The sequence below is a fragment of the Lacerta agilis genome, chromosome 14 (genome assembly GCF_009819535.1).
Source record: "Lacerta agilis isolate rLacAgi1 chromosome 14, rLacAgi1.pri, whole genome shotgun sequence".
NCBI classification, from domain to species: domain Eukaryota; kingdom Metazoa; phylum Chordata; class Lepidosauria; order Squamata; family Lacertidae; genus Lacerta; species Lacerta agilis.
In genome coordinates, this window is record NC_046325.1 from 29,800,865 (window position 1) to 29,917,485 (window position 116,621).

General features: G+C 45.8%; 1 protein-coding gene across 1 annotated transcript; it reads right to left on the reverse strand.

Moving 5' to 3' along the window:
• Window positions 1-2,566: 2,566 nt before the first annotated feature.
• MLLT6 (MLLT6, PHD finger containing) lies at window positions 2,567-87,034 on the reverse strand. Its single transcript, XM_033168110.1, is given in 24 exon segments — window positions 2,567-2,688; window positions 3,214-3,570; window positions 4,056-4,164; window positions 5,573-5,925; window positions 6,358-6,446; window positions 7,303-7,442; window positions 7,444-7,489; window positions 8,251-8,390; window positions 9,029-9,095; window positions 10,196-10,267; window positions 10,270-10,312; window positions 11,322-11,506; window positions 18,734-19,033; window positions 19,036-19,246; window positions 19,249-19,334; window positions 19,854-20,031; window positions 38,898-38,996; window positions 54,140-54,247; window positions 57,823-57,916; window positions 58,787-58,890; window positions 59,138-59,247; window positions 61,011-61,065; window positions 70,023-70,102; window positions 86,765-87,034. Coding segments are annotated over 24 exon segments (3,180 nt in total). The 5' UTR covers window positions 86,874-87,034; the 3' UTR covers window positions 2,567-2,643.
• Between the last annotated feature and the right edge of the window lie 29,587 nt (window positions 87,035-116,621).

Below are 116,621 nucleotides of genomic sequence, written 5' to 3' on the forward strand. Positions count from 1 at the left end.
TCCCACCTCTAAGTGTTAGGAGTGGAACCAGGGGTTGGGAACCATGTTTTTTTCTTGTACTGTTGTGTAGTTGTGCCACCACTAGAGAGGTACAGGTCTCTCTCTTTCCTGACCGTTATGCACGAAGCCTTGTGCTCCCTTCCTGCCCAGCCAATGCCTTGGCCCTTCCCTCCTCTGCTTACAGGGCCCCCTTTTTTCTCCAAACCATTCCCGATTGTGAACTTGCCCCTTCACATCTGCCTGTTTTCACCTTTGTGCTTCTTCAACTTGCCTTCTTTTAGGGGAAGTTCCACGTGGTCACCTCAGGAACCCACCCCAAGGTACTTCCCTCCTGCCTCCCCCTGCATATTGAATCAAATTTAGTTGGGAGTCCCTGGGTATGTGGGTAACAATTGTGCAAATCCAGCATTTATTGGCAGGAAACTTTAAAAAGTCAAGCCTGCAATTCCAGGAAGAGGAAAGTTAGTATGGCTGGGAAGAATATACCACCGCAAACCAGTTAGAAGGGCAAAAGTCCACTGGCGTGGCTGGATGAGGAACTCTGCAGGTGCTGGCTGAGCATCTGTTTCCGCAACCCAGCTGCCTGGTGGCACCACGGATTCCCAACGGGAGTCTGAGGACAACACCAACCAGTTGTTTACAGGGATGGGGGTGGCAAGGGGCTGAATGTGGTCCTTCCCCAACTTCCAACTCTGAATCAAACAGTTGATCTGTGCAATTACTTTCTTTAAAAACAGACAATTTTTAAAAAAAACAAAAACAAAACACCAGCGATCCAAGGCCACAGTTGGGCAGCTGGACAAGAGCCAAGAAGATCCACACCAGAATGATAGTGAAGGACAAAACTGAACTGGAATGTGGCAGAAGTGCTGGCCTGGATGCCTTTCAAAGATGAGTCTGCTGTCCAAGCAGTAAGTGCATAATGTTGATGGGCATTTCTGTCTGTGAACGCTCTGCTGAAAAGGTGGGGAAATGTCAAGCGTCATTCTGTTTTCTAGCTGCCCCTTAATTAGTGCCAAAGCTGCCATGATGAGAAGCTGCCTGGTTTCCATGTGGAAAAGCTGCTGCTCTTGTCAGTTTCCAGTAGTTTTCTGTTGAAGGAATTTTTTTAAAAAAACAAAAACACACACACCAAACCCCTAATTCACACACACACACACACACACACCACACACACACACACACACAAATGTGGAGCCAGGTACATCTGTTTACGTGAAACGAAACAAACCCAAAGGATGAAATCTTGCAAAGATGCTGTGATTTCTCTCCCCGCCCCCCCTTCCTCTTTATTTCAAGCATCCAACTCATCTGTGGGGCAGGTATTTTTTTAAAATGGGGGGGAAAGAAAAAGAAGAAACAAAAGCAAAACACACACAGGGGGGGGGAAAGATGAACTTGAACAGCAGTGGCTGTTCCTGTGGTCATCATCACATGCCCAGCACCGTTTGAAAATAGTGCAAATTGGAAGAGGTGGCTGGGATGTGCCCACAATGACATGGAGGCAAGTCTGGGTGGGATTCCTCAGGATATCTGACTTTCCCCTCATCATCACATCCTTTAAAAAATGCTTAAAGGAGAATGGAGCTGATGCCCTTGCAGAGGCAACTAGTTACAAACTGGAGATGGGAGAGGGCTCACTCTGGTGGGAAGACCAATGCTCTTGTCAGCTAGGACCTGATTTAGCTTAGAGCTTTTGAGTGGGCTGGAAGATGTTCTTCACCAGAACGGAGCTGCTTTGGAGGTGGAAGGAACAGCTCCTGCCCTTAGATGAAGTCTCCACCCTGCCTCTTTGCTGTTGGCTTTTGGGTGGCTGGTCTGACGGAGTAGAAAAAGGTCCTTTTCTGGAGGGGCTGGAAAGCACCTTGATGGTGAGCGCTGATTGTTTGCAATGGCCTTGTTAACTGCAGGGGACCTAACAAAGCCCCCTGAAGGTATGGAAGAGAAGGGTCATACTCAAGCATGAAAGCGAGGGGTTGTTTCCTTCAGGTCAATGTTTAAGACCCCTGGCTGTGGGAGATTTGGGAGAACCGAGTGACTTTTTCTCCCAGCAGAAATGCTAAGAAAGGCTCATCCGTGTGCACTTCTGAAGACCTCCAGGCTCTCACTGCAGGATTCCTGTGTGGGGTTTCCAAGTAACGCCTTCCAAATCTTGTGCATCAGAGACCTCAAAAGCTCCACCCTGTTGCCGCAGCTGGACCTTTCCGCTGCCTTGCGCCTTGCTGGATTCCTTATCCCTGGTTTGGAAAATGCCCTGCTCTGCAAAGATAGCATTCCTTCCAGGACCAGGTGGCAACAGTCCGATTAGTTGATCCTACCCTCGAGGGGGGTGTCTTCAGGTATCTGATCAGCAGACTGCTTCACTGTTTCGCCTTGGGAGTGCAACTTCTTGTGAAATAAGTGCGGCATCGCAGACACAGCTGACAAGGGAGCTGGGTGTTGTTCACTCAACCTGCCTCCTTTGGAAGGGTTCAGTACGACGGGCTCAGAACCGAGGAACGTAGACTCCTGGCGCACCTTTGCTTGGCACTGCTCTGCCCATGGCAGGAAGACTCCCTCTGAAGTCTTGCTCTACGTCTCGGGATCTGTGGCTCAGGCACAGATTGCTTTCCTATAGCAGAGAGCAGCCCGGTATCACCCAAGTTAACCTTTGTCCTGAACTGGAGCACCTCCCTTTTCGTTCATGCCCTAAACATGAAGATAAAGGAAGAAGCACAGGACAGTCTAAACCAGTTGCATGTCAAAGAGCAATAAAAGAAAAAGAAAAATGTAGGAAATTGCAGCATGCACCACAATAATAGCCCCGCAAGCCTGAAGGCCATTCACCTGCCCACTTCAATTTCCTATGAAATCTTCACATTTCTTTACTCCTTTCTTCTGAGGTCTCTGTGTCTTAGTTCATTGTCTACTCTAACCCTCCTTCCTTCAGCCACCTTCCCTGCTCAGCTCCCTGCTGCTGGCATCCTTGTCTCAGACAGCCTCTCCCACTAGCATTTCCAGCCTTCATCTCCCCTTCACCTAGACCCCTTATCACCTCATTTCCTTCTCAAAGAATCCAACCTGTCCCTAGATTATGTAGATTTCCTCAAAGCAGCCATGTGCTTTGTGATCGTTCCACAGCTAACCCTTTCCCCCCAAGCTGGAAGAAAACCTGTGAACATTCTGTGACATCACAGCAGCTAAGCTGTTGGCAGGCGATGCCCTGATACCCACCATTCCTTTCTGGCTGCTGTTGTCACCTTGCAGGTTGAGGAAAGGGTTGGTTTGTGCAGTGAGGACAGGTGGGATAGTTACCCCTGCTGCAGCTGACATCAGGCTGTTCCCACTGGTGCTGAGTGATGGGGAAGCCATCAAGGAACTTCCCGGATTAAGCTGCTGAGGGGAAATGGAGGCCAGGAGGTTGCTGTTGGCAACTGAAGCTGCAGGGGCATTGGAGTGGAGGAGGGATGTGGAGGTAGCCGGCCCGAGGCCAGTCATGGACAGCTGGGAGGAGCTGGCCATCTGGAGCCGCTGCAGCTCCCTCTTCTGCTGAATTTGTTGAATCATCTGGAATACCAAAGCCTGCTGCTCCTGGGGACAAAATTACAAATGTCAGCTGCAGAAGGATCTTGGCAGCTCTCCCTCCATGCCAACAGGAGAGTAGAACTAAGGGAAGGAGTGCTCCCATAACTTAGGTTTGCCACCCCAGTCATGGGCTGGAGCAGGAAGGAAAGCTCTGCCTGAATCAGGATCCTACGCTATGGGATTTCATCTGTTTCTTGAGGTGCCCCCCCACAGGGACTCCACCCCGCAGTTCAAGAGCCACTGCTCTGCCTACTGTCTCTACACCGCTCATAATGTTATGAACCTCTCTCATAATTCCTCCGCACCCCAATCTCCTCCCCCCCCCCGATGATCCAGGCTTTTTTCATCCTTTCCTGGAACTTCCACCCCAGCCTTTCCCCTACCTCTCAAGTGTAAGAAGCCAAGGCACCTCATCAGCTGCTTAGCCCCCTTTCCTGCTACAACTGTGGGCGGGGCCAGCAGGAGGAGCCAACCAGAGCAGAGGTACTTACCGGGTTGAGTGGCTGCGAAGTCAGGAGCTGCTGCAGTTGCTGGAGCTGGAGCTCATGCTGGCTGAGCAGCTGCTGCTGCTGCTCAGTCAGGTGGCTTGTGCTAGCCATGCTGGAGAAAGGGAAGAGGGACAGAGCGCCGAGGGGGGTGGGTTAGAGAGATATCTCCAGAAACGGTAGGGCCACGCCTCAAAACATTGGCGCTCAAGACAGAAAAGCCAACTGACACCTCTGGTTCTAATTTCACCCCAAGTAACACCTGCAGTTTCCTGCTTAAACCTCCCCAAAACAAACAAGAGCTGAGGCAAGAGGAGTGCTGTTTGGGTCAAAGAGGGCTTGAGAAGAACTTAATGGTTCACTGTGTCCCCTGGGTCAGATCTGCCCGCCTCCCACTCTGCCACCTTCCAATGGCACTGAAAATTGGCTGCGTTAGGAGGCATGCCAGGCAGGCTCCCTCACCTGGCCTCATGTATGGGAGGGCAACGTGCACGTGGCTCTTATACAACCTCACTGCACTGCCCTCAGGTGCTTCCCATAGAGGCACCTGGTTGGTCACTGTAAGAACAGGATGCAGGACTAGCTAGGCCTTCGTCTGATCCAGGAGAGCGCTCATTTCCCCGCCGCCTTATGGCAAGAGACCAGGCCTTGTTGATGCAGACAAACTGGCAGTCCAGAGAAGGCATGCGTCTTGCTCACCTGCTGTCATGCTTCCCTTATTCTGTCTCCTTCCCCCCCTTTGGTCACCTTAAAGGTTAGAAACTCTCTTCCCTTTTACTTGCACCCAGGTATAATTCCTGCAGTCACAGAACTGCAAGGTGCACGTAGCCCTAGTTTGGATCTTTCCAAACTGCAGGTTGGACTACACTTCAAGGCAGGGGTGGGGAATGTTTTTCACACATTTCCCTGTTGGGCAACATTCCAAGGGCCACATGGCAATAGTGGGCAGGGCCAGGGCCAAGAGTGGGCGGGACAACAGGCTTATGCTTTATGTTTGTGCAGTAGGCAAGTTCATCCTCCATCCAGACCAGAGTTCAAGGAGACATCCCAGCCAGGCAAAAGTACTCTAGGTGTGAAGCAGGATTGAGGGGCATGGCTTGAGGGGAGTTCTGAGGGCCAGATAGAGGGCCTGGAGGGCCGCATTTGGCCCTGCGCCTGATCCCCACTCCTGCTTTAAGGTGAGTGCACATCTCTGCATCTCCTGCTTCCATCACTGATGCCTTTCCATCGTTTTGTGCCTTTCCTGGATGATATAGCTCAGAGGTATCCACAAACCTCGCAAAACACACCACATGTGATTAAATGTGAGGCCAACCAGAACAGCAGGGGTGGGGGAAAGCCAAAGGCCTGGGAACCTGGCAGAGTAGGTGGGGACAGCCATCTCCCCTTAAGCTTTCACCAGTAAAATGCTTTTCTTTATTGAAACTGGAACGTGTGGCAGAACTCTGGCCAAGTAGAGTTTGGCACTGCAAACCACCTCCTCTGTCCCTCCTCCCTCTTCTCCCCTCCTTCCTGAGCCTTACCTGCTTTGGCTGCTAGAGAGCTGCAGGTTTGGGGGCCCACTGCTTTGCGCCAAGAGGGGATTCTGGGCCTGGGTGGCCACTGCTCCATTCAGACCTCCCAGGATGCCGTTGATGGGTACCTGCTGCCCTCCCGCCAGGCTCCCGAGCAGACCGTCCACCAGGCTGTGATTGGCAGGGGTGCCTCCCCCGTGGACAGTCCCCATTGCCCTGGCCAAGCCATTCACTGGCGGCGGCTGTTGCACCCCAGTCGTCATTGGGAGGGAGGCAGGGCTCTGCTGCAGCAAGGGCAGCGGGGGCGTGCTGTGGAAGGAGAGGGAGGAGCTGCTTCTGCTGGGGCAGCCGGAGTGAGGATCCTGCGAGGAGGGAGGAGAAAGGAGGAGAATCATTCTGGTGCGCAAGGGATCCTACCCAGGGGCTGCCTGTGACTGAATCCAGCACATCCCACCAAAGGGAAAGGCATCCGCCAGGTCCAAACTGCTGGCAACAGGGATGGCATTTTGATGCCCAAGCTAGAGTGTGTGTGTGTGTGTGTAACCCTTGTGGGAGGTCTCCTGTGCCAGCCCCTGAAATGAATGGAAGCCACAAGGTGCTGCCACACTCATACACAGCTCCCACTGATTTCATGGCAGCTGGTGCTGCAGGAGATATTCCCCATTGGATGGTCTGCCTGCCACTCGGCCACACTCCATGGCACTCCAACTCTGCCATGGAGGAGCCGCTTCTGGCTGGGGGGGTGAAAGTTCCAATAAGCAACAGTGGGGAGAATGGAAAGAGATGCTCCGTACCTCGGAGGAAGTGGAGAGAGAGTTTTCGATGCCAAAGCTGTTCTTGCAAGGAGGGCTCTTGCTGATACTCAACGGGTCGCTGTTGCACGCTAGAGGGAAAAAGAGAAAATCGGAAAGTCTCTCCAGAGGACATCTGCACAGAGCACCTTGTATCTCCGACTTAGCCCAACTTAGCCCACCCTATCCAAGGTGATGGCTAAGAGCTTCTGGATCACACTAAATGTCTTGGGTCTGTGCCTCTTTCTTTTGAGATATATAGGTTGTTGCCACCTGACTGTCTCAAGATACAATGGAGTGCGCCTCCAGGGATGAAGTCAAGGCACTGCATTAGCTGCACCAAAGTGACCTCTCCAAGTACAAGTGTGTTGGAGGTCCTGGGCTGCCCAGACAATTCTTGTTGGCCTCACTGATGTGGTCCAAAGGACAGCAGAACATACGTTTGGCACCAGCTTGGCTGCAGGAGTTGCCAGAAGGAGGCATACAAGGCACCATCCAACCATCTTAGGGACTTCACCGTGGATTTGTGTAGGGTTTACTCCTTAGCCTTTTCTTCTCTCAAAGATAACTTGCAAGGCAGAGGTGGTTTAGGATCAGAGTTTTCCTTCTCCTAGATAGGCTACCTTCCCAGGTTGACAAGCCTCATCTGCCTCTCACTTCCCTCTACAGCATGTGCAGAAACCACCATATATAATTGCATATGCTGATTTCTGACTCTCCTTGTCTGCAGAGTGGCTGAGGAACCAAAAAAGGCCAAGGTGAAACCATAAAGTTTGTTTTGTTTTGTGGAGGAGGAGCTGGAAACCCTCTTAGTTAAGATTAAGGAAAAGGAAGTTGAGGGACATAAAAGCACGGTATCCCATAAATGGGATGCCATGACTGGAAAAAGTCCTTGTCAGGAATTAAGAAGCAGCCAGGCAGGGCTTAGGGGAGAGTTCATCTCCATACCATTGGAGGCCAGGATGTACTGGGCCTGGCCTGCAGGGCCGTGGCTGGTGGTGACGACCGGGAAGGGGACAGAGAGCTGGACGTTGAGAAGCTGCAGGCGCTCCTTCTTAGCCGCTAAAGTCATGATCTGCTCCTGGAGCGCGGTTCTCTTTCTGCAGCGAATGAAGGGCCTTGAGCATTTCTACAACTGCAGAAAACGTGGGTGGGAAGGGGGCCGGGGGGAGGAGACAACGAAGAAGGGCCGGGAGTGGAGAGGGGTGGGGAGGGAACAACAGTGACACAGTTAGAGCATACACGAAAGGGAGGAAGCAGTAAAGTGAGGAGCACAATCAATGAAGCCATCAGGCTGCCCATAATTCTCTGCCCTCTGATTTGCACATAAAGGAGCCCTCATTCATTCGCCTATTATATTTTCACCCTGCCCTTCTTTGAAGAAGTGCTGGGTAGCACACATAGGACCGCCCCTTTCCCCTTTGCAACAACCCTGTGAAGTAGGCTGAGAAATAAGTAAATGGTCCAAGGTCATAAAACATTCTTGGCTTGGGGGACACATTGGAACACAGGTCTCCATGGTTTGAACCCACCACTCTAGCCATCATAGCACACCTGCAACCTGGGGCCCTACACTCCGTGATGTTCAGGAATGAGGTCAAAAGGTCTGAGAGATGTGAGGTCCGATCTTCCAACATTCGCACGAACCAACAGTTTGGGACAAGTGGTTCATTCGTTCTATTTTTAAAGAGAGGAGCCTCTTCTCTGCGCATCTGCTTTGCTTGTCGACATATGGCATCAGAATGCCACCTCCCCACCCCCAAGCAAGCCTTAGCAGGGGAAGTTTTCTGCAGAATGGAGATAACCTGATGGGAGAAGTATACATGAGTGAGGCTTGCCCCTATCCTTAGCCCCTGAGCAAAGGCAACCAGTTCCACAAGGTCTCCTGCGACTCACTGTTAACACCGGCTTCTCCATTGCCCTGTTTCTCCAGGAGCTGCTCAATGTTTGGTGTAGCCTGGGGAACGTTTTCCAGCTGCCCGCTGCTCGTTGATACTGTCTGGTCAAAGAGAGTGGGGAGGCTGCTGATGGGGGACCTGCAGAGGGAACAGGGTGGCGGGAAAAGTGTCGTCAGAAGGGGAAGGACAGTCAACACACCTCTTAAAACAAGCTATTAAGTCCATTTGTCTGATGTTCAGAACTCCACGTCAGCTGGAAGGAAGGCTGCGAGATGTAAAAAAAAAAAGTTCAATCCTGCATGTATTATGAAGATTCCATGTTTTTGCTTATTTGGCATCACCAGCCACAGGGTAACTAACATGTTTCCTTTCTCAAATCCTCATTGCATGTGGAGAGAGTAGCTTTTCTGCGAAGATACCCTTGATACCTTGTCAACACCCCCTGCCCTGCCATTTCTCTGCACTTGAAATTTCACCAGGCACTGCATATTCAAGGGTATCTTCGCAGAAAAGCTACTCTCTCCACATGCAATGAGGATTTGAGAAAGGAAACATGTTAGTTACCCTGTCATGCCCCCCAATGGTTTTGTCTTACCTTTAGTCTGTTGTGTGGTGCAACCATATCTCTGGATATTATTATTATTATTATTATATTATTATTACTACTACTACTACTTTTAATCTCATGTTACCCTTGCTAGTTAAGCAGTGCATTGTTTCATTCTCTCTTACCCCCCCCCCCGGCCCCGTGCAGCATTTCAGGCAAATGAACTTACATGGAAGAAAGACTTTCTTGTGGTGATGATCCTCGGCAGACAAAATTACAGTCTTCCAAATCTGCTTCTGGAAGTGGAAATATACAGAGTGGCTTAAAAAATATATATTTACAGACAACCTCCCAACACCACCCCAAATGCTTGATATGGCAGAAGACCTGACCAGACATGATGCAACAGCACTACTGTTTGTTCAAACCCAGATTCTGTACTAAAACCTGCTGCTTAAAAGCCTAAAAACTCTTGCCCTTTGCCCTTTTCTCCAAGGACACTCCACATCCAGTATCAAAGAGAGCATCTGGGAAGGCATATTCTAGGGAAGTAAGCTTCAAGTAGGGATTGAAGCTTAGCTCTCCCTATGCCTCTGTTTTGCTGTTTTAAAAATGGCCCCCAGTTTTAAAAGGGAAGACTACGGTTTATAGAAGCAGGTCTATCGTCGTCTCCAGATCAGCCTGCAAAATCCCTGGGTGATTTGCTACATTAACACAATTTTGCCCAAGTGAATTCAACCCTGATATTATTTATTATAATCACAGATCTTATAAGTCTTAAGTTCTCCTCAATTTGGAGTTTCTCAAAACACAGCTCCCATTTATTTCTGCATACCCACAACTGCCCTACATTCAATAGTTACACAGTTAACATTCTACACTAAGCGGTATTACACCTTCTGTGGATTCAAAACAAAGCCTCTTAAACCTTCCTGTTAAAACTGAAAATGCTCAGTGCAGCCATAACAACACAACCACTTCCTGTCTCAAGGAATGGTGTTACTCCCACATGCCACCAGATGGCAGGCTAGTGCAGTCACTGTGTCTCCATAACATGGTCTCTCTCTTTCACTGCGCATGCGCACATAATTTCCCAAGGGTTCCAGGTCATATTTCTGAAGCTTGCCTGCTGTACTTATACACCAAACAGCTTGATCTTTGTAAATGGCATGTTTTCATTTTCATTTTCATTTTTTAAGGAGTAAATGTGAAGCTTTCCCCCCTAGCTTACCCATCACAGTTCCCCTCGTGTGTGGAAACCTCATCATCTCTAAAGGGTTTGGAACTAAGCAGCAGAGGGAAGAATGGAAGGCGATGACCTTGTAGACAAGAGTGGCCTTGACTTTCAGAAGGACATTATATAATCAGATCATTTCAAACTTTCCGGTTTGTGTACCTGTCCGGTTGCTTTCAGCTTGGTTCAGCAGAGGATTGACCGACAGCCCAGAAGTAAGGGGGCTTCCAAAATATGCGAGGAAGGGAGACTGAACGTAGATCCCGCCAGTGAGAACACCTGCAGAAGTGCGGACAACAAAGGAAGAAGGGGAAAGAAAAGCAGCCATTTCATTTCAAGAGTCGTCTTTTCCAAACTTCTGATCAGAGTTTAGGCTGGTACTGAATGGATGAACAGAAGAGACAGGCAGCAGACAGAAGACATCTGGGCCTCTGTCTTAAAAAGAAGCTCCAAAGCATTTCATTCTCATGTGGCTGAAGGGACACTTCATTAAAATGAAACCATGTTTTTCTGCAGGAAACGGAGGTGAAATTGATGCTGGTGGTGTGGGGTACCTGGAGGCATGTAAATTAGCCAGAGACTAGAATAATGGCTTTGGATGCTGAATCATCATCAGGATGGAATTGTGAGGGGGCTTTCTGGATTGCTGCTTCAGTTCACCACTTAGCATTCTCGTTTCTGTTTTGCTTTTACTCGGGAGATGGCAGTGGTTTCAGAGTCCAGTTAATGAATGAACAAGTTGCAAATAAAAATGAGCGCCTACATTTACCGTGAGGGCTGCAGACCAAAAAGAACAGCACCCTTGACATTTCTCATGCAGCCTAGCATGGTAAAGTGCACCCAGCCACTGAATATTGCTATTTGCTAGCGGGTTTTCTGTATTGCATATTACAAGTTGGCCCACTATAGAGCAGCAAAATCGGCAAGCGGCAGGAGCAGCGTGCCTGAACAACGAGGACTTGGGAGTTACCCAAACCCTGAGAAGCAGCCACAATTGTTTGCTTCACATTTTACAAATCACGCTCCACAGAACTTAGTCAAGCCCTAGGCCGTTTCTGTTTGTTTGATGTCTTTTAACTTCTTTACCCTTTTACACACATCCATCTTCCCCAGCCTGGTGCTCTCCAGTGTTTTTTTTTGACCACAACTCCCATCAGCCTCAGCCAGCACAGTTGTCCTTTAGAACGTGCCCCATGCCAGAGTGGATGGCTCAAAGCACTGGGAACTGAACCCCCCCCCCTCAGTGCACAGAAATGACTTAGAGAGCACTGATGCTTGAAGTGCTTACCTGGGTTGTGGAGACGGAGGAAGAAGAGGCGGTTGGGATGGTGCTAGCGAAGGGAGAGCGGGTGAGCTGGGGAAGCGACGAAGTGCCTTGATGAGCCAGGAGGCTGGAGGAGAGAGGAGTGCTACACACTGTCCGGAGCACCCCGCCTCCGTGCGAAATCGGATCTTTGTTACTTGTATAGATCCCTGCAGGAAGAAATGAAAGCAAGACTTGAAAAGAGATGGCCAGGCACCAAGGAAAAGGGTGTCTATAGCTGCTTGTTTCGAATTCCCACATTGCCTCTGCTCCTCTCTCTCAGGATGGTTTGACCACCTTTCCTTTCCTTCTGCATCCTCCCAAAACAATCCCTTTAGGGCACGCCAGTATTGTTCCCATTTTAGAAAACAGGACCAACTGTGGCTGGTTTTTTTTTTCAGTGCACAGCATAGCACACAACACAACAAATGCACCTCTGTTACGTGCCTGATGTGTGGGATCCAGATAAGGCATTCTCTCAGGCAATAAACCGCAATGTTTTGATTCTGGAAATGACATTGTTTCCCCCAGCTATTCAGACCAGTGTGGTCTGGAATGCTTTCTGGAATGGACAGAAACCCTCTGGGCAGTATTCATGAGATTACCGATGACTTAATTATACAATTCCTGCCTTCAATGCCCAGTTCGTTTGATGACTCTAAGGCCAAAGACAGATGTAAGTTTGTAGAGCAATGAGACTGATCTGGAAATGCCCTCATTGCATCTAACCCAAATGGAATGATTTCTCTCCAGAATCAATCGCAGAACAAAACAGTTCCCAGAAGATGCTGTATACAGCATGGCTAGCCTCTTCTGACATCCCCAACAGCCTTTCCTCCATCCCAGAGCAGTTTTGCGTAAACACCAGGAAGAGTTTTCTAACTAAAAATAATATTATAAGAGCTGTTTGACAGTGGAACAGACTCATAGAATTGTAGAGTTGGAAGGGATCCCAAGGGTCATCTAGCCCAACCCCCTTGCAATGCAGGAATCTCAGCTAAACCATCCAGGTGGCCATCCAACCTCTGCTTCAAAACCTTCAAGGAAGGAGAGTCCACAACCTCCTGAGGAGAGCCACTCCACTGTCAAACAGCTCTTGCTGTCAAAATGTTCTTCCTGATGTTTAGTCAGAATCTCCTTTCTTGTAAATGGAAATTCTAGGATTCTACAATTCCACCACCATTACCCTTTAAAAACAAAAACAAAACAGTGGATAACATTTCTGTAGTGCTGGGTTTTTGTTTTTGGTTTTGGTTTTAGAAAAAGAACTACCGGTACATTCTGCATGAACCATGGCCAGAGAGCCATAAATGACAACCTAGCCTAGAGCTGATTCACTGCTATGCATGTCTGCCAATTCAGTTGTGCTGAGAGAAAGCCAGGCTCACACTGCGGCTGAAGAATTCACTGCAAGCTCTGTTTTCCTCCCCACCCGACCCCATACATAAATCTTCACTGTAATACTAGCTCAGTCTGCAAAAAGGGGACTTCCTTGCAGGTTGGGTGGGAAGCTGAAAACTGAGTAGCCTCAAGTAAAAATGAGGGGTAATTCTTAGTCAATTTCACACCCTCCCAACCCAGCAGCCAGTCTATAAATTTTGCTTATTTTTATTTTTTAAAGTGAGTTCCTGGGGTGGAGTCAGGGATTGGCTCCTCAGGTCTTGTGCCTTGAGATGCAGGCCACAATCAGAAACATACTTGCCAGGTGTAAGCCCCACAGAACACAGTGGGATTTATTTCTGAGTAAATACACATAGGATTACATTGCATGATAGTTTCAGCCCTGGTGCCCCAGATAGCTCAGTTGGTAGAGTATGACATTCTTAATCTCCGGGTTGTGGGTTCGAGCCCCATGTTGGGCAAAAAAATCCTGCATTGCAGAGGGTTGGACTAGATGATCCTCACGGTCCCTTCTAACTCAACACTTCTATTATTCTTTTTGCAAACCAGGAGGTTGGCATGCACATCATTCAACCCAACAATATACACCCAAAGCACACTTTGAACTATTGGGCTGCATCCTGGCCTACTTTACAGGGCTGCTGTAAGGACTACAAGATAGTGTATGTGATGTGTTGGAAAACCTGAATATTAAAAAACTCTATTAAAAAACTATTTTGGGGGGGTACTATTATTGTAATACAGCAGTTTGGACAAAAGGTGAGCTCTGATAATTAATGGGACCCAGGTAAAAACTGTTATACTTGGAAACATTATCAAAAATGTTATTCAGGTGCTGACAGCTTTTAGTGCTTTTCTAATTAAGTTTTGCCAGCTTAATTTTAACTAAAGTTTCAACCGTTGCATGTGCTTGAGAACACAGATCAAGGGAAAGGCGGAATCTATGTGCCCGTTTACAATCCCTAAACTAGAGTTAGTATCATGTCTGCAATCCTCGAGGCTTGAGAGATAGTCACTTGCTTGAAGAGAGTTCTAAATTTGACCTGCCCCTCTACTAGTTCTTTGGTAATAAATTACACATGCACAATAGCATTCATCCAACTGATTCAATTTCATTCAAAGAATGAGGTGGGTCCCAGGGTCTCCTGTGATGGCCACTTTTATGCATCATGTACCCGAATTGTCCATGCTAGAAACTAAAGTGTCTAAAAACATGTTTGACATTGGTGCATGCTTCAGGGATCTCCCAAGTGTTAGCACATTCCACCTAGGAATATCCTTGCAGCATGTCCCTCGCAACTTTGAGCCACAAGAGGCTGAAGCAACCTGTAGCAATAGCCTTGGGTGGGAGGGCAAAAATCTAGTAAACCTTTAGGAACCTTCTCTTTTCACTTACTGCCTACCAAACCATCTTGCCTTCAATATTTGCAGATGTAATATTGTTCTAGCTATTAGATCCAGCCCACCACAGCCCAGCCACCTTGCTGAACTGAGAAGAGAACACACCTACTTCTCGATTCCATATTGGCAAATGAGAAACTACGGTACATTTACATTCCACCCACCTGGGTGGCTCTTGCCTAGGTAAGCAACCAGCACAAGAAGCAGAAAATGGGGACCAGGAAGGGATGAGAGAGAGAATGGGAGAGAATAAATTTAGCAAATGGGTAGATATCTGTAGCAAATGGGTAGGTATTTAAGATGATGCCGCCGGCACTCTAAGGGACACTCTTTAGACCAGAGCTTTCCAAACAGTGTGTCACAATACGTTAGTGTGTCAGCTAGATTATGTAGGTGTGTCATGTGAGCGCTCCTCCTGGGGCTGGTAAGGGGTTAGTTTAACCTCCGGTTTGCTAATAAAACTGAATTACTATGTCACAAGATGATGCGTGTCTAAAAAGTGAGCCAACAACATGAAAAGTTCGGAAAGCTCTGGTTTAGACACTTGCACCTGCTAAGTGCACACTTGCAACATTGCTGTCGGCCACCGAAAATGTAATGTGTGAACGCGACAACAACAACAACAAAAAGCACGTTTGCAACACACCTATCGCAACAAGTTCATTCATCAGGGAGCTGGTGCTGGCTGCGGCTCCCACACTCTGCTTAAGATGTGTGGGGGGGGGAATTCGCCCTTAGTAGGCCTGGATTACGGGTTGACAGGCAGACCCACCTCACACGAAAAGGCTGTTTCCTTTGAACTCAAGGGAGCGAGGGAAAGGGGGGGGTGGAAATCCGTATGGCCTGAGGTTACGATTATGGGGAGGTGTGTGGCTTGCAGCAGCTCCTCCCTGAGAAATAATTGCATCCTGGTTTCTCTTTCTCTTCCTCTCTACCGGCCCCTCCCCTGCCCCAAAGCAATGAGAGCAAAAGGCCTTTACCAGGGAATGACACATCGAGCTCAGCTACGCCTCCTATGCCTCCCCTTCCACCCTCTCATCTGTCCATGTGACCTGAATAGCAAGCCTGCACAGAGATAAGAGCATGCCAAGTCAGCTGTGCCCAGGCCGGGCCTCCCACTTCCTTCCCCTTTAACCCTTTTTTGCTGATGCTGCCCCCTTCTTTGCCATCAGTGTCACTGCCAGGAAGGTGTTGCTGGTGGGGATTTTTTTTTTTTTTTTACAGTGCCTTGCTTCCCGGCAGTCTCAAATACGCACGCAATGGGTGTGTTGACGAAGCACTTTTGGGAACGTCCTTCGGCGTGTAATGGGATCGCTACTTGGCAGGGAAATGAAGTGCAGGTGCTTAGATTCCACTCTGCTGCAATGCCGGGATGCTTGGAAGACGGGCTGCTCTGCCACAAGGATGTGGTTTGGGATGTAGGCAACCACAGTCATGTGCGTTAGCCCTAGTTGTGGCAGCGTTCATCACAGGAGGGGGGGGGGGGGCTGCAGAATCGGGATTGGGACATGGAGAAAAGTTAAGTCCGTGGCCTAGAGCAGCCTTTCTCAATCGTCCTAGCTAGCAGGACCAGCAGTCAGGGATGATGGGAGTTGTAGTCCAATGACATCTGGGGCACTAAAGCTGAGAAAGGTCACCCTAGAGTGACCACGGGCAAGTGAGGCCAAGGCTCCTGCACCTTCAATACTTGCTTAGAAGAGAGAATTTCAGCAGCTGCAGAATGCATGCCGAACAACATCTGCTGAAATTCCTTCTCTTGCATAAGTATCGGTGCCCAACCAGTTAAGAGTGGGCAAGGAGGCCAGCAGTAGGTGGCGCCAGAGTCAATGGCAGGCAGAGCCAATGAATTAAGAGCTTTGCTCCAATCTTCCTCCTTGCTGCAAGACTATGGAGACAAGAGGAAGCTGCTGCAAGCGGGAAACATGCCCCCAGTGGATGTAAGTAAGAGCACAGACAGATGGGAGTTGGCTGAGGCAGGTGGGGCTGTGCCCCATTTCTCCTGGTGGTTCAGTCTCCACTGATAACTATTAAAGGTGTAAGAGCCCTGTTTTATTTTTCACCAATCTACACGGTTGCTACAAAAATCACCCTCCCCAGCTGCTATTTGGCATGGGAAAGATGCTGCCACTGGTGCCAATGACAGCCTCCCTTCCATGTCAAGCAGCAGGGTTTTTTTTGGAGGGGGGAGGGATTTTTGTAGGTTTCACAGCACAAGGGAAAGTGTTAAAAAAAACCACCCTCACAAGTATGGGGAACCTTTGCCTCCCCCAGATGTTGCTGAACTACTACAGTGGTACCTGGGTTACATACGCTTCAGGTTACAGACTCCACTAACCCAGAAATAACGCTTCAGTTAAGAACTTTGCTTCAGGATAAGAACAGAAATTGTCTGGTGCGCGCCAGAGGAGGCCCCATTAGCTAAAGTGGTGCTTCAGGTTAAGAACAGTTTCAGGTTAAGAACGGACCTCCAGAACAAATTAAGTAATAACCAGAGTACACTGTATTCTATCATTCCTGGCCATTGGCCACACTTGCTGATTTGTAGTTGTACTTCAGCAATATCCAGAGGCCAAGTCTTCGCAACACCTGGAAGGAAGAGGCAAGGCTGACATGATGAATAGGCCTAGATACAAAGAGTCTGCAATACAAATGAGCAACAACCAGCACAGCTACTGCCTGAAAGCACAACTGGAGTAACACTGAAGGACTTTGGGAAGAACAAACATATTTTCTGGGGCAAAGAAAAACAAACCCCTCATATAAAAGACATACCCAACTCTAGGCCATGTTTCTATACACATTTCCACCATTGCACAAGTGCTGCAAAACAGATTCCGTTTCTGTTAACCAAGAAGAGGGTTCAAGGAACAGCACAGAGCTCAGAAGGACCACCCTCCTAGCTCCTGGAAGTCCTGCTTGTGTTCAGCACCCTTCTGGCTTTTGAGACTAGCAGTGCAAACATCTTTTTTGCTGCAAGCACCTGGCTCAGGAAGTTGAGATGCGCTGTGGTTTGCTGGCTTGTTGCACTCGCGAAGAAATCACACACTGACACACATCACGGGTGCCTTGCCACAAACAGCACAGGAACGGCTCTGAGATTTCACCAGGTAAAAACATAAGAAGAGTCTTATTGGATCAAACAGAAGGGCCAGCTAGCCCAGCATCTTGTTCTCATAAAAGCCAACCAGACCTGAGTACGATAACACTATTCCTCAGTTCTGATTCCCAGCAACAGGTCTACAGAGCCAGTGTGGTGTAGTGGTTAAGAGCGGTAGACTCGTAATCTGGGGAACCGGGTGTCTCCACTCCTCCACATGCAGCTGCTGGGTGACCTTGGGCTAGTCACACTTCTTTGAAGTCTCTCAGCCCCACTCACCTCACAGAGTGTTTGTTGTGGGGGAGGAAGGGAAAGGAGATTGTTAGCCGCTTTGAGACTCCTTCAGGTAGTGATAAAGCGGGATATCAAATCCAAACTCCTCTCTTCTTCTTCTTCTTCAGAGGCATACAGCCTTCAACAGTAGATGCAGAACACATCCATCACAGCAGGCAGCCACTGATGGCCCTGTCCTTCATGAATGTGTCTTTAAAGCGTTTCCCAAACCTGGGTCTCCAGCTGTTTTCGGTCTATAATTCCCATCATCCCTGACCACTGGTCCTGCTAGCTAGGGATGATGGGAGTTGTAGTCCCAAAACAGCTGGAGACCCAAGTTTGGGAAATACTGTTTTAAAGCCTGAGATATGCAAGGTAAGGAGAGCCCTTCTGGATTAGCCAAAGGTCAATCTAGGCTAGTATCCTGTTCTCTCAGTATTACTATCCACGTTGCAAACCTTATCCTCACAGCTACTAAGGACTTGGATGGCAACTGGAAACTTAAGAGTTGATAGCACCTTTGCTACCTCAAAACACACCACATTTTCCCAGCGCTGCGGTGAATACAGATGGCGATGGGGGAATGAGAAGTTCTGCAATTTTTATCACAGTTTCTCTGGCACGGGTTATATTTGGACTGCGACGACGGCCTACTGGCTACATGCATGTCATCTCCAACACACACACACACACACACACACACACACAGATTTGCTATAAAAGCAGACAGCTCATCTGGCACATGATGGCAAGGTGAGACTTGCTTGTGCGTTTGCTTGCATTTTACAGAGTTGCAAGGTCAGGTTCGCCCTGTGGGTAAAGAACCCACTGCGACCACTCGCTATTTCTCTAGATAGATAGATGTAAATACAGTGGTGCCCCGCTAGACGAAAATAATTCGTTCTACGAGTTTTTTCGTAGAGCGAATTTTTCGTCTAGCGAAGCGCAATGGAGTGCAGAGGTTTTCACGCTAAAAAACAAACATTTTTTTTCGTCTTGCGAAGTAGCCCCATTGACTTTTTCGGGGCGGCTTCCGCTAGACGAATGCCATTCGTCTAGCGAGTTTTTCGTCTAGCGAGGCATTCGTCTAGCGGGGCACCACTGTACCTGCCTTCACTCTTGGTTTCTTTTGTTTTGTTTTTTCAAGCTGAGAGCCTAGAACTCTGCAGCAGAAGCCAAAACCAATAGGATATGCAGCACCCTGCCTAGAGGCTGTGGTACCTACCTGATCCCAGAAGTGGAGATTCCATACTGAGGCTCGGAAGCGCAGCTGCATGGCTGAAAGACCGAGAGGACCCTCCGATGCTGGAGCTGACCAGGGACCCTCCGGAGAAGGGCGAAGAAGACGTAGCCGTGGACCCAACCAGCTGGGCGCCCGGGACTTCCTTGTTCTTGCTCCCTTTGGGCCTCCCTGGCCCATGTTTGCTCTTCTTGCTGGCCTTGTGCTTTTTTTCCTTCAGGACTTCTCCTTCCTCAACATTGAGGGACGGCATCCGTTTGTGGCTGCCACCACTGCCGCCTCCACTCCAGAGGTGCCCCCAATAGAGTTGGAGACCTTGTAGTCCACGGGGGAAGCGTCGTTCCCCCTCTGCTGGCTGACGGCTGAAGTGGAGAAGCGCATGATGGAGCCGAAACCCGAGAAGATCACCTTTTGCTCAAAGATGTCGCTTTTCTGCCCTTCGTACAACGGGGAGCAATGAGCGGAAGACGAGGAGGAAGACACAGGCTTGCGGTATTTTCTTCCTCTGGCTGCTGCTGCTGCTGCTGCTCCAGCTTTGGGAAGGTTACAAAGTCCTGGGAGAAGGGCAAGGAGCTGCATGAGGTACCTGGAAGGGGTCAAGGGAAAGCAGGCAGAGATGAGGCATCAGAGCTATAGCTGTCACAGATCTAAATCTATGTGTTCATTTGTTTGCTTGAAAAATGCCTAAAGGTGCAGAAGGCACTGCTGGAGAAAGTCTCACTGCTCACAGCTGAAAGAAACTAGATGCTCTTCTCACTTGCTGGATGGTTGACGAAGACTGCAATCGAAAAGGCAAAACCCACCAGGTGGACAACATGGTTCCTTCTGGATGGTGTTGGACTATAATTCCTATCGTCCCTGACCACTGACGGTGTGGGCTGGGGGCTGATGGCCCTTGCAGCAAAAAACACTCTCTCTCTCTCTCATGCATCAACTGAAAATAAGACTTAGCATGTCTAATTGCATGCACTCACATTCATATGGCTAGTAACCATCGGGTTGCATCCAACTAAGTTCTATTCATAGCAGACTCATTGATATTAATGGACTGAAGTCCACTGTCATGGCTGACCCTACTGGCACCCAGTTCCTTCCCATGCTTCACCTGCAGGTGGAAATGTCCCACTGGAAGAGGATGTGCCAAAACCCGTCGAGCTTTTCCCACTTCCTGACTTCTTGGCCTTGTGGCTTGTGCCATGGCTTGAAGACTTCTTGCCTTTCACTTCCGACCGAATGACCTCTGTGGTTTCTTTACTACTCTCGTGGTGGTTGGTGGAAGTCTGCTGAAATGGACAAATGGCATAAGGAGAGAAAGGTTTGAGACATTGAGCTGACATTGTCTTGAATACATCACACCTAATACATGTGAATTTGGGACATTTTTGGAACGTGCTACTACTGTCAGGAATCTTTGGAGATCAAACCCAAAAATTCTTGTTAAGAACATCAGGCCAGTCAGTGGTCTTGTTCAGTGGCCCATCTATTCCAGAGTCCCGCTTCCACAGAGGCCAAAAATATGCCTATGGGAAACCTCTGAGCATAACCTGAGTGCAATAGCGCGCTCCCCTCCAGAGGTTTCCAGAAACTGACACATGGCTGCCTCCAACATAACCATCAGGGTTAGTAGCCAATGATAGACTTATCCTCACTGAATTTTTTTTTAAGCCATCCAAGTGGGTTGCTATTACTGACATAGCTGAATTATGCTAGTGGTGAAAATTGTGGATACATTTAGGAAAAGTTGCTATTTCTTAGGTCTAATAACTCATAAGGGATGCGGGTGGCTCTGTGGGTTAAACCACAGAGCCTAGGGCTTGCTGATCAGATGATCAGAAGGTCGGCGGTTCGAATCCCTGCAACGGGGTGAGCTCCCGTTGCTTGGTCCCAGCTCCTGCCCACCTAGCAGTTCAAAAACGCATCAAAGTGCAAGTAGATAAATAGGTATCACTCCGGCGGGAAGGTAAACGGCATTTCCGTGCGTTGCTCTGGTTCGCCAGAAGCGGCTTAGTCATGCTGGCCACATGATCCGGAAGCTGTACGCCAGCTCCCTCGGCCAGTAAAGCGAGATGTGCACCGCAACCCCAGAGTCGGACATGACTGGACCTAATTACCTTTTAATAACTCGTAACACCAGTATAATACAATAAAATATGGTATCATTAGGAAGATAATTTAATGATAAGCATTTAACCATCAGAGTTGGTACAAGGAGTACGCAGCTGACTTCCAGAAATATGAGGTACCCAATTATTTATTTTTATTTCTGAAACACAAGTTTTCTGATATAACAGACTTACACAAAACAGCAAGTTATTATTTTTTTAAAGTATGTCACACCCAGCCTCTCTAGCAGCCCAGCGAGCAGTGCCTCACCAACAGAAGCAAAGGGTGTGGGCACAGATGATACCCAGCAAAAGGTCACCACACACATAAAAAAACCCTCTTCCTGACTACACAATGTGCTTCAGTATATCCACACTTGGGTAACATGCAATTTTCTGTTAGATTTCCTGCCCCCCTTTACTGAATTATCTACAGATTAGGAAAATACGAATTAAATGTGGGCAGGGAGTAAAGGCTGCCACTCCAATGAGAATGACATTGTGCAGGCAAAGCAAAAAGCACACACATACATGGGCTGTATTTAATCCACTTGGAGCTTCCATGTGTGCACAGCCTTCATTTGAGAGCAACGAGCCATTGTAAGGGCCTAATGGGGAAAGTAAAAGTTGAAGAACTTTCAAAGTAAGGACTAGAAACTTGTTTGTTTGTTTTTAAGCTTCAGCAATTACTGTATTAGCCAGACTGTGAGGTGGCCCCCTGTGGGCAATCAAGAATTCTTTCAGATGACTTCCCTGGAAAAAAGTAGTGTGCAGTGCAAAACTTTTGATACACGGTTTAAAAAACACACACTAAAATCTCCATTTCCCGGCGGTGTGTAATCAAGCTATCACCGTACAACAGCTGGGAGGTTAAAATGCATTCCAGATGTGCCAGAGGTACGTGGAAAAGAGAGGGGTGAAAATCTAATGCGGAAGGCCTGTGCCTTCTCCAGGCCAGCAACTCCTGGGATGTTAAAATGTTAAACCCTTCTGATTTACGAACTTGGGGGGGGGGAATCTTTGACAACCACATCTGCCAAATGGGAGGGGAAGCAGAAAATAGATGGGGCAATGCAAGAGCAGCAGTCAGCTATGCTAAACCCTCTAGGGAACCGCAAAAATGACCCATATCCCAAGCAGGTTCAGCCGGCACACTGACCTCACTAACCACACCTCTGAAAGAGAAGCCCAAAGAATTTCCTTCCTCTCATCAACTTCTCTCCCTGCAAAAGTATTTTGGAACCCATGCACAACACATACATAAGTCATATGTGGGTGGGAAATAACCCAGAATCCACATCAAAAGCCTTCTTTTTAATCCGTCAGGCCAAAAGGTGATGGAGTGAATAATAATGTATTAATGCTGGGCAAAAACCTGACTCAGAAAATGAATCCTGAGTGGAAAATTCATTAAAATTTTAAACAGCAAGCAGTTAAGCAGAGGAACCCAGATGTTTTAGGGGATTGCTGATGAGAAGTTCAGATTTTTCAATTTAATTCAAAAAAGGCACCCAATGTATGAGACCAACTTGTGCTATCCTATACAAATAGTGCCTGTCTCCTTAGGTGGGAGTCGAGACTCATCTCTAGAGACAGAGACTTGGCCATTCATCCTTCATGGGAAGTTCTCCAACTTCCCCTGTTAGAACAAGACCTCCATGTCCTGATTGGCTCCCAGCCTTACATTCTGACTGGATGCCAGTGGGAGTTCTATATAAACCCTTCCTAATGCAGGTCACCCCCTAGTCTGTCTGCAAGCCAGGACTTCCTCACTCACACCTGATCAAACTTTTTCTCTGCCCTCTCTAGTTCTTTCTTTTGCTCCCTTGGCCTGTTGGGTGATGGCCAGCCAGCTAGGCATCTGACAGCAACTGGAATAACTTATTCACACCATAAGCTTAAAGCATATCCAATGCACATTAAAAGCACAGGGCTCTCCCCTATCAAAGAATCCTAGGAATTGTAGTTTAAGGGTGCTGGGAACTGTAGCTCTATGAGGGGAAACTACAGGTACAGGTCCCAGAGATGCCTGTGAATGTGCTTTAAATGTAGAGTGTGGATCTGTTCTTCAGTGGGGGCACAAAAACCCTGATCACCCTCAGTTCCTTGACTTTGCTTCAACCATTTAGAAGTATTACCCCCCCCCCAGATCGAGCTAGTTCACCCTCTTCTCTCCTTGCGAATCGCTTCCAATCTCCCAAGACACATTCTCAGCAATATTCAGAGAGCAATCAAACCAACACAGCTTAAGACACAAAGACAAGCAGAGCACTGAGAGCCACAAGATACCACCTGGAGAGAGAGTATACCTGATTCACAGCCACCTTCAGCCAGCACTCCTGTCCCTTGTACTTGGAGGCAGGATCTGTCCCATAAAGCAGAGGAACATCTCCTAGATTCTGGCTTGTGAGATGAGCTGCTACAAGGAATGACGGAGACTGGAGGAAGAAGCAAGGAAGCTGGATGCTGGTGGAGTGGGGAGGAGAGCATTAAAGGGGAAAAATCCCCAACAACGGCGGCAGCTGAATTGTGCGCCTCGGATTAGACTAGCACTACTCTGACAGCAGGAGGAGGGGAAAGAACAATAAACAATCAAACCCAGTTGAGGGTTCTTCTCCTGCAAACAAGACAAAAGGGATACAGTGAAACTGCTAGCAAAATGCAAGAAGCTAATGGGAGAGAGCAATAGCCTGTCAGAGGGGACTTCTGTCTGTCTTGTCAGAGCAAACAGACCCAAGCCCAAAATAAAGGAATAAAATGGGGGAGGGGGAGGTTCTGTGTCCAGAATGGTGCACAGATTTGAGTGATTCACTGCCTATGCTGCACAACTTCGGAATCTGTGTTGGCCAGATGTCTGAATCTTTCCATAGGTCCTCCTCACATAGAGAACTAGGATGTCAGAAGTGTTATATTGGATGCAGGTGAGAGCTCACATCATAAGATGCTTCTCCATTAAATACTGTGACTGCTGCTGCTACCAGTAATCTAACACACACAAAAAGCAGCACGTCAGGGAGCGGTAGGCAATGTTGTGCCAGATCGGCTTTCACCAACCTGGTGCCCTGAGGATGTTTTGTGCTGCAACCCATCAGCTCCAAAGCTGATCTGCAGGTTAGTGAAAGCTGATCTAGGCTGTGCTAGACAGACCAAATTGCCTGGCCCAGTTGTAAGGGCAGGTTCAGATGAGGAAGTAGAAACAGCTCCTTCCTGCATGCTTCCAAACTAACAGGGAAGCAAAGGGGGGAAAGTATTAAGAGGCTTCTGACAGTCTCCTCCTGCCCAGGGACCACAAAAGCTCCTGGCCATTAATTTGATACAGCAGGAGTCTTGCAGACAGAGATGGGTCCCAGTTTTGGGGTGGCCCAGGCAGAAAATCCAAAGGGCGCCCCACCCCAAAATGTATAAATACAAACTTAATAATGGGACAACTGGCCGCCGAAATGTGCAGCTGCAGGCACCGCTGCAACAGCTGCCTTGCTCGGCCAACAGGCCCATCAGGATACGGCAGATGAGGAAAAGGGAAGCAGGTTGGTTCCACCATCATCAGCTCTGCTGAGAAACCTGCTCCATCAGGTTCCTCCATTAGGTTGCAGAAGATGAGATGAGAGGAGAGAAGCAGGGCCATTCCATCTGCTCTGTGGAGAAACCAGCAACTTTTGGCTTCCTCTCCTCAAGCTGTTTCCTTCCCAGCAGGTCATTATACAAACTATGTAATTAAGAATTAGTGCCTGGGTTTGCTATATTCCTCCTCCATCCCAAACCCTTTTTCCTTTTGTAGCTTATTTTTTAAACCGTAAACCCAAGCACAGAGGCTATCTTATTTCTGATATTTCCAATATGCTCTGGGTGCCTTTTTTTTAGCTAAAGGGCAGGGTAAATATTATTTTACTTTAAATAAATAAAATGATAGCAGAGCAAGATCTGCATATGCAACAAGGAACACAGAGCAGACATGCATCCTGTTGCAGAGGGGGTGTGTGTGGCCTATATTCTGACCAATATGATACTATTCATAAAAATAAGGTTGTCACTTAAAAAGGTAAAGTTAAAGGACACCTGACAGTTAAGTCCAGTCGCAGACAACTCTGGGGTTGCGGCTCTCATCTCGCTTTAAAGGTGAGGGAGCTGGCGTTTGTCCACAGGCAGTTTTTTGGGTCATGTGGCTAGCATGACTAAGCCACTTCTGGCGCAACGGAACACCGAAACCAGAGCAGCGCACGGAAACGCCATTTACCTTCCCACCGGAGCAGTACCTATTTATCTACTTGCACTTTTTGGCGTGCTTTCGAACTGCTAGGCTGGCAGGAGCTGGGACCGAGCAATGGGAGCTCACCCCATCACGGGGATTCAAACTGCTGACCTTCTGATCGCGACCTTCTGATCGGCAAATCCAAGAGGCTCAGTGGTTTAGACCACAGCGCCACCCACGTCCCAACAAGGTTGTCACTTACAGAGTGTGAAATGAGGTGCATTATTCAGCAGCATTTGCAAATATACAGAAAACCCCATACAAGCACCTGGTAGAAAACATGCCATCGCTGATGAGTGCATACAAACAACTAAAATATACAAAGCAATATATATAGATTGTACAGAAATGCATTAGACCAATTCCTTCCTGGAGGATGCTAGGTCTATCCATAGCCAGGAACTACAATAGTGAAACTGAAATCCATGGCATGAGGAATGATATCAGATTATCAGGTGTTGGGAACACACAACAGGATGTGTCCCAACTGTGCTCTGTTTGTGTGCTTCCCGAAGGCACCCAGTTGGTCGCTGCGGTAAACAACATGCTGGACTAAAAATACTCCTGGTCTAATCCAGCAAACCAATTTTCTATTAGCAAATGGAAGGTCAAAAAAGGGTGAAAACTGAGCTAGGGAAACAGTTCTAGATGTTCTTTTCCAGTATAAGGAAGATGCCCGGAGATGTATGAAACAACAATGAAGATAACAGCACCACTGTGCATGTGTAGAGTATTTTCCCTCTCACGACTCACCCACAAATATCTGAGAATGGGGAACGGAGCTTTCAAGTTAGGGGAATATGACTCCAGGCATGCTCTCAAGTCGGGGAAATTAAAGCCCTCCTTAAAATTTCTTTCTCAGACTTGCTTTATATCCAAAAGGATTTAGGTCAGCTGCAATCTCTGGTGACACTAGGAAACCCAGTGGGAATCCGCGTATGGCATTAGAGCATCCAATTAAAATACTTCTTCCTCCGTCACAGCCTCCTGACCTGGATTATGGAGCTGGGGAGGGATCATAAACCAAGAGGGGCAAACGGCAGAGAGGGGGGGGGAGAAAGTTTTCAATTTGGAGAGCCAGATGTTGAGGGTCTCCATCTGCGGCAATGTATTGAATGCCTGTCAACAAGTAATCAGAATGTTTGCAGCTGCCGGGGTGGGGTGGGGTGGGGTGGGCGTCCAGAGTGGGGTAGAGGAGTGAAAGGATGCAGATTTAGGCAGCAAAACAAGGTGTCAAGGTGGACTGCACCACTTCAGGAATGTGTGGGGAGGGGGGGGGAATCCCATTTTCAAAAGCTCCTGTGTGCTTAAAAACTCCCTGCAAATAGAAAATCAACACGGTAGGCAAAAAACTTTGCTCCTCAAATCATGTGCCGATTTTCCATTTGCAGGGAGAATCACAGAATCAGGTTTACCTTATTTATTTATTTTTAATATGGGCTTTGTGTCATTCATAAACGCTATTTCTCATCTGTAATCTCATTCTGCCGCATGCGTAGACCGAGACCTCAATTCAACTACAATGCAGGGAGAAAGAAAGCAGAGTACGGATTTCCCCAAGTGTAAAAGAGGCTATCTTGCCTTGTTGTTATCAGCAGTAAGAGAAAAGGAGGCGGTGCCTGTGGATGCAAAGCCTATTGGCCCTGCTGAAGGAAGGAAAATTCAGTAATTCCTTTTAGCATTTATGGATTCCAAGCAGTTTACTGATTAATGGATTAATGCAGGGATGGCCGTTTTCTCTCTCTTCTCTGAATAGTGGTCCAGGGGCAAAAGCTGTATTTGCTGCAGAACTTGACCCTCCTCACCGTGGAGCCTTGCCATTACAAAGATACAGGATTTCTCTCAAAAGTTATTCAAAACTGCAAAAGTAGTTCAGTGCCATGTAGCAACCGTGAAGCTGGAAAAGGGCTTCACGGCTATGAAACACTTAATGTAATAAACCTTAATCTTGCCCCCTTCCTTTCTTAACAGCCCCAAACACTTTTGCTTTTCCTCGTATGTAGGAGATACTGCAACCCCAGCAATTGTTTTTGTCATCCTGGGGTTGTTTTTTTTTTATAAATCTTTTCCAGCACTAGGATACCCTTTCTAAGATGCGACAAGAAAACGAGTGAGGAACAGAAGCAAATCTGCAAAAAATAATAACATAATACAGTAATAATAAAAATAGTAACGAGATGGGAAATCTTCCTCTCCCACCAGACTGGTTTGTTTAAAAAAGTAAAAGCTTGAACTAATTTTTTGCTTAATAGGCTTTGAAATCACCTACTTATTTGCATATTGGCACAGAATACAAATTTGGCTGCCTTAGCAACGGTACCACCAACTCTCTCTTTCCCAGCCAATCAAAAGGAGACAACCAGCATTGTTGGCACTGGGCTGTGGAAGCCAAGGGCTGCATGCCTGCCCTTTCTCCAGCATTGAGTTTAGCAGGGAGAAGGCTTATTCCTGTACATCTTGGAAGGATCCATAGGTGCAGGTGCCAAAGCTGAATCCATTTCTCTCCTTCACTTTTGAGAGGCTGGTGGATGAGATCAGGTTTGCTGTTTCTTCAGACAAGAAGGCAGGTTTTACTTCCAACTACATGCCTTGAGATCACAAACCTTGCTGTGTTTATTGGCAAGCTTTCGAGGTATTGCTTTTGCCACAGACACGTCAATCTGCACTCATTGGAGCACAATATCATTCCTTATTCACAAGATCATTAAAACCATTCATGCCAAGACTGGTCAGATCAGCTCTCACTCACACAGGTTTTTTTTTGTTTCGGTTTTTTTGCCAGACAGGACAACAAAACAATAGGATGTTGCATACTTAGCTGGCAGTCACTAAAGCTGGGTGTGTGGGTGTTGTGTGGTGAGGTTCTGCTTTCACAAAATGCTACTTACCTCCTTAGATCAGATAAGCAGCATTGGCTCCAAGCCAATTTGGTACATGAGGTGGTAAATCTAAAAGGCACCTACCCTCTTACCATTTAACACAGGGCTTAATCCACCAGGAAGTTCTTCTGCATAAGCAGAAGGAGTGTCTGCACCCACCATTCAGGCTGGATGCTGAGGGCCAGCTCCGAGGGCCTTCTGGCGGTTCCCTCACTGCGAGAAGTGAGGTTACAGGAGGCCCGTCTTAGAGGGATCAGCCGCCCTGGCGCAGCGATCCCTCGGCCCCCAGCCTGCCGCTTCTCCGCCCGCCTCCCTCCTGCGCTGGCCGCCCCTCGGGAGGGGGGTGGGCGAGCGGGGGGTGAGGGGCATGGCGTTGGAGCGGGCGCTCGCGCGCCGGTGGGCAGAGGATGAGGGGCGGGCGGACGTGCGCTCGCGCACCGGTGGGGGGCGGGCTACAAGCTGGCGGGCGGGCGGGCTGCAAGCCGCCCGCCCTCGCCTCCCAGAGCCCCAGCTGGAGTGCTGGAAGGTCGCCCCGCGCCGCTTCAGCGCTCCAGCTGGGCTCCGGGAGGCGAGGGCGGGCGGCTTACAGCCCGCCCGCCTGCCCGTGGGGGCGGGGGCGGTTGGGGAGGGGGAGCCCGGTATGCCAGTGGGCTCGCGGGGGCGCCCCTGGGGTGCCCGGCGCCCTGGTGCGCCGCGCCACCGGCCTCTATGGATGAGACAGCTCTGGTTACAGGGAACCAGGCAAAGGGACTTCTCGGTAGTGGCGCCCGCCCTGTGGAACACCCTCCCATCAGATGTCAAGGAAATAATCAACTCTCTGACTTTTAGAAGACATCTGAAGGCAGCCCTGTTTAGGGAAGTTTTTAATTTGATGTTTTATCATGTTTTAATATTGTGTTGGGAGCCGCCCAGAGTGGCTGGGGAAACCCAGCCAGATGGGCGGGGTAGAAATAACAAATTGTTGTTATTATTGTTAAGCTGCAGTAAAATGAACTATTGCACTATTGCACAGATCTTTCTGCATTGCAGGGGGTTGACTAGATGACCCTTGGGGTCCCTTCCAGCTCTATGATTCTATGACAATTTCGATGGGACTTGAGCAGAACTGCCTGATGGACCATGCCCTGTGTTTATTTACATGGATGTGTTTGTGGAGAGGGGTAAGGTGTTGGCCTTTTCTCACCTAATTTTCCAAAAATGGATCAGGCTGCCTCATCTCTGATGAGACTCATTTCCTTCTTCCTTATTGTCTACATGCAATAAAAGTCTGATGGGGCTTCCCTCTCCCTCTCTCTCTCTTTTTATTTAAAGGAAACAGTGGGTTAATTGTCTACAACCCAAGCTAAGCAGCCAGGTTTTAAGTTTCACTGAGACCTTGAGAATAATCTTCTTAGCATGTCAGCTCCAGACAGCTCCGTGAACCAGGCGACTCCATGGGTGATGAAAGAGAGAGTCTAATTGCACTAGTATAAGCCAAGAGAACACATGGGAGGGGAGAGAGGGAGGGAGGGGGAGAAAAGGGGAGAAAGCCGCGAAGAAGAAGAAGAAGAGCGACAATCTTTCCTGAACACCCTCATCAAAACACTCCATTCCAGAAATGGTGACCCCATAATTCCTTGCAGGGACTGGGGGGAAAAAGCAAGACAATGAACTCAATAAGGATTTGTTGTCCAGGTATTGATGGCTAGGAGGTAACTCCTTAGAGATCAGAGACATCAGGGCAGTGATTCTTCGTCAGAGACAAAAAAAATCCCATGTATCATGGCTGTGCCTGGCCTGATGAAACACCTTAAAGGAAGCAGGAGGGAAGCCCTAGAGGGAAAGGTACCACTGTGTGAGAGAGGAGTAGGGGAACATGGTTGTTTATGTTTAATGAAGACACCTCCCCCTAAGTAATGTTGGTTGTTGCCACAGCCTCTCTCTCAGTGACCATGACGGTTTGCCTTTATAGACTGCTTACTAGTAAAAGACCTCAAAGCAGTTCACAATATACTGTAGAGTGAAAAAAAGGCATTTGAAAATATATAAACACAATAAGTACAATAAAAACGATCTCAAATTATTTATATAATAACAGAACAAACGCACAAACAACATCCACATAGAGAAACAGTTATCACTATAAACAAAACAAGAGAGCATTACAAAGCAGCATAATGCAACACACGTTTATTCACCCAAGCACTCAGTCAACCTCACTCACAACCATTGCAATCACTCACTACCTCAAATGTTCTGTCTACCCACCACTCGGACACAAAACCACTCACACTCAATGTTACAACCCAAAAAGGATCGCTGCCAAGCATACACAGGCAAGAGACTCTAGCCATCTCTGGAGCATTAATACAGTCATGCCTAACACCCAATGGACAATCTAATTCTCCTCTCTCACCTGAGAGGAGCCCAGTTCTAAACCAGAGCATGCTCTCCCCTGTGGAGTCTAAAACTATTTTCATTCACTCGTGATGGGAGAGTTTGCATCTCAGGGATAGTATGGGAGGGATCTGTTGTTCAGGCACAACAACTTACGAGGCATCAGTGCGAACAATGGGCAGTTTATTGAAGCTTGTTGCACACAGCACAGCAGGGATGTGTTACAAACGGAAGTCCATAAAGCATCTGTCCACATGGTTCGTTTCCCCCGCAACCAAATCAGTCAATAGGTTAGCAAACAAGGCAACTAAGTTCGCAGTGAATTGCTGGCAGTAGCCCACAACTCTCCCAGTATGCTGACATTTCATTCCAGCGGTAGGCCAGGTATCCTGCACAGGATAAACTCTGAAACAAAATAGTGAACTTGCATTTTAATGGTATTATCAATGCGCCCAGCACAGAGGATTCACAGGACTCCCCACCCCCAAATACTTGCTGAACACTGACATCGTCGCCAATGTGGACATCTTTGGGTCCGTTCCAACTCTATGATTCTATGATTCCATTCTCAAATCAGAACAAGACCTTGTCTGTACATATCTGAAAACTTGCAGCTTTCCCATGGAATCTGAAGGGCATCATTGTGATCTGGAACAGTCTTGGCATTCTGGGAAGTTGTATCAACTCACTGGATAGTTTAAACCTTGGACAGGTGGATTCCCAGGTTTTGTGCCCGTAATAGAACTTATTCCACCCACCCCACACTACTTCTTGGGCCAGGGCACAAAATAGAAGGAAACTGGGCCAACCCAGGCTTATCACTACAGCATGTGCAACAGAAATACAATTTATAAGGTGGACTTATATGCCTATTTCTTACGTAGCAGCCCATGTACAAAAGGGCTCTTTTTCCTTATGGATACAGTGAGCCAGTAGGATTTTGTCTTGGACACATCCCTGAATGGTACGTATGAAAATTTAATCCAGTTAACACCTCTGCTGTTTGTCCTTGAACTATGATCTTATTTACAAGAGATAATGGGAACAGTCCATGTATGTAGGCATAGTTGCATCATATATGCCCAACCGGTACATAACCATAGGAAGCTGATGGAGTGCCAGTGGGAACGCCTGCTTTGGGCTAAGTAGTGAAGTCCACTACCCAGCTGGGCCTTTCTTCACTGGGATGGAGGATATTCTCTTGTTGTCGCTGCTACTGCCACATTGGTCCAGGAAATAGGCGAAGCTCCTCAATCTCTGCCACGTCTTAATAGCCTGAGTGCCATTTAGCAATGGGCAATGGGACTCCCGTGCCTCAGGAGAGGTGGTCTTTCACTCCCAAGTTCTGGGTAATAATCTTCTAGATCCTATAAAAGGATAGGATGTGACTTCAGCAGACATGAATATTTCCAGGAAGACAGCCACAGAGCCAAGAGTCTCTGGGGTATTACACAGAACCTCAATGCTTGGGAGGCAGCAGGAAGAGCTATCAGCTCAGTAGTATGTATCAAATATTTGACCTACAAGAGTCTTTTAGGCCTAATAATTTCATATCTGCTGTGTCTTTTGTAACCTGCTTGTACACTGTCTAGAGACTACAGTGTTAAACCAATATATAAATTGTTGCTGCCTGGGGAACACTGGGTCTCTCTGTTGTGTTTGGTAAATTTCTGCATGAGTGCCTATCTGATGTATGAAACTTGCCACAAACGTGGTGACAGCCGTGGGCTTAGATCAAAGGGGACTGGACAAAATTCACGGTGGACAGGTCTGCCAGTGGCTATTAGTCATGATGGCTAAACTTCAGCCACTCCACTGAATACCATGCTGAGGGACAAGCGGGGGGGGGGATGCGGGGGGAGGGGACATTTGTGTCTGCTCCCACTATGATGTCCATTGTTCCACCAAGGCACTCTCAGCATCTTAAAGTATTATTTAATTCTTCAGGTAACTGAGTCGTTTTGCTGTTTTTTCAGCCCTCAGTTACAGCACTGGAGCTCTGGCTGCTTTGTTTTCTTTCATGTCTATCAGTGGGCGACTTCCACTTGCCCTGTGCCTAGAAAGCATGTGTCTGAGAAGTTTCCCGCTTGTCCTGTGCTTTTTCTAGACACAGGTCCAGGTGGTTTTGCCTTTGCCCTGCATCTTGCTTCTTCCCATTTTGAAATGTGACAACCGTTGCCACTGTTATGATCTGAAGGCAGAGATCTCAGTAGCACTCTGCCCCTATTGCCCTGCCAGAGGTACCACTGCTGGCTGAATGAAGGATGCAAATTTGCCCAAAGGGCTGGCACTCTCTCCTAGCCCTGCTGCTGCCACCTGGATGGCTAAATCGGGCATTTGCTGGGGACTCAAGAAGACCAGCACGGGGCCCACTACCCTAAAACAGCTTTCGTGCCCACTTTGGACAGAGTTCTCAGGAAGACTGGATGCAACTTAAGTGGGTTCTCAGTTTGCAAGTCTCCCCTCTTCCATGATGGGGCGGAGGGCACGGAAGCTGCCGTACCCAAGAACCCCCACTCCCCAAACACCTTCTCACTCCCAAAGCCATTCTTCCTCCTCCCCAAACTGTAAACACCCACAGCTATTGCAGCACCACTCTCCAGAGATGTTCGTGAACCTGATGGTAAACAGAGACTCCTTATTCAGATGTTCAAAGTATCCTTCATAGGATGACAACTCCCCTCATCATCACCTCATCAGGTCATGTGTGGATGCAGCTAATTGGAAGCAAATGTTTGATTCCTGTAGTGCTAGCGGGGCGGGGGGGGGGGCGGGCGGGGGGGAATGTGCCACCTGCAGTCTGACAATTTCTTGGTGGAAGCTGCAGCTGAACCACGGGTGGCTTTGGCCACATGTTACCTGCACATGGATGTATCCCAAGGGATACTCAGTGCACATCATGTGGAAATAGCAACAGCTGTAAATAAAGAGCTGTGGCTGAGCAAGTAGGTGAGCTGCTTACCTCTGTATGTGCACATTCATATTGAGCCTTTATTTCCAGGCCTATTAAACACTGGAGTCTTTGCTCCTTAAATTTCCAAGCATGCAAAGAGATCCAAGATGCGGTTTGCGTTTGATGCCAGAAAGGCATGAATGTCTCCATAAAGCACTGATAGTGCAATAGCAATTATGGGGTTTTAAAAAACTGCAGGTGGAGGGGGGCAGCTCCCACCAATGATGAAAGGGTGCCTGTTCCCTAAACACAATCTGTTATCTTCCCCTCCCTCTAAGCGATCCAGCTAATATCTCGAACAGGACATTGTAACCTACGAGTAAACATCCTTGATTCGAACAATTGTTTCCATCTGTATTTTTCATGTTTCTGGACTTTAATTTGCTAACAACGTTATGTCTAACCTGGATATGGCGGGGGGGGCAGGGAAGAAATGTAAAAGAACAGCAACAACAACGATCCAGTGCGGTGTAGTGGTTAAGAGCGGTAGACTCGTAATCTGGGGAACCGGGTTCGATTCCTCGCTTCTCCACATGCAGCTGCTGGGTGACCTTGGGCTAGTCACACTTCTCTGAAGTCTCTCAGCCCCACTCACCTCACAGAGTGTTTGTTGTGGGGGAGGAAGGGGAAGGAGAATGTTAGCCGCTTTGAGACTCCTTCGGGTAGTGAAAAGCGGGATATCAAATCCAAACTCTTCTTCTTCTTCTTCTTCATTATTATATTGCACTCATTACTGCTTATTAGTAGCAAAAATAAATCATTTAGTCCTCATCCTGAATTGAAAGGGAGTCTAAGCGTGTTGTAAGCATATTCCTGCTTACTCACAGTCGCCCCTGAACAGCTTTATCTCCACCCTCCCCCGCCTCTATTGCTTCCCCCCCCATTGTGAATATGTAGATTGTAAGCTTCTTGGGGCAGGTATCTTGTAATCTTTCCCCATGTTATTGTGTGCCATGTACATGGATGGCACAGAAGAAACACCACAACTCCTAAACTACCGTACTTTCCGTGTATAAGACTATGTTGTTGTTTTTTACTCTAAAATAAGGTTCAAAGTTGGGGCTCGTCTTATACTTGGATAGTATCTCCCCCCATTTTCTTAAATCGGAGTCCCACAATATAGGGGGCATCTTATAGACGAAAAATATGGTAAATTAAAACAGCCTAGTTGTGTGTTTGAGCAAGTACTCGCACAATCGCCACACACTTATTTTACACTATCTTCAGATCTTTGGATTTGAGAGGTATTGTCTTACATGCACTATGCTGCTTTACCCCTAGATGTGCTCATTTTGAACCCTTGATAGGCCCCCAAGAGAAATTTCACTAATGCTGTGTAATCCTGACTTGTCTCAAACAGCCCCCCCAGCCCCGCCCTGCCACCTTACCCCTGGGCCTCCCACATATCTCTGTGGCCTCACCCTTGTCCTGACCTGGAGAGATATCCTGCTGTTTTGTAGTTCCAGCTCTGGGCCTCCTAACAGGTTGTCATACACCACTACATAATTTTCTTAATGGCCAGTTTTAACTCCTTCCAGGATTCTTGGAGCCACACAGGTGGCAGAGTGGGAAAAGTGCCATGTGAAGATTCTCAGCCCACTCTATGCTCCACAATGTCTAAGGGACAGACACTTTGGAGGCTTACAAGCAGCAGAGAGAGACATGGGGGGATTATTCACTCTCTTTCTCCAACTTGAGAATATTCCCAGGAAGGCAGGTTAAGATTGAAAGTGTGCATTCGCTAATGGAAGTCATTGACACTGAATGCTATGAGACGCTAACATAAATGAGTTCTTGTTCCGCTGTTAAAATTCAGTTTGTGTTTAGAAGGTTAGTATTTTTGAACAAGGAATATGCTTTGAATTTAGGAAAGGGTTGAGAGTGCAGAAATATTTGCTCTGACCACTGATACATCCCGCAGCCAGGATGGCCAATCATCAGAGATGTTAGGATGAGGTTGTCCACAAAGGTAAAGGTGGATGGTTAAGTCCAGTCAAAGGGGACTATGGGGTTGCGGCGCTCATCTCGCTTTCAGGCCAAGGGAGCCAGCATTTGTCCACAGAAAGCTTTCTGGGTCATGTGGCCAGCATGACCTAAACCGCTTCTGGCGCAACGGGACACCATGACGGAAACCAGAGCGCATGGAAATGCAGTTTACCTTCCTGCTCCAGCAGTACCTATTTATCTACTTGCACTGGCGTGCTTTTTGAACTGCTAGGTTGGCAGGAGCTGGGACAGAGCAACAGGAGCTCAGTCCGTCACAGGGATTTGACCGCTGACCTTCCAAGCGGCAAGCCCAAGAGTCTCTGTGTTTTAGACCACAGCGCCACCCACGTCCCTGGTCGTCCACAACATCTAGAGGGCAACACATTGGCTACCCATGGTATTACCATGTGGTTTCTAATCTCTTGCCCCCAGTGTTCCACACATTACAAAACTCTGCAGTTGCCCCAATTGGTTCTAACCACAAAACGACCTTGGAAACTCTATTCACATGCCTCCACTAACTATATTTTTTTTCACAGATTATCCATGACTGATATTTACCTCCGACTCAAGACGTTACCAAGCACTCAGTCTATCTGATCCACCATTAACAATATAGTGATGGGGGCTTACACACATTGGGCTCCTCATCCAATCCATGTGGCTGCCTCACAATCTTTATTAAGCATCTCCCACGTGTTTAAATTCATTCACATGAAATAGACATAGTTTCAAGGTGGAGAGGCGAAAGGGGGTGACCAGGCCCCTTCTGGACAAACCTTTGGAGAATAACAGTTGAACTAAACTAATCCCACAAGAATATAAATCCACATTCCGGCTAGGCGAGATCCAATTAAAACAATCTAGTTTAATTAAGCAGGATAGGATTGCAGGGCAGACGACAGTTTCCCCAGGAACTACTCATTAGCAGAGGGGTTTCTGATGGTTAAACAAATGATGTTTTCAAGAAGCGAAAGCAAGCTCTACTAAGAGTCCCATTTATAAGCTCCACACCCTGCACCTATATGGATGAGGCCTGGAGCAAACTAATGAGAACCATACTTCAAGGTCCTACTGCACATTTAGGCATTATTTTGTTCCTATGGTCTTCAAGGAAGGAAGCTGATTTCCTAGCCCGTTGGTGCCCCCAATCATTTAGCTCCTAAGCTACATTATAAGGAGCGTAAGTCCAAGAGCTGCCAAGGTCCAGAGTGGGTAACCAGCTGGCACTCTGGGAAGCACAGAGGCAGAGTCTTAAGACTTCCTGCCGCTATTTACCAGCTGCACTGGCTCCCGGTGGAATTCAGGGCCAGGTTTAAGGTGCTGGTTTTGACCTTTAAAACCCTATGCTGCCTAGGAGCCTCGTACCTACGGGACTGCCTCTCCTGGTATGCCCCGCGGAGGACCTTAAGGTCCACAAATAACAACACTTTGGAGGTCCCAAGCCGCAAGGTGGTTAGAATGGTCTCAACTAGGGCCAGGGCCTTTTCAGTACTGGCCCCGACTTGGTGGAACTCTCTGTCACAAGAGACCAGGGCTCTGTGGGATTTGACATCTTTCTGCAAGGCCTGCAAGACAGAGCTGTTCCGCCTAGCCTTTGCGTTGGACTCAGTCTGACCCTTATGTTTCCCTCCCCTTATGGTTTTGATTTATGAGCTACTACTAAACGAGGCTGCATTTTAAATTGTATTTTAACACGTAATTTAATTGTTTTTTTCTTTCTTTTACGTTTCATGGTAATTTTATTGGTGTTAGCCACCCTGAGCCCGGTTCTGGCTGGGGAGGGCGGGGTATAAATTTATTATTATTATTATTATTATTATTATTATTATTATTATTATTATTATTATTATAAATTTGCATACCACTTTATACATGTAGATCACAGGGCGGTTCACAACATAAAATCACAATATAGAAAACACAAAATACACAATAAAAACAAAACCAAAGACAACCCAATAATCCCCTCCAATAATGCATGAGTAGACATACATAAGATTATTAGTATTATTATTATTATTATTATTATTATTATTATTATTATTATTATTAAATTTCACAAAATCCAGCAACATCATCTCAATACATGACTTAAAATATGCATGCTTTCAAACAGCCTACCATGCCCACCCTGCAGTGCAATCTGGTACAAAGTAAGTCAAAATGTTTATCTTAAGGATGGAACTAGATCAAGTGGTTTGAAAGAGGGATAACTGCTTCTGCAGCAAATACACACATCCCGTTTTTAGCTCTGGTAGGCAAACAGGTCTTGCAGGAGTTTGTATTGTTTCAAAACCCTGCAAAACCTGCTTGGCCAGAGGTAAGAGTGGGACAAAGAAGTATGTGTGCAATGACTACAGAAACAGATTCCTCTCTCTTGGACCACTTTCAGCTCTTTAAAAAAAACACTGCCCATCTCCAGCCTCAAAGCCCAATTATTATGCATTACGCATGTGAACAAAAACCTGTGTGTGAACACATATGGGGTTTTCTTTTTTTTATTGAACCAAGCAATTGGCAGCATTGAAGCAATCATAGCACAAACAGAACTGCCTGAAATTCAAGCCAAGAGATTGATTTTTCCATAGAAAATCTGCTGCCAGAGGCTTGGAAAACAGAGATGGAAATGGAATTCCTCCGGCAGGCTTTTCACTTCCCTACTTAGCCTAATGGGCTAACCCTGATGCAGATTAAGTACCGGTAATGTGAGATTTGGCCCTAGAAAATGTAGCCCAGTCATTTCACCTGGTTTACAATCAGGCTTTGAGAGACAGAGAGAGAGCGAAGCAAAGCTCTGCGATTAGATTATTAATGCTACGGAAGGCCTGAAGTGAAACATGTTCTTCAAGAACGAGCTGTGACATGCTTCTGAAATCACTCAAGGGTTTAGCTTAGCGATTATGTCATCAGCAGCAGACAGCTGCAATATGGGCTTCTCAGGGCTCAGAGCTTGCTTGTGGTGGGGAAGAGCATTGGGGGAATGTGTGCAATTAGGACCTGAAACAAATTGGGAGTGGGTGCAACAAGGAAGGACTTGTACATCTTTCTTTCTTCTCTTGCTTGATCTATTTTTTCCCACTCTCAAGGGAGGGCTGTGTATAAAACACAGGTCCCTGCATTCAGGTTAATAATAATAATAATAATAATAATAATAATAATAATTATTATTATTATTATTAAATTTTATATACCACCCTTCACCCAAAGATCATAGGACAATTTAATCTTGTTTGTACACCCAGAAAAACTGAATTCTGCAACCTGAAAAGTGAGATTAAAATTTACTGCAGTTGTGTGTCCCCCCCCCCCACAATACTATAATGTTTTGTATTTCTCATGGCTACATGGGAAATGCAGAGCACTGGTGTGTCTATTGAAACCCTGCTTAGTCTCCCCTCTAGCTTCTGAGATTCTAACATTTATATCATCACACTTATCTTCACAATCATGAGGTCTCAAAACACGAAAACAACTCCTACGCTTTTTCAAGAGGCTGAATATTAGACACCGATACCAAATATCATAGCACTTGCCAAAACAAACAACAAACGAACAAATATTGGTGCTCCATTGCAAACACCTCACAAGGGGTTTTCATTACCTTTTCAGTGACAATGGGAGCGGAGGACAGTGTGAGACTTGTGGGTGATTCCAAATGCTTCTTGTGCTTCTGTTTAGGCCTTTCCTTGTCCTTCCGACTCTGAAAAGGAAGATCAAAAGACAATGTTTTCCCCCCTTCCAGCAGCAGGTGAGAAAGGAAGCTGTAAGGGGAAGGCATCCAGCGAGGATGACAGTCTAGAGTGTATATCTCAGAAGCCATTTCCTTCCCCCACCATCCACAGCAACTGTGGCTCATCACCAAAAACATCTGCCTGGAGTAACCGCTCCTCCAGCTGCAGACAACATCTGGCATGCAGAACCATGACCAAAATCCGTATCAGGTTCAGATTAAGATTATACATATACACACATGCATATACATTATACAAGGCCCTCCAGCTATTCCCTGGGAATTCCTTCTTCTCCTGGATCAGCTTCATCAGAGGACACCTGAATTTTGCCTCTCCTTAAAAAAGAAAAGAAAAAACAAATCACTAAATCCCAAGCAAAGGTTATCTGAGATTTTTCACTGCCCAGAAAAGCTGGCCACTACATCCTGAAAACAGCTAATTAAATGGTTTTGAAAAGATTTGCTTAATTTTTGTTATGGCTTATACGTTTCTTGGGAGGAACAAGGAGGTCCTCAAACACCATCCAGTGAATCACTGGGAACCCAGCTTACTAACTGTTACTCACGCTTCTTTTTCCTGCTTCAGGGACTAGAAACTTGATTTCATTTCTTGAAATGAATAAAATAGCATTACAAAATCTGCACCCAATATCAAAACCCCTCTTTCTGCAGTGTCATTTTCATCAGTACAGAACATTCCCGGTCCCTTGGAAGAACCGCTTGTCCATATGATTCTGTACGAGGGCAGCTTCTCCCCCTAACCTTTCAAAGGCTTAGTTTGTATTCATGGGGCGCACTGCATAAATTTGCAAGCACCTGCCACCTTGGGGTTCAGGAAGAGATTGTGGGTTTTTCGCCCTTAATGTGTTAGTTCCAGCTACATCTCTCTTGCGGCTTAACCGGGGATAGCCATGCATAAGGACAAGTATCGCCATGTCAAGGTCCAGGTTCCTAGAACAGACATGATTCATTCACAACTTTTATGTAGATTGGGGGAAAGAAAATGTAGCCGAGTGATAGAGTACATCCTTTGCATGTAGGTTCACGCCCTGGCCTCTCCAGTTAAAAAAAAAGATGGGGGGGGGAGATGATGGGAAAGTCCTGTACCTAAAGCCCTGGACAGATGCTGCCACTCAGATATTACTGAGCTAGATGAGTAAATTGCTTCAGTGGCTGAACTGGGAGAGAAAAAGGAGTTGGAAAAGAATGGAAGGAAGTGGAATGGTTAGGCATCTAATCCCACATCAGAAGACTGGGTATTAGGCCGCTTGCTGTGTACATCCTGCTTTTCTTCTTACCCTGCTAAGAAGTCTTACAAGGCATCTGTTACCCAACCCACATTGTCTCTGCAGGTGTTAGCACCTGTGTCATAAACCTGTGACGCTTCTGCTGTTCTTTGCCTTGATAAACTAGCTGTGCCTGAACTCCAGCACTGTATTAAACCAATTATAACCCACCTTGACTATTTTATTTTTTAAAAAAAATCAGGTATAAAAGTCGATAATCGCTAAATAAATAAGCAATCAAGCTTTGCACAGGAATTAGGTGTGTCTCCTAATTGCAATCTATGCTAGAAGGACATAAAGCGATAGGTTGCCTTCAGAGTGTCACTGTTTTGCGGGAATGATTCAAACCCATAATGGGAAATGTAGGCCTGCGCAGTTAAAGAGGAATGGGACAGCTATAAGAGGCACTGGGGGATGCATAAAATGAGGTTGGGGCCATGGTTTGCCCACCTGTGCTACAAACAAAATCCACATGTGTTGTGAAGAACACCTTTTATTTGTAAAGCAATTTTTTTTAGCTCTTGATCAGGACTTTTTGTATGCAGCAATTCTGGAAGATCACAGAAGAGAAATGCAGGTTGCATAGCGGGTATAGAAATTCAGTTTCCTGAGAATCTCAAGTTTCATTTTTAAAATGCAGCTGTCTAGGTCTTTATGGATTTTAAGATATATATGGAAATATGTGGGAAATATTTACAGCCAGAGATAGCTGAAAAAGATTTGCAAGGCTGGAGACTGGTACATCAATGCCCTCACCCCTCCTGTTTCTAAGCAAAAGCAAAAATGAACCATGAAAATATCCTCCATTTGCATGATTTATATATGTTGCAAAAGTCAACTTTTCTTGGCACAGAATTTGGATTTCCTGACAGCAGGTCCCCAGCCCCTTCAGAGTGGAGTACACTCAGCCTGCTTGTGGCTCCAGGGACAGCCTTGACAAAGTGTGTGGCTAATGCCTGGCAAAATCTCGGTGACCAAAAGCCAGGCAGAGGCCTGAGAAGCATTCCAATGGTCAGGGAGCTCTTTCCACTCATGGCAAGTAAGCAGAATAAATTATGCAAATCAATGAATCACCAGTTGGATCACATTTCCCCAGCGCTGAAAACATCCTCAATGAATTCCAATTTGTTTCCAGGTATAATTCAAAGCACTGGTCTCATAAGAGGAGCCCCGTGGGATGATACCAATTTGCCCATGTAGTCCAGCATCTTGTTCTTGCAGCGGCCAACTAGATGCATTTGGGAAGCCGGTATTCAGAGAAATACTGCCTCTTAACAGCGCAGGTAGCCATTATCCTTTATAAACTTGTCTACGCCAGTGGTTCCCAATACTGTATTTTTCTGTGTATAAGACTAGGTTTTTTCCCTAAAAAATAATGTCCAAAATTTGGAGGCATCTTATACACGGATAGATCCCCCCCCAATTTACTTAAGTTGGAGTCCCCCAAAATAGGGGGGCGTCTTATATACGGAAAAATGTGGTAGCTAATTACTGAGGGCCCCTTATTTTTAAAAGCCAAGCCACGGACCCCCTACTTTTTGAAAATTTTGAACTCTGTGGCAGTTACCACTGCAAAGCATTTTTTAAAAAAGGAAAAACAAAATGTGGGGTAGCTTCTAATAAGCAAAGGATTTTAGGTATACTAAAAAAAAAACAGACTAGGGCTGAGCGATATCTGGTTTTCAACATTGTGATATATCAGTGGCTATACATCGCAATATTCTGATATATCACAATGTCTGAAATTGCAGATTAGGCGTGGAGATGAGGGAAGTAGCAGTCAAGGAGATCATGTGGGTTGGGTGCCTGCAGATCAGGCATAGGGATGAGGGGTGGGGCAGCTGTGGAGATCAGATGGGTGGGGGGAGGAGAGAAAGCGGAGTCACCTCCACTGCATGGTTTGAGTGGGAGGTGCATCAAACTCCTGTCAACGGCGCAGGCAGCAGTGGCAGCCAGTGAAGATGCACGTCTGCTGTGGCTGCTGCTGCTGCTGCTGCGAAAAACTGCTCCACCTCAGTGCCAGGAGAAGGCAGTATCACTGTAAGGCAAATCAGAGCAGCCACGTTATCGGCTGAGATCATCGTGGGATATCGGTGGTGCCTTGAAATCAGCTGCCCTGCTCTCCCAGTGTGGTGTAGTGGTTAAGAGTGGTAGACTCGTAATCTGGGGAACCGGGTTCGTGTCTCCGCTCCTCCACATGCAGCTGCTGGGTGACCTTGGGCTAGTCACACTTCTCTGAAGTCTCACAACCCCACTCACCTCACAGAGTGTTTGTTGTGGGGGAGAAAGGGAAAGGAGAATGTTAGCCGCTTTGAGACTCCTTCGGGTAGTGATAAAGCGGGATATCAAATCCAAACTCTTCTCTTCCTTCGCACAATATATTGCTGCATATTGCCAGGTTGAAATCATTGTCGCGGTGTGATTTCCAAACCGATTTTGGCCAATATATTGAAAAATCACACAGCACTAAAGCAGACCATAAAATTTGTGATATTACCATGCAAAAATAACAAAACAAAACAAAAGTTGGGAGAGGGGAGGCAAGGGATGGTGCTACAGTCTGCCTGGATGTGTTCCACGGACCCCCAGGGGTCCCAGGACTTCTAATTGGGAACCACTGGTCTACACCATTCAAGTTGATGGCCATCTTTACGTTTTGTGGCAGCAAACGCCATAGTTTAACTATGCACTGTGTAAAGCAGTACTTCCTTTTGTAAATCTGGAATCTTCCCCCATTTGGCTTTGGTAGACCCCACATTCTAGTATTATGAGACAGGGAGAAAAACGTCTCCCTCTCTACTATTTCCACACCTTACGTACTTTTATACACCTCTGTCATATCCTCACTTGCTCGCCTTTTTTCTTAAATAAAAAGTCCCAGATGTTGTAGCCATTTCTCATAAGTTGTTCCAGTCCTATGATTATTTAGGCTACCCCTTTCTCAACCTTTTCCAGGTCTACAATATCGTTTTTGGAGGTGAAACAATCAGAACTGAATATGGTATTTGAAGTGCAGTCACATCATATATTTGTATAATGGCATTATGATATTGGCAGTTTTATTTTCAGTCCCCTTCATCATGATCTCCAACACAGATTTCACCCTTTTCACCATTATCCCCTAGGAAATCGGTCCCTTCTAGTGGACCAAATGGCTCTTCCTCAGAGTGATTCCCTCCTTCCCAGAGAGCCTCACTCCTATTTTGTGTTCATCGCAAACAGCACTGTTTCCATTCTGCTACAATTCAGTTACAATTCAATATGGCTGTAATCTATTTAAATGGAACGGAAAAGTCAAAAACTATGCAGAAAATAATGTTGATTACTTATATAACATTTGCGGACCTAAAATACAATCATAGTGAATACCACTCATATTCACTTGCTGCTATTTCTGTTCCTGACCTCCGATGAACATGCACACTGTGGCAAATTTTTGCTCCCATTTCCATATCTGAGGGAATTATCCAACATCCATTCCCTGGCTACCATTGCCATGTTTCCAAAGGCTTCATACACCAACCCCCTGCCTCTCTCAACTTCTACATGCCATCTACCTTGCCCTTGAGGAACAAATGTTTTCCCCAAGGACCAAGAGCATATTGCATGACTTCTGCCCAGTTGACAGATAGACATGTATGATTCAGTACAATACTCTGCATACCCCACACACCCCAGCGGGCTTTCTACCTGCCTGCTCTATATTTATTGAATTAATTTACTTTAAGCTTGAGATTTGTTAGGTAAAAAAGTGGGGGGCTGGTCTGCCATGGCCTCTGCCTGATTCCAAATTCATTTATGCCTGGAGTGCCCCTCTTGTTTATATGCAGCCCCCATGTCACTAGTTTGCCTTAGATTGAATACATTGATTTACTTATTATTTAAAGTCCAGTCAGAAAGTGGTATATAAAAGTCTTAAATAATAGGTAACTACATATACATTTACTTGTAATTTAAATGAGTAACAGGACTGCACTTTTTTGGGCCCAGAAATTTATTTAAAATACAGTGGTACCCCGCTAGACGAATGCTTCGCTAGACGAAAAACTCGCTAGACGAAAGCATTCGTCTAGTGGGAGGCTGCCCCGCTAGACGAAAAAGTCTATGGGGCTGCCTCGCAAGACGAAAAAATTTCGTCTTTTTTTTTTTTTTCGTTTTGCGGAGCGCGGCTCCCATTGCCGCTCCGCAAGACGAAAACCCCGCTAGACGAAAATTTTCGCGGGACGAATTATTTTCGTCTAGCGGGGCACCACTGTAGTGATTTCCTTAAAATGAAAGCTTCAGGGTGCAATTTTACCTACAGTACATTTACCTAGGAATAAGGCTAACTGAATTCAGCGGGATTTGCTTCTTAAAAGACATACACAGGATTCCATTGTCAGTTCCTTTTCTATAAGCAGGTACAGGAATAGCAGTATCATGTGAACAAAGAAATACCAGATCAACTCCTCAAACCAAGAAATTTTGCATAAAAGAACAGAGAAAAATATTACTTTTAAAAAAATCCTTCTGTGAAAAAATTAAAACAAGCAAACTTTAGATTAGAATTTTATAAGAGGAAATTAACAAATCTAGTTTCCAGTGTTTCCAGCTGACATATATGCAGCCCAATGCTATGCATGTTAGCACAGAAAAAAGTCTCACCGAGTTCAATAGAGCTTCCAATAAAGTGTGTAGTTTTGCAGCCTTAAATCAATTTTGCAATAGTAATATAAATAAATAATGTAAGGCTTACTTGATGTATTTCCATTTTGTATGTTGATTTCCAGTTTTATAAATTGTGTCTTGTTTACAAAAAAAAGTCTCAGTTCTCACTTTAGCTTTTACGTTGTTTGCCTTAAAAAAAAAATAACTTGAGATGTCCCCCCACCCCCAAAAAGAGGACACAGCATTCTGGGTTTCAAGTCATCTGAACAGATCCAGTTCAGAAGATTCACTTTACCAGGGCTGAACTTTCATAGACTAAAAAAAAATGGTGGTGGATATTTATGAAGAACACTATAACTGTTGTGTATAAATATAGATCTTTCAGGCTGATGTGACATCATAGTGGGGATATGGGTTGGTTTTTTTTTAAAAAAAGCTTCTTTTGCAAAACTGTGCATAAATCTGCATTGCTCGTTGCTTGCCCCACACCTCTCTTCCCATCCCACATACTACCTCTGGGGCAATTTTACAATTCTGTACAAAATACCCAAAGAGCATTCAAAACGAGCTAATAATAATAATAATAATAATAATAATAATAATAATAATAATAGAAACCAATGAGAAACTCTGAATTTGCATTATCTTCCTTGTTGGCACACAAAAGCAGTCCTGCACACTGACCCTGGGATGTCAATGGCTGTGTCTTGACTCTTAACTCAAAATGCACTCAAGTCATTCTCTGATTTATGCCAACTGATTCCCCCATACCTTCTCCCTTCTGACCCTTAATACCCACCCACCCCCTTTCCCTCAGATCTCCCTCTTCCCCAGCCCCGCCACACGCACACTGACACACAACTTTTAAATGCCTTGCCCACTTTTGTCTGCCTTGCCGTCCACAGAGTTAGAAACCCCACTGTCACTGGCGAGGGGATTAAAGTCGGACTGGAGGAAGGGGGGGGGTGCGCGCTGACCTTATGGTAGATCCCCTTGAAATAAAAGGCCACCCCTACCTTCCCGACTCTCCAGACTCCTTTCCAGCAGAAAGCTCTCTGGGAATGCCTGGGTTTGTCAATCGCTTTGGGGTTGCCAAGTTCATTTCATTGCCCAAAGTTCACCAACAGTAAGAAAAGTTTCGGGCAGCTGGAGGTGGGGGGGGGGCGGGGGTGGCATTTCGGCAGGCACAGGAAAAGCCCGATAGTTAATGAGGAGGAGCGGGGAAGAGTGGAAAGGGGGGGGGTGTTGAAAAAAGAAAAGAAAGGGAGAAGGAGGAGGAAAGGAATGGGGAGGGGGAAACTCTCGCCTTGCAAGCAAGGGAAGGCGGTGCCCACGTTGCACATACTAACTTGTAGATCTCCAACGTCAGGGCGAGTGAAATAGGATCCCTTCAGATGCCAGAAAGGGCCTTGCCCACAAGATCCTCCCTAGATTCACCCCTCACCGCCCACCCCCGGCCTGGGCACTGCAGTGAGAGCAAAACAGGCAGGGAGGCGGGGGGGGAGAGAGAGAGAGAGAGAGAGAGCAGCGATAAAGTCTTGTCTGCCCCGCCTGGCAGGATACCTTCCTTATTCTGAGCAATGAAGCACACACACACGGGTCAAGGGTAAAATTCTGCCTTCTCTTCTTATCGAGCCTCAGCCTCGGAATGTGAAAGAATAGTAAGAGACGAGAGCACCTCTGAGCATGTGCATGGTTTCAGCCGGGATTCGACGTTAGAACGTTGCCCTGGAACGCCAGTAGGAATGAGATGAATGACAGTGTCTCTGGGCATGTGCAATATATATCCCTTCCCTCCTTCAATCACACATGCTGCCTGTGTTTAGAATCGGTCTGCAGACCAAGGACAGAAAACTTGCACCACACATTTAAGGAAACTTTTCCCCCTTTAGACATACAAAATAGGCTAGACCAGATACTGCTATTGAGCAGGTGGAAAGTGTCTTTCCCTTAGCGCAATTAAAAAGTGCACCCACCTCCCATGCTTCTGGAAACAGAGTGGAAGGTTTCTGGGCCAGACAAAGAGGCGAGCTCAGCCCTGAAACATGTGAAGTAATTCTGAAGAAGCTTGTCTCTGAGCATGTAAAGAACAAGGTAGCATTGAAGGAACACAACTTGGCTATCCAATTTGGAGGGCACTTCCATTGCAAATTAAGCAACTGGCAGCAAGGATGCACTTCAGTTCAAAGTACTGAATGTTGCTGATATTTACTGTGTTTTTATCCTTACTGATATGTTGGGTTTTGCTGTATTTAAGGCTTTAAAGTTCAGTATTTTATTCTGGTTGCACCCAGCCTTGGGATCGTTTTCAATGAAGGGCACTTTAGAAATACTGTATTTGGAATAAATGCATTTTGCCTTGGGCTAATCTCTTTCACAGGGTTTATCCGCAAGCACATCTTAATAACACTTCTGGCATTATAATACTTCGGGTGAAAAGGTGGAGGGGGGAGTTACAGAATGCAAGGGTGTGATCTTTGCTTAGTTTTTGCTTAGGTATGGAATGTGTGTTTGGCAGTAATATTTCAGATTGCTCATATGGTCATTAAATGCTCCTCCATGCAAAGAAACCCACAAAAGCTCCCTGCACATACCGGTACTCTCGTTTGGACAGAACAGAAGTAGGGAAAAGGTCAGGCTCGATCTCTTTTCCCTGACATTATAATTTTCTATGTGAAGTGTGTGCATATATATATATATATATATATATATATATATACACAGGTATATATATATATGCACAATTGCTTGAGTCCTCAGCTACTGTTGTACTGCTCACACTCTGGTTTAACTGAGGTTTACCAGCTCTGTGAAACTAGGGTGGGGTATAAAAATATCTTCCTGGGGTGTGTGCTCAGCATACAACGAGGAAAACCACATTACTGAAACTTTAAACTTTTAAACTATTTTAGCTTAGTCTCATGCTGCAGGACTGATATCGGAGAAAAACTGAAGCGAAGAGAGAAACAGAACTTCTTTTAACAACCTTTTTTTTAAAAAAATAATAATGGGCCTATTTCTGTTGGTTCTTTCAGGTTACAGATAAAACTCTTTGTTCTTACAGCTTTTCCAGATTAAAGCACTCACTTGAAAGCTCACGTATTTTCACACTGATAGAAGCTGGTCCAGCTAATTATAATATTGCCAGGTACTGCCAAATGGCACCATGGCATTGGAGAGGCAAATTTTAAATACATGTTTTGCTCAGCCAAGTGAGATACTGATTTAGTTTTCCCCAATTTTGGCATTTCCCGTTCATTTGTGTGTTTGCGCTGTAACAGCTCCCATGAATGTTGAGATACAGAATAAAATTGGGCATATACATTCAGGGCAGAATTCTATGTTTCAAAATGGGCTTGTTCTTTCCACATGTAAAACACATTCAATGGAAACAGCAAAAACAAATATTTGCAGAAAAAGCCTATGTGACGAAGATACCAACAAATTTGAAACAACATGACTTTGAAACAAGGTAGTGGAGCCTTGCTAATTAGCTGAACTATCCTAACTTGGGAGGAACAGAACAGAGAGCCCACAGCCATATCTGAAGTCCCGCAAGCTTGCGTCATCCAGGATGGAAGTTGGGGGGAATTCTCCCCCCAGTGACCGGTCCTAATCTCCCCTTTACTGGCAGACAGAAATAAATCTATACACTATCCTTCCCTTTTCCCAGGCATGTACCGGTATGTCAGTTAATTATATTGGACGCAAAGCAACAGGCTTCATGCTTCCTAAACACATTTGGCTGTTGGAAAGAGAGTACAGGACTAGACAGAACATCATTTGATCCCATGAAGGCGATTTCTATGTTCTTGTGAGCATGAGGAACCTACAGCCCTCCAAAGTGTTGCTTGACTCCCAACTTCCATCAGCCCCTCTCAGCATGGCTGATGAGTCAGGGATGGTAAGGGATGTATACCGGGGTAGGCAACCTAAGGCCCGTGGGCTGGATTAGGCCCAATCGCCTTCTCAATCCGGCCCGCAAATGGTCCAGGAACCGGCCTGTTTTTACATGAGTAGAATGTGTGCTTTTATTTAAAATGCATCTCTGGGTTATTTGTGGGGCATAGGAATTCGTTCATTCCCCCCCCCCCCAAAAAAAATATAGTCCGGCCCACCACATGGTCTGAGGGACGGTGGACCGGCCCATGGCTGAAAAAGGTTGCTGACCCCTGATTTAGACCAACAACATTTACAGGGCCACCAGTTAACCCATTCCAGCCATATAAACCCTCCTGTCTACAGCAAGGATGGGAAACCTTTGAGCCCATGCCCTGATGTTCCTGGACTGCAACTCCCATCATCCCCTGACCAGAGCTGTCAACCTTCCTTTTTTGCATTGGGAAACAGTGCTGGAATAAGGGAATTTCCTGCAAAAAAGGGGGGGACAGCTATGCCCCTGGCATTGACCATGCTGGCTAGGGCTGATGGGAGTAGAGTCCAATAACAACTGGAGGGCCAAAATTTTCCCCACAACCCCCTTTCCCCAACCTGGCACCCTCCAGATGTTTTGGACTACAACACCCATCACTTAGAAGTTGTAGCCCACCGGGTGGAGTTGATGGAAATTATAGTCCAAAACATCTGGAGTGCCCTGGGATGGCAAAGGCTTGTCTTTAAGCATGAGTCTGTATTAGCAACCAGCAAGCTAATTTGCGTAAGGTTCTCAAACTCTGCAATTCTATGATTCTAAACAAAAGCAGGGGTGGGATTTTCAAGTTGTGTGGCAGCTGAAGTGACAAGGAGAAGCTATGCCCTACATGTAGATTGGTGATTATTGGGGTGGGGGGCACCTTTTGTTATGCAAAGCAACCAGCAGGACTGAGTTTGAGGCAGAAAAAAACAGCACAAACTCTTTCTCCTCCTATTTTTCCATTGAAAATCCTCTCCAACCCTGTTGCTTTTAGATGGGTATGGTGGTAGATGGCACCAGAACCTGCCAGCACAATGTGCTCCAGTGTGTCCACAGTTACTTCCCCTTTCCAGATTTTCCCTGGATTGGGGAAAAAACAGAGTTTACTGTTGAAAAACTGCAGGCTGCCCACTGGATACGGAGAATGCCATGTGAACAAAGCCTCAAAAAAAATCCAGCTTGGAATCTACAGTATATCAAACTCCTTGTGGATGAAGCCTAAGATAATGGAAGGCAGGCAAAGTTATTATCAATATTTGTTCAATTAGCAGCGATTAGTAAATGAACCGCAACGGGGTGCTGCAACCCCAGAGTCGTCCATGACTGGACCTAATGGTCAGGGGTCCCTTTGCCCTTTACCTAGACCTGCTTAAAGGCAAGGTGCTGGTGACCTGTTCAGGGTTAAGCGTCAGACTCTAGATCTCTCCTCTCCCCTCCTCCAACAGTCTGCAGCTGCTTCAGCTGGATTGGGGAAGCTGTCCCTCTCTAACAAAGTCTGTTTCTAGGTTTCATGCACACTAGCTTTGGCTGCTGGGAGAGTACACATAATTTGTGGCTATAATTTATCCTCTAGGAAAAAGGATTTTCCAGGCTTTGGGGGACGTAGGGGAAGGATATGTGGTTGGCTACTTCCCCAATTTCTTTTATTTTATTCTGTAGGCCTGCAGTTTGCCTAGCTTCGTTATAGATCCCAGGACAGGCACCTTTACTGCACCTTGCCAACAGTTTCCTCGATCATCTCTTTATTGGAGCATGATTGCCACTACTGTATAGATTAACAGAAAGAAATTATCTTGCTTCTCCCCCCCCTTCTTCTTTTCTGAGTCTGTACAAATATAGAAACTTTCTCTTCCATAGCCTGCCTGGTGTCAGCTGCTCTCCAAATCACCTGCCAATCATCCTGGCTTCCTCTCCCCCCTGCCTTTTTGGCTCATTCTCTGTTCCATTACCACCATTTACCTTGTGCTGATCTCTCTCCTGCCTCTCTTTCTCTTTTCCTGTTTCCACCATTTTCCTTGGCAGCAGCTGCCTTTGGGAGTACACCAAAGCCGACCTACCTATACATATACTAGGAAATTGGACAGAATGACTGTCTGACAGCCAGTACAGTTGCAACTGAACAAGGCAGCAGGGCTAAAAACAAACCAGCGCCTCTCAGTTTTGCATAACTAATAACCGTGTGGATCTCTGAGCTTTTGGTCACATAAGCACCCTAGACAAGGGTGAGCTATCTCCCCCCCCCCAAAAAAAAAATCCAGTTGCAAATGGCACTGAAACAGATTCTGCTACCGTTCCAGGAAAGTGTTAATTTCTCCAAAGTGAGATGCTAGGGTTCAAGTTGGGCTAATAAACCATATCCTCTTACTTGGAAATCCTTCATGTCAATCCCAGATTAGAGAGTTGGGGTGCAATGGGGATGGGGAGAAGAGATTTTTTTTATTAAGGCACTCTGCATATGGTCTTCTCTAACATTACAAGTTCTTGTGTTTTTCTTCTGGCACTGAAAAAAGGTTTCAAGTTTGTTCTAGCCACATCTTATTTGCTAGAGAGGATAAGATATGTGTAGGGCACTGTACAATAGTATAGGTGAATTGTACAGTATGTTTCTTTCTACACAGTGTTGCTGCATAGCAGGAGTAGCAACAACTGATTGAAGTATGGACAACAGCTGGAAAATGGTTTCTCTGCAGCAGTGGGTACAAGAGCAGATGCCTTAAGTATTCCTTTTACAAGCCTGAAAAACTTTATTTAGAGATGAAAATTAAAACACTGGTTACAGATTTCTCAGATAAGGTTAGGGCAATTTTTGCAGGATGCCCTCTTTTTCTTCTTTTCACCCACCATTTATGGTGCAAGCCAAAGAATATTTATTCAGAAACAAGTCCAAATAATGTTTACTGAGAAATAGGTCCCACTGGATGTCTATGGAGATTACTTCCCACCCAGTTAAGTGTGTTCAGGATTTCACTGTCAGTCTTCTAATAGTTAAATCCTTTACAGATTTCAAATAGGAAGAGGAAGAGAATTGTGACATAGGGTTTTTCATACCAGCAATTTTCTCTGGTACTGGGAGCACATTTGTTCATCCCAAACTGTGGCGTTCCCATGGTGCCCCATGTGCTGGAATGACTTCCACTACAATTGCTGCAAAATAATTTTAGGGGCGATATTACAGTTGCACGACTGCCTCACCTGGGATAATAAAGGAATGCTTGCTGGTGCTATTGATGACTGTGTGTAATCCCTCCTCTCCCCTCCACCACTATTTTGTTCCAAAAGATTGAAACTGACAACACACTATCCCCCACAGTAGGCAAACTGACCCACCACACTGACATCCATTTCATCAGGATTCTCCAGTCTTGCTCTAAGGCAGCAGTGGGAGGATGCCTTATCATTTTCACCATGCGTACATCAGCACTGGCGTGCAGTGATTAACAAGTGCTGGTGAAATTGACAGTACTTCTCCCTATCCAGTTATTAGAGAAGCCTGGGTAAAACCAATACAACTTGAGAGTTTCCCTGGGGGTTCTCAAGGCTAAGAGAAGGGAGGGTAACTTGTTAATTTCATCTATGTCCAGAAAAACAGGGAAGAGTCTTGTGGCACCTCAAAAGATTCTGGGCTGTTTTGGCTGCAAACGAGCAACACAGTTATTAAAGGTAAAGGTACCCTTGACCGTTAGGTCCAGTTGCGGACTCTGGGGTTGTAGCGCTCATCTCGCTTTATTGGCCGAGGGAGCCGGCATACAGCTTCCAGGTCATGTGGCCAGCATGACTAAGCCGCTTCTGGCGAACCAGAGCAGCGCACAGAAATGCCATTTAACTTCCCGCTGGAGCAGTACCTATTTATCTACTTGCACTTTGATGTGCTTTCGAACTGCTAGGTGGGCAGGAGGTGGGACCGAACAACGGGAGCTCACCCCATCGCGGGGATTCAAACTGCCAACCTTCTGATCGGCAAGCCCTAGGCTCAGTGGTTTAACCCACAGCGCCACCCGCATCCCTTAACACAGTTATTATCCTGCTGTAAATCTATGTATGGATACGAGTTTGTGATGCTGGCACACCAAGGGAGAAGCTCCATGTCGAAAACAGCTTGCTGCGTCATCTTTTTATGTTGTCCTGCCCTCAAGATATTTCTCTCACACACTCTCTGGGGTGCTTTTAGTAGTGTTACACCAAACCCCGACACCTTCGACCTGCAATCTTCAACAGGTTGGGTTGGAGCCCACTAACTGGGTTGCAGCTTAACCTAAGGTAGTTCACAACAGAAGCAAAGCCACAACCACCACACAAATATATGCTAAAAAAATATTTAAGAAATGGGGCCCCAATTGCATTTGTGGGCTAGTGGTGGGTCCTTCGTCTGAAAAGACCAAAGACTATAGTGCTACTTTATTCCTTGTAGGTGTTGGGCTGTTTTTGCCTGCAGAATTCAGCCAGCCCCTCAGCCTCATCTTTAATAAAGGGGTCTCTGATCTTTTGGAGCCCATGAGCACATTTGTGAGAGTCTTCTTACCAGCCTAATTTCAGAATGGGGTGAGAGAAGACCCTGTGGGCACCAGGGAAGGCCTCCTCTTTTGCATGATTGTCTTTTATTTGATCTACAGGGTTCCTTCTTTCCTCATCTCGGACCTCTTAAAGCACTGCAACCCTCCTGTTTTTGCTCCATTCCCAGCTCAGGCTTCGAGGTGTTGCAGATCCACACATGGAGGCTGGATAGCTGTGTGGCCCTTACTTCTTAATTGTCACCATTATGCATTCAGATTCTGGAGTTCCAGGGAGGCTGCTTCACTGTTTGAGTGCAAGTGTTAATATAGGCAAATACAGTTGTGTGTTTTGAAACAGGGGGAGCAAAAGAGAGATAGGCCTAGTGCCAGTGGAGGTGGAGAGAGAGCTAACTGTCCTTCCAAAGGACTACTTTCCTCTTTGCAAAGGAACTAGATAGTGTGCAATAGCCATTGAACATTGCTTGTGTTGGGATAGCATTCATTTTCTTTTTTCTTTTGGTAAGTGTGTCGTTATTGTCATCTGGAAGTAACTTCAGCAACAAATTTTAATTGCCCAGATGTTGAATTCTGGGTCCAGTAATAATTTTGGAACACAAGAACAAAGAATTGTAGAATACACAGGCACTGGATATGCCTTTGTGTTTGATCTGATCTGCTTATAATTAGAAAGGCTGAAGGTTAAAATACATATTATAGACATATTAATACATTTTTGCTGTTCACAGCAATTAACATTTTATTTTCATCTTTTCTTACCTTCTTTGGTTTCTCGTGGTGGGAAACATGCTTCTCTTGAGTAGGTGACACCGACCGGCTCCTCCTTCCTGCTATGAAAGCGCCACCTCCGGAATGGCGCGATGTCTTCTGGAGACAAATGGGAAGTTGGGGCAGGTGATGGATGAGGATGGAGGGATGGGAAAGGAGCAGAAAAGAAAAGAAAATAAGAGCAAGTAGGAAGAACGCCCCCCCCCCTTGCTGGATCTTGGCTTGATTGTTTAGAATAACCTCTTCCATCTCAGATATCTCCACTGACATTATTTTTGCACATCAGATTGCAAGACCCAGGTTCCTCAAAGGCATCCGAGCTCATTTTCAGCCAGTGGGGCTATGAACTAATTTTAGGGCACTTCCAGACAGACTGTTTATTGCACGTTGGTCCTGATTTGTTTGTAGGGAGATCAGACAGCACTGGCTATTTAATGAACCTTCCTTCTGATTTGTTTGTAGGGAAGCTGGACGATGCTGCCTCAAAGAGAGTGTTACCCCACACTTCCCACTGCATTTTCCTTGTCACTTTCCTTATTGCAAAAGGTCTGATCCTATGAGGAAGCAGGTTTATTGCAAAAGAGCTCCAAATCAGTTCATTAGAGGTACCAGTCAGCTACTCTGTAGATCAGGGAAGTGGTACTCCGGGTGAGGGTCCTTAACCCTTCCCCTTCCATGCTTTTTCTTTCCCCAAGGAAATAGCCCCTCCGGAGTGCTGTTTTATTGTGGGTCTATTCTGCAACACGTTTGTGACATAATGATAGTGCATTAGTAGTGGATTACTTAAGCTTTATTAGTTGTTTTGCTATGCTTCCCCAAAGCTGCCACATTCACCACTATCTGGAGGAGTTGTTCCACAACAAAAGACGGGCAAAAAACCCAAAACGTTTGTGGTCATGGTTATAGGATTCCAGCAGGAAGTTACAGGAAATGTGTCGATTGGAAATGAAGCAGTATGGCTGCCCCAAAACTTCTGCAGGCACAAGCAGTATTGAAAGCGGGTTCTCATATAACCGCCATGAGAGCATCATGAGCGCAAATCATCAGGAATGTGTAATAAAAAGGACGCCTGGAGGGGCCCTGAAACGGCTGTTAGCTCCTAATGCTGTTCTTCTTTTCCCATCTGATGAGGTGAATGGGAGCACAATTTATATTGGGGGTGGGGAGGAATGGGATGGAAGAGTTAAGAACACTCTCTCCAAGAGTGTCGTTCCCCTATCCTGATCTTCAAAGCAATTGCCTGGGGCTGCTAATTACTACCAAATTAAAATGAGACGTTCTAATTACATCACGTCTAGTTTGGCCCTCAGTTCCCTGGTCTAAACTTATGGATCAGAGGCAGATCTACTAAGAGGGAAAATAAGGTGGCAGATTTCGAGTAGCAGAGTGAGACAGATATGACCCCTGATATGTGGTCCACTGGCAATTCTCCTGAATAAGCTTAATTGAAACTGATGGAAGCTACAACCCCCCCCCCCCCCAGCTTCTGTATATATTTCAACCAGATGAGTGCTAGAGAACTTCCTGGCAGATTTAGGGGGAGGTGTGGGTGCCATTTGGATTTTCTACCAAAGCTTCCAAATAGTGTTAAAGCCAGCATCCATAGACAGTAGTCCAAGGTGCCGTCTGCCAGGACTCAACAATTTGTGCAAGTTAACCTGCTGACAAGGAAAGCCTTTTCCTTAGCTCCAGTGAAATGGCACTTCCTTTTGCTATCACTTCTCAGATTCTATCTCCCTGGCTGGCTTGGAAACGTAATCTATTGCTGGGGCTGAGCCCAGGCTCCAGGTGTGCCCTGGGAGCGGCTTCTGCGTACCTACCTCACTGGGCTGTCAAAAAGACAAAGAAGATAAGCGATTCCAAAAGCAAATTTGCTCACTGCTATATAAACAGTTATTCATACTAATAATGAAAAAATGAAAATGAAACCGTGTTGCTGTCTCCTGCCAGCCACAAGAAAAGCTCTCAAGGTTGGGAAACAGCCAAACCTTTGCTTCAGGTAATCAGCAAAGCAGTGCACATCACCATGATTAACAAAAAGCAGGGTGTGGAGTTCTCTAGTTTGGCTTTGGAGAGGAGGCTGGTGTTATTAATCATTGAAGGTGGCAGTGCTGATAAATGCTCATGACTTTCTGATAGCTCTAGGGCCCTTCCCTCTGCACCTTCCATTTGAGGCACCCAATGAACCAGGGTCATCTCAGCATTTGACATTCCTGGGTGCAGCTGTGGGTGCCGCCTCACTACCAAATACATATTTGCATAAACAGGCTGTAGCCTCTTCCTTTAAATCACACACACAGACAGCACCTCCTGTAAAATGTCAACATTTGTCACATCTCTTTGGGATGAGAAGCAACTCACTGATTCAAGCATTCAACACATAGATCTGCCCATTCACTGAAATTATTCTGGTTGCTTCAGCCCATGCAAATCCATTTGGACACTATCAGGCGGTAGGGTCTTTTCTGTGGTGGGACCCAGCCTTTGGAATCAACTCCTCCTAGACATCAGACAAGCACTGGCCCTGACTGGTTTTAGAAGCTTCTGGAAGACTCATTATTTTCTTAGGCATTTGCTGCTGTTACTTCCTAGCTTTCAGTATTTGTAGAGTTGCACGCCATCCCAATCTCCGAGCGATGCAAGATTTCAGGGGCTCCAGGTGGCTCACCCAGGGTCCGTGTTTCCTTTTGGAAATGAGGCACAGCCGAGACTGTGGTGTCTTTATGATATATGGTTTATTTACACATCTATACAACCTGAGCCTATGACAGGGGACTCACAACAAGAGGGTCTTGCTAGACATGATTGGGGCAGCCATGATTTTTTACTTACAGATCTGCCCCATTCCATTAGAAAGCCAGAGCTGGACTACCCCACAATGGGAGGAACCATGTGCTTTAAATGTATGGTTGATGTACACTTAAGGCAAGAGGCAAACACTAAGGATGCAGAGTGGTGGTGATTTAGGTAGATGAATATGGCTTGAATGGGAAAGTAAATGCATCCTGATTTACCAGAGGTGAATCAGGTTTTGCAGTCTCCATGCAACTTATGCTGCCCAAAACCTGTTGGACAAAATACACGTGTGTGTACTATCACTGGAAGCAAAACCTTTATATTATTTTAAAAAAAAACCTATTGTTTACCCTCGCTATGTAGGGTTGAAGCGATATAGAGCTTTATAGGTCAGTCAAAACCATTTACTGTCAACTAATAGTCCAGCACCTGCAACCTTTCCTTTAAACCCAGGTGCCATTGGCCATGCCTTCTGCTGTAGCCACAACCCCATCTCTCTGATTTGTTGGAATAGGGGGTGTCTCTCTTCTTCATTGTATCATTTGCTATTTTGTGAGTGAGCACCTAGGTGAACCTGAAAACCGAAGACGGAGTCAGACCACTGGGCCCAGCTAATCCAGTGCTGCTTACTTGGGTGGTGGCCTTCCACTCTGAAGTCAGTGTACGTTTAGAACGGTGTACAGCATTCTTCCCCAGCACCACTGACTGACAAATCTTCCACCCTCTAGATGCCAGGGATTGAACCAGGGATATTTTATAAACTAAGTGAGTTCTTTACCATGCCTTTGGATTTGGAATAAAACTATCTATTTTTTGTTGTTGCTCAATCCTAGCACCTGCTCTGTGCTTTTGGGTTTTGATGATGACAAGGGACTCACCATTTTATTGAAGTGGTACTTGCAGTAGCCACAGTATTTCACATTGTCGACTTCCAAGACTTCTTCTTCACACAGGAGCCCAGCCATCTGAGCACTGAAATGTAGAAACAAGTCGGTTGTGTGAGCCGAGCCCAGGGCAGCGCAGATTGTGGCAGAGGGACCAAAGACAGCCAGGTTCCCCCCTCTTTCCTCACCAAGCACAGAAGCTTATTGTTCTCCTGCTCTATTGTAAGCTTCTCAGAATGCGCAAATAAAACCATATAATTAATTAGGATAAATAATCTGCGGGTGAGGTACCTCATGCTCAAAGGCCAAACCCCTCTATCTGGTCCTTGGGACTCTCCTCAGGCCACATGCCTCTGCAGCCACATCCCCCACTTCAAGGAGGGTATGAAGTAGGGGTGGTGAGAAGTGTGGCCTGGGCAGAAGTGAGTCCCAGGGGCCAGACAGAGAGGACTGGGGGCCGCATTTGGCCCCCAGGCCTGAGGTTCCCTACTCCTGGTCTGTATGGTTTGAGTTCATGTGTGGATGATGATCCTGACAAACCATTGGATAAATGGCACATCCAAAGCTCAGTTCTTTGAAGTGTTATGATTGCTGGGGTGAGGGAACAGATATTTATTTATGTGCATTATCTACAGTATTTCTTTAGGGAAAAAAAACATAAAAATACCAATAATATGTCCATGCGGCTTTCATAAAATAGTATGTGAAAAATGTTCTCATACAGCTGTTTAAAATGGATTGAAGAGGAAAGATAAGGCAGGAAGGAAGGCAACCGAGAAGGTTCAAAGTTCCAGGTGGAAGCAACCAAAGAATCTGTGAAGTCCCTTCTCATAACTCACTCACGCAGGCTTATCTCATGACTATGAATCCAAAACTGACGCGACAAAATCGGTGGGTTTGGAAACAGGGACCAGAGAGGAAGGAAGTGACCATTAAACAGACACAATCATGGACTCACCAGGTGACATGGAAGGCTTGCCGACAGCCGTGACGGTTGCAAGTCATGCAAGCTCCAGAGGCTGCTTTGCTCTCCCTGCCCTGCTCTTCACAGATGTAGCAAGTCTGCAACAATAGGAGGCACAACATAGACGGTATGCATTACACACTGTGGTGAGCATACTGCGAGAGCCCAAAAAATAGGGAAAAAATGCATCTGATGGTTTTTGGGGTGACATAAACTTGTCAACGGATAAATTTAAAAAGCATAGGAGAGCATAGGAGATGGGGAAATCAAAATAGGACAGCCCTCTGTGGAAGAGGCAGAAACGGGGTGCTTAGGGGAAGCATTGCACGTGCATGTCTCTTTTACCTTGCTGAACCGGTCGTGGGGTACATACTGGAGAACGATCGGCTCCATGGTGAGAACATTAGCAAATTGCACCTCGGGAATGTACAGAGCGCAGACGACATGGGCCCAGCCTAAGTGAAGGACAAGACAACAACAGCATAGGTGGAAAGGCACAGAGAGGCTTGAATCAGACAAACATAGAGTAATTGGCTTCTGTCTCCAGTGGGAGGCAGCAGTGGGGTGGGACTGGGAGAGACCTTTAGGAGACTCAGTTTTTACTGTGGAAGTAAACTTGTATACCTCAGACCCCTGGTGAAGTTCTAACCTCACAGTGCCCTTGGATACAAATGCAAACAAATCCTTCCATATTGAAAGCTATGTCTGAGAGAAGGGTTCTGGCTTTGACCTCTACCTGACATGCAAGTTTTCTATAGGCAGAAAATGAAAAGGGTGGTTGGTGGCATACAAAGGAGCAGTCAGTCTTGCAAGTCCTCACGTGTGGTCACAAGTTGCATAGCCCAGACACAGGCTTATCACCTCAGTGAAAACTAGGCCCGCATCCATAGCATTCCCAAGACCACTAAATAACCATATTTCCTTTCCCACACACCCCTTATCATCTTTCCCTTGCTAGTAGCTCTAATATAACCATTATGGTTTTGTGTGTGTGTGTGTGTGTGTGTGTGTGTGTAAGACTGCAATTTTGTGGCGAGAAACTATGTTCTTATGTTTAATTACATAAGAATAGCCCTGCTGGATCAGGCAAGTGGCCCAGCTATTCCAGCTTCATGTTCTCACTGTGGCAAGCCAAATGCCTATGGGAAGCTCACAAGCAGGAGCTGAGCGCAACAGCACTCTCCGACAACTGGAGACAGAACAAAAACATTGTGGTTAGAAACCATTGCTAGCTTTCTCCCGCATAAATTTGTCTAATCTTGTTTTAATGCGATCCAAGTTGGTAGCCATCACTACCACATCTTGTGGCTGGAAGGGGTTGGGGGCCTACTGAGGCCCGGGCCTGTTAAGAGGCCTACTGAGAGCTAGCATCCCCATCTTGGCTCTCACTTCACTGGGCACCACACCAAGGCAGGATACGTGCAGCCATAGTTCCTTGAAAAGGGCCTCCCTCCCCACACCCTACAAGGGTCCGTGGTAACCTGGAGTCAGCCCTGACTGGTTTGTGTCAGCATTTGGGTTGAAAACCTCAAAGGCTGCGTGCGGCCTGCAGGGCTACCTTGAACTGGCTGCCTGGTCCTGCTATGTGAGAAAGCAGATATTCCATGAGGGACAGGGGAAGAGGAGTCTGTTTTTAAAAGCCTGGATTATATGCACAGCGGCTTCATATTAAACCAGAAGGCAGCACTGAAAACTTGGATGCGTTCGTTCCTGTGATCTGAAGGGTTTTTAAACACACATGCAAGCAGGGTAATGCATATATGACACAAGGCCTATCATATATTCATTCACAGTAAATTAACTGTGCTGTCCCATTCACTGAAACACCACACCACACCAGGGCTGGAGAACCTGTGGTCCTCCAACTACCAGCGTGGTCAATTGTCAGGAATGATGGGAGTTCCAGTTCCTTATCCCTCAGGCTCTTTGCCCCCGCACTCAGACTAGGACAGTGTTTCCCAACCTTGGGTCCCCAGATTTTGTTGGACTACAACTCCCATCATCTGGTCCTGCTAGCTAGGGATGATGGGAGTTGAAGTCCAACAACATCTGGGGAGCAAAGGTTGAGAAAGGCTGTTCTAGGAGAAACCTGCTCTAGAGGTCCATGTTTTGGAGCTTCACCAGGGACCTTACATATGCACTAGCCATTAACCCAAAGTTACCCAAAAGTAGATGAGCATTCTGGGCTGTCCCTGCCACCTTACAATGGGATGCTCACCTCCATTATCAGTCCGCTTCAATGCTCCATCCTTGTGGGGACACAGTTCACACCTCTGAAAATTAAAGAGAAAGGTTAGGACTTCTATATAATAATGATAATACTTAAACATGTCTATAGAACACTCCAGATATTAGGCTACATACACACCATGCATTTAAAGCACACACACCCAGAAAAAGAATTCTGGGAACTGAAGTTTACCTGTCACAGAGCTATGATTTCAAGCAACCCTAGCAAACAACAGTTCACAGGATTCTCTGCAGAGGTGTGTGCTTTAAATGTATGGTGTTTACGTTGTTGTTACCCTTACAACTTACAATCAGGGTCGGTGCTAGGGTTTTTCGTGCCCTAGGCGAGATCACCTTCTGGTGCCCCCCCCCCCCGGGCTTGGACGAGGGCTGGTGAGCCTGCATGGCTTAGACTCCAAGCTCCCACCAGTCCCAGCTCCTTGAACAGCCAGTGACCTGGATGGAGGTGGCAGGGTTCGCCTCCCAACAAACAACCAGCCTTTTGAAAATGCTGCGCTGGGAATCACACTGATAGGTTTCAGGCTGCGTTCAGACAATGCACCATCATCCAACTCTTTGCAGAAGATAATGATAATTGTGATCATAGTAAAAAAAAGTGGTGGATGCAAAACACAACAGCTTGGCTCTTTGGAAACCAGCTTGCAGGAGCGGGCTTGCTGCAACCGGAGACTGGGGAGGGCTTTGAACAGGGCAAGAGCTGACCCGGGGTCTTGCAGGCAGAGGGGAAGGAAGGAGAGAAACATTGCAAAGCCAAGCTCGCTGCTGTAGCAGGCGGAGGAGGCTCGCCGAGAAGCACAAGGGAGCTGGGCTGCAAACCGTTGGAACTGCCGCTGCGCAGGACTGGAGGAGGGCGCGGGGCAGCCATGAAGGAGCGCGATCCCCGGCGGCCGCCCCTCCTCTGCACAGGCTGGAGAAGCGCTCTGGCGACCAATTGCAGCGCCAAGAGGAGGGGCAGCTGCCGGGGATAGTGCAAACCTCCTGGGCAGGGCGCGCACACCAGCCGGAGAGGGCGGAGGGAGGGAGGGCTGATCACTTGTGTGTCCGGCTCGCCGTCGCCGCCCGCCTCCTCCTGCCTTCCCCCAGCGACGGGGGGTGGGGGGGCAGGCTGGCCAGCGCCCCCTCCATTTTGGCGCCCCAGGCAACTGCCTAGTTCGCCTAAATGGATGCACCGGCCCTGCTTACAATAACCCTGTCAGGTGAGATAATATGACTGTCTCCCATATTGCAGTTGTTGTTGGGGGTGGGGGAAGAATGGCTTGTCTAAGGCTACCTAGTGAGATCATGGCAGAGCCTAGATTCAAAGTGAAGGCATTCTTGTTCGTAGATTGATTGATTGATTGATTGATTGATTGATTTTGGCCATTACATAGGTATTTTCACTTGCATCAACCATGGCAATATGATGAACAATACAGGTAGTGCTGAGAAACACACACACACACACACAAAATAAGACAGCTACAGAACAAGTAGAACAAATTTTTGAAAACTGGATGAAATAACTATTATACATGCCTTTTTTTTACACCTCCAGCTCAACTTTTCCTGAAAGTTCCCATTGCCAGATCACTGAGCAAATTGGCAATCTCTAATGGAATAATTTATCATTAACTGACAACAGTAATGAAGTTGTATCTCCAATTTTGTAAGCACCACACATATTCCCCCCCCCCAAAAAAAATACCCCTGCCCATAATGCAAAAGGAAAAAAGGAAGTGTGGGCTCCTTTACCAGCTGATGGATTGGGTCAGGCTGCTCTTTCCCTTTGCATGATTTTTAATCTAAAAAAAGTCAGAAATCATTTGAGATGATGGCAATGGGCCCACGTGTGATATGCTGATGCTGCGTATGCCGTGCCCTGTATTGCAAAGGCTAAATTTCTGCATGTGGTATGTGAACTTTGGGACAAGGTGGGTTGGACTTTGGTTCCCTTTAGTTTCTATGGCTCTAGTCTAGAACATCCAGTTTTGCCAGAGAGATACCGGTAGCTCCTGCTCCACACTATCCCACTGAAGTGGACTACTGGAAAATCCTGCTGCCACAGCTGCTGTTCTCAACACAAACCCCTCTTGCCTGGCAACTGGGGAGTTAGAAAAAAACCGAACCTTAGCAGGGCAGATTTGGAACATAAGGCCACCAGTTGCTGACCCTCCATTCTATAATACAGTATAACAACACGGAAAGCTTTCTAACACAACTAGGGAAGGAATTTTATCTTTTCCAATGCAAGCTTAACATGATCCACATCTCCTGGGCTATTGAGAGGATCCTGTAGCTTTCTCACTTCCTGAATGTTCTGGTACAACCCTTGGTCCAAAAAAAGTATCAAAATGTGAGAAAACACATTTAAGGTATGTCTTTAAATATGCATTTATATGAGAATCTTCATACATATCTTTAAAACAAAACAAAACCCCGTAGCAAAGCAGGTTTACGGTTGAACATGTGCAGAAGCGACACGGATGGAAAATAGCCTGCATTAATGGTGGTGACTGGTTCAGTTCCAAAGGTGGCTTCCACCAAGATGTCTTTGTAGTAGCTTTTCAAGAGAATCCATTTCCCACATCACAGACTTTCCTATCCAGAAGTTGCACTACACCCCTACATTCAGATAACTCCTTGGTGCTCCATAGTGTCAAGGTGGTATTTTGACATCTGGTTTATTCAAGTGGCTGAGCCTTAATGAAAGGGAACCGGCTATACTCAAGTTAAAATGTGTGGGGCAGGGCAATTCATTCATTGAGCTATTACTCCTGGGGGGCTCTCCCCTATCCTTTGGACCTGATCCTGGTTGCAAGGTGTCCTTCTGAAATTGCATATGTGAACATATGCATAGTATAACACCCCCCCCCCCAAAAAAAAACTACTCCACCAATACAACACAAGCTGGTTTGGCCTGGGGAGGGGGGTCACCACCAGCCACTGCAAGCAGTGGAGGAAAATAACAGTGAAGGGGGTGGGGTGGAGAGGAAGAGGCAAGTGTCTAGGGAAGATCTTTGGTGGGCTGCATTTTGAGGGATGGAGGTCTAGGGATTCGGGCCTGCTACTGCAAAGGGTGCACTTGGAACTCAGAGAGACAGAAGAAGAGCAGGCGGCAGGAGGCCTTAACATTGGGAAATTTGCACTTGAAAAGGTCCCTCCATCCCTTTTGGATCAAAGCGCCTCTCCCACCACACTATTAGCAAAGCTCTGATCATTAGCAGGAAGGGTTAAACAGCTCTGCCAGCCAGCCAGCCAGCCAGCCCACCCACCCCTTGGAAGGCTTTAATATCCTTGCTGTAACATGACTGTTAAAGCCTTCACATGATTTCCCCCCCACACTTCCCTCCCTCCCTTTCCCACGAGTTGCCCTCCAGCCAGTCCGTCTCAAAGGGGCAGCCAGACAATTCCTTTACAAAGCAAACAGAGCTTTAGCACTTCCTTCATCTAATGGAGCACAGCATCCCCGAGGGGGCTTTGGGAATGCAAGGAAGAATGAGAATGTGTGTGTAATTCCTAAAATGAGGAGCAGCTGGGACTCGGCCCATCTGGACATTTGGAAGCTGTTTAGTCTCAGACACTTGGGATCCAGCTGTGGTTATGCAAGGGGAAGCACTCTGCACATGCCCGGAGGCATTCGTGCATGTATTATATTGGCTAGGAATACAGGTGCTGGTAGACTGAGCCCTAGCACAAATGGAGCTTTGGGTTCAGTTTGAACTAGTGCTTGTCCCCAGAAACTATTGCCAACACATAGCTCTGGAAAAAATGAATACATATTCATTTGTGTGGCCATAACCAGCTTATGGCTGGGGACTTGTGGAACATGCAATTGCTGTGCCTCTAGTATTTTCGGGGGAGGGGGGAGTTATATCCAAGCAGCTGTGGGGCTAGCACTACCTGTACTGTCTGCAACCCACCCCTGCCCTGGCAGAACCTGCAGAAATCTTTGTGGAAACAGATCTTCACAAGTTCAGCCTACATCTCCAATGCTCTCACGTTCAAAGGAGAATGGTGTGCTTGTTTTTAAAAAAAACATTACTTTCCACACAGAACTGACCCAAATCAAAGTAGTCCAGCACCTTAAAAATGGAAAAATGGAAAATCAACATAAAGAGATTTATGTATCTAGCGTTGCCATACGTCCGGAATTCCCCAGACATACCTGGAATACTGCTGTCGGAAGCTGTGTCTAGCTGGAAATCGGCAAAATGTCCAGGAAAATCCGGACGTATGACAACCCATGTCGGCAGTGCCGTTTCTGGTGATTTAACTTTTAAAAAGCTCAAAAACGTACATTTTTACAACTTTGGCCAAAAAAAAAAAATATTATCACTTTTTGAAATGGCAACCCTAGTATTGCTGTATTTGAGTCTGCTAAGTGACAGGTTATAAAAGGGCACACGAGGGTATGTACAGGAACACATGCAAATCAGGGTTCACTATTTTTCTCTCCTAAAGCTCAAGCCTGGCTTTCTCCTGCTTTCACAAAGCATTCGACAAACGTATTGGCTAGCAAACTGAATGGTGATTCAGTACTATTTTGCCGTTTGTGCCATGCTTCAGGAAGGCTGGCCGTCCTATTAAAAAAATTCTATATTGACTATTCAGACAGGAATTTTCTCTGGCCCAATCTCAATATTCTGAGGATTGAACCCAGGATCTTCTTCATCAGTGATGCGGAACCTGTGACCATCTATATGTTGTTGGGTTCCAGCATCCATAAGCCACAGCCAGCATGGATGATGGATAGGGCGGATGGGAGTTCTAGTCCAAAAACTACAGGTTCCCCAATCTAAATGCAAAAACTTTCTATCTTGTGTATGTCTACTCAGAAGCTAAATTTAATGGGCCTAACTGCATATCCCATCATACTTACTGAGGAGAAAGTCCAACTGATTCAGGAGAGATGTATGAATAAATATGCATAGGACTATGCTGAAGGTCTTTTAATTCTGATTCACCCATAGTGCTGACCAACTTGGCTGTGAATCCTGGAAGACCTGCTCCCTGCCTTGCATGCCTTTTCCCACCTGGGAGGGTGGGACCATTTTGGCTGTCTCTTAGTGCAGACTCAGGTCATCAAACCTTAGCTTCCACAGCTGCCACCTGCCATGAACCACAATAGGCAGTAACAGCAGCAGATATGTTCTGTGCTTATGATAACATCTCATTCTCTTGCTAATTATGCTGCTTTAAATGTGCATTTTATATTTACTTCCTTTAGTAATGTTTTCTTTTGAATTGTTTTAGGTAATTTTTATGGTTGTTAACTTTGCTGTGTTAAATGTTGCACATTTTGTAGTTGACCTTTATAATATTTTCTTTTGAAATCTTTAAGGTAACATTTTAGTTTCTTGTTAGTTATGTTGCTTTGAAGGTATACTTTATATTTGACATTTTCTTCAGGAATGTTTATTCAGGGTTGTTTTATTTATTTGATGTTTAAATGTGTTATAAACCACTTTGAGATTTTTTCCTTAAAAATATAAAGTGGTATAGAAATGAAAATAATTGTAGTAGTAGTAGTAGTAGTAGTAGTAGTAATAATAATAATAATAATAATACTGATGGGCCTTGAACTTTATAGCCATGGTTTTATGCAAGAGTTACCTAAATAGGTAAAGGTAAAAGGGTAAAGGACCCCTGGACGGTTAAGTCCAGTCAAAGGCAACTATGGGGTTGTGGCGATCATCTCGCTTTCAGGCTGTGGGAGCCAATGTTTGTCCGTAGACAGCTTTCCAGCTCATGTGGCCAGCATGACTAAACCACTTCTGGCGCAATGGAAGACCATGACAGAAACCAGAGCACACAGAAATGTCATTTACCTTCCTGCCACAGCAGCACCTATTTATCTACTTGCACTGGCATGCTTTCGAACTGCTAGGTTGGCAGGAGCTGCGACAGAGCAACGGGAGCTCACTTGGTTGCGGGGATTCAAACCACCAACCTTCCGATCAGCAAACCCAAGAGGCTCAGTGGTTTAGACCACAGCGCCACCCACGTCCCTAAATGACATTATATTCAATCCCCCCTCTTTAAAAGCAGTGGGGAAGCAGAATCCCTTTTTTAAATGTTGAAAAATTGTTTTGAGGGGGAAGGAATATTGACATCACCCATTTCCAGCCAATCAACACAGCACTACAAATACACAGACCTGATTTCCCGCAACCTCAGTCTAGGAAAGAATATGATGCATCTAAAAACAACATGTGGTTAGTGAACTTTTACAAAAGGCTTAGTGCTTAAATTATGTGCTTCTGTACTCACTCAAAGACATGAAAGCTTCTCAGGGTTTTTTTGTTTTTAAGTATACACACACACAGAGAGAGTGAGAGAGCACTTTGATAATGAATCAAGCTTTGCAAGAACATCGGAAGTGATTACAAATCTATGTACATCAGATCTAGCATGTGCAAACACTGTTAAAAACTCTCTAGCATGCTAGCATCTTCACTGAATGGAATGCAGTAAGTTGGAGGCACCACATAACAGCTACATAGGTTAATGAAGCAAAGAGAGAGAGAGAGAGAGAGACCTCCAACAACTGCAGGAACAGGCTATCTGGTGGACATCAGATTGCTCTTGAAGTAGGATTACCTGAGCCACACACTCTGCTCCTCCACCCAATTTATGTTTAATCAAAATCCCTCCAGGGCACCTTATCATTTAACCAACGCTTCATCCCACAAAAAACAAAACAAAACAAAACAAAAATCTCATCAACAATGGTGTGTGGATCACGTTACTGAGTCATGTGACAAGCAGCAGATGGAACCAATTTTTATTCACTCAGAAGAAATCTGAGCCACAGGATGCCTTGTCCGTGTGCATCTGTTCCTTCCAAGCTCGGTTGCTCCACCTCGCAAGGCTCCGCTGAACTGGGGGAAATGGGAAGTCGCCCCAGCAAGTATAACAAACAGAGCAGTCTTATTTTCACCCTTCCAAACAGAAGCAGTAGTTATGCCCACTCTGCCACAATAGCTCAGGGCTCATCTCATCCACACTTTCCGCTTGTCTCGTGTCTAGAAAGCACGAGTCTACGGGGAATTATTTTGCTTACACTGTGTTTTTGAGAAACGAGTCTGAGCAGTTTTGCCCCACTACTTTCCCCTGGAAAGCGCCACTCTCTGGCACTAAATGAGAGCAAACATCAATCTGCAGAAAACCCGACTGACATTTACTCTGATTCAGAGGGTTTCCCCACTGGGAGCCTTTCTGCCAAGCTTGGGGGGAAACAGAGTCTCAAATTCCTAGCAGAGGGCATCAAACTTCAAGGTGCCAGCTGAGGTTGCCGTTTCAGGGTGCATAGACATCGTCATTATATAGTTTAGTCACTAGGTGGCACTGGACTTAGTTGTAGCCAGGTGGAGTCAGGTGTTTCTTATCAAATAATCATAGAGTTGGAAGGGACCATGAGGGTCACCTACTCCAATCCCCTTGCAATGCAGGGATCTTTTGCCCAGTGTGGGGCACGAACCCACAAGCCTGAGATTAAGAGCCCTCTGCTCTACCGACTAAACGATCCCTTCTTGGTGTTATAAGTATTTGGAGAACTGGAACCCAAATAACCTTGATTTGTAACTGGATTGGTTCCCCTTGTGGGCTGTTCTGTTTTTCTTTAAGGGAGACAATAAAGTTATTATCTAGCTTCCTGACTTTGGTGTCTTTTGACCCCAGTGTTCTTCAGCCTTAGGTCCCCAGTTGTGAATAGACTAAAACTCCCATCATCCCCTGCCAGCGTGGTCAGTGGTCTAGGCAGCAGTGGCTGCCCACCAAAACTGATGGGGTAGAGCAGGCATAGGCAAACTCCAGCCCTCCAGAAGTTTGGGACTACAATTCCCATCATCCTTAGCTAACAGGACCAGTGGTCAGGGATGATGGGAATTGTAGTCCCAAATTTCTGGAGGGCCGGAGTTTGCCTATGCCTGGGGTAGAGTGTAGGGACCCTAAACAGCAGATGCAGCCAGCACTCAGGTCAAGTAAAGCCACCATCTTCCCTGCTCTCCTCCCTAATAGAACAACACAAAGATTAAGGAGAATTAAGCTGACAGATAGTGCCACCCCGGGGCAGGCTGAGGAGAGAATGAAGCTGGTGGGACAGGCCCTCCCCCATTTGCCCTAATGAACCAGCCTCTGCTAGGTCTGCTCAGCCTCCTATGACAGTGGATACAGCTGCCACCTGATTTTTAAAAAAATCCTGTGCTATTCCTGTGTCTTTAATATCCATTTCATTTGGGGAAATTGAAGCTTTCCACAGCATGGCGAGATGCATTTACTTGCGACCTACTCATGTATGCAGATCAAAGCCACAAGAGCAAAAGCCAATGGAAAAAGTTGGCAACTCTAAGGGTGGGAAGGACATTATTGGGGATGCGCAAAATTAAATGACCAAAGGAAAGACCATTTGTCCCCTTTTGAAAACACAACTATGATGTAGTGAAATGAGCAGAATGAAAGGTGAGAGGTGGGAATTTTGGCCTCACACGGCACTGCTGAAATTTTAAACACCCCCTAGCAAATACAAAGTCATGATTTTTTTTTTTTTAGAATAATAGCCACTCAATGTATACAGCTAGAGAGAAAATGAGAAATATAGGTGCTCCTGCAATACAGGGGTCACATGAGGTAATAAATAAATAAATACAGACAGACAGACAGACAGACAGACAGACAGACAAGACAGACAGACAGGGAGTGCTATTTCTGTGCCCACCTCAGATAGTGACCCCAAAACCAGGTCTGCATATGTGTGAAGAAAATGGCAAATTATGTAGGCACCAGTGCCAACCATTTAGGTGCCTAGTGCTCACTGGCCTCAAGCCTCCACCTACAGAGGCAATCTACCTCAACATTCCAGATGACGACCTAAGCAGGCCTCCGTGTTCTGTTTCTGTGAGCTTTGCAGATCCACCTGTCTGATCACTGTCGGGAACAGGATGCTGGGCTAAATGGAACTTGGGCCTGGCCCAGCACAGGGCAATTCTTCTGACATACTCACCACCCTGGCGGCTCTTTCTTGGGATTCACATTTTCGACAAAACCACGGTCCAGTGGGAACCTGAACAATTCCATAGCACGCTGTGAGGGAAGAGAAAAATTCAAAGAGTGAAATGTGCGTGTATGTATTGTGTGTATGTTTAGAAGCTCCCATTCCAGTCTCTTAAGAGGCTCGGCTGGACTTCACAAACCTCATGCTGTATGCCTGCACAACTTGCGATGCACTGAGCCAAACACATCCAGCCAGTCATAGGAGACAGCTCAATAAACCTTTTTTTGTGGCCTGCCCACACCACAAAACAGGAGGTTTTCAAGCAGTTGGCAGGCCACAACTTGAGCTAGTGGCTCCATAAGTTGTGCAGGCCTACTAGGCTGCAAATCTGCCAACTCTCCCTCTTTTGGTAAGAGCTTTCTGCAAAGCTAAGCTCCGTAGAGTACATAGTTGCCCGCCTTTCCCTTTGTTATGAGTAGAGTTTCCAAAAAGTTATTGTCAATTAAGGCAAATTGAGAGCAGACCTGAGCTTGCTAGATCAAAGCAGCATCCTCTTCCCCTCAAAAAAGAACCATATAAATTCTACCCCTCAGTGAGTCCATGGTTTGTTGACAACCTTCATCTGAAAAAGGCAGCTCAGCTCTAAAAGGTACTACAACCAGACTTTAGATTTGAGCTTTATAGCTGTAGAAAGGTTAGCAGTACACTGCCCCATTGGGAGCACTGATCTGCCTGCCTAAGTTTTAAGACCTTCCATCTGAAGAATAAAACCTGCTTCTTTTAGGGACGTTCCTGTCAGTTAAGTGATCCTGTAGGGGGGAAACTCTTTGAACCTGGCACAGTGCTTAAAAAGGTAAGATGTAACTTAAGGAAAAGTATTCATTTGAAGAAGGTGCTCGTGGATAAAAGTATCCGAACCTAAAAGGAGCTGCTCCCACTCAGCTTAAATTTACTCACCTTAACCATTTGGCAACAGGTTTTTTAGAACACAAGTTTCCCAAACTTGGGTCTCTCCAGCTGTTGTTGGACTACAACTCCCATCATCCCTAGCTAGCAAGGTCAGTGGTCAGGGATGATGGGAACTGTAGTTCCAAAACAGCTAGAGACCCAAGTTTGGGAAACCTTGTTTTAGAAGTATATTTTGGTTAGGGAGGAATTTGCTAGTCATCTCCTTGAAGCCCTACCTGGAAACATGACAACCCTTGACCAGGCGGGGAGGGCTGTAGCTTAGGGGTAGATCATCTGTTCAAGCCATGGCATCTCCAGGTAGGGCTAAATGGGAGGTGCTAAGGATTTGCTTAGGAATGTGTAAGAGTACTTCAATCTCCAGTTCTGTGCACCTTTCCTGATTTTGGCGAAGCTTACCTCTGAGGAGGCAGGCATAGGGTGGCACTATGAATCTGTTACACTGCCTCAAGACTTGGGACTAAGCAGGGCTGGCCTAAAAAGGCTACAATCCCACACCCCAGCTGTCCCCTACAACACCTATCATCCCTGACCATGGGCCACATTTGTAGGGTGCTTCCAGATTATTACTGCTTTCATGCAGGATTCAATAACAGGCGAGCAAATTCAGATTGTGTGGATTCCTGTATTGCAAGGGGTTGGCCCAGAAGACCTTTTGGGGTCCCTTTCAGCCCGACAATTCTATAAATCAGAGTTGCTTGCGAAATCTCGCATAACAAACCTGCTTCCCCAAGAGATCAGAGTTTTCGGCTGACAGGGGAAATGCTCTGGAAAGTGCGGGGGTCACGCTTGCTTCGATGCAACTTCACCCAACCTTCCCGCAAACACATCGACATGAACGCTCAATAAGTAGCCAATCTCATCTAATCTCCCTGCAGGCAAATCAGGATGTGTGCTCCATAGAGAGGTAGTTGTAGCCCAAAACACCTGGAGGGCAGCAGGTTGGGGAAGGCTGCTACACACATGTACCTGGCATTTCGTGTGTAATTCCCACTGCATAGACATGCCTAGGATTGCACTGTAAGGCGTTGTGGTTCCCGAAGCAGACAAACCAAAGGACATCATTCCTGCCAATAAACAGGAGTTGCAAACTCTCTATAGACATGAGCATTCAGGCACGCTTTCAAGGCAGTTTGCCATGAGATCTTACAAAACTAAAAGCATAATACAGAAAATACAATCCAAATGAAAACGCACAAAGCTGCAGCAGCAGCAGCTCATCCCTCACACCCACCCGCCCCTCAAAAAAGTTAAAATGCTAGGAGAATAAAGGAACACCCTGGTCTCATTCCGAAAGTACAACAGTGTTGGCGCCAGGCAAGCCTTCCTGGGGAGGGAATTCCACAGGCAGGGCACCAACACGAAGAAGGCTCCCCATCACCACCACCCTCCATCTCTTCTCACTGCCTCTTACTCTTCAGGATGGAGGGTGGGGAGATGTGTGTGTGTGTGGAAAAATCTATGACTTGTGAGAAGCTGGAATGCAGCCTGCTGTGCAGAGGTATGTGTTATAGCCATTGCTCCGCCCACCACTGGCCCTCGTAAGGCTCCCTATGGTGAAATGTAGCCCCACCCTAGAGCTAGAGGTTATGAGGACTGTTTTATTGTGTTCTTTGGAACTGCTACACAGAATCCTATGGTGGGAACAATATCTTGAGTTTGAGCGGCAGGAAGGGTTTAAAATGAAATATATAAACTCTGCATACTAGATGCTGGAAACAAAACACGAAGGAGAGAAACTTGGAGCTATGCTCGGTACCTGTGAGCTTCCCAAAAGTTGGTCACTGTTGTATACAGAATGCAGATGGATTTTTTTGGTGTACAGTAATTCAGCAAACAAAGCAGGGAGGAAAGGGGGCTGGTGGCTAGAGGATAATTCACTCTTTCCTTGTGATTTGCAACACTTTGTCAGAGCTGGTGTTGGACAGCAGCCTACAACAACCCAGGCCAGATGTAAATGTACAGGTTTCTTCCATGCCTCTATCTATGGCTCAAAACCTAACTTGAACCAAAAGGAGGTTGTTGTGGGGTGTTTAAAAAATAATAATAATAATAAGATGGCGTATTGAAATCAGGAGGGAAAGGCCAACTCCCCAAAAAGAGCCCAGGAGTCCAGACAAGTATGGAAAACAGAGAGCTATATATAAGAGCTCTGGCAGACGAAACGGTCTTGGGTCCCACTTTAGCAGGAGAGGCAAGAATAATCCAGCGCCACTGAGAAATTGTATTAAAATCCCTTCCTGTTTATATTCCTTCCTGTTTCAAGGAAGAGATGAAAGGAATATGTTATGAAGGCAAGGAAGAGAACAAAGGATAGGGGCAGGAAAGAAAGCATACAAGCTTATAAATGAGGGGAAATGCAATTGATAAAAGTGCATCAACATTGGAAATGAGTGTGTGTGTGTATCACTGCTTTTTTAAAACTTTGCTTATCAAAAACAAAAGGTCTTTGTGGAGTTTGCAGCTTTATGTAACATGAGAGATGTTCAGGGCAGTCTGGGCATTTTGGTTTCTGTTCGGAAAGCTAATCTTTAGGTGACTGGATAAATACTGAATGGCACTGGCTGCAGTTACACAACAGGGAGAAGAAAACACTCTTTGCGTGCCCAGTCACACTTTTCTCTTTGGAGTACAGCTTCAAGTCCCCCAGAGTTTAGCACTGACATTCAGGAGAACTATTTCATATACGTATTAGTAGGAGAGAGAGGGAGGCAGAGAAAGAGAGTTTCTCCACAAGCTTTAAAGCTCCTCTTTTGGATACTGTATATTTAAGACTAAGGGTGCAATCCTATACATACTTTACGTGGGAGTAAGTACAAATGGATTCAGATGCGCTTACTTATGAACAGACGCTTACAGAATTGCGCCGTAAGTTACCACAAAAAAGGCTGCTTATTTTAAGAACATGTGATGCGGTGACTCTTTTTTATTCCCCATAATAATTATAGCACTGCTGCCAGAGGTTTACCCTTTCATTTCTTTTCCAGAAGAAGGGTTTGTGACTTTGGTAATTGGCATGCATACTTAGAGCACAAGTACACTTCGCTGTTTATATGAACAGTCATTCAGAGTGCAGAACCAGCAAAGCTGGCCAAGAGATATCTGTCCACGTGATCTGAAACATGTGAGAGAGTGTGTTTGTGGGTCTGTCCCTGGCTGCCCTCCCTAAATTGCGCTCTGGCTTAAATTAAGTGAGTATTCCCAGCAGTCACGATGAAGGGCTCAATGTCCTGCTGAGTACTTTGGCCCTTTCCGGAAGCAAAGCAAAATAACCACCCAATATAAGCAGAATTGCTTGACTCACACCATTGATGCAGAGATTAGAATGCAACTTCTGACAATGCACAGGATATGCCTTAGCATCATGTTGAAATAAAGCCAAATAAGTCAAATAACGTTTTGCAAGTGCCACCACTATCGATGGGGGGTGGGGAAACTTGATTTGATTCAGATTTAAAGGCAAAGCTACCTAATTTGCTCTTTCTGAAACAGTATACAAACTGAAACGCAGCAAACCTTCAAAAGTCACGCTTCTCCCATTTTTGCAGTACAGGTCTCCAGCCACTTAATGTGTACTGAAACTGGGGTAAAGTGTGCATAAAAATGCATATAATAGTGAAAGCAAGCATACAAGAATGCATTATATCTGGGGAAATTGCTTTGCAAAAATGTGCAGCTTCAGCAAAATGGCATACAAAAATGTGCATATGGGGAGAAATTTGCACCAAAATGCTGATGAATGTTCATGAGGACTAAAAAAATATTCATAAATTGATGTGGCATTGTGGAGAACTGAAGACTGGCGTAATTAGATTCTGGAACCTACAGATTTCCCATCCTTTGCCACCTCCCTCTCTGTCTACTGGGACTAAGAATGCTACATGGAAGCAATCCTCCAGCGACTGTACCTTTTTGGTTACTAGGGCAGAGAATTGAGCATCTCATTATTCATCTACATATACAGAAGTAGGAGTTCCGGTTTGTGAACATTTTTTGGAAGCCGGTCGTGCTCCGTTTTGATTGTTACGCTTCCGATTTGAGTGCCACACTTCCGTTTTTAGTGTTACGCTGAGGTCTGTCTGTTTTTGCTATTTATTTTGCGTTTTTGTTTTTGCAGCTCTTTTTTGTTTTGTTTTTGTGACTGTGTGGAAGAATCCAGTTCAGCTATTGATTGATTGATTGATTGATTGATTGTGTCACTGCAGTACATAGTTTATTGCTTTCATTTTATGGATCAATGGTCTCATTAGATAGTGAAATTCATGTTACCGGTAAATTGCTGTTTTAGGGGTTGTTCTTAAAAGTCTGGAATGGATTTGATCCATTTTGCATTACTTTCTATAGGAAAGCGTGCCTTGGTTTTGGAACGCCTTTGGTTTTGGAATGGACTTCCGGAACGGATTAAGTTTGAGAAGCAAGGTACCACTGTAAATGTACTGGAGAGGAGGAAGAATGATGGAGTAGCAATGCGGAGGACTGTCTTGCCCAGAATAATGCAGCTGAGGACCAACCACTTGCCCCTGCTCTGAGACAGACCTGACAATAAGCTTCTCTTTTCACAAACTCAAAACAGTGCCCGTGGGTAGTTCAGTATTCCTGGACACTCCATCTCTGACTTCGGTTAAGTGACAACCATCCTGTCTGCAAATCATCATACCCTCCCATGTTTCACAAATGGAAACAGGGACATACTTGTAATTCCCCTTGCTCATAACAAGGTTCACTGCTCAAGGTTCTGCCACCACCCTCATAAGAAAACGCTGAAGGCCCGTCTGCTCTGCATGCTGTTTCCGTTTATTCTGACACAGCCTGCCCTGTACTGGTTTTAAGAGGGGGGGGATACATGTTCCTTTAAAGAAATAACAAGAACAGGAAAAAGGGAACATGTGCTCCCTTTGCTCGTTGGACTCCCAAATCTCGTCAGCCGCAGGGAGCATGGCGAATGGTCAGGGATGATGGGAAATGTAGTCCAACAACATTTGCAGGGCCATAGGTTGCCTGCCCCGGGTTAGAATGTTGGACCAGGACTTGAGAGACTTGTGCTCAAATCCCTTACTCAGTCATGAAGCTCACTGGGTGACCTTGGGCCAGTCATCATCTCTCAGCGTGACCTACCTCACAGGGTTGTTGCGAGGATAAAACAGGGTGGAAAGGACCATGTGCATCGCCTTGAGCTCCTTGGAGGAAAGGTGAGGATGAAATCTATCTACCTGGATGGATGGATGGATGCATGGATGGATGCAGGAATGGGCAGAGGGCAAATTCAGGTCTGCTGGGAGATCCCTACATGATTTGCAATAGGATCAGCAAGGATTTCTGTGTCTAATTGTTTAGCAATACAGTAGCAGCAACAATAATGCTTTTAAAAAAATTAAATTAGGCTACTAAAATGAAGAAAGGTTAGCAGAAAGCTAGGAGTGTATTTGTGTGTGAAAGCTCAGTTCTGGTGCTTAAAAAAAACCCTCCTGGACTGAACAGGTGCTTTGGGTATGCTGCCTCTTACTTCTAATGGTATGTCATTCTGTCTACCCCAAATCTCTATTTTCCGCCTGATTCTGGTTGGTAAGCCTCAGGACTGAGAAATAAAATATACCCTTCAAGTTTGAAGCCTGGCAGCTCTCGCCTTTAAATGTTCATGCATATTCATTAACATGACTGTGTACTAAAGGCAAGATGTATACAGCACTGTTGCTATACTACTCCCAGATATTTAAGCTGTCAAAACCCCAGGGCGATAGCTGAGCACTGATGGACGATGTCTCAGAGTCTGGCATCTCATGTGAACAACGTTGCAACAAGGCATCCCAAAAGGCAAAGCCTGGGGCTGCAATTTACCTGGAACAAAAACCAGAAAGCTGGGTCTGGCCCTGATAAATGGGGATATTTAGGCTGCAACCATGGACACAAATACCTGGAGTAAGTTCATTGAAAAGAACGAGACTTAAAAAGGTAAAGGTACCCATGACCATTAATTAGGTCCAGTCGCGAACGACTCCGGGGTTGCGCGCTCATCTCGCTCTATAGGCCGAGGGAGCCGGCGTTTGTCCACAGACAGCTTCCGGGTCATGTGGCCAGCATGACTAAGCCGCTTCTGGCAAACCAGAGTAGCGCACGGAAACGCTGTTTACCTTCCCGCCAGAGTGGTGCCTATTTATCTACTTGCACTTTGACGTGCTTTCAAACTGCTAGGTGGGCAGGAGCAGGGACTGAGCAACGGGAGCTTACCTCGTCGCGGGGATTCGAACTGCCGTCCTTCTGATCGGCAAGCCCTAGGCTCTGTGGTTTAGACCACAGCGCCACATGAATGGTATCTTTTTTTTTATCCCATCCATCCTTCAAGGAGCCTTCCCAGTTTCTCCTCCTGAGCGATGTGCCTGGGGTCACCTAGACTGAACTTCATCATGCGTGGTTTGGAAAAGTGGATAGTTCTCCCTCTCCAGGGGACACCCAATGAAAATTCAGAACAGACAAAAGAAAGAACTTCATCACACAACACACAGTTAAACTATGGAGTTCGCTCCCACCAGAGGTCATGATGGCTACCAACATGGAAGGCTTCGAAAGAAGATTCGACAAATTCATAGAGGAGAAGGCCATCAATGGCTTATAGCTTCCCATCAAGGATAAACATCTGGTTGTCCACTGTGAGAACAGAATGTTGGACTAGATGGGCTTTGGCCAAATCCAGCAGTGCTCATCTTATTATTACCAAATAATTGGTACCTGGGTCTCCCTGGTCCTTGTGCAACACTCTAACCATGACATCACATATTTGGAGCATATGAGAAATATGTTAGCCCTGAAAGCCTGATCCATCGGTTTCATTAGCAGATTTATCAACTAAAGCTTTGCCTGATTTATCTATAGGGGCCATTTTTTTTTCCACCTACAGACTCTTATTGGTTATGGCATGTTTTCTATAATAGGAAGAAGAAAAAGGACACACTGAATAAAGCTTCTCTAACAATGAATATTAGCTTTTGTAGACTTAATTGTAAGCTACCTTACACTTCAATCAGTATGTCAGAAACTTAACAAGACACATATACTGAGAGCTTGGCAAAATACAAATGTATTGAGATTTCTTCCCTCCATTCACTGGCTAAAAGGCAGATGATTAATAAGCCAAAAATTCTTTTATCAGCTAACAAGTCATGCCCACCCATTCATTGTAGACAAAGCACTTATTTCTTCGGCAAATATTTTGAGGGGAGGGGGAAGGGAGGGGAGGGGAGGGGAGGGAGGAGCTGGTTTCTGACCTTAAACAACCTTCCTTTACAATCCAAAGGAAATATCTCATCAAGGTTCTCCCTGCTGGAAGTCCCACTCAGCCTCACGCTCCAGCTTTTGCAATCTTAGCAAGGCAATGCCCAGATTATGAAGGCTGTTTTCTCAGTGCTAAGGACTAGCGGCTTCTCAGGTGAAAAAAGTACCGGATTCTTCACACAGCACCCAAATCCTGCACTTACGAAACAAGCGCAGTTCCAACTGAGTCATACACAACAAATGTGGCTGACTGCACATTTTAAAGGACTCATATAAGATTGTAGGGAGCGCTAATAGGTTTGGTGCCGGCTTCTGTCAAAAAGCCAATTGTCTAATTTGCCCATAATGGCTTAAATGCTGTTTATACAGGTAAGAAGCAAGGAAGATTTCCAGATACATGGAATTTCCGGTCTCATAACAGGAAACCACGAATCTTGCCCAGAAAATTGGGACATGTGTACATGTCTAATTTGACAATTTAATCAGGGGCTTTCATAAGAGATGCCACAAATAAAAGAGGTAGGTAGGGGCACCAAAATGGCAGCAGTTAGGAACATAGGGAGCTGCCTTATACTCTCTCCATTCCGGCTCAATATTGTCCACACTGGTTGGCTGCAACTCTCTGGAGTTAAGATGGGATCTGGAGAGGCCAAGGGTTTAACCTGGGACCCTTCCTGATTGCTTGTGACAAATGAGGAAAGGGATACAATTTGAAACCTGACATCAGCCCATGCATTTGCTTATCGAGCATAATCACGGCACATAGTTTCTTAGTGCCAGCAGGCAAATGCGCTTGCTTTTTCCCATGACCCCCCCGTGTTCACATGACTTTCCACTTGGCTTAATCTTTGCCTGTTCTCAGCTCCACATCCCTTGGCCTCCTGTTCCCATGCCCTGTTTACTATCTGTACCTGTTTGCTATCTTTTATGCATGAAGATTCCCTTGTGTATTTAAGGTTCTGCTTTTCGATCTACGTTTAATTTTGGTAAAGGTCAAGTGTTTGTTTCTAATGTATAATTCTTATGTATATATGCTCGTACGTTTCTGTTTGGAAACAACCTGTATTGGGCTGCCTGATTAATAAATTTTAAATTTATGCATGAAACGGAACACCAGTTTATCAGGGAATGTGGGTAATGTAACAATAAAAAGGGAGAGAGAGAGAAAGAGAGAGAGAGAGACTGACTTGCTTGTGGAGCGCAGCTGTGTTTTATTATTCACTTTCAGTCATTTCTTGTGACTTTTTACATCAGAAATGAAATGTGCCAATCAAAACGGGCTAAACGTATTCATTACTGGAATGCACATTTGGGTGATGTAACAAATTTATATTCACATGCTGCCTTCTCCAAGAATCATGTTTTTCAGCCTGGAATCTTATACACACTTACCTGGGAGCAAGTTACAGTAAACTCAGTAAGATTTTCTTCCAGGTAGATGTGCATAGGATTACATTGAAAGACTCTGAAATTATTAGGTTGTGAAGAATGTTAGTCCTGCTCTGAGTAGACCCATGGAAAACAATGAGTGTGACTAACTTGGGCCCATTAATTTCAATGGGTCTGCTCTGAATAAGTCTTAGCTCTGGATAAAACTAAATACTGTATATAAAAAATTATGCCTGGGGCATGCACAATATCATGTGTGACATGCTATGGGGAGAGGAAAGTACAAGAGTGGTGTTCTCTTTTCTTTAACATTTAGTTGTCACACATGCCCTCAAACATTTCTGCAATGAAAATAATGATGTCCTTAATAATAATAATAATAATAATAATAATAATAATATACCCCACACATCTGACTAGGTTGCCCCAGCCATTCTGGGGGGCTTCCAACATATATAAAAACATAGTAAGTAATTAAACATTAAAAGCTTCCCTATACAGGGCTGCCTTCAGGTGTCTTCTAAAGGTTGTATAGTTACTTATCTCTTTGGCTCGGGGGTCGCATAACTCCATACCCTCCAATGCCCTGTGGAATGCCCTCCCACCAGATGTGAAAGAGAAAAACAACTACCAGACTTTTAGAAGACATCTGAAGGCAGCCCTGTTTAGGGAAGCTTTTAATGTTTAATAGACTATTGTATTTTAATATTCTGTTGGAAGCCGCCCAGAGTGGCTGGGGAAACACAGCCAGATGGGCGGGGCATAATTATTATTATTATTATTATTATTATTATTATTATTATTATTATTATTATTATCTGATAAAAACAGGGACATCCTGAGGAAAAGCAGGACATTCTGGGACGGCTTCTGTAAATGCAGGACCGTCCCTGGAAAATAGGGACATTTGGAGGGTCTGGTCACATACTTTGTGGACAGCCTCAGTCAGTGCATCACATTCCCAAAATCCACTTGTGGCTGGCAAATTTACCCTATCCCAGCCTCCTGCCCGTGGCAGATGGCGCAAACAGAGTTGGCAAAGTAGGCCATGGAGCCTTATACTGTCGCTGCTGGAAAAGAGGCACCTGTTCTTTTACATTATTATTTATGTAGTTGAGAGTATTTATAACCTGCCTGTTAACTGAAGCCTTTGAGGCACCTAACACTACTGTACATTAGAAACACCATAAAATAGACAAGTGTTATAGAGCAAAGGCATACATATTTCAATTCTCTCCTAGTTCTCAGGTGCTTTGGCTGCCACTCTCAACCTCCTGGCCTGGAAGAAGCTGCTAAATTAGCCAGACATTAAGTCCCTCACAGGCCAGGCCTTCCTCACTGGGCTGCTGCAACTGTCTCTTATAGCCTTCTGCCCCAGTTCTGGTTTAACAAACCCCTGAGTTCTTTCCCATCTTTGTCCTGTGTTTCTGCTCTGTGTGGATAGTGTCATTATACAGTTTAGTCACTAGGTGGAGATAGTCATGCCTGTGTGGAATCGAGCGTTTCAGGCAGCTGCTGTTTTTCTTCCGCAAGCACAACAAAGTTGTTGTTTAGCTTTTCCATGACACTACAGACCGCTTCACACAATACTAGGAAAACATTTCATATGCTACCAAATACATAGAAACATGAAAATTTTGGGAGGTGGGGCAGCCCAGAGAGATTATAGAAGGCTAAGCGAAGGTCAAAGGCCCATTATCCCCTAGATTCAAACTTATATTGCACTAAAAGCAGTGTTGCGTGTGAGCATTTGTGGTGGTTACTGTCTTATATAACTCATAACTATGCTACCCTTTATTTAAAAATGAGGGGATACATATATGGATTAAATTGTTTCACCAACAGTAGCTCAGTGTGGCACACCAAAGAGATGGCCTGAGCTATGGGTGCTCCTGAGACCCAACCTAGACATAATACAAGCAACTAGTGTGGTGTAGTGGTGTTAGACTAGGACTTGGGAGATCTGGGTTCCAGTCCACACACAGCCACAAAGCTCATTGGATGATCTTTGGCCAGTCACCACCGTCTCACAGCCTAACCAACCTCACAAGATTGTTGTGGAGATGAAGTGGGGGAAACCCTGAGCTCCTTGGGGGAAAGGTAAGATATAAATGCAATTAATAACATTTATATATATATATATATATATATATATATACACACACACACACACACACACACACACACAAACAAACTACATTTGCTGTTTACATGTGTCACATCTAAACCTCTCTTTATATATATAAAAAAGCCATCCCCGTTTCAAATTTGAATGGGACAGACCCATGAATAAACAAGTGTGGCTATCCCCATCAGATCTACTTTGGTCCTGAGGAATAATCGTGTGCAGCCTGGTACACAGAAGGAAACACAAAGGGGTCACACATACGAGGGCTGGCTGCAGGTTTAAGGGAAGCCCAGGGGAAGTGGGCTCTAGTGGGCTCCCCTCTTCTGTCAGTGGGCCCTGGTGGGTTTAACCTGGTACTCCGGATAGCTGGGTCAAGCCTTCATTTTAATATCCAATGATACCCCAGAGCAGCAGAGCACTGAGGGAAAATGTAAATGGTGGCTAGACTTGGGTGTGCTGGGCTAGAAAAAAAAGAGTTAAAGTGTGTCCCGGGACAGTGGGTCCTGCCAGAGTCCTGCTGGAGCCCCAGCAGATGCCCAAGGACACAGAGGTAAACACACACTTGACATCTGAAGTCACTCTCACGGCTGCAAACGGTCTTTTTCTCTCCCTGATGTTCACCAACTCTGCGAACTGAGATGACCTAATGAACAATTAGAGCGGAGGCTTGACAAGCAAGAAAAAAAAAAAGGAAATGCTTGTTGAACCTTTTGATGTGAGGAAGCAAATTTTTGAAGTGCCTTAACCCTGCTCCTTCCCCGACACGCAAAATCCCCCCAAACTGTTTGTGTAAAGCAGAGCATCTATCTTCCAGCCTTACTAGAAAATCCCCTAAACGCTTCAAGAAAGGAATATTGTGTGCTGTCTTAATTGTTCACTGTAACAGCATCATGGGGAGTTTATCATAGCAAAAGCAAACAAACCATTCCACAGCTGTTCAGAAGTTATTGTGATATCTGAAAGGTACACCTTCCTTTTCACGTCATCCATGTCTAGTGGAAGGCAGTTGGTGTAATTTCTTGATGATTTTTTTGAAAGTTGTGATATCATAGTAGTAGTAGTAGTAGTAGTAGTAGTAGTAGCAATTGGTAATTATAGAGTTAAATATTGTCTCCAGTTATTATGGAGCAAAGACTCCACCCTTTAGCTTGTTCTTGTGTTTACATTCATTTTCCTATGTAGTTGTTTATTAGCCCAGGCTTCCTCAAACTCAGCCCTCCAGATGTTTTGAGACTACAATTCCCATGATCCCTGACCACTGGTCCAGCTAGCTAGGAATCATGAAAGGGCCGAGTCTGAGGAAGCCTGTATTAGCCTGTACATCAATAAACAGCTTCTTGTTCTGGGCATACAAAGTAAGCAAGCCTGCCTTATATTAAACGAAAATGTAGCAACTATTAATATTTTGTAAAACTTGCTTCATATTCAATGACCAAACTGTGAACTTCATGGCCAGGTGAAGCTCTGAGTTCTAGTCCCCAAAGTTTAATCACTCTACTACACACTGTCTTTTTCTTCTTCCTCCTCCTCCTCCTAAAATCTATTTCTATTTTTATTTAACTTATGAGAGTAACTATGGGCATTATTTAAAAAATATACATTGGTTACAATTTGGCTAGATGAAATAGTTTTGGAGAGCAAAAGCAGGCCACAGACAATTAACTGGCTATTCCTAAACCAGGCAATGTATTTCCTATTGCCTAGCAAAGCATTCCTGTCAGTGAGTAGGATTCTGCCCGACCTTACTGCCCTTCTATGGAGAGGGCGTGGACAGGGATGATGATGATGATGATGATGATGAATTAATTAATTAATTAATTAATTAATATGCTGCCCATCTGATTGGGTTGCCCCAGCCATTCTGGGCAGCTTCCGACAAATTATAAACCACAATAAAACATCAAACATTTAAAAACTTCCCTATAAAAACATCCCTTCCGATGTCTTCTAAAAGTCAGATTGTTGTTTTATTTCCTTGACATGCATTCAAGAAAATGCATCTCTGACTCCCTGTGCACAGCAGCATAATGCTTACATCGGCGTCTGTCCCTTGACCAGACCAGAATGTGCACAGAACGTGTTTACAGAATGCAGCCTAGTTCCTTTTTTTGGTCTGGTGCAGCATCATGTCTATAGATTCTGTTCTCTAGGATTTAGCAAACAGTTGTATCACCCGTTAAGTCTTCCTGAAAGGGTCCTTGTTGACAGAGCTGTCACAGATTTCTCAGGAAAAGAAAGACAAACGGGCAAGGTAGCTAGCCTTTGACGAAACTGGGCTCAGGTGCTGTGCCCTTCCCACCAACTTCCAAGGTAGGAACACAGGAAACTGCCTAATAGCAAATTAGACCATTGGTCCATCTCAGTGCTATTTACCTTGATTGGTAGCAGTTCTCCAGTCTTAGAGATGCTTGGAACTGAATTGGTCCACTCAAAGCATTTGGTCCACTCAGCTTTGTATTTAACCATTTGCTTGGTAGCCATAAGTGATCCGGAAATCCAACCAGGCGAATGAATGAAATTCCATGAAGGCAAGTGCATAGGCTGACAGAGAAGGAAAGGGTCAATCCATCCCTCCTCTGTCAGCCACCATGGCAGAAGGCAAGGGTTGGGTTGTTTGTTTTAGTAGCCTGCTAAGAGACTAACAGCGTAGCCTGAGGTGTTTCCCCCCACCCCACCCCCAGGTAGACTTTGATGGAGGGGGCTTCCTTCCTCTGTAGCCAGCATGGAAATGCAAGTTTCTAGCGGCCAACTGAATTTTGTTGCAGGCTACTAACTTTGTGGGCTTATTTACAAGGCAGGCTCTATCCCTGAGCTACAATCCTTTGCTGATTTGGCTAACTTTTTTTGCAACCCTTCACCAGTTTCCCTTTTGCAAGGTGCCTTTCCTCACTTGCTTATGTGCACAAATTGTTTTTATTGGGCAGGTGATTCGAGAGGCAGCATCAAAGCTAGCGAACGAATGGGATTTCATTTTAAGGCTAAATGTCAAACTTAGTCCCAGAAACTATTTTCAAAACCAAGACTCAGCTTGGAAACATGTTAAATTGCCACATAGAATTTAAATGCTTAGGCAGGATTTTAAAAAAAAGTTTTAATTAATTAATTAATTAATTAATTATTACCTATATAGACAGATAAACAAAATATAATTATTTCCTACTTTTCTGTCATTCAAAGCCACTAAGAAATAAACCAGCTGTGTAAAATTTATATAAAAGCCAAACACAGTTGGGTAACATCTGGTGTTATTAATATGATGTCCAAGTTTCTTAAGTTTGTTGATTTCAATGGGTCTGCTCCGAATATGACATCGTTAGCTACCACTCATTGGATCAAGATAAAACATGAAATACACCAAGCTCAGTATGTCATGGTAAAGAAGATCAACTTCCATCAAAGCTCAAAATCCTGTCTATAAACACAGGGGTTTTGATGTGCGAAGACAGCGCTTGTGAGCATGGACAGATTGCCTTTCCTCCGCACTATGGAATAACCACAGGCAGCTTTCATGCATCTTGGATTAGGGGTCGCTAATCTTATTTTAGCGATAGAGCATCTCAAGGTTCCAGGTTCAGTTCCTGGCATCTTCCCAGTACAGGTGGCAAAGACTAGCTGCCCATACAGTGTTGAGAGTACAATGTTGACAACACTTGCTAAATGGACCAATGGCCTGACTCGGTATAGGGGAGCTTTTGACGTTCCCACAACTGTTAGTCGTTTTTTTTAATTTTCATTTATTTTAGAAAGCAAAGCCTCGTTGGAAAAGATAATGCCAGGCTCAGCACCAGCCCTAGATCTGTGGGGCTGGGTGCAGCTGAGGTGATTCCTCCTTGCCCTTCTGTTTCCAGTGTTAATGATCTACTAAGAGACAGAGTAGTAGCCCGGAGGCACACAAACCATACGCACTGTTTTCCTTGCTCAAATGTGTTCTTTTGCAGAGACGGGGTGTCCCCCAAATTCTGCTCCATCTCTCTCTCTGGTATACATTATCTCCCCCTTCCCTAGCTTCCCTTGAAACTGTAGGCTAGAGCACCCCTTCTACACACGCACACACACACACACTATCAAAAAAAAAAAGTGACAGCAGGGTGGCTAATAATAGCACCCCTGCTAATCCGGAAGGAAGCTGAGGGAGACCGTCAGAGGTCACGGCCATACGATTCTTCTGAAGCTACGTCAAATAATATAATAATACAAACACAAACATGCACACAACAAGCGGCCCACCCCCGTCTAACCTTTCTGTCTCTGCTGCTGTTTTAGATCTCCCTCCCTCCCTCTCTCTCTCTCTCACACACACACACACATCCCTTTATAGGCCGGTGCAATTAAAAACGCATAAATAAAAACACAAAACAAAGCGATAAACACACACACACATCAGTGAGAGAAGGGGAAGCCGAAGATCTGCCCCCCTCCCGGAACTAGCAGAATTAAAAGAAACCTGCCCTCCCAGCGATACAGACACAGCTCCGGACCCCCCCCCCCTTATTTTTTTGCTTCCTAAGGTTGCGCTTCTGCATCCCCCTCCCCAAGAAGGCCCTGTCAAGAATACCGTTATACAGAACAATAGAAATCACACTACTTACTATGAACAACAACGACGCACACTTAAAATCCTCCCACCCGTTTCTCTTTTCTTTTTTGCAACTCCATGCCTAAACATCATCATTATTATTACTACTACTACTACTACTACTACTACTATTTCTATTATTATTTGCTCAAAGCTTTGCAAAGGCTTGAGATGAATGGAGGGGAAATCACCCTGTTTAACCACCACATCTCTCTCTCTGTTGACTCCATCCTCAGAGCTATAGATATATACGCGCACATAGATTTTTATAGATATATGCATCCAGTCTGGCAAAGCCCCGAAGAGTTAAGATGCAAAGTGGGGCTTGGCTGGGGAGGGAGGGAAGGAAAGAGAGGGGTAGGGAGGGAAGGAGGGAGGGAAAAGGTGTCAATACGGAGGGATTGGTTGGGGGGGGGGGTGTCTTACCTTGATGCACCGCCACGTTACAGCCATGCCCATCACAGTACACCAGGGGGTTTTCAGCCCAGCCCCGCTCATCGGAACAAACGCAGCAGCCACCCACCATCTCCTTCATTCTTCCATAAGTTTCTTCTGAGCTGGTTTCCTCCTCCTACCCTACTGTTTGTTGTCGTTGGGGGGTGATGGTGATGTTGTTGTTTCCAAACACGCAGTCACTCCTCGTCCTTTTCTTCCTTCTTTTATAATCTCCGGGCTTGTTTCTCTCTCTCCTCTCCCCCCCCCCCCACCACCTCCCCTCCCCAGCTCTCTCTCTCTCTCTCTCTCCCTCTCCGATCCGCCTTTCAGAGACAACAATCTTGCTAGGACGGCGGAGGGAAAAAAAGAAGGGGACTCCGGAGCCTCCCCGCAGGACAAAAATGCCACATTGTTATTTGCAAACGGGAGATCGGCGGCATTGCTTGTGCTGAAGCAGACGCGGTTGCTAGTCATACACACAAACACACACACACACACGCATGCACACACGCTAGACTCACGCACACACGCACAAAACGTCGCCTTGGCGGCACACAGCCCACAACCCAGCAATCATGGCTCCACGCGCTTGCAAAGTCTTAGGTTCAGGAACAGCTGCCTCACTTGGGAGGGAGGTATTTTTTCTGCTTCCTTCCTTCCCCACCCCCGCCAGCAGCTCCCTTTTGCAATTATTGAAGTGTTCGGGGGTCCCCCACCCACCACCGCCTTTTCTTCCTTTCCTTTCTCTTCATCCAGGGGAACGGATCTGGCATCTGAAGTGCACGAGCAACATTTCCACCCTCCCTTCTTCCCCCCCCCTCCTTCCTTCCTTTCTCTTTCTTTCTTTTTTTGTCGTCGTCGTTCAATATGGAGCGATCAAGCAAAGGACCAAAAGGGGAAAAAAAGGAGGAATATCTCCCACCACCCCCTTAAATCCTATTATCTGTAACGTTGCCTTCTTTTGACAGATAAGGGTTCCGCCAGCGCCACCCTTCGGCCAGTGAAGAGAAGTGGATCCCCCAGCAACAAGAGGAGCGTGTGGATTTCGAAACCTACCGGTATATATACTGAAACTTGTCCTCCAGACATCCTTTTATTAGTGCGTGTTCACTGATGATTCAAGCACATTCTGATATCGGGGCGGTTATACATAAGCCAGCTTTCAGTATTGTTTGTGCCCGCAAAAGTTGAGAGGCAGACATACGAATGCTTCATTTCCAAGCTGCGCCTATCCTTACTGAAATTCTGTAACTTTTTAATAAATGTTCTTCCAGTTTATATAGGTTTTGTTATGCTATAGCGCAAAGAAGGCCCCTCCCTCCAGGCGGCAATAATGCAGTAATTTTGGAGACACGTTGCAGAACAGCTAATGAAATGGAACGTTGTGTGGACGGCCCAGTATACACTAATGCACTATTACCATGTCAGTGACATGTTGCAGAATACACCCCCCCCACCCCCCCAAAAAAACCCTCACAAAAAAACACAGTCATGAGATACCCTAAGAGGTATAAAAAAGTTACAGGATTTCAGGAGGAGGTTGCGGGTCGTGCACTGATTTGAAACAAAACTGTATTTTCGACCTGAAACTTCTGCAGGCACTCAAGCAGCACTGAAAGCAGGATCACGAGCACAACTCATCCCGAAAGCACAATAAAAAGGACACCTGGAGATTCCATGAATCTATTTTATGCTCTTCAAAGCAGAGTTTGAGGTAGCCTTGCTGACTCATTAGGAAAGGGGGAAAACCCCAAAGCAAGTTTGGTAACTCCTTTAGGTCCAACCAACCAAACGGTCACAATGGAAAACCTAATAATTTTTCTTACAGCACTGTAACTTTTGGATTATGTTTGAAAGGGACCCGATCCCACTCCTCAGATACCAGAGGTGCCGACAGAAGAGGGCAAGGCCTTGTTCTCAGAGAGCAAGAGTTAGATCTCCGAGGCTTAAGGGACAGGAGGGTAGATTTCAGAAGAACAACAGGAGAAACTTGCTATTCAAGCAAGGATACCAGCAAGCAGAGATCAGCGTGGCCTGAGCTGGATATGAATGCCCTCATAGCTTTGTTCTGGCCTTGAAGAACTGATCTCCCTCTATCTTTTCCCTCCACTCAATTGCCTTTGTGTTTCTTGTCTTTTAAGTTCATAAGACTGATGGCATGCATGGCCTTTCTCTCTCTCTCTCTCTCTCTCTCTCTCTCTCTCTCTCTCTCTCTCTCTCTCTGTCTCCCCCCTCCCTATTCTTGATCCATGTTGGAGACAATACTTGTCCAAAAAGCAAAGTAAAAATGCAGTAAATAAAATAAATGTCAAATAGTGTCTGAATGGTAAGTACAGGTTGACACACTGGAACCACTTACCTAGGCTATGAACACAGCAGCTTAAAATACAGCAGGGTCACTCCCCCCACCCTACTACATTTCAAGTCACGTTTGCACACTGCTGTGTGCGCCAGAGAGGGGCAAATAATGTCTTCACTTGAAGCGCATCACCTGTTTCGTTTCTCCATGCCTAAAACTCTCCCAGCACCTGTTCATTAACCTGCACATGAGCTGCCACCCACTGTCTGAAATGTACACACTTAGCTTAACTGCGAAATGAACGTGGCTCAAGTTGGGATTCAAGGGATACAACACTTAAAAGTTTGTAAAGTACAAAGTAGTAAAAACGAAAACAATAATTAAAATGCACCAGAACACATTCGAAACCAACAGTTCAAATGCAGTTTGCCCTGACCGCAGCCCAGCGATCGGTGTTGTCGGCGCTTTATTTTTCAAAAGCCTGTCTGAAAAGGAAGGTCTTAGATTTCCAGTAGAGGGTTAACAAAGAGGAAGTCTACCTAACCTCTCTTGGGAGGCAATTCTACAACATGGGAGCAGTCACAGGAAAGATTCTCTCCTGTCACCACCAATTGTGCTTCTGGAGTCAATAGGACCAAGAGGATCTTAGCACCTGGGCAATACGTCAAGTAGCCTGGGCCCAAACCAGATACGGCTTTATAGGTCTTAAGCTATTGAAGTTCGTTTGAGGGAAAACACAGCAAACAGCAGCCTTTCTCAAGGAGCTACAGGATAGCTGTGCATCGTGGGTAATGTTATGCGTACACAGATTCAAAAGCCAGCAGTGGGAGCGCACTGGAGCTAAAGTAAATAGTAATGTGCACACAGCCTTAATTATACCGTGTAGGCCCGCAATGAAATTAATGGGCCTTAGTTAGCCGTGTCTATTAATTTCGATGGGTTTATTAGGAGTATGGCTAACCTTGGATACCGCACAGTGATTCTCTCTTTGGGGACAGGCCCAAGCAATTTTCGTGCTTGTGGTTCAAAATGCAAATGGCGCGCCTCTAGCTCTGAAGAATGAACCTGGGGGCAGAATCCACCACAAAGCTCCCTTGAGCAAACGCCATCATTGAAGCAAAGCGGACCAATGCAGGGGGACTTCCCTTAACACTTCAAGAAGAGACCTGCCGAGCCAGACCAATGGCCCTTCCAATCCATCCCCTTGTTTCCGACACTGGCCAATCAGATACCTGGGATGGGGTAGGTATACTGCCTCTGAATGTGGAGGCTCCATTCAACTACTTCTATGGCTTGTTGCGCCAAATGATAGATTCGCCCTCTGTTTGTCTAGTGACCTTTGGAAATATGTCTAAACGCATGGCCATCACCACCTCGTGGGGCAAAAAATTAACTCCACCGGTTGGTGGTGGTCGAGGTGTGTGTGTTTACCACTCTGCTGACTTAATGAATATAAAAGAAGTAGAGCTTTTGACTTACATGCAGAAGGTATTAGATGGTGGGGATGGGAATGTATCTTACCCAAGAGCTTGGACAGCTGTTGTCAATTGGAGCAGGCCAGAAGCCTTTTCGGCTCATGGGACCCCCCTCCCATTAACTCAAAGCTGCAGCACCAGCACAAAGAAGGGAAATGAGAGCTGATATATGGTCAGTTGTTCCTGAGACTTATGCATCATTAACCAGCAGCCCAGTACATTTGTATTTACAATTCAGGACACATTCCTGCATTGGCATTGCAGGGGGTTGGACTAGATGTCCCTTGGGGTCCCTTCCAACTCTACAATTCTATACATCCACACTATACATTGATAGTGCTACGATACCGCTTTAAACAGCCATGGCTATCCCCCCAAATAATTATGGGAACTGTAGTTTGTTAAGGGTGCTACCAGTTGTGAGGAAATCCCTATACCCTTCACTGAGTTGCAGCTCCCACTGTTCCCTGTGAAGGGGGACTGACTGTTAAACCCTTCTGAGAGAAAACAAAATAAAAAATTCTTTCCAGTAGCACCTTAGAGACAAACTAAGTTTGTTCTTGGTATGAGCTTTCGTGTGCATGCACACTTCTTCAGATACACAGATACACAGTGTCTCTGAGAAAGACACTGCCAGTCCCTCCAGTACATACCTGTACTAAAATAATAACAGACTTGCTGGGGGTTGCAATATTTTTTTCTATCAATCTGGGGGGGGGGGGATGTTGTCTTTTGTGTACATCTCAAGATGGCTAGTAAAATCATACTATTACAACAAAACAGCAGTTAAGCAACGGAAACTGAAGAAACTAAAAATGCGAGCCAGTGTAATTAAAACGGAGGACTAGATATCACTTTTTTTTAAAGCCATCAAGTACCATTAATAGCCGAAGAGAACAGGTGGACTTTGCAAGGCACCTACAAGATACAGGACAACATGTCTAAGAAGTGTGATCCGTAATTCAGGCCTTGTCAGTGAAAAGGCCCTGTTTGGTTGTCACCTGCCTAACTCCTGAAAAGTGAGTGCACCTGTCAAACAGCCTTTCAGTTGACAAGGAAGTTCATGTGGGAGAACTTGTGCAAGTACCACATTTCTCTTTTTCCCTCCCTCCCTCTGGAGGAACAGGCTGAGTTAACAACCTGTCAAGCAGATGGAAGAAACCAACCACCCAACGGGAAGGATGTCAGCAACTAATTCTATTTGCTCGGCCAGTGCTATTTTTCTAGAAAAAGTGGTGCTGGAACTCAACTGTGTTCTCGTATAATGGCAGTTGTGCCCAACTGAGTTCCAGCGAGTTCCATCGGATGGGGGGGGAGCCCTGGGTTTGGACCCTAGTTCAGAGTCAATTAACTGTTTACATTTGAATTGACTGGTTCAATTAAAATACATTTGCATGTGACTAGTTCTGAATAAAAAGTGTTACTTGATTTTGGGGGGGGGGGGTGATGTGTGCATGTGTCACAGCAGACACTGCCTTAACGAGGATTTCCCTCCGCTGTGACCAAGAAAAGGAAATGCCTTCTCTAAATTGAGAGTCCCATTTTCAGGTGCACTTCGATGAAAATCAATGTACAAAAAATTATTTACTTCCCCGTTAATTTGGAACACCTTTTTGATCAATAAAAAGTCACACTTGCTTGTTAGGGGAACCTACAGGCTTCCAGATGTTCTTTAGCTCCCACCAGCATGGCCAATGGTCAAGAATGTTGTTGGGGAGATGCAGTTCAACATCTGGAGGGCCACAGGTTCCTCTTCCCTGCTACAAAACTGGAAGATCCCTGCTGTAGAGGCTGATACTATTGGCAGAGGTGGATTTAGGGGAGTGCGATGGGTTCGTCCGCACTTGGCGCCGAGCCAAGAGGGCGCCGCAGCGAGCTCTGCAACAATGACAAACAGCAGAAAGCATGCAGCAGAGGGTGTGTGTGTGTGCCGAATTTTGACGTCACTGCCGAAATTTTAAAGCCCAAGGTACATCACTGGCTATTGCTGAGTTTTAGGGCTGACATTTGATTTGACATTTGATCCTCATGCCTCAGTTCCCCACATCACCAACACTCTTCATCAGTGTTTCCCAAGCTTCTGGTAGTTCAAGTTCATATTCTCACCCCCCCCCCCAAAAAAAATTAAAATCGAAAGATGACAGGAGTGGGGAACCCACACTGTTCCTTGTTTATGGAAGGGTTCCTAATTTAAGGACTGCTTAGGCTGTCCCTGCTTACAGTACTTGCAAGTTAACCCTATTGAATTCAACAGGACTTGCTTCTTAATAGCCATGGTTAGGGTTATGCTGTAAATAAGGGAATAAGGAGCAGGTGGCTAGGCCTTTGATGACTAGCAGATCTCTCTGTGTTTGGACAGATTCCCTCAAAAAGCATTTACGTTGATGTGAAAGTTCTGTCAGCAGCATTATGTTCACAATAGACCACTTCACACACACACACACACACACATCATTATCATCATCATCATCATTTGGTATCACAGTCATCAAGGGATCAATGTGACCAGGCCAACGTTGCGGTGGAAACTGCGGAATGTGGACCCCCAAAGCCCTACTGTTTCATTCCTATTGTGCGGCAATATCAATGAGACCCATTCCTACTGTTTCAGTAAGCTTCTGCCATGCGACAGTAGCATCCTCCTTAGGTGCGGCACAGACAACCAGCCTCCCCACCCCTTTACCCCACAACCCTGTCTTCTTAAGGCTCCTTCTGTGCTCACATCACAGAGGAGAACCCTTCCCCGAACGGCCCAATAATCAGTAGTTTAGGACCTTTTATGCTGCACCTGTTCAAGCGTCACATCAAGGGAAGAGAAGCCAGAAGCTGCCTGCTGGGACCCTGTCTCCTTTTTATTACATTCCTTTGAAAGTCGCAAGGGCAGACAATATGCTCGCCACATTGGTGGAAGCTCACTCAGCCTTGCTGCATTCTGGGGGGACGGGGGACGGAGGGGGGGTGGGGAGAGAGGAAACTTTCAATTTTATCCTCCGTATTCTGTTGCCAAGTTTTAAAAGGCGGGCGTGTATCCAGTACCCTCTGTGCACGCGTGTGTGTCTTTGTCGTTATATATAGCAAATTATATATCTATATCTATCTATATATGTATATATTGACTTTTAAAAGTTGTATGCAGCTGCTGCACAAAAAGTGGGTGGGGGGAGGAGGGAAATCCAGGATTCGGGAGAAGTGCTTTTTCTACATGGCTGCATGAAAAGACACTTGGACTTGAACTGCAAGGCTGAGCTTGCTTTTAAAGGATTAAGTTCCCATTTACATAACTCGCCCCTGTGGTGAGGGAAGGACAGAAGAGAGGGGAAAGTATGTGGCAGGCAGGGAAGTGGGCAGGGGGGAATAAAGGCGATGACAACAGGAGAAAAGTGCTTCAGAAAAAGCTTGAGGCCTGTGGATATACTCAGGGAACCCAAAGCAGCATTAAATGTCTGCCTCAAGGGACTCTCAGTTCTGCGCTAAGAAAAGATGGATTCTGCAATCTGTATATGTCATGCACATGTGTGTGTTGCTTCCCCTCCTGCCTATAATCCTGCTCTGCAATTTATTTATTTACAGTATTTATTTATTTTATTTGCCACTGCAGTCTTATACCCCCCTGGGAATGAGCTCTGTTTAACTCAATGACACACTTTTGAGTTGACATCACGGGACTGCTCTGTATGTCATCTGATCAGATTTTTTTTTGCAGGCTGTAATGGAAAAGTGGAATCAGAGGCGGATTTAATGCAGTGCGATCAGTTCCGCCGTACCGGAGGCCGAGCCTAGTGGGCAGCGCAGGGCGTCACAACTATGACATAGTGAACTGAGCAGAACAGAAGTCGAACAGCAAGGCGGGGACCCCAAATTCTGGCCTCGCATAGGGCGCCGCTGAAATTTGAAAAAAACACACCCAAGTCTGCCCCTGTTGTGGCCATTCCTTAGCACATAAAAAGTTGTGTGTTTTATTTTATTTTAATAACAGTCACTCAATGGAATGCAATACTTTTTTTTACTGTGAGGAGTTAGCGGCGTACAACAATGGTTCCTCTCCTGCCCAGACCTCCTGTTTTGGGGTCTGGGGCCCATTAATTAGCTGATGGTATCTCTTACCTTGTGCTCAGGCACCTGCTGATAAGAGCCACCTTTATCTCTTGCTTAGTCAGGAGCAGCTCTTGCCAGGTGTGCAAGGTCACTTATGTAGTTCCTGAGAATGTGTATGTCTGCAAGATATAAAAAGGGGCTTGGAGATTCTGCCACACAAATCTCGGCGTTGTTGGAGACGGTGGAAAGTGCTTCGTACTGGCCATTGAAGCTGCTCAGCAGTTGCTGTTCAGAGGTATTCCCAGTGATTGAAGAGATGTAACCTGCCTGTCCTTTTTCTTTTGCTTTGCCGTTTGTTCCTTGTAAATAAAGTTTGTTTATCCAGGAACAGACCCAGCACACTCTTTGCTTTGCCCAAGTTCAAAAGGAACCTCTGCCCTTGGCAGAACACTGGTTGTGCAGGGCTGGGCTCAGTACTAGACAGACCTTGGACTGCTAGAAATCTTATTCAGCAACTTCTAATGTTTCCGAGCACAATTCAAAGTGTTGGTGTTGACCTTTAAAGCCCTAAACGGCCTTGGTCCTGTATACCTGAAGGAGCATCTCCACCCCCATCATTTAGCCCGGACACTGAGATCCAGCGCCGAGGGCCTTCTGGCAGTTCCCTCACTGAGAGAAGCAAAGCTACAGGGAACCAGGCAGAGGGCCTTCTCGGTAGTGGCACCCGCCCTGTGGAACGCCCTCCCATAAGAGGTCAAGGAGATAAACAACTACCTGACATTCAGAAAATACCTGAAGGCAGCCCTGTTTAGGAAAGTTTTTAATCTGTGATATTTTAATGTATTTTAATATTTGTTGGAAGCCGCCCAGAGTGACTGAGGAGACCCAGCCAGATGGGCGGGGTACAAATATATTATTATTATTATTATTATTATTATTATTATTATTATTATTATTAGCAGCAGCAGCAGCAGCAGCAGCAGCAGCAACAGCAGCAATTGCCCACAAATCTCCAGGCATGACACCACAGCCATAGGGACTAGAATCTTGATAAGAAAGAAAAGAAAGGAAGCTGTGAACCTCAGGAAAAGGAATTGTGTGCTTCCATAGTGTGACATAAGACACAACTTTGGGTATATCCTATTCAGTGCACTGTGTGATTCTGTGTTTTCAAAAGCTTCCCAGCAAGAAGAAAAAAAGGTGACTTTCTCTTGTTCTATCTGGCATCAAAAATTAGGTGCCACCCAACATTAGGTGGGACAGGTATGTGGAACACAGTCATCATGGATAAGAAGTCAACTTTTGCACCAGAACTCTTTACAAAGAGTGACAGGTGTGGATCTGCAACAGTAAGTATGCAAAAGTTTGATGGGGTTTTTTTCTAATAATGGGACAAACAAATGCAAATAGCTCATACACAGGGCTGATTCACTACCCACTGCAAAATCAACATTATGAGGATCTCAGGTAACTTCTTTCTCCCACACACCTTCCTTCCTTTTTTATTGAAAATGAAAAAAGCAAGTTACTATCCCTCAAGGCTCCAGTAAGACTTGGTTTTCAGATAACACCTTGTATGTTTGCTTGCACAACAGTAGGAAACCATGCTATAGTTTTATTTCTCCCAAAGCAAAATCCAAGCAACTGTGAAAGAAAAGGAAGGAAGTCAAATTCTCACCCCCTCATAGTGATGAGGAGTTGGAACAGGTTAGCATACAGAAAGAAGGCAAATGTCACATTTTAAGTGCGGCGAAATAGGCTCCAACACGCATTCTTCTGACAAACGTGTGCTCAGACCACTTCCACTACACTTAAAATGTGATGCTTGGCTTTCACACTGTAAGTTCACTCTGTGTTAATTGGCACTGTGTTTACTGACACATTACCGGTAACAAATCATCATTTCAATGTTAACGCCTTTACAGACTGCAAAACCCTATTTTGAAGATCTCCCTGGAAAAGCCCCACTTGCAATGTACTTCTATAAAAGACAATGTCAAGCATCCCATCACCCTCCTCCAACTCTCTGTCACACTGCAGTGTGACCAAGAAGCAGAACACAGGACATGGCACGTGCAGAAAGGTGGTGGTTTTGATTATCAGCCTTTGATGTTACTTTTTCATCACATTGGGAATATAGACTATTGTTTAGTACAGTAACGAACCAGATCAGCAGTGGCTTAAATGGAGACCTCTCCATTTTCAAAACAAATGAAAACAGTAAGCTGCCTTATATTGAGTCACAACATTGCTCCATCTAACTCTGCATTGTGGGGATAACCAACTTCTGGGATAACCAGTAATTCTGGAGTGCCTGCTCCCACTGGTTATGATGGGTCCGCTGGTTATGAAGCTGAAGGTCGTGAGGAGTTGTTTGGAGTTCTGAAGGTCGTTACGAAGGTTTCTGAAGGTTTCTGAAGGTTCTGAAGAGGAAAGGATAGGCAGAGCAAAAGGTGCGGCCAAAAGTAGAAAAGCGGCCAAATAAAAATAAGAAATAAGAGACTGAGAGACTGCAGTCAATGAAGAAGAAGAAGAAGGAATTTGGATTTGATATCCCGCTTTTCACTACCCGAAGGAGTCTCAAAGCGGCTAACATTCTCCTTTCCCTTCCTCCCCCACAACAAACACTCTGTGAGGTGAGTGGGGCTGAGAGACTTCAGAGAAGTGTGACTGGCCCAAGGTCACCCAGCAGCTGCATGTGGAGGAGTGCAGACACGAACCCGGTTCCCCAGATTACGAGTCTGCCGCTCTTAACCACTACACCAAACTGGTGGAGTTGCGGTCTCCCGACTACTCTCTGTGCGTGTCCTTTTGCTTAGTTTCTCTTTCGCTTTCTCTCTTGCCTGTCTCGCGCACTCTACACACCGCTACAGAGAGCAGGGGCCATTTATTGATAAACTGAACAACGTCATAGCATTAACATAAACCGGGCGGGAAACAGCTTTCGGCCGTTACTCAAAAGCTTCCTGGCGCGCTTTCTTGCAAGCGCGGAGTGAACCAGGCAGCAAAGCTTGACCGGATCTCATTTTCTTCCATGCATAGAAGTCACCAAAAACGTATTCCCACACTGCATTTTCTACACTGACTGAGGCAACAACGGGAGGTGCCAGGCACTGAGCAGAGGACTCATCCCAGAAAGATACTAAATTCTGTGAGACTTAAGCATACACTTAGGCGGAGTAAGTTCTATTGAATTTGTGGGGAATGACTTCTGAGTAAACATGCATAGGATCGTGCCATTTAACTTTTGTTCAACTGCAGCACTGATGGGGCGTGTGAAACAGGCCCAACAGCCACTTTTTCCGAAAAAAAAGCAACTTCGTGAGGGAGTCATTTTGAGCAGAGAAGCAGCATAAAGAGGTAGCGCTTAACCCTTCCCCTGAGAAACTACGCTGCCCAAGTTGCTTCTCCTCCCAATGGAGTCCCCAAGGCAGGCAGACAAGATGTGCCTGGATACTATGGGTGGGGGGGGGGGGAAGCAGCTTGGTAGGGTGAAAATGGAGGAGAAAATAACTGGTTGAGGAAAATTTTTAGCACCCCATCCCCACCCTCTGTTTCTCTGCCCAAAACAGGCCCCTTCTGAGGCTGTGTTAGTTTGGAAAAGTTGCCATAGGGACTGAGCTACACACATTTGCATGTAATGTGAATTATGACCTCAATTTATTTGGTTCCATCAGATCTGGCAGAGGGAAGTCAGACTAGGTGCTTCTGTGCACAGCAGTGGATCCCTTTCAAAGGCTCCCATTCCAGAGACTACTTCATGCCAGCCCCGCCAATTCAACAAGGCCAAACGATGAATCACTGATTCTGCTTTTGGTTGATGAATCATACCATTAACCTGTTAAAGCTTGCAGTGCTTAAAAAATGTATCCGATCATCATCATGTACATAAGAGTTGTACAAGCTGGATCTAAAACAGATCTTTTTTATTTTTAAAAAAAATAAAAATGCAATTAAAATTTATAAATTGATTGCCTCCACAATTCAAAAACAAACCCAACTAAACCACACTATGTATCACTAAGAACACAGAAATGTTGAAACCAGAAAAGATGGTGGAGATCTGCATAAAAATTGTGTGTGCTGTTTTATATCCGTAGATGCAAATTTACAAATAATGACTATAATTCAAATAGAAATATAAAACATCACACCGGGGATGGATGTAACCAGATGTCCTCTGCTGATCAGATGCTGCTGGCTGTGGATGGGGAACTTTAAGGAACTTGCAGGTCTCCCTTCTTAGGCTTCATTCTCTTTAAACCAGGCATTAATTGGCAAAGCTCTTCAGTCACAACAGGCCTTCAAATAAAGGACTGTTTTATTTCTGACAGTAGCAGAACTCCAAAACTGCATTACAGACAGAGAGAAAATGGGTGGGTTGGTGCAACTAGGATAATTACAGAGAAGTATGGTTCATAACATCACAGATAATTCCATTCTTTCTAAATCAGAATCAACATTCCAATAACTTGTTTTATTTTATTTTTGCCACTTCTGTATTATTTAGGTGAACCTCTAAAATTAAAATTTGGAACAACTCAGCAAGGGATTTGGAACAACTTAGCACCTTCAAATTTGGAACCACGCAGGTGGCGCTGAGGTCTAAACCACTGAGCCTCACAGTAGGAAGGACTGTGTCCAGGTGACCTTCTCTGGGCCTGGTCTCCAGGTGCCATGAATATGTAATTTCTGTGTCTCTGCTCTCCCCTCTTCTAGGTACCTACCTTTAAATCAGACTTGCTCCAAGCAGCCTTTCAAATAGAAAACTGTAAAATAGGGAACACTGGCCACCTTAATGAATGGGCCCTCAGTGGGCACTTTGTCTAGGGAGCAGGCCCCGGTGAGAAACAACCACCAAGTCTTCTCCTTGAGCACTACATTCCCAGCACTTGGATATATTTGCCCGATAAATTCTATTCTGTCTATGTGGGGTAATATTACCGTTGTGGCTGGTGCAGCAGAATGCAGGAAGCCCAAACAACAGGTGGAGCCAGAGGCAATGGCAGGCAGGACCAGCATTGACTACACCTTTAAAGCACAACCGAAGCATGTTCTTTCCCTCAAAGAATTCTGGGCACTGTAGTTTACTCCTCACAGAGTGATACTTCCCAGCAACCCTTCACAAACTACTGTTCCCAGAATTCTTTGAGGGGTGAAATGTGCTTTGAATGTGCTTTGAAGGTATCTAGCGTGTATGGTGGCCTAATTCTAGCTTTGTTCCCATCTTTATTCCCTGTTGTGTTCTACAACAACAAAGCAGCCCAAGCCTGTAGGAAAGGAGGCTCCATTTGCCCTAACAGACCAGCCTCACTGGCAAGATATTCCTTCTCTCTCTCCCTCTGCCAATGTGTCAATTGTGCAGGTTGGTGGGTGATGAGCATCAGCAGGAAGGCATAGGAGTTTTGGTGGTGCAGGATGAGGGCAAAGTGAAAACCAGCCTAACTTCTCGGCTCCTTTCCGTTTCCTCGAATCCACCCAGCTCTTGCAAGTTCTCAGCGAGTAAAAAAGAAACAGGAAAAGATCGGTGGCTTAGAGGTTTTGTGTGCATATGTGTATATATGTGAGTGTGTTCAAAGAGTCTGAAGTCTCAGAAACAGCATCCTGTCTAAGAGTGTGGTTGCGGAGGTGGGCAGGACGACGAAGAGGGGATGTGGTCAAGCCGTGGGGTGGTTGAGAGCTACCTCTTGAAGAGGAAGCGTTGATGAAATGAAACTTCATCAAAGAGCTTCTGATTTGCCAGATTCCCAAGGTTTAACTTTTTTTTAAAAAAAATAAAATGCTAGCCCGTCGGCATCAATGCAAGAGGAAGGCATGGGAAAGACTCAGTGGCAGAGCATTAATTCAGATTTAACCTCTAGGTAGAGTTGGGAATAACTCCTGTCTGAAATCCTGGTTTGCTGCTGTGGAATCAATATAGACAAGAGGTTTAATGCCTCTCTCAAGGCAAATCTAGTAGTAATATAAACACCGACAACTGGGAAACATTGGCCTGCGAGAGCTCCAACTGGACAACAGCCTTTACCAAAGGTGTAATGGGCTTTGAAGGTTCTTGACCTCAGGATGAAAGGGAGAAATGTGCTAAGAGGAAGGCACACTTGGCAAACCCTCACCGTGATCAACTCCCGCCTGGAAACCTATGTCCCAACTGTGGAAGGACGTGTGGATCCAGAATTGGCCTCCACAGTCATTCATATGGACTCACCGTTAAAACCGTGTTTATGGAAGGCAATCTTACTCGGCTACAAGTGATTGCCAAAGACGAAGAAGAGATGGTGGACTGGCTCCCTCAATATAAACTCCTAAAGTCTGCATACTGCAGGGGAACCCCCCTGACACACTGTGCATGCATCCCTCTTTCGCCAAATGAGATGCCCAAAGAGTAGATCAGTACCATGCCCCACCTATAACATTGTCCCCCAGCGCAGAATTTCACTTTTCTCCGTGGGAATACATTGCAACCATCAAAAGCTGGTCTTTCCACTGGAATAGTACCTAAGTCTGCCACCTGCCTGGCAGCCCGTGGGGTTAGAAGGAAAAGGATGTGTCCCTTCTTACCTGTGCATTGCAGCCAGTTTAGTTGTTTCTCAGAGAACTCAGCGGGAACTCTGGAAGAAGACAGAACCAGCCCCCAAGTGCAGGGCCCCGCCCCTTCAGCTGCATAGCTCCACCCCAGTTCCCTCAAAATGGTACTGAAAAGCAAGTATTATTTGTCCTATAATGATAGTCTGTGCAAAAAAAATGCATTTTGGTAGACGACAACCTTCCGGGCTATTTTTCTTTCTTTCTTTCTTTTAATGCTTTGGACGTTTTTATTACAAACAAAAATGGTCAAGCAAACATCACATCACAACAAAGCATGTCCCATGAAGAAATATACAATAAATGATGTGTGTTTTAATCTGTTTTTAGTTCATTGCCTATTTTAACTTTTTTAAATAGTTGCTTTAAACTGGGTTTTTAAAATTAATTTGTAAGCTTATTTGGGGTTTCTAACAAATTTTATGAAGCAAATAAATATTTTAGACCTTCATTTCTTTTGAAGAAGTATAGGCTATTAAGGTTGCAACCCTATACCCTCCTGCCTTTGGGAGTTCTTTTGGGTAGCCATGTATACAGACTGGTAAACAACTGTCTGACTTTTAGAAGACATCTGAAGGCAGTTGAGGGAAGTTTTTATAAAGGTTGATGTTTTATTATACTTTTAATACTTTGTTGGGAGCCGTCCAGAGTAGCTAAGGCAACCCAGTCTGATGTGTGGCACATAAGTAATAAAAATGTTGTTGTTGTCGTTATACAATTGCCCTGCAAATTACAATAATTTCGAAGTGTTCAGAGCACTTCGCATGCAATTGTATCAGCAATCATCACAACAGCCCCTGTACTACTAACCACCATGGACCACATCCAGCAGATGGAGAACTGGGGTGAAGAGAGGAGTAGACAGTAGCTCTCCTGAGGCTACCTAGTGCCAGTTCATGTCTGGGAATTGAGATCCTGAGGTCCTGGAGGCCAAAAATAGGTTGCTAGTTGAGTTGTTAAAGCTCAGGAACTCTGTGGTAGCAAAAATGCCACTCATTTCATGCACTGGACCAGCTAGATAGGTGGGGTCTCAGCACACGGATGAGGTGGTGGTGGTTGGGAAGAAGGTTTTAGAATTGTTAGGCACTGGGGAACACCTTGGAACATGGTGAGTCTTGTTCCTCTCGAACTGCATTGGAGCCAGAGGGACGGTGCTTAATATCAAATAGGTTGTAAATCACCCTTTTGTGAAACTGATTTCTGGGGGGAGGCCAGCCGGAGGTGGGGAACACCCAGTTCGAGACGGCTCACCTTTAAGGAATGTGGTTAGAAACGTTCTGGGATAAGGTTGAGCTTGGCAAGGAGCAAAAGGAAAACAGATGCAATGTGTTTGTTAATTGTCTTGGTTGGTAGGCCAGCTGAGCGATTGGTGCTAAATGGGGATGTAGATACTGTAGAGAGGTAATGGAGAGAATCAACACGATGCAGTTATCCATGGAGAGAAGGTCTATAGCAGGCATGTCCAACAGGTAGATCGTGATCTACTGGTAGATCACTGGACGTCTGTGGTAGATCACCAGTAGATCAGTGGCTTCCCCCAAAGAAGCTAAAAAACTTTGGGTCCCCTAAAAAATATCTCAACATCTTTGCCCTGCACCCCTAAAATGACCTGAACCACCAAAAACAGGGCTTTCCTCCCTAAAAAAAAAAAGCTCAACGTCACTTTCCTCTTCCCTAAAGAAGCTCAACAACTTTGACCTGAACTGGGTAGAACACTGCCAGTTTTTAACTCTGTAAGTAGATCACAGTCTCTTGGAAGTTGGCTACCCCTGGTCTATAGTGAGGACTGGGAAGGGCATTTGGGGAGAATGTTGCTCTAGATGTCAAAGAGAATCCAAAGAAGAAAACTTAAGAGGCCTTTCCAGACATACTTCTTACTGTCTGCTCCTGATGATTCGGGCTTATTCTCAGGGCCGTCTTTATCCGGGGGTGCAAGGGGTGCCGAATTCTGGGGGGGGGGGAGGCGCCAAATGCATACCTACTGTATACTGGTCCCTCTCAATCAGCAGCAGCAAAAAGCAATGGAGCGAAAGAACCATGCCCCTCTCCCCCGTCGCTCTGTTACTCCGTCTCAAGAAATATTCCCAACAAGTCAGGAAACAAAAGCAGTTATTTCCGCCGTGCATCATTGTTACAACTCTGAGTTCGCCCACCCCCCAAAAAAGGTCAGCAACTTTGAGTTCGCTCCCTCTAAAAAAATTGGGTGCAGCTAAACTAAATTTGGGGGTGCTGGGCGGATCTTTGCACCCTGGCAGGGCATATGCTAAAGACGGCCCTGCTCATTCTGGTATTAAAGTGGTTAGATTAAATAATGTGGCTTTCAATACTGCTTGCCCCTGCAAACGTTTTGATACGGACATGCTGCTTTATTTCCAACCAGTGCGTGTCCCATAACTTCCCGCTGGGACCCTCTTGCTTTTCATGCCACAAATGTTCTGGTTTGTTTTATTTTTTATTTTGCCCCACTTTGGTTGCACCGTAGTACGAGAGTGCCCCCTCCGAATGGCAATAATGCAGGAACACTGGGGGCACAACTCATAACTTAGCAGAGTGATGTGTGGGATAGTCCAGTTTAAAACCACCGCTAAGGCACTATTATTGTGTAAAATGAAATGTTGCAGAATTCCACCCACACACAAAAACCACCAGACTGGAGGGCCCCCTTTTTCACTATGGGTGGAAGTACAGTGGTGCCCCGCTAGACGAATGCCTCGCTAGACGAAAAACTCGCTAGACGAACAGCATTCGTCTAGCGGAAGCCGCCCCGCAAGACGAAAAAGTCAATGGGGCTGCTTCGCAAGACGAAAAAATTTCGTCTTTTTTTTTTTTTTCGTTTAGCGGAGCGGGGCTGTCATTGCCGCTTCGCTAGACGAAAAAACCGCTAGACAAAAAAATCCGTAGAACGAATTATTTTCGTCTAGCGGGGCACCACTTGTATCCGACTTCTCAAATAAATTCAGTATGGGAGGTATGCGGTATCGTTCCTTGAGCAACACTTGAGGAGCAAAAAAGAAAGAAAGAAAGAAAGAAGGAAGGAAGGAAGGAAGGAAGGAAGGAAGGAAGGAAGGAAGGAATCACCGAACGAGCCAGCCCTAAGGAGGAATTGCTGTAGCAATGGGTGACAATGCATTTTTCAGTTGTGGCAAATAGGCAAAACTTTGAGATACAATGGTTGACCGAGCCCTGGAATTCTGACTAAAGAGGAGATGACTCTGGACATAGGGGTGCAATCCAAACCCCTATCACCTGCTTGCAAGACTTGGTGAAACAACACAGCCACAACCTAGCTGCTTATGGTTGACTGTGGCAGAAGTGGAGCAGCACGATCAGGCCTGATCCATGCACCAGTTTCATGGAGGTACAGACAGTTGAATGCCATCGTATAACACCAGTGAGACCAGTTTAGGGTCCAGAAGATCCAGTGCTGGCTTAGTCCTACCCCTTTCTCACCCTCAAAATGCCCAATTTCAGGACTTTCCATTGGTCTCTGTTGGCAGGGATACCACTAGTGGAACTCCTGGCCACATGTTCAGAGGACAGAAGGGGTAGGTGGGCAGCAGTCAATAGAGCAGGGTGGGGGGAAAGTCTCTGCTCAATCCAAACATCCCATAGGACAACCTAAGGCCCGTGGGCCGGATGCGGCCCAATCGCCTTCTCAATCTGGCCCGTGGATGGTCTGGGAATCAGTGTGTTTTTACATGAGTAGAATGTGCCCTTTTATTTGAAATGCGTCTCTGGGTTATCTGTGGGGCCTGCCTGGTGTTTTTACATGAGTAGAATGTGTGCTTTTATTTAAAATGCATCCCTGGGTTATTTGTGAGGCAAAGGCATTTGTTCAATTTCCCCCCCAATATATAGTCCGGCTCACCACATGGTCTGAGGGACGGTGGACCGGCCCACGGCTGAAAAAGGTTGCTGACCCCTGCCATAGGACATAAAGCAGGTTTAAATTGCTCTGTCCATCTTGAATGGTATCCAGAACTAGGAATAACGAAAGGATGATTGGGAATCGTGACCACAGCGTTATCAGATCATCACATCAGGATTGGTTTATTTTGTATCCATCACAAAATAAGATTTATTTATTTTTTAAAGGGAACTACATATCCACATAAAGTTGAAGAAAATGAAAACGAACTTTATACGGACCCGAACAAAACTATATATAAAAGCATAAAGCAACATAACATTCTAAATTCTGCTGGTGACACACAGCATTCTTCTTTAAAGATTGTCTTATCTACTATCAAACTCAATCTATGCGTAAGTGGGAATTTGCCCAGAAAGTCCAGCACAGTCACATCTGATTTCAAAAGAGGAAACTTGATTTAAAATTAAAAGGAAACTGAAAATGTGAGTCGGCAAGACTCTCCAGGGTGCTTGGAGTTAAAATGATGGTCAAAGAAGCTAAAATAGCATGAAATTCACATATTAAGATGGGTACAAATAAGATCAAGAGGATGTCAGTATGGCTAATGAGCAGAGTCCAGATGAAAGGCTAGAAGTTCTTCCTTTAAAAATAGAAGGTTGCCCCAAATAAAAGAACAAAAAGCGGAAAAAGGCACAAATTCTGGTAAGCAATGAAGAGGGCAAGTTGGAATATGCCATCAAATTATGCAATATGGGGAAAGCCCAAGCAGACCACAAAGAAATCTAAAAGGATCTTTCTAAACTGGATGAATGGGCAACAAAATGCCAAATGAAGAACCAGATAAATAAGTGTAAAGTGATGCACACTGGGGCAAATAATTTTGGGTTGGATTCAGCTCTCATTGAAAAGTTGCTCATCATTACCCCACTAATTACAATGGGACTAAATTCATCTAACTTTCCCTGGATCCAGCAAATGTGCTGATAAGGTCTGAACTGGCAGTGGGAACCCAAGAAAAGGATCTTGGGGTCAGGTGGGTTGATAAACGAAAACATCAACTAAGTGTGCAGTACAGTAAAGGAAAATTCCATGCTAGGGATTATTTTAAAAGGGAAGGAAATTAAAGCTATCTGCATTGCAAACCCTATTCCCGGCTTAGAGCTCACAGGGAAGAGGGATTGACTATTAAAGCAGTCTGGGAATTGTAGTTTTGTGAAGGGGGAGAGGGGTCTCCTAACAGCTCTCAGCTCCCTGTAAAATGCCACAGTTCCCAGCATAGGCACCAGCTCCAGGGGACCAAGGCACTTTGGACCCCCAGTGTTGTTTTTCTTTAGGGGGTGGGCCCCTTCAATGTTCAGAGGGCGTTCGGCCCCACCCCCTACTCCTTGTGACGTCACACGACGTCAGAACATCGCGCAACGTCGCATGTGCAACATCAGGGGGTTGTGTCAGACCCCCTCCAACATCTTGAGAAGTTGGTGCCTCTGGTTCCAAGAATTCTTAGGGGGAAGCCATGTCAGTTTAAGGGGGGGTGTGTGTCACAGAGCTTTCAATGTATGGTGCGAATGTGGACCTCCCAGTTAACAGAGGGAAACATAAACAAAGCAGCCTTTGGACCACCATGTTTTGGAATCTGCCATACTGCAGATTCTGAAGTGGACAATTGCTCCAATCCAGGTCACGATCCGTCTGGTTTGGGTGAAGTGACACTTGTGCCTCTGGCCTCCCAACATCTCGACGCTGCTCTACACACATTCCCATCTGTTGCTTGAGGTAGCCATCCCAGCTCTGCCTTAACTGTAGGGCTGCCCCTGCTCCCTGCCCCCCACTCGCCAAAACAGGGCCTTCTCTTAGGTTCGCAAGGTTCCCAGCTATTACAATTACACCATCTCTGTTTAAAAAGAACAGACAGGAAAAGGGGGACCAGGGAGGGGGGAGTAGCCATTTCACTTGCTGCTGTTCCTCCTCACCCCATGACTCACCAGAAATTTAGCAGTTAGTTAGAGCATGTTACTTCCACTTGTACAGTCATGTGTGACTAATTTCTGACTAATAGGTTTTTCTGTCTCCCAGGAGACGCTAAGTTTCCAGAGCTTTCAGGTTACCCATTTCGCACTGACTGAGCAGCTGTGACAGAAGGGGAGAGTCCCTGAAAATGGTTGTGGTGAGGGGTGAGAGAGGGGCTGTTTCTCTGATTCGCAGGCTCCCTCGTGCCTCCCCCCTCCCACGAGCCGCTATTTCTGTTTCAGCCATGATGCTTTAAGCTCTCATGGGAAGTTTTAGTCCCCAAACCTCCAGATGGGCACCAGGTCGAGGAAGCCCTGAACACTCCTCAAATTCTTTATCCTGAGCGTTCATAGGACGAGAGGCATGAAAGCAGCACAGAGATTTCTGGATTTTAAAGCTAAGCAGTTGCAGGCAAATCAGTCAATGAAAACTGAATTTATTAAAAAAGACTAGCTGCAAAGAAGCGCAATTCGTCACCAATGGAAACAATAATCCAATACATACCGAAAACTATTGCTGTTCTCCTTGGAGTGCTCCATCAGTGCTGGAGCCAGAGATGAGGTATGCTAAGTGGTGTCAGGGCCACAGAGGATCAATTGGACACTAAATCTCCTGCTCCCCTAAACTTCATATAAAGGGACGCGGGTGGCGCTGTGGGTTAAACCACTGAGCCTAGAGCTTGCTGATCAGAAGGCCGGCGGTTCGAATCCCCACGACGGGGTGAGCTCCCATTGCTTGGTCCCTGCTCCTGCCCACCTAGCAGTTCAAAAGCACATCAAAGTGCAAGTAGATAAATAGGTACCACTCCGGCGGGAAGGTAAAGGGTGTTTCCGTGCGCTGCTCTGGTTCACCAGAAGTGGCTTAGTCATGCTGGCCACATGACCCGGAAGTTGTACGCCAGTAAAGCGAGATGAGCGCCATAACCCCAGAGTTGTCTGTGACTGGACCTAATGGTCAGGGGTCCCTTTACCTTTACCTTTAGGTGGTGTCAGGGCCACAGTGGATCGATGGAATACTAAATCCCCTGCTCTCCCAAACTCCATATGAATAGGTTTGTAGCTGCATTGACACTTGAGTTGAGGACTCTGTTCCCTCTCACTGGAATCAATGTGAGGGGGCATGGAGATATGTTTCTCTCTCTCTCTCTCTCTCTCTCTCTCTCTCTCTCTCTCTCTCTCTCTCTCTCTCTCCAAAATGAGCCAATGGGCCATTGGATCTGGCAGTTGCATCTTCACAGATTTCACAGAAACCAATGGAACAAGTTCATCATGCTTTACCTGAAATGCCATTGATTGTCCCCCTGTTGTTTGGGGAGGGATTTGGAATAAAATGGCATATGTGGTAGAGGTGCCTCTGGGTAAGAAACCTGAAAATGGGTGTCGGAGGGGGATTGAGGAATTATTCTGAATGGAAGTTTTTTTCTTTTTTTAGGCTTCTGTTTTTGCTTCTCGATTAATTGATGACAACTAAAGTGCACTGTATAATAGAGTTTAAAAAGGGGGGGGGAACCCTGTGAAAGTTTTTCTCCATTTGGAAGCTACAACTATCAGTCACAAAACTACACACACCCATGATGTTTTCCTTACATGGAAGGCGTGCATAGAAATTCATTAATTTATGCAGGCGCCGCCTCTGTCTTTGTGTCCCTCTAATTTGTTCCCAAAACTCTAGGAAGAGCTTGATTGTGTTCAGGCTACTTTGGAGCACACCCACTTTGCTTCTGGCAAGCCCTGAATTTAAATTATTCTCATGTGTTTTATTATTATGAGCTGCCTTGGGCTCCCTTTGGGGAGAAAGGGCAGGTTATAAATTAGAAATAATCAGTTGGTCAGTATTTTTGTCCCGTGGGGATATATTTTTAAGACCTCATTTACGTGCAGTCAAACTTTTGTGTGCATGGGAAAGATGGGTAATTGTGGAAACAGGGCCATTCTATTTCATTCACAGGTTCTCACTTTGTACATCACGTTTGCTTCCAAAATATGAGCGCAAGGGGAAAGAACGTATGAATATTAGCCACTGGCATCAGACCAGTGGTCCCAGCTACTTACATTATTGTCTAAGCTGGTTGACAGTGGCTCTGTAGGGGTCTCTCTCAGCCCGACCTCGATGCGGCAGAAATCGAACCTGAGTCTTGCACGCAAAGCAGACGCTCTACTACCGAGCTACAACTCTTCTATCTAACGTGCATTGGCTGGGAAAGGCCCCGACAGTCTGGAACAGCTGCTGCGTTGAAGAGTAAACAGCCTAGACCTAGACAGATCAGTCATCTGGCTTGATACCAAATGGCTTCCTAAATGAGTCCCACTCATTCCACCACATTACAAGGTTGTGGGAGTAGGCTGTGGTTAGTAAGTGTCAAGGGAAGTCGCTCGGCACACATCGGATGATTTTCCTATTGCTTCGCTGTGTTCTCCTAAAGCTGACCACAAACACAGAAGCGGCTCTGAGGAGCTCAGAGAGCCAAGACTCTGAAATTGTTGGCATCCAAGAGACAATGGGGGGTGAAGTCAAACCGCTGTGTTAGCAGCGTCAAAGTGACCTCCCCGGGGTGTCACACACACACACCCCTCGGCCTCGCTGATGTGGTCCAAAGGAAAGCGCAGCAAAACGTTTGGCACCAGCTTGACTGCAGGAGTTGCCATCCAACCATCTTAGGGACTCAACTCTGGATTTGTGTAGGGTTTACTTCTTAGCAAAGGTGCCAACTCCCTGGGGTCTTGGGTGCCTGAGCACCCACAGAATTCCCAGTGAATGCGCCGGGCACCTTCTTCTATAAATGAGCTACCTTCCCACGTTGACGAGACCCATCTGAAATTAAGCCCATGATATTAGGTACCAACTGGGTAAAAGGTAAAGGGTAAAGGGACCCCTGACCATTAGGTCCAGTCACAGACAACTCTGGGGTTGCGGTGCTCATCTCGCTTTACTGGCAGAGGGAGACGGCATACAGCCTCTGGGTCATGTGGCCAGCATGACTAAGCCGCTTCTGGCAAACCAGAGCAGCGCTCGGAAATGCCGTTTACCTTACCGCCAGAGCGGTACCTATTTATCCACTTGCACTTTGACGTGCTTTCAAACTGCTAGGTGGGCAGGAGCTGGGACCAAGCAACAGCTCACCCCATCGCGGGGATTTGAACCGCCGACCTTCTGATCAGAAAGCCCTAGGCTCTGTGGTTTAGACCACAGCGCCACCCACGTGGGTAGGGACCATCAACTGGAGCATAAGTAGTGAGAGAACAAGCATTAAGTGGCTTTCAGAGCAGTGGGTAGCTAACCCATGGTCCTCCCAGGTGTTGCTGGACTACTGCTCCCATAATCTGTGACCAATGGCCATGCTGGCTGGGTTAATGGGAGTTGGAGTCCAAAACTGTCCGTAAGGCCACCAGTTAGTGACCCCTACTTCCGACAAGAGGGACAGGCTTTCTCTTAAAAAGAACTAAGTAGTGTATGCTGAGAAAGGCAGAAGATTTTGTGGTGGGAAAGTGACCTCTACTGGCCAGATCTGAGAGCTACAGGTCTTCACAGACATTGCAGTCTTTGATTCCTTCAACATTGCCCCCAATTGTCATTCAGGTTGCAATCCTATTTCAGGGTAAGCTGTGGGGGTGCCCTCCATATTTTATGGACGATGAACTCCATCAGCCTCAGCCACGATGGCCTATGGGCAAGGATGATAGGAGTTATAGTCCAAAACTTTAGGAAGTTAACATGTTGGGAGTGTCATGCAAAAAGCAAAAATGAAATTGGAAGGGGGGGGAGGGAAGCAGACAGTGATGATAATCTGAAAGCAAAATAGTTACAGTCGGTGCTTTTTTTAAAAAAAATGTTTAGGGGGTACTCTAATTTTCCTACTCATATTAAAATACTGCCCCTCAATGAGGCCAAACTTAGATTCACAAAATGTTTAGGGGTATGCGTACCCCTGCGTCCCCCAGGGAAAAAAAGCACTGGTTACAGTGAACAATTAATAGGGCAGGACTGGCGGAAGTATTGGTAAGCCAACTAACACATGTAGAGGAGTAACATTTCAATTCATGCCACAAGTGACCGAATTGAATTGCCTGATAACTATGATCCCTGCGGTGAAAGGGCCAGGAGGAGTTCTTGCCCCTGATCAGCCAGTGTGGTGTAATGGTCAGGGTGTTGACCTGGGAGACCGTGGTTCAAATTCCCACTCAGCCATAGGAGCCAACTCCTAGGGGCCGATGTCCCTTCGACTCCCCCAGTTAAAATATTTGAGGGGCCTGCCCCCTCCCAAGTTGATGGGCATTGCCATTCAAATGGCAAATATGCACTGCGTCTTGTGATTGATTATGTGAGGCGGTGCTTACCTGCCCCCCCTCCCCAATATTTTATTCAAGTTGGCACCCCTGCACTCAGCCATATAGCTAAATGGGTAAGCAAGGGCTAGGTACAATCTCTCAGCCTAGCCTACCTCACAGGGCTGTTGTGGGGATTCAGTGAGGAGTGGGGGACCATGTACACCACCACCTTTGAGCTCCTTGGAGAAAAATGTGGGGTATAAATCCAGTCGACCAACAAATCAATCATCAACTGATCAGCCCAGTTGTTTTCAAAAGTTAAGGACTCTTGAATGAAACAGCTCTCCCCCTGGCGTCTGGGGAGGGGGGGATAAATGTATCAGGATCCAAGCAAGGTTTTTATTTAAAGCAGATTTCCCAGCTGCGCAAACTCCCCGCACTAAAAGCGGGGCGGGAAGGCAAACAAACAAAAAGTGTGCTTTGCTCCTTGGCTACACCCTGAATCTGCGGTGGCTTCTCCACGGGAATCAACAGTTCTAAAGCACTATATACTGTACAGTGATGACACACTTCTGAGTCTGCCTAAGCTCGGTAACTAAAGAGGCACAAAACCAGGAGTAATTTAAAGGTATTTTTTAAAAAGATGCGATGCAGAGATGAAGGCGAAGAAGAGGAAGTTCTGGCCCAAGAGAAGAAGTTGTTTTAAAATGGTTCGGGCAGTTTGCTTTAAGCGTGAAAACTGAACGCTGTCTGCCCTCGTGCGAATGGTGCACATGCTGTTCCCATTAAGTGCATCCCAAACACATATGCTTATCGTGTCTAATTCCCCCCCCCCATTTTTCAAGTTGTGCATTATCCAGCTGCACAACTCCCACCCCCTACTACACACTTTGTGTCCAACTGCACACTAAACACACACACACACACACACCCTTGGGCCTGAAGGTTATTTTTCTGTCCTGTTTCCCCTTGAGCCAGCCTTTAACGAGAGGCAGGTCGGGAGAGCATTTCTTCACCCTCCAGGTGCCCTCGAGTGATCACCCAGGCAGCAAAGGCAAACCATCTCTTCTCTCTGCCTGTGCCACGTGCAAGTTGCAACAAAGGAGCTTGATTCAGCCAAGTTAGATGTGCCGCCCCCGCCTCAGTCTCAGAGTATCAGCAGGATGGAGCAGGAGAATAAGCTGTGTTCTCAATATCAAGGTGCAATTATCCAAAACATTCTTCCATGGCTCCCATAAAGGGCAACTAGCACAAGGCCTGTGCCAAGCGAAGGGAGAGGAGGGCTTGCAAGCAGGGCTGGGATCAGCTTTGATGGCAGTCCCTGCATTGCCACATACGTGGAAGTGACATAGCACTATGAGGAACCCTCACAATCATAGAATTTGTAGAGTAGGAAGGGATCCTGAGGGTCATCTAGTCCAACCTCCTGCAATGCAGGAATCTTTTGCCCAACGTGGGTCTCGAACCCACAACCCTGAGATTGTGACCAAGCCACCCTTTGAACAATGTTTCATCCACAGCAGGTGCTATTCCACAGAATATTTGCCTCTTATGCTCATGGGTAGCTCACGGCTTATTGGTTGCATGGTGGACCACATGGTCCATGGGTAGGCAAACTAAGGCCTGGGGGCCAGATCCAGCCCAATCACCTTCTAAATCCGGCCTGTGGACAGTCCAGGAATCAGCATGTTTTTACATGAGTAGAATGTGTCCTTCTATTTAAAATGCATCTTGTGGGGCATAGGAATTCATTCATCCCTCCCCCAAAAAATATAGCCTGGTCCCCCACAAGGTCTGAGGGACAGTGGACCAGCCCCCTGCTGAAAAAGTTTACTAACCCCTGGCATTACTCATATGATGTTCTCCTCCAAATTATTGCATTTCTACACTTTCCCCTCCCTCAGTCTGGATTTTCTCATACTGCAGACCTTCCAAGTGTCCCTATTTTCCAGGGACGTCCCTGTTTTAGAGAAGCCATCCCGGTTTCTGATTTGATCCCAGAATGTCCCTCTTTTCCTTAGGCTGTCCCTATTTTCAATGGAGAAATGTTGGAGGGTATGGAGTTATCCGACTCCCGAGCCGCCTGAAGGCAATCCTGTATAGTGAAGGTTTTTGGAAACATTTTATTATGTTTTAATGTATGCTGGATGCCGCCCAGAGTGGCTGGGGCAACCCAATCAGATGTGTGGGGTATAAATAAGTAAAATTATCATTATGGAATGGGACGTCCCTATTTTCATCAGAGAAATGTTGGGAGGTATGCTGGGTATATTTCAAAAAGGAAAGGGTGTGGGGGAAAACTGGATCGGGAGAAGGTAAAGTGTTGGAACACACTGACTTGGAGAAGAAGGGGAAGAAGAGCTTGCTATCCACATTACATAACAATACGGAGGAGTCCTGGATGTCTGGGTGACCTTGGGCCAGAAACCCTATCTTCATCTACCCCGTCAACGTTATTGCTCCTCCTAACCATGAACTCAAGATGGTGGGTGCCACCTCAATTGTAGCCAAAAGGAGGGCACTGAGAAATATTAGCATGCTTGGGGGAACTTGTGTTTCTTGTTCCCGATCAGAAGGATCCAGCAGATGAGGCCTGGCTGCAATATCCACACAGAACATTTAAAGAAAATTTAAAACACATGGCTTCCCCCAAAATAATCCTGAGTAATGGTAGTTTACAGAGCTGCAATTTCCAGCACTCTTAACAAACTACAGTTCCCAAGATTATTTCGGGGTAGCCATTTTGTTTCAATGTGTGGTGTGGATGAGACCGCCTCTGCCTCCCCTCCATTTTTCCTTTCTCCTCTTTCTCCTCTCTACTGAGGCCCTCTATAGAGAAATGTTTGGGGCGGGGAGAAACTGGGACAAGAGCTATATTATAATGATTCGACTGAGAATGCTAAATAAACCATGGAATATATATTGGCACGTGTGTGTGTGTGTGTGTGTGTGTGATGCACTTGGAGGGAATAGCTGGCTGGAACCCTCAACAGAAGCACTTCGGGTAAGCAGCAGAATGCACTGCAACATTTTGTTGCAGGTCCCATTTGTGATTTACCATAGACAAAGTCCCTAATTTTAAGCATTTACCATACAGAAATCCTCCTCCTCCTTTTGGGCTCACAATTGTAACAGCATGAGACAAAAGGAGCTGGAAGGAAAGAGGAAACTTTGCACAATCTGGAAGAGAGTGAAAGAAGGAAAGAGTGGTAAAAGAATAATAATTTAAAAACAAAACCTGAGAATAGGTGTGGGGGGAGAAGAAGAAAAGTCAAATCAAGAGGGAAATATGAGAGACAGAAATTGGTTTTTTAATTTATGAAAGTGAGATTGGGAAGAGGTCAGTCGAATATTGAGAGGGAGAGAGTTTGCCGTGTAAGGGGCCATGAGAGAGAAAGCATGGAGAGGAAAAACAGCACCAGGGAATGCAGGCTTAATGAGAAGATTAGTATTTGATGAACAGAGGAACCGAGGACAGGAACAGGGAGAAAACAAGAAGCAATGAGGGGAGATAAGGAGGAGTGAGATCATGACAAGACTGAAAGGTTAAAAGAAGACGTTTGAATGTGATACGGAACAATAGAGGAAGCTGGTAATGGGAAACAGATAGAGGTGAAACACTCAGAAAGAAAGAAAGAAAGAAAGAAAGAAAGGCCTAAATAAGTAGAAGGGTTGAAAACAGAGATAATAGGTTTAAAGCAAAAACAAAATAAAAAATAGAGTTAGAGACTTAGTTGGTCTCTAAGGTGCTACTGGAATGAATTTTTTTATTTTTTATTTTGTTTTGACTATGGCAGACCAACACGGCTACCTACCTGTAACTAGGTTTAAAGCGAGAAATGGGAAGCTAGACAAAAGGTGCTGACCTTTAAAGACCTAAACGGCCTCGGTCCTGTATACCTGAAGGAGCGCCTCCTCACCCACCGTTCAGCCCGGACACTGAGATCCAGCGCCGAGGGCCTTCTGGCCGTTCCCTCACTGTGAGAAGCAAAGCTACAGGGAACCAGGCAGAGGGCCTTCTCGGTAGTGGCGCCCACCCTGTGGAACGCCCTCCCATCAGAGGTCAAGGAGATAAACAACTACCTGACATTCACAAAATACCTGAAGGCAGCCCTGTTTAGGGAAGTTTTTAATCTGCGATATTTTAATGTATTTTAATATTTGTTGGAAGCCGACCAGAGTGGCTGGGGAGACCCGGCCAGATGGGCGGGGTACAAATAATAAATTATTATTATTATTATTATTATTATTATTATTATTACTACACTGCAGTACATAAGAGAAAATGACGGGTTGTATTAAAAATATTATATGGCAAAAATTATATGGAAATATTATATGGCAAAAATGTGAGCAAACAAAGGGGGCAGGGAACAAATCAGTGATAAGACCCAAAGGCTTTGGCCACTTCCAAACCATACACATGTAAAGATACCACTTTGACAGTCATATCATAGCGAAGAGTTGTTAGGCTATTCCTGTCACAGAGCTACAGTTCTCCGAGTGGCTTAACAGTCAATCCTGAAGGAGCGTCTCCACCTCCATCATTCAGCCCAGACACTGAGGTCCAGCGCTGAGGGTCTTCAGGCGGTTCCCTCCCTGTGAGAAGTGAGGTTACAGGGAACCAGACAGAGGGCCTTCTCCGTAGTGGTGCCCACCCTCTGCAACGTCCTCCTGTTCGAGGTCAAGGAAATAAACCACTATCTGCCTTTTAGAAGACACCTGAAGGCAGCCCTGTATTGCATTCTTATATTTTGCCGCCCAGAGTGGGTCAAGTGAGCAGCATTTAAATAATAAAATTATTATTATTACTTATCCCTCTTCTGGGGGAAATTTGGAAAAAACGGTAGCTCTGTGAGGGCAATGGCCTAACCGACTCTCAGCACCCTTAGCAAAGTGCAGGATTCTTTAGGTGAAGCCATCCATGTCAAAAGTGGTGTTGCAGTGCTTAAAATATCATTTTGTGTATATGGCCTGTGCCCTGGACGTACTTTCTTTTATCCGTCCTGAATCTTCCAGCAGTCTGCTTCACTGGGCGTCCACAAGTTTTAGGGTTAGGAGCGAGAAAGAAACACTTCTCCGCTGCTCTCTTTCTCCAATGGTATGCATGGCTTTATAAACTTCTGTCCTGTCGCCTCTTATTCCCCCCCCCCCAAATGTCTTTGCCTCCCTCCCTCATTTCCCTTTCCAGCGTCTTCACTCAGCTCTTCTTTCTTCCTTCTTGCTCTCTTCCTTTCTCTTGGCCGCTTTCCCTTCCAGCAACCCAGAATCCTCCAATCCTGGCCTTTCTCCCTTCCTGCAAGTGGAGCTCTTC